The following is a 144179-nucleotide window of genomic DNA, read 5'->3' as shown; positions in this document are numbered from 1 at the left end:
CTCTGTGTCAAGGACCCAAGCATGTGAAGAAAGATTGACTGATGAGGAAAAGGAAAAGATTGTACCTGCTATATGAGTAGCAAGAATATAGTGACTTGCCGTAGGCTGTGACTGTGAGACGTTAGCAGAGTTTAAACCCCCTTTGTTGAGACATTGCATAATCGAATTCATCTGCAGTAGTAGTGCATCCATCTTAGATGTTAGATGATGATCAGAGGAGTCAGATAATTGTGGTAGACTTGAGACTTGCATAGCTTGTAGTTTAATAGTATGGGGAACAGTCTTGTTATTGTTTGCAGTAAAATGGTGTTTTTCTTTATTATTTGGATGATAAGGATGATCAGGAGGGTATCCCACTAGTTTGTAGCATTTTTCTCTCGTGTGAACCCTAATGTGGCAGTGGGAGCATTCCTGCATAGGATGTGGACTCCTATCACTGAATATGTTAGAAATGTAAGAGGTAGGAGGAGGCTTAGTAACATTCACCATCATAGCAATTGGAGAAGACGTGGAAGTCTGATTTTGCCTCTATTTCTCCTCTTGTTTTAAGAGCATAAACGCTTGGTTAACGGTAGGCCAAGGGGACATCATCAACAACTGTCCTCGAGCAGCAGTGTAACTCGAATGAAGACCCATTAGAAACTGTATAAGCTTAGTTTTCTCAAGTTGCAACTCCCAGTACTTAATAGCACCACAAGTACACTTAACTGTAGGCTCTAGAGCTCGAATTTCATCCCAATAACCTTTCAACTTATGGAAATAAAACTCAACAGAGTCATTGCCTTGTTCTAATTTGAACAAGTCACATTGCGTCTCATAGTATTTATGACCACTGACTGCAGAAAACCTTTCACTAAGCTCATTCCAAACAGTTAAAGCACTACCCATGTAATTCATGCTATTACCTAGTTCGTCGGAGGCTGTGTTCAGAATCCACATAATTACCACGTCATTTACACGTTTCCAATGGACAAATAGAGGTAAAGACGTATCAGGGGCAACGAAGTCACCATTGACTATAAAAACTTGTTTTTGGCTGATAAAGTGATCTGCATAGATCGTTTCCAAGAAGCGTAATTTTCAGAACCTAAAAGCTTTTTCGAGATAAGAATCATTCCTAGTTGATCATTGTTGTGAAGGTAGAGTGGATGAGAATTGTTATCGATATTTTCTGAAGGAGATTGTGAACCGGGTTGAGAAGTTCAGGTAGTGTTTGTAGTATTACCCATGGTGTTTGCGGTATGATTTCCCAAAACAGCGTTCGCATATGAATATCGATATTCATTCAAGGACGATCAATAAAAGAGATAAGGCTACTGTTGTGACGCCCTCCAAACCCGGGTCAGAAATTTGGGGTTCACAATATAAACACACACAATATATTAACCTATATATAAAATATTATATGCATTGACCCTTCTTTACACAACCACGGATCGTAACAGGTTAAAGTATGAAAACAAACCACAACCTTAATTTTTATTACATCGTACCAAATCCTTACTAGTTCAACTTACAGCTGATAATGATATAATTCTTACAATCTTACATAACTCATCTACACTATAAAACTTCTGCTAACTCGGTCCATCTTATCCTGGGATCCTAGCTTGCACACTGGACTGAAAATCCTTGTTACCAACAATTACCTTTTCAACTGTAAAATAACATAGACGGATTTGCAAGAGTGAGCAAACTAGCTCCGCAAGTCACAATAGTAATAACTGAGGTTCAACAATGATCAATTAAAATGATTCAGAAGAATCAAGTATCTGGATAAGCAATGATTAGAATTGGATATTCTCTTTTCATTTTTTTAAAAAAAAACCAAGGTTAGGTTGTTGATCAGTCACGTACTAACCCTGAGTAAGGCTCCCAGCTTTGCTCTATATACTAGATCCAAGGCACACATTGGCCTATCATGACCACGAATCTGGTCCGACCACGAATCTGGTCCACATTTATAAAACTATCCAATTCTAAACAATTCAATATGATAACCATTGTAATTCAATAAAAACAGAATCATGATTAACATTGATAAAGCATTTATCTCAGAGCATAAAACATTTCACAGGTATCACTAGTGTATATCAAGATGTAAATATGAAGAACGACTTCAAGCCTGATGAAGAATCAAGTATCTAATGAACAATGGTTCAATGATAATACAGGGTATAAATCTTTGATGTGATAGGGTATTCCAGGGTGTATAAATTTCTGTATGCTCAAGAATTCTGTTGAAATACACTAGTACAAAAAGTACTTTCTGCAACGTAGTTTTAGCGTCGGTTCTTTAAAGAAACGACGCCTAAAGGTATTTCCTGCGTCGGTTGCAAGATTGACCGACGCAAATAGGTATATGTGCACGACATTTGGTGTCAGTTATTAATTTAACCGACGCTAAAAGTTTTAATAGCATCGGTTCTGTAAGTAACCGTCGCTTAAAAGTATTTATGGCGTCGCCGTTTACAACCGACGCTAAAAAGTATGCTTTGTGCTACGGGCTTCTAGTTGGCCGACGCTATAAATTTCTGCTTTATGCTACGAGCTTTAATTTAACCGACGCTAAAAGTATTAGAGTAAAAAATTAATTGGACCAGGGATGTCACGACACTGAAGGTGTTCTTTTAAATTTTTTATTTTTGTATAATTATTGTTTATTCACATATTTATCTATTTATCATATGTATCTCACAATCTTTTTTAATTTGAGTTATGATATATTTGCTAAAGTTAAAAGACTTCCAAAAATATTTTTTTTTATTTTTTTATATCGAAATGATAAATAAAATAAAAGTAATAATATTTCTATACTGTTGATATTCACACAATATTGAATTTTGTTTACTCCGTTTCAAAAATAAATTTCCACTTTTATGAAAAAAATTGTTTCAAATTAGTTGGCTACTTCAACTTTTCAATTAATTTTTAAACACTAATTATTCTTTTTCATCGACAATTATATACCCGACGTATATATATTATTATTAAAATCAAACCATCAATTTTTTACCTTATAAATCTATATGGCAGCTTTTATTAATAAATTAAAAAAATATACTCATTACATCATGTGGTTTACAATCCATCCTATAGTTAGTAGTTCTTCCCCAAATTAATTTCTCTCCACGGTGCCCTACATCTATATCTTCTCTGTGATAGTTCCCGATTGAAGAGCTTGAAACTTCCGCACTCCTTCTCAGGTCTCTCTCTCCCGCACTCTCCCTCTCTCTCGCACCTTCCTCTCTCTCGCACTCTCCCTCTCTAGCACTCCCCTATATATACGTATATACACGCTCATATTATTATTTTTTTCATTTTCACAACCTATTTACCTAATTGAATTCATATATTCTCCTGTGTTAGCCCTGCTTCACTGTAATCGGTAATCTCCTCCCTCTCTCCCGGTCTGTCTCTCCTTCTTCTCTCCCTCTCATTTTTTATTTTCATTTTTTAATTTATTTATTTTCATTAACAATATAAATTTTGAGATTTGTTATTATTTTAGTTCAGCTTATTTTCTTTAAATATATTGCCATGCATTTGTATAACATAATTAGATTAAATTTACTGTGTTTGCTAATCTTGGTTCACCAAGGATATTAATTTAATACATAAATTTGTTGGTTTATAAAATTTAAAGTGCAAGTGTGGCCTAAATTGATTATATCTTCCTTTTATTTTTTATGATATGTGTTAGCATTACTTGTGACTTTTGTGTTGATCTTGATTAATACTGCTTTATTTCTGGTAGTAAAATGAGTTGCTCTGTTATTTAGAATCAGTTGCTCTCTTAACCGAAAACATATATAAAATTTTAAATTCTTCTTCATCTCAGTAGTTAAGTATGAATACTAAGAACAAGACAAACTTTATAATTTTATCTTCAATCAGCTTTGGGACATTGAAACTTGTAGCTAAGAGCGATGTTGATGCATCGAATTTAACAGCTTACATTATTGGCAAACACACACACACATGTACACAATAACCAGCTGTGTACATGCTCATCAACCTTGGCTCAACAGCTTACATTATTGGTAATATGACAAATTTAGTCGTTGAAGACACTAGTCGTACCATGGAATTTGTAAGCCTCCTTTTTATCTCTTCTATTTTGCATCGCAAGATGTTATGAGTCTAGTTGTCTAGGCTTAATTCAAGTTCAGAATTCAGGAAATTTTCTTGTGCTTGTTTTGCAGAGGAATAACATTGAAGCAGCGTCAAACTTTGTGAGCAGAAACCACTTGCCGGTCAGACTCAGGGAGCAGATACTAGCTTATATGTGCTTGAGATTCAAGGCTGAGAGCTTGAACCAGCAGCAACTGATTGAACAACTACCAAAAACCATTATCAAAAGCATTAGTCAGCATTTGTTTATTCCAACCGTCCAGAGGGTCTATCTTTTCCAGAATGTATCAAGGGAAACTCTCTTGCTCTTGGTATGATCATCGACATATGATTTTTCACGTGATTAAAATATGCGCCTTTTACTAGCTTTACTTTATAAGTTTCCCAACCTCAGAAAGTTCAGAAATGACAGTATCATTGGACTTCTTGATTCTCATGTGCATATGACACTATTTTTATCTGATTAAATAATTTAAAACTGTCTTACACAGGAAGTGTATATAATGTAAGACAGGTATTTAATGTAATGACATTGTCTATTTTTCATCAAGCTGTGGATATGAAGGCTGAATATATACCACCTAGAGAGGATGTGATATTGCAGAATGAAGCACCTGATGATGTTTATATAATAGTGTCAGGGGAAGTGGAATTAATTGATCACTCTGAGATGGACCAGAAAGAGGAAATTGTTGGGATTTTGCAACCTGGAGATATGTTTGGAGAAATAGGTGCACTGTGCTGTAGGCCACAGGCTGTTACATATCGAACCAAGACTCTTTCGCAGCTCTTGAAGATGAAAACTAGTGCTCTTATTGAAGCAATGCAAAGTAAACCAGAAGACTATGTTGCCATTCTCAAAAACTTCCTTCAGGTAATTTTGTCATATGTTCAGCTTCAATATTGTTTCAAACTCCTTCAGAGAGGAGAAAATTCTCTCAAATATATAACTGATCTTCTCCCATCCATCCTACAATGAATTAGATATTTAAGTAGTTCTCAAAGTAAGTGTTTGAAAATAAAATCATCACAGATGAACATAAACTGCACCATATTAAAATGAATGACTAAGACTAAATTACTGTGTGCGATTAATTTTCAGCATCATAAAAGGCTGAAGGAGTTGAATATAGGGGACTTGATAGTGGATAGTGGGAATCAAGAAGATGATGATCCTAATATGTCGATCAACTTATTAACAGTTGTCGGCACAGGAAATGCTGCTTTCCTTGACGAACTTCTCAAGGCAAGATTAGACCCCGACACAGGAGATTCAAAGGGAAGAACACCACTCGTAAAATAATTATACTTACTAGTTTATAACTATAGACTGCAAACACAATCCCAAGTAAGGATACACATATCTGCCATTCAAATATGAAATCTGTTTCGCTTTCTCTGTTGTGCATCAGCATATTGCGGCATCAAAGGGGCATGAAGAATGTGTATTGGTACTCCTCAAGCATGCATGTAACATACACCTAAGAGGTAGATATTTTTAGCAGGCTTATAATTTTTGTTCATCTGTTAAGAGAAAATAACTTTTCTCAAGTTTCGGTGTCAATCATAGGTATCAAGATCACACTCTAATTATTGACGTAGCTGTCAAGGAGGAATGATGTAGCTGTCATGAAAGAACTCCTGAAGCACGGTTTGTTTGTAGATTCAAAAGATCGTCATGGATTAACACCTATCCAAATCGCGATGGAGGAAAACCATTCGGAAATGGTCGAGCTTCTTGTGATGAATGGTGCAGATGTCAACACTGAAGATGTACATAAATCTAATAACAAGTTTTTATCTTCTTTAAATCTGGATGAAATGTTACAAAAAAGAGAAGTAGGCCATCGGATAAGAATGCTTGACAGCGTCGTGGACAAAAGGATTGTAAAGAAATCGGAGGATGAAGATCCAGCTGAAGAGATTAAGAAGGAAAAATCATCAAAAGGAATAACATGTTCTATTAGAGTTAATATATACAGAGGGCATCCTGTAAAGAGAAGAGAAAATTGTTGAACTGAAGCTGACCGACTAATTACACTGCCTTCTTCACTGGAAGAACTCAAATCTATAGCAGGTACTTTGTTATATGTAGATAAAAGATGTTAGGACTTGTTTGTGCATTACTATTAGAATTACGAGCAAAATTACACGTTTCTTGAAATAATATTCTAAGAGATATGTTAGCAGTAAATCACATATTTTTAAGCAGAAACTCATAGTTATGTTTGTTGTGAACCTTTTTACAGGTAAGAAGTTTGGAAACATGTGTGTATGTTTTTAAGCAGAAACATGTGTGTGTGTTTGTGATTTTGGCTCACCTTTCTTATGTCCAAACAGAGTGGAGAAGAAATACCCTGGGTGGTAATTATTTCTACAGAACAACTTGTATACACATTTTACTGTTACAAGTCTACAATAGGTTTTGAAATCAAAAAAATACTTCTACTTCTTCCTCACTTGTTTATCTTATATTGTTGTAGGTAATTGCTATGGATAAAGATAATGCAGACAAAGATAATGCAGAGTCCAGTTCCAAGAAAAGGACCAGAGGTCCAACATTGTGCAAAAAATTGAAAAGATAGCTTGAGACCTACTTTAATTTCAATTTGATTCCTAGTTAATTTGATTATTCAGTTATATTTATGGGAATGCTGGTATTTGTAAAAAGTAGGTTCAGGATATCAATAAAAACGAAAAGAATATTTATTTTTTTACAGTACTTTAGGCGTCGATTTTATTGAACAACCGACGCCTATAACATACACATATAGCGTCGGCTTTTTCAACGACCGACGCCTTTAACATAAACATATAACGTCGGCAATTTTAATAACCGACGCCTTTAATATTAACTTTCAGCGTCGGTTTTTTGATAAACCGACGCATTTAATTACAACTTCCAGCGTCGGCACTTTATTGGACCGACGCAATTGTCCAAGCAAGAGCGTCGGTTAATGGCAAATTTGAGTCGGTCATCTAACCGACGCTAAAAACTTTTAGTGTCGCCTAATTACCCGACGCAAAAAGAATATATCTTTAGCGTCCCCTGCATATACCACGCTGAAAAACCGACGCTAAAGGCCTATTTTGACCGTGGCTAAAAGTCATTTTTGTACTAGTGATACTTGGTTCATGGTGTGTATGTATTTATGGAGTAGTTTTGTATTTGTATGGTTTAATATCTGGGAAATCAACCGTTGGTGGTTTACAAGAAATAAAGCTTACGGCTCAAGTTCAATGATATGATCAGGGTTCAAGGTTGAATAGTTTAAAGTGCTTGCAATATAAAACAAGATTTATTTTGAATACTAGCAACATGTTATAAGAAAGTTCAGAAATATTCGCAATAGATCTCGAAGAAAGATTCAGAAGTACTTGCCTTATCACAGATGATTTCCAACTTTACTTGTACTCATCTAACAGTTTTACTCATCAATCACTTTCCTTCTTCTTCTATAACTTGCTTCTATTCAAGAATCACTTGTCTTCTTCTTTTACGCTTCAATTCTATTTACGGATCACTGACTTTCTTTTTCTATGTCTCGCTTACTCTGCTAGGCATCACAAATATATATCAATACTCAATCTCATATCATTCTAATTGTCACATAGACGTCATAAGCTTTTATCTACCCTTCATTTTACCCAAATCCATTTTACGGATTGAAAGTTACAGCAAAAACCGTCAGACAATAACCACACAGGCATATAACACATCAATCAGATAGCACGTAGCACATAGCACGCAACATATTTGATCAAAATAATTTTTCAAAGAAGATTCAGGGTTAAAATGATTTTCCAGGTATTTAATACGAATTTTTGAACATTTTTTGAAATTAAAACGGGACTCCGAATCATTTTATAATTAAATAATAGAGTTTGAACACCCGAATCTGACTTTAAAATAATTTTATAATAATTATCGAGCCTTAAAAATAATTTAGTATAATATTTTAAAGCTCGAAACTATTTTTTGGAATTCTTAAATCAAAATAAATAATTAAATCTAATTAAATAATCAATTAATATTTAAATTAATTGACTAACTAAATAATTAATTACCAACTAAAATTAATTATTTAAATAATTAAGATTTAATTTCAAATTTAAAATAATTTTTCAGAATTAAATACAGATTTTTAGAATTTAAAATGAATTTTTTAGAAATAAAATAGAATTTTAAAATAATTTTTAAATAAAAGAATGCAGAAACAGATTTCAGAATTTGCAATTGGGTTTTATAGGATTAAAACCGGGTCGAACCCCGGGTCAAAAACCAACCCAAACGGGTCACCAAGAAACTGAAGAATCCACCGGAAAAAATGCAGAATCCGACGAGGTTCCGTTTCCCGGCGAACCCAATCGACCCCCAAATCTGCTTGGTTTTTACTGGTTTTCAGTCCCCAAACACTCAATAGCAGCCCAGAAACACAACAAGACAACAACATAAAAAACGGACGTCGGTTTAATGATTCCGGCCAAAATGGCCATTAAAATCGACGAAGCTTGAGCTTTTCCGGCCAAAGGCCGAGTGGCTTCGATACCAAACCAATCTTGACGAATTATACATCAAAACGACGCTTAGACTGCGTATGATTCATTCCTGGCTTCAGAATCTCTCCAAAATCAACGATTTAAAAACTCCCAAATCTCGATTAAGAACATTCAAGAACATTCAACCCTAATCTTTTAAATTTGAAAATCAAACTCAAAATTAAACATGTTATTGAAATCTAAATTCATCATATAATATACCAAAATGATCAGGAAGAAAAGATCTACATGATTCAAGCATCAAATCACACAAACAACATCAAGAATAAAAATTCCTATTTTAATCCATAAATAATTCGAAATAAAATAATTAAATAAGAAAAATACCTTGATTTCTGCACAAAAATGGATGGTTGATTCAGAAAGAGTTTTTAGAGAGCTTCGATTTGATATATTGCACGCCCGAATCGGAGTTCGGTAACGTCTTCGTTTGTGCGATTGATTATGAAGAACGCAACGTTTAATTAGGGTTTTCTCTGTATTTTACTGGTTTTTACTGTCTGATTATGAATATACGAGTAAAATGAAATAAGAAAAGAGCTATTTATATTTATGGAATATTAGTACGTTTTGGATCGTGTTGGATCGATAAATACGTTGCTTAGCCGCTAAGTAACTACAAAACGATCCGATCGGATAACGTTTTGGATAAACATTATCCTGTTTTGGATAAGCATCGATAGTTTTGGATAATTATCAAATTCGGGCTTTAATAAAACGCTTTGTACGAAGATAATGTTGCTGAAAAGGTTATCGTATCAAAAATTTTGCGCCGGGCCGCGCACGGGTCAAACCGTAATCCGGATCGAAAAAGTGAAAACATGGAAAATGTCCAGAATTACCAGATTAGGTTAGGAAGGAGTTTTCGGAAGAGTTTTGGGTTGTAAAAATGGTTGAGGTTGGACGATTCCCGGGTTTATAAAATAGTTTTGTAACTATTCAGAAAATAATTAATAAATTCATAAATTAATATAAAATCATATAACACTCCAAAAATTACCAGAAAAATACCTTAATTATCTATATTTTATTATGGACATAATAAAATTAACATACTTATACTTACCACATATAAATATCCACATATTAACACCAATTATCAGATAATTCACCAAAAATCACATAATAATCATTTATCGATAAAAATAATTACACGCTATGTCCCGGATATTACAACTGTGATATGCAAAAATGATCAAGTAACAAAGAAAATTCATCGTTGAAGATTCAGAAACGATGACGAAGGAGATGGAACATGTCACAATCCACATAGAACCATATAGAACTCTACTAAAAACATGACAGTAAAATAAAAAATTACAGTAAAAGTAAATGCAGATAAAAGTAGCAACTATTTCTCATTACTGCCCCTCAAATGAAGCTACGGGTGAACTAAAGCTCCAAGCTTGCGTTAAAGACCATAGTGTTGCATCACAGGTAATGGCTTGGTCAGTATGTCAGCAATTGAGAGTGAGATGGAACATGGTATGTCATAATGTCACCAGCCTTAATTTTATCACGAACAAAATGGCAGTTCACCTTGATGTGCTTTGTCCTTTTGATGAAGCACTGAATTAGCAATAATGGCAATTGCAACCATATTATCACATTGTAGAATTGTTGGATGAATATCCTGAAGCCTCTTGTCTCTGAGTAACTATCCGGGTTATTTCACACGAGGTCAATACCATTGCACGGTATTCGGCTTCTGCAGTTGAACGTGCCACCACAGTTGTTTCTTGGATTTTTAAGAGATGGGAGAATTTCCTCGCAACACACAAAGTCCAGATGTATAATGACGAGTGACTAGACAAATATCCCAGTCACTATCACAATACGCTTGAATATGGACAACAGAAGAACTAGAAAGGAGAAGACCTTGACTTGGATTACCAACTAAATACCGTAAAAGTCGATGAGCAGCTTGCATATGCATAATAATAGGATTTTACATATATTGACTCAGCACATGGACATAAAATGTAATATTTATATGGGTCACAGTTAAATAGATTAGCTTACCCATTAATCAATGATAGGGGTGAGGATCAATCAACGTTATACCAAGATCAGGAGTGAGTTTGAGATGAATGTCCATGGGAAGCTTTACGGCTGTTGCATTCTTCTATGTCGTATTTTTTTAAAAGATCAAGTATGTATTTCTTTTGAAAAATAAAAAAGCCTTCTACAGTACGATTAACTCCGAGGCCCAGAAAATACCTCACATTACCAATATCTTTCATGTGAAAGTGATTCAATAACAAGGCCTTCAGAGCATTTTTTCAGATGAAGAGTTTCCTGCAATTAAAAAAATCATCAACATATACCAGAACTACACAATAAATGTCTCTATGATCTTGAAAAATAGACTATAGTCCATTTTTTATTGCACAAAATCATGACTCGGAAGAGTGATATAGAGCTTGCTAAAACAAGTACGTGGAACTTGTTTCAAGTCGTAAAGTGACTGATCAACCTACAGACCAAATGAGTTTTAATAGAAACAGCCCATACCCTGGTAACCAGGAGGAAATTTCATATAACCTGTTCTTGAAGGTCACCGTGAATGCATTGGTGATGTCCATTTGCACCACTATCAAGTTCTGAACAACTGCCACAGTAAGTAGAGTGCACACTGTTGTGAGTTTGGTTACCGGAGAAAAAGTTCTCAAATAGTAGACTCCATAAGTTTATTTACAACCCAAGTTACAAACCATGTTTTGTACCTTTCAACGAAACCATTTACGTTAAACTTTGTTTTAAATACCCATTTGCATCTAATAGATTTTTTCGAGGCTGGTAACTCTGTCTTATCCTAAGTGTTATTTAATTCCAAGGCAGCTAGTTCTTGATTCATAGCATCAACCCATTGATTATGTTGAATAGCCTGAGTAAATGTAGTAGGATGAGTATGAGATGTAGATGCGGACAAAAAACAACTAAATTGTGTATGCACTAAGTGATCAGTATTGTGCATCACATTGGCACTGAATGGTAACTTATCAATAAACTGATTCAACCAAGCCGGTGGTTTACTTGCCCTGGATGACTTTCTTAGTATGTGAAAGTATCAATTGATTCAGTGACACTAGAGGGGACATAGAAGACTCAATAGAGGACTCAACTAAGGGTTTTTGCTCAAGAAAAGCATCAATATATGAACTACTAGGAATTTGTGGGTTTGGCATTGAAATTGAAGTTTGTGACATATAAGAGTTGTGATCAGTATGGAAGGGAAACACAGACTCATTAAATACCATATCCCTGCTGACAAACAATTTCATTGTAGAAAAGTCTAAGAGTCTGTGACCCTTGATATCAGGTGGGTAACCTATTATAACACAAGGAACTGCACGTGGACTGAATTTATCAAAGTTCTGTGCAAGATTTGGAGCTAACCCCAAAAATCCAAATGCCCTCAAATGATCATACGATACAGGTTTTTCATATAAAACTTCAAGCGTGGTCTTATTTTTAAAAAAAAACATGGGTGGATAAACAATTTATAATGTACACAGTGGTTAAAACAACCCCCCATACGATAAAGGTAACCCAAACTGGAAATTTAGGGACCTTGCAACCTCTAGCATATATCTGTACATGTTTGCGTTCTTTCCGTGCATTTTGTTGTGGCCGATAACACATGACATCTGATGTATGATGCCACACTCATTGTAAAATAGATTATAATTAATATCAGCACTCTCATGAGCAAGTCTGATCGTATGCACTTAATAGACTTCTCAAACTAATTTTTAACATAATTGTGGAATGCCCTAAAAGAGGCAAGAAAATCAGACTTATTTTGCATAAGATGTTGAAATGTATTTTTGTGTAGTTCGTTCTCAGCAAAGGACTGAATCACTATTAATTCAAGTATACGTTCTCTTAATGTCTAGAAGTGTGTGGAAATAATTAGTGTGTTTGTTACTAACTAACTAATCTATTAAGCAATTAAAGCGAAGATTTATCGATAAGAAAAAGCAACCCGAGAACTGGGATTCTTCAACTGGTTCAATGAACGTGTTGCGTAATGCAATATCTACTTCTCGTACTTAGCTAAAAATAATTCTTCTAAATTTATCTTGTTCCCTCCCAAGATACAAGATGGTGCCTACAACTATATCCCAAAAGTCACTCTCATGATCAATTAAAATATAATTATAAACAATTAAGACCAAAAAATTAAAAGTTTCATAGCTCGCTATCAATCTCCCAATCAATAATTAAACAACGTCTATCATATCATGAACAAGAATTATGATTCATCTTCCAATTTATCACAACTCTTATAGATACAATTAAAGGTTCATGAATCCCTTAATTGGATTAAGCCCTCAATGATAGATTAGCAAAGTAAAGAAGCTGCACTATAATTAAACAAACGTATATTACCAACAAATCCATACTATACTATTATAAGCAGAACACCCTTTATTTGGTAGTTGGTCGGTTTTTCGGTACAGAGTACGACAAATAAGAATCGTCATATCTAAAGACAGATAGATGGGAACCGTTGGATGTAATATTAAAATAATATTATATTAATATTTAAAATGCTCTCATAGGTTCATGGTTCGAATCCCGTCAATAACATATTATATTTAAACTTTATATTCTTTAATTTTAACAATTTCTACATGTTAAAGATTCGAGTCCCGTGAATAACATATTATATTATTTATTATTTATTTTTCAGTCAAGTCTCAAATTATCATAAAACATATATTATTATAACTTATTATATTCTTCAATTTATTTTTCAACTATTAAAAAGCTATATTAATATATTAATAATTTTAAGATAAAATATATTATTAAAAATTATTCAAGTGTTAAAAGCAATCCGTGCATCGCACGGGTTATAGGCTAGTACTATATAATTATCGGATTAGAGAATTAGTTACTCATCATAAAGATAGAAAACAAATATATCTTGATCAGAAACGTCATAGGTAAAAGAGTTTAGAGTAAAGAAAATACAGCTTGAAGAACCTCTTGAGAATTGAATACAATCTTAGCTCAAAATCTCTCGTATACATGGATGCGTTTTTAAAAAGCCTTACAATATGTTAAAAAGAGTATTCCAACTAAATAAATATTATATACTAATTAAATTTTCATCCCGATGCAAGGCCTTGAACATCTGCTTCAAACCCTTGAAAACAAAACTTACAAGGTATTGAATTAATTTCAGCTTCAAGGCCTTGAAAATATCTGTTATGCACTTATTCTCAACTCCTTTCTTTTGCTCTTTTCCGTCCAAAGTTATTCTACAAACATGAAAAAGTATCCTTAGCATCCATCCAAGTTAAAACACCAATAATAATACCAATCAAGGACAAAACAATTACAAAATAAGAATAAATAAGGAAAAACGTAGTATAAAATATGCATAAATGTGGCATGCATCATATGATATAACCAAGTCATTCGAGTATGGTCATCAACTAAGGTAAAGAAATACTTAAACTTTCCTATAGTGCAAACCTTATACGGACTCCAAGTATTCAAATATATCAAATCAAATGCTGCACTAACATAAGACTCACTAAGAGAGAATGGTAACTTCTGAAATTTAGACATGGGACATATGACACATACATGTCCTGTGGTTTGAATATGAACTTTCAAATAAGATATATGTTTCAACTTTCAGGTAGAAGCATGGCCTAACGTAAGTGCCAGAGATGACTACCAGTAACATTGCAGTAGCTTTGTCGATAAGCTTCTGCAATACCCTACCCTGAACAAGAGCATCATCAAACAAATAATACAAACCATTGAGAGTATGCCAATAACTCGAACCTTTGACTGAGAACTTATGATTTCACAACTATCTGAAGTGAATTTAACATCACACTGATTGTCACCATCCAACTTATGGATGGACATAAGTTTATGATTAAATTCCGGTTCAATTAAAGGCAAATTAATTTGGGTTGGATAATATCATCATTGAATCGGATTGTCAAGCTCTCGTGTGCGTGATAAACACTGGTAGTTTCAGCTTCTCAGAGGTAGATACAGTACTTCAAGATGTAGTTTGCATTAGTGCTATATTTGAGTCTGTATAGTCGTCTCATATTAAGAAAGATGGGAACAAGGTTACCCATCATTTGGCTAGAATTATGCCTTCTGGTGATGAAAAATGATGGGTAAATTATGTCCCTAGTGAGTTGTCTTCTTTTGTATCCATGGATATAAGTTTGTAGAATTAATATATTATTATTTACTTATAAAATAAAGCTTCTTTTAACGCCTTTTTATGTGGTATTCCAAACTTCAAAACGCTATTTTAAGTGATGTTATGTACATTTTTTATTAATTTTTTAAATATTTCTAAAACTCATTTGTGAAATTGTCGAGTCCTCAAAATAGTACATTTGTAGAATGAGTGTAACACCCCCAGATCCGGGGTCGGGGATCCGGGTTGTCACGAGTTCCATTTCCCTTAGTAACACCCAACCTTAATAATTAATCAACTACTCTGTACTGTGACCCCACAATAAATACACACACTACACGTTATAGTCTCAGAGATGAACATCCAAAAGTAATCACAAGTCATTTTATTCCATAATTATCTGCCCATACACCTTAAAAGGTTTTCTGAATAAATTTACAGTTCTTTGCCATTATTACAATTCATAAATATACATAAATCTGGTACATCAAAAGTTGAAAGCCTAGCCTATTGGTAGTTCCTACCTCAGCTACAGCGACATCAACGCCTATAGGAAACTGCGGAATGTTTCCTATCCGCTCGCGAATTGGGAGCTTGGTCCTGTTCATCTTGTCTATCTGATGTTGTGTGATGAAAGAAGAAAGCAAGGGTGAGCAGCAAGCCCACCAAAATAATATGTATAATGATTAATAGTATATGAGTCTTCTCTTAGTACTCATGAAAGTCTTGGTCAAAAGAAATGAACCAAGTTGATATCTTAATGCGATGAAGTCGCAAAATATTCAGTATATATATATATACATATATACTTTTCAAAATATTGGAAGTCCTCTTCCATGCATAATATACACAAAGTCCCAGTGTATAACTGTATAAAAAAAAATATCGTTGCAAGGTGATCTCATATATCTAACCTTGTCTCAACGTTTTTCTGAAAATCTTTGTCATACATAAGACAATTATTAATTAAATATAAGCTTAAAAGATGAAGTTACCAAATACTCCAATATACTTATATCTTTTCCAAATACTACTTGAACTACCACCGTTCAAGTTATAATTAATTTCAAAAGTTCATCACATAGATGAGACTATAAGACAAGATTTGAATAGATTAAATCTTTAAAATATTATCAAAATAAAATGAAGTTACGAGATACTTCATTTGATGTAAACATTATTTTGAAAACTTGACCCTGCCAACACCTAACAATCGCCCAACCGTAGCCTTTCTATCGAAGTGCTCTGGGTAGTGTTGCAGAAATTATCCAATTGGATGATGAACTCATTACGGGAGTTTGTCGCGCCAGGAAGACCACTTACGATGATCAGTCGTAGTAGTACAACCCCACCATTTTCTACATGTAGAGGAGAACCTGTCAGATTTACTTGTCAACCGAACACTGAACTCCTAAGGAATGGACCGCCTTAGCGGAACTTCCAGGCCATTTGGGCCAATATAATAAGGCTGGGCCGGCACTACTCGGCCACTTACGCCACTCCTAGTTCAGATGAAATCCATGACTCTGAAACGTAAAGCTCGTCCCCACTTTCCCCAAGTAGAAACTTGTTGATACGGCTCCACCAAGAAGTCGTATCCATTTGGAAAGGAGAACTCACCGATATTTCCCAGGCGATGCCTGTTAATGGATTAACTTGTTCCAAGAATTTTACTTCCCGAGTGTTGGGTAAGTAATCAATTCATTTATCAAAACAGCAACCTTGTTGCGAATATAAAACACACCACAGAGCCGGATCCCTCAGGTTTTGAGCGAGTATTTAAATCCCCTTAAAAAGGAAGATCTTAAATATAAAAATGAGTTTTGGGATCCGCTCTAACTTTTAAAAATCATTTTGAAGACTCGAAAACACTTTATAGAGTGTTTGGAGTAAAGCTGATTTAATGAAGTAAATCAGTCCCCAGAATATTTAGAAAATGACTGAATATTATTATTTAAATAATATTCCCATAAAGAATAATCTTTATAAAAATAATTGAAGTAGAAGTATTAAACTTATACTTGAAATGGATATCAAATAACCAAAGATATACTTATATGAAAGTACTATCTTTATTTGAATAATCGAAAATAAGTTTGATTATTGACACCTTATTCTTTAATAAAATAAAGAATATATCTCAGCAAATAATCGGAGTCATAGATCCTCAAATGAATATTCAAATAATATTCATTAAATAATATAAACTGAGTCATAAGCGCTCGAATGAATATTCAAATAATATTCAGATAATAAAATAAAAGGAGTCATAAGTCCTCGAATGAATATTCAAAATAATATTCATTTAATATAAAGGAGTCATACGCCTTCGAATAATATTCGAAATAATAATCAATAATAAAATAAAGCTAAAGTTATCGAATAAACCTTATTCGATTAATAGTTTTGAAAACTATGACCATATATATATATATATAAGTATATATATATATATATTTATATCCATATATACAAAACCTACTCGGGATCCTCGACTCCCGGTTTTAGAAAATATTTTCACCTTTGGGTCCCTATACTAAGGGTATATGCAAATTACCGTTATCCTCTAGCATAGATATTATCAACTGAATCAATTGAATCAACAGATATATATCAAGATTACGAAACAGACATGCATATATACCATATCAGCATGCTCCAATATATCGCAAAATTTGCTAATAACAATCATGCACTTATCACAAGATAATGCATATACATATATTTACATCACCACAACAGTATAACGGGTAGAAAACTTGCCTGAGTGACTTGGGGTGATAAAAGGCTCGGGACGAGTCTGGTAACCTATAAACAACAAGTAAGTTGGAATTAAACCAAAGTCACTTGTAAATCTATACTTTAACTAACTTAGACTCTAACGCTTGTTTTGCGCTTACTGATTTGCTTAAGTCACCCGGGTACCCTCGACTCCACCATTTTTAATAATTTAACCTTTACGAGTTTTAAGGCGATTCCTTCGCGAGTGTCTTACCAACTGCCTAACACACTTACCATAAATGTTTCATGCATTAATTAACCCTTTTTGGTCTTTAACCTATGTTTCAAAGTAAGGCGAGGGAAAAAGTTTCGTTCGCGAAACGCCGTTACTTGAAACGGCCGTTTCTCCTAAACCGTGCATCGGAATCGAACGAACTACATATCAAAACGAAGCTCGTAATATGAACTATCTAAACATGGCAGTGGTCATAATCTAGCAGGGGGTTCTCGGGTCCTAATGCTATGCACAAAAACAGTCCAAAGAAAATCGGACGTTACGACGGCTATGTTTACGCGATTACCCAATTTTAAACAACTCCAAATCATCTCACAATCAACCCACAATCACAACCCAATTCAACCTCAAATCCAACATACAACCAACATCCATCCTTATCACATCATAACAACCCCAACCAATTCAATTTTAACATTCATTATGCCTAAGCTTAACTTTAACCATTCTTAAGTTCTTTTAATCAAAACAACAACATTTACCATTCCAATTCAATACCATTTCAAATCCCAAACTCTAAATCACAACATCAAGCTACAATATCACCCTACTAATCAAAATCATCTTATAATACATAGGAATCTAGGGTTTGGAGATAATATACCTTCCTTGAAGTGGTGGGAGGAGCTAAGAAGCCTTAAGAAGCTTTGAGAAGTCTTAAGAATGCTTGGATCTTCAAGAAAAACAAGAAAAACTTCAAGTTAAAAACTTGAAAACACTATTCATAGTCTTCTTCTTTGATTAAATGAAGAAGATTGAGAAGGAATTAATGGCTTAAACTCATGATATAGCCCTAACTAAGCATGAAGATGATTAGGGAATTTACTCACCAATTTAGGAAGCTTGGATCTTGAATTTTTGAAATTTCTTGCCTAATGAATAGTGAAAAGCCGAGAGCAAGATGAACAAGGCCTTGGTTCTTTTTGATTTTTGATGAAGAATGAATTTACTTGGATTGGTTGCTTTGCTTTTGTGTTTGATTTAGTCAATTACCTTCTTGCCCTTGAATTTATGTGGTTACAAAGCCACCACACCTCCTTCCTTCCCATGTCATGCTTGTGTCATCCTCATGATGTCATCCTCCCTTCCTTGTCCTCTTTCTATTGGTTGGATGACATCATTCCCACTAATCCCTTTGATTAACTTCCTAATCGTTTGCCTAATGACCGCTGATCTGTTATACGGTTCGCTTAACTTCGTTCTCGTTTATCGTTTGAAGGATCATACCCGGGATCTTATTACTTAGGTTCCGTTAACCTTTCTCAATACATTATATTCCTTTTTATGATCCTCTATTATAATCCTTTAATTTAAATCCTTTTTTATCCTGTTACCTTATACTCAATTCTCTCCGTATCTAGTGGATTTCCGGGAAAAACCAAAGTGTTCGGAATTGGATTCTGACGATCTTTACATACACTTATATACTACATAGAGTACTAATAATATCCCAGAATATCCATAACAGAACCCCTACATAGAGTGGCGTGAAAAGTTTTCTCATTCAGCAAAAACACTATTCATAAGGGTTTCAAAAATTTTCCAAAAATTGGGGTTATTACAGTCTCCCCTCCTTAAAAGGATTCCGTCCCGGAATCAGATAGAAAGTGAATAGGGATACTCTCTTAGCATTGCACTTTCTAACTCTCGAGTAAATTTTCCCACATTGTGGTTCTACCATCAAACTCTTACTAGTTTGATAACCCTTCTCCTAAGCACTCGTTCCCTTTTACTCTATACCCTTCCTGGTTGCTCCATATAGGTTACGTCTGGTTGCATGTCTATGCGCTCATATGCCTCTATTTATCTGGCATCTGATTTACACTTCCTTAACATTGATACGTGAACACGTTACGACCTGCTACATGTTCGGGGTTAGTGCTAGCTCATATGCTAACTTCCCAAACGTCTTAATATATCCAAGGGTCCAACAAATTGTAGACTTAGCTTTCCTTTCTTTCCGAACCTCATCAATCCTTTCCAAGGGTTTCCAAGGGAATACCTATAACATTACTAGGCCCTCTATTTCATACTCTTTGCCCTTTTGAGTCAAATCAGCATACCTCTTATGTCCATCTGGGGTTACTACCATCCGTCCTCTGATTAGATCTATTATATCCCTGGTCCTTTGGACTACTGCGGGTCCGAGCATCTTGCGCTCTACAACTTCATCCTAACATAAGGGAGATCGACAGTGTCTTCCCTCAAGGATCTCATAAGGCGACATCTCGATAATGACATATGATCTATTGTCGTAAGATAACTTAATCCGCGTTAAGTGATCATTCCAAATCCTTTCAAGTATATTACACAGACTCTCATCATAGCTTTTAGCATTAGAGCTTTTGCTTCTCACTACCCATCCTTTTTCCCAGTTCGTAGTCGCTACTACCTTCCGTTCCTAATATCATACTAGTTATACTTTTGCTCGCTAGCGTTCTATAACTTTTTTAATAACCACATCAACCTTAGTATCACGAATGTGTTTCCATTCCGCATACTACCACCACTTTATTACTCCTTTTTCAGTTGTTTCTATTTTCCAAAATTTGATCAATCAAATAGAAGTAAAGGAATTTGTTGAGAGATCACTATGATCATGAACACTTGTTATATCGCATAGTTAGTACAGAAGGTGGCCAGCCTTTAGTACTTGACAAGCAATTAAACAACATGCGGTATCCTACTAGGCTTCTATCACAAAGATAGATAGTCATTCGGCAATACCTCCCCTTCTGGAAGGGTTGTTCTTCTCAGCTTACATGAAATGAAAAGAAGAGAAAAGAGCGAACTGAAGAGAATTGTACATATATGTAAAAAAATATTGCCATAAAATATCTGGCTTGGAATCTACCTCTGAACTATAGAGGTTTGTCATAGGAGAACAAAACATATATGTATTTATATCAACATCAAGTATTATAGCATCGTATTTCACATGCCTAAATATTTGCTATTCCGTCCATCATTCTATGGACCCATGCTCTTCCTCGAGCTTATACAGAATCACCTTTGAAACTCCCTCGACATCGAAAATCGAATCTGGGATCTCATTCTATACATCATCGTTACTAGAATTCTATGCTTGCACCGCAACCTTCCTCGTATAATAATACGACTCTCTATTGATAAGAAAGAATAATTATTCACTAGGTAGATACTCTACTTAATTAGTCTATCAATGATAACTTATACACTACCACGACCCGATTAGTGGTACTCAATCTCAACACCCATTCCAATACAACTCTCATGGCTGTAATCAGCTCACTACTCGCAGAATCATTGCTGCCTTACTATGGTCCACCACTGACCTACTGTAGTCATTCATTTTCCATGAAGTCTTAATAGCTAACCATACGGAGTCCATACATCTCGTATCTAATTCTCCTAAGGAGTTAACATAACCACCAATCACAATTCATGAAGAACACTCCAAACTCTGACGTACTTTCATGACATGAAGCAGATAAAATTGCAGAAGAGTTTCAATCAAAGCAACGATAGCAGGTTAATACCATTCTTAGTCATATGCCTTAAATAGAAGACTTAACTCAAAGGTTCGTTTAGTCCTTTTTGAAACATGGTCCTGGATTATTCTCAAGATAGTACCTCCTAAGATAGATAGCCCGTTCATGGCGATTACACGAATTAAACCTTTGCCAACTACTATTACGGTTGGGTATTGCACAGTCATCAGAAGGAATATCAATCTTCCAAACCATAATACAATCTGCATAGCTTTAACCATCATCACTGTATTCCTTTGGCACAAGGACCTATAATTATCCTCTTACCTTTAAAGTGTCGGCCACCTCTTTGGCCTTTCCTGATAGTAAAATTTCCTTACAGTCAATGTCATTTTAACCACCTCCAAATAAATTTTCTACCTTATTTCCGATCACTGCTTGAGTGAAGATGTTTTCCTTAAAATCAGATGGGAAAAAAAATATCACCATTTTTCCATAAGTTATTGCCTCAATCTTTAGAGGTTAATCACTGTCACGACTGACTCTCAATCATACTTAGAACATCTTTTATCTTAGGTCCTAATTGCCCTGAACAATTTCAACCTTTACTGGTTCGATTCATACTTTCTCGTGGTTTAACACGTGCCTCACTTGGCAATATTATAATTACGTCATATTTCCTTTATCAACATTTCTATTCTTGAGAATTTTGAATATTACCTTTCTCCTTGTAAAACCTCTAAGGTTATCCTTCAATCGTTCCTCCTGCATTCCCTAGATACAGGGCATATCACAATACCATTTACTAATACTAGAACCATTGTCTATATTCTTCTGAAAATTTCCTCCACTGATTCTTAAAGGTTGTTGTTACCTTAACCCTTTCCCAATCATACTGTCAAAACTCATACTGTCCCTATTAAGGGTGACATGCCAACCTTTATGCAGTCCCCAAGGATTCATTTTAAGTTACCAATGTTCTATCCTTAATTCCACCTTTAAAAGGTACCTGCATCCTTCCATGGATAAATCAAGTCATATATCCTTGATAGATTATCTTATTCATCATTCCCACCTCGATAGTCTATACCTAACTTCATAATAGCATCCTTATTCAAATTGAGGTCAATCCATAGGGCCTCCAAAAGATAACAATGGTCATCCGCTTTTCTTTCCTGATTTGGTAATGATAACATGGATGTTCTGGAAGATATTGGTCATGTTCAACGTGAACTCCTTCTTAATAATTCCTATTTTACTTTTGTTGTTTATCTCAACAGTCACCTCAATGTTGGGATATCTTTCATACCTGGCGTCTCCCTTTCTGGGTATCATGCCACCGGTCTTACACTTCACATTCTTGAAGGTCACTTCTTTCATCCAATTTTTCCTAATTTCTTGCTTCCTTGTCTCCTCAGTCTATCCGCGTCTCATTATTTATCCTTCGAACTATTTCAAGGTTTCCTCGAATCCTCCCAACTTAAAGGGGGTACAATATATGTATCTCTTATGCCTTCAACCATCAATTTTTAACTCATGGTGGATCATCATCATCCTTACGATTACATACTTTTTTATGTCTATTGCTACGAGTCTTTAGGGTTTCCTCATACCCAACTCCCTTATCATACCTCAAACTCTATTGCCTTTATATTCGTTTCCACTTCAATTTCTTTTTATTTTCCTTTCTCTTATCATTATTTCATGAACTAACATAACATAAGTATTGATTCCAAACATCCCGTCATTCTGGATTCGTGTCCTCAGAACGAATCTTGATAACTTTTACAACTTAGATTCATAATTCATCATACTCATCCACTTTTGTTCTAGCTCCAAAGCTTTTACATTATCTCCTTATCTTTGGGAATTACTTTCCCGAAAACAATTGACTGAACTTAAATCAGTTTATTCTAACCTCTGGCTCCGTGCCTTTCTTGGTCTTTCACCAGCGGGTGGTCTCTCTCTTAGGAGGGTAAGTGACAAAAACAGTCTTTTGTGGTTCGTCAATCATTCAGAATCTCAAATGATTCCTCTATTTCCTTTAGCCAGGCTCTTGCCTCGACTAGGTCAACCTGTTCCTTGGAACTCTGAGAGCTTAGAGACTTAAAGGTCCTGAAAGAATTTCCTATCGCATTATTTCCTCAAGGTGGTGGTTGGGGATAATAGTCTAAGTTCTGTCTAGACAGGTCCATGAATTGTCGTATAGGAGTACCGTCTCGGGTCTCCTTTCCTTACTCGACTTTCTGTTTCCTTAGTATGAAATGTTTCATCCTACTCCCCATAATTGGGGTCATCTTTTAATTTACAATCCTCATTTTCCACTTCATTATGTTATGGGTTCCTTCTATCTTGATGGTGACCTCCCTGACTATCACGTTCAGGGTTTTCTCTAAATCTTATTCCTCAAACTAGCTTTCATCTAAGATTTCATCTTTAGGCTCTTGAACATTTGAAACCCAAATTCTGTAGGAATACCTCATTATTCCTTTATCATCTTTCTCGGTATTAATCTTTTATCTAATTGTTGGCTCTCTGCCTTCATTCATCACTTTTTCTGGCACAATATGCTCTTTTCCAATAATTCGGTCTCTATTGCAATCTCAAACAGCTTTTCGGTACCGGCTCCGGTTTACCTTCACTACTATTTCCAAAATCTCTTATAAACTCTCCCAAAGGCATTATCATCTTGAGTCTCTCCTTTTTACTAAGGGCATCAGCCACCACATTGGCTTTCCCTGAATGATAAAGAATATCCCAATCATTATTCTTGATTAGCTCTAACTGCCTCCTCTGGCATATGTTGAGCTCTTTCTACGTGAAAATGTACTAGAGCACTTATGGCTGAGGTAATTCTCGCACTTCTCTCCATACAAGTAGTGCCTCCAATCTTTAGGGTAAAACTATTGCCACGAGCCTAAGCTCATGGGCGGGGATATCGAATTTTATATTACCTTAATTGTCTTGACATGTACGCGATTACCTTACCGTGCTTCATAAGCACGCACCCTAAGCCCTTGTGCGAAGCGTCACTACACTTCACAAAATCTCCTTTTCCATCCGGCAACGCCAGCATAGGGGCCATCACCAACCTCTGCTTCAGTTCTTGAAAGCTGTTCTCGCATTTCTCTATCCATTCGAACTTCTCAGTCTTACGAGTAAGCCGCGTTAAAGGGGCTACTATCTTTACAAACTTGAACGAACCTCCGGTAGTGACCGGCCAATCCTACCTCTGGTAGTCGACCTAACCATGGTCATCAATTCATCAGTGGTCCTTTATCCAATCTTGTCAGGATCCTCCATGGGATCCTCCTCAACAACTATCCCTTCTAGGACAACATCCTCAATCGCTACATCCTCAATATCAACATCATCCGGTCCTGCATTAGGACACTCTATCGGATCCACAATCCGATCTCCAATAAGTAATAAAACATCATCGAGTTGTTGCTCCTCAACCTCAGGGTTCGGTGTCCCGCTACCATATACGATAACGAACTACGCTCCTATCACGATATTTATAAGGGTTCCCATAAGGGTTTTAACTGTCAGTACTACGTTAGGTAGTCCGACTATGAACTTGGCAAGAGTTCTTATTATCTTTGTGAACTTATTATCTTAACGTCCCATCATCTCTGAGGTTTATAACGCTTAGCTCTGATACCACTTCTGTAACACCCCCAGATCCGGGGTCGGGGATCCGGGTTGTCACGAGTTCCATTTCCCTTAGTAACACCCAACCTTAATAATTAATCAACTACTCTGTACTGTGACCCCACAATAAACACACACACTACACGTTATATTCTCAGAGATGAACATCCAAAAGTAATCACAAGTCATTTTATTCCACAATTATCTGCCCATACACCTTAAAAGGTTTTCTGAATAAATTTACAGTTCTTTGCCATTATTACAATTCATAAATATACATAAATCTGGTACATCAAAAGTTGAAAGCCTAGCCTATTGGTAGTTCCTACCTCAGCTACAGCGACATCAACGCCTATAGGAAACTGCGGAATGTTTCCTATCCGCTCGCGAATTGGGAGCTTGGTCCTGTTCATCTTGTCTATCTGATGTTGTGTGATGAAAGAAGAAAGCAAGAGTGAGCAGCAAGCCCACCAAAATAATATGTATAATGATTAATAGTATATGAGTCTTCTCTTAGTACTCATGAAAGTCTTGGTCAAAAGAAATGAACCAAGTTGATATCTTAATGCGATGAAGTCGCAAAATATTCAGTATATATATATATATACATATATACTTTTCAAAATATTGGAAGTCCTCTTCCATGCATAATATACACAAAGTCCCAGTGTATAACTGTATAAAAAAAAAATATCGTTGCAAGGTGATCTTATATATCTAACCTTGTCTCAACGTTTTTCTGAAAATCTTTGTCATACATAAGACAATTATTAATTAGATATAAGCTTAAAAGATGAAGTTACCAAATACTCCAATATACTTATATCTTTTCCAAATACTACTTGAACTACCACCGTTCAAGTTATAATTAATTTCAAAAGTTCATCACATAGATGAGACTATAAGACAAGATTTGAATAGATTAAATCTTTAAAATATTATCAAAATAAAATGAAGTTACGAGATACTTCATTTGATGTAAACATCATTTTGAAAACTTGACCTGCCAACACCCAACAATTGCCCAACCGTAGCCTTTCTATCGAAGTGCTCTGGGTAGTGTTGCAGAAATTATCCAATTGGATGATGAACTCATTACGGGAGTTTGCCGCGCCAGGAAGACCACTTACGATGATCAGTCGTAGTAGTACAACCCCACCATTTTCTACATGTAGAGGAGAACCTGTCGGATTTACTTGTCAACCGAACACTGAACTCCTAAGGAATGGACCGCCTTAGCGGAACTTCCAGGCCATTTGGGCCAATATAATAAGGCTGGGCCGGCGCTACTCGGCCACTTACGCCACTCCTAGTTCAGATGAAATCCATGACTCTGAAACGTAAAGCTCGTCCCCACTTTCCCCAAGTAGAAACTTGTTGATACGGCTCCACCAAGAAGTCGTATCCATTTGGAAAGGAGAACTCACCGATATTTCCCAGGCGATGCCTGTTAATGGATTAACTTGTTCCAAGAATTTTACTTCCCGAGTGTTGGGTAAGTAATCAATTCATTTATCAAAACAGCAACCTTGTTGCGAATATAAAACACACCACAGAGCCGGATCCCTCAGGTTTTGAGCGAGTATTTAAATCCCCTTAAAAAGGAAGATCTTAAATATAAAAATGAGTTTTGGGATCCGCTCTAACTTTTAAAAATCATTTTGAAGACTCGAAAACACTTTATAGAGTGTTTGGAGTAAAGCTGATTTAATGAAGTAAATCAGTCCCCAGAATATTTAGAAAATGACTGAATATTATTATTTAAATAATATTCCCATAAAGAATAATCTTTATAAAAATAATTGAAGTAGAAGTATTAAACTTATACTTGAAATGGATATCAAATAACCAAAGATATACTTATATGAAAGTACTATCTTTATTTGAATAATCGAAAATAAGTTTGATTATTGACACCTTATTCTTTAATAAAATAAAGAATATATCTCAGCAAATAATCGGAGTCATAGATCCTCAAATGAATATTCAAATAATATTCATTAAATAATATAAACTGAGTCATAAGCGCTCGAATGAATATTCAAATAATATTCAGATAATAAAATAAAAGGAGTCATAAGTCCTCGAATGAATATTCAAAATAATATTCATTTAATATAAAGGAGTCATACGCCTTCGAATAATATTCGAAATAATAATCAATAATAAAATAAAGCTAAAGTTATCGAATAAACCTTATTCGATTAATAGTTTTGAAAACTATGACCATATATATATATATATATAAGTATATATATATATATATTTATATCCATATATACAAAACCTACTCGGGATCCTCGACTCCCGGTTTTAGAAAATATTTTCACCTTTGGGTCCCTATACTAAGGGTATATGCAAATTACCGCTATCCTCTAGCATAGGTATTATCAACTGAATCAATTGAATCAACAGATATATATCAAGATTACGAAACAGACATGCATATATACCATATCAGCATGCTCCAATATATCGCAAAATTTGCTAATAACAATCATGCACTTATCACAAGATAATGCATATACATATATTTACATCACCACAACAGTATAACGGGTAGAAAACTTGCCTGAGCGACATGGGGTGATAAAAGGCTCGGGACGAGTCTGGTAACCTATAAATAACAAGTAAGTTGGAATTAAACCAAAGTCACTTATAAATCTATACTTTAACTAACTTAGACTCTAACGCTTGTTTTGCGCTTACTGATTTGCTTAAGTCACCCGGGTACCCTCGACTCCACCATTTTTAATAATTTAACCTTTACGAGTTTTAAGGCGATTCCTTCGCGAGTGTCTTACCAACTGCCTAACACACTTACCATAAATGTTTCATGCATTAATTAACCCTTTTTGGTCTTTAACCTATGTTTCAAAGTAAGGCGAGGGAAAAAGTTTCGTTCGCGAAACGTCGTTACTTGAAATGACCGTTTCTCCTAAACCGTGCATCGGAATCGAACGAACTACATATCAAAACGAAGCTCGTAATATGAACTATCTAAACATGGCAGTGGTCATAATCTAGCAGGGGGTTCTCGGGTCCTAATACTATGCACAAAAACAGTCCAAAGAAAATCAGACGTTATGACGGCTATGTTTACGCGATTACCCAATTTTAAACAACTCCAAATCATCTCACAATCAACCCACAATCACAACCCAATTCAACCTCAAATCCAACATACAACCAACATCCATACTTATCACATCATAACAACCCCAACCAATTCAATTTTAACATTCATTATGCCTAAGCTTAACTTTAACCATTCTTAAGTTCTTTTAATCAAAACAACAACATTTACCATTCCAATTCAATACCATTTCAAATCCCAAACTCTAAATCACAACATCAAGCTAAAATATCACCCTACTAATCAAAATCATCTTATAATACATAGGAATCTAGGGTTTGGAGATAATATACCTTCCTTGAAGTGGTGGGAGGAGCTAGGAAGCCTTAAGAAGCTTTGAGAAGTCTTAAGAATGCTTGGATGTTCAAGAAAAACAAGAAAAACTTCAAGTTAAAAACTTGAAAACACTATTCATAGTCTTCTTCTTTGATTAAATGAAGAAGATTGAGAAGGAATTAATGGCTTAAACTCATGATATAGCCCTAACTAAGCATGAAGATGATTAGGGAATTTACTCACCAATTTAGGAAGCTTGGATCTTGAATTTTTGAAATTTCTTGCCTAATGAATAGTGAAAAGCCGAGAGCAAGATGAACAAGGCCTTGGTTCTTTTTGATTTTTGATGAAGAATGAATTTACTTGGCTTGGTTGCTTTGCTTTTGTGTTTGATTTAGTCAATTACCTTCTTGCCCTTGAATTTGTGTGGTTACAAAGCCACCACACCTCCTTCCTTCCCATGTCATGCTTGTGTCATCCTCATGATGTCATCCTCCCTTCCTTGTCCTCTTTCTATTGGTTGGATGACATCATTCCCACTAATCCCTTTGATTAACTTCCTAATCGTTTGCCTAATGACCGCTGATCTGTTATACGGTTCGCTTAACTTCGTTCTCGTTTATCGTTTGAAGGATCATACCCGGGATCTTATTACTTAGGTTCCGTTAACCTTTCTCAATACATTATATTCCTTTTTATGATCCTCTATTATAATCCTTTAATTTAAATCCTTTTTTATCCTGTTACCTTATACTCAATTCTCTCCGTATCTAGTGGATTTCCGGGAAAAACCAAAGTGTTCGGAATTGGATTCTGACGATCTTTACATACACTTATATACTACATAGAGTACTAATAATATCCCAGAATATCCATAACAGAACCCCTACATAGAGTGGCGTGAAAAGTTTTCTCATTCAGTAAAAACACTATTCATAAGGGTTTCAAAAATTTTCCAAAAATTGGGGTTATTACAATGAGGACACAAGCCTAAATTGTAATTGAGGCTCCTTTAACCCTAAATTGTTGTGATTTTTGTTCATTTTTATAAATATTTCGAAAACTGAAATGAGAAATTGTTAAATACTAAAATATTTGTTGTACAAGACATGTCTGTACTATAACAAGACTAAGTCAAATTGACAGCCCTAAGTAAGTTGTATGATAATCTAAGTTTGCACTTTGTATTGTATCACTTAAGTCTGTAAAAAAGTAAATATATTAGACTGAAGTATTTTTCTGTAAACAGTCTCAAGCCTAAGAATAAACTCCGAAAGAAGATCATGAAGATCATGCCTGAGAAAAATATTCTAAGTCAAGAAATCTACAAGTCACGGATTAAGTCTTATCGAGAAGTCATTCGAGAACTTCAGAATGATTTATCGACAAGTCAAAAATAGCTTATAGAGAAGTGTTAGGAATGTATGTGCATTAGTTTGATGATATGTTTAACAAAATACTTAAGTAGAAATTTAGTGTCTGTAGCCTCAACGGATAAGACCACTTTGGCTATCCGTTGATGGTGTAGCTTTACTTAGAAATAAGTCTAGTGTTGTAGCATATTTCAGTCTCTGTATTTAAAATGTAATTCTTGAAAGTTGAGAGAAACTATGAGTCATGTTGACTACTAGATGATATGCAGATAGGAAGGCCAATTGTAAATACTTCATGCCTTGTAATTTTGTATAAGTGAAGTGGTATCAACGGATGACTTAAAGACCTTCAACGGATGAGAAGCTAAGCTTCAACGGATGTCTCTAAAGCTTCAACGGATGAAAGCTTCAACGGATAACATCCTTCAACGGATGAGTGCATCAACGGATGAAAGTTTCAACGGATGTTCTGATGATTAGCCGTTGATAAGAGGTAGTTGTACCTACAGACAGAGGCACATGGGTTGATAGAGACAACTGAGATGTGGTAGCCGAATTTCAGGAACAACAGAAAAAGCAGCCGTTCTTCTCTGGTACAAAGATGCAATAGTCAACAAAGTACTGGAGTGAACAGGAAAAGAAGCAAGTGAAGATCTTATTTTATTACTGTATTTTATATTGTTCTTCACTTGTACACTTGGTAATATATAAACCAAGTAGAAGCTAGTAATTAGAGAGAGATTTTCCAGAGCTGTTTAGAAAAACATTGAGAGAAAATTCATCTAGTTTGTACTAGGATGCAGCTGTGATCAACATTGTTTAATCACAGATTTTCTAATATACCATCTCTGGTGGAACAACAAATCCACCAGAAAAGTTTTTAAAGTCTGTTGTGTTCTTTACATTTGTGCTTGAATATATATCTGTCTGCATTAGCTTAAAGCAATTCACACACTTGTTCTTCTTGAACACACAACTTTCATAAACTACTCAAAACTTGAAAAAGTTTTGAGATTTACATTCAACCCCCCTTCTGTAAATCTCATTGTTAGTCCACTAGGAATAACAATTGGTATCAGAGCAGGCTCTTGACATACAAAGAGTTTAAAGATCTTGGAATCTAACAAAGATGAGTAAGAAGGATATTGGAGTAAAGATCCCAGTTCTTGACAAAGACAATTATCACCATTGGAAGGTGAAAATGCACCTTCATCTACTCTCCCAAGATGAAGGTTATGTAAACTGCATTGAGAATGGTCCTCACATTCCCCACAAAGTAGCCACAGTTGCTACAGCCATAGTTGCTGTTGGTCAATCCATTCCAAAACCTAGAGCAGAATGGACAATGGAAGACACAGAAGAAGTCCACAAGGATAAGAAGGCTATGAACATTTTGTTTAATGGTCTTAACATGGATATGTTTGATAATGTGATAAATTGCACAACTGCCAAAGAGGTTTGGGACACAGTTCAACTACTGTGTGAAGGTACAGAACAAGTGAAAGAAAACAAAATGCAGCTTCTCATTCAACAGTATGAATACTTTCATTTTGAAGAAAATGAATCTTTAAATGAAACATTCAATAGGTTCCAAAAGCTGTTGAATGGACTGAAGCTGTATGGAAGAGTGTACCAGGTGAAGGATTCAAATCTTAAATTTTTAAGATCCTTGCCAAAGGAATGGAAACCCATGACTGTCTCCTTAAGAAACTCTCAAGATTATAAGGACTTCACTCTTGAAAGATTGTATGGAATCTTGAAGACTTATGAACTAGAGCTGGAACAGGATGAGGTATTGGAGAAGGGGAGAAAGAAAGGAAGTTCAGTTGCATTGGTAGCTGAAGATGAGAGGAAATGCAGACAAGAAACTGTGAGATCTACATCAAACTCCAAAGATGGTATAAGAAGTCAGGAATCAAGCAAGGGGAAAGAGCAAGTTGCTGAAAATGAAGACAACTCCAGCCAAGATGACTCAGATGGTATTGATGAGCATCTTGCATTTCTGTCCAGAAGATTTGCAAAGATGAAATTCAAGAAAAACACTAGAGCCACTAAACCTCACAAAAACACTGTGGACAAATCCAAGTTCAAATGTTTCAATTGTGGTATAAGTGGACACTTTGCAGGTGAGTGCAGAAAGCCAACTTATGAAAAGAAGAAATTTGAACAAGTAGATTACAAAAAGAAATATTTTGATCTGCTCAAGCAAAAGGAGAGGGCTTTCATTACTCAAGAAAAGGACTGGGCAGCTAATGGAGATGAAGAGGATGAAGATGTGGAGTATGTCAACCTTGCTCTCATGGCTGATTCTGAAGAAAATGAAGTTAGTTCATCAAGCAATCAGGTAATCACTATTGACTTAACACAGCTTACTAAAGAAGAGTGCAATGATGCCTTTAATGAAATGTCTACTGAATTGTATCATTTGCGTGTATCTCTTAAATCTCTTGCTAAAGAAAATAGTAGGATTAAAGAGAACAATCTGTTTTTAAGTAATAGAAATGCTTTGTTAGAAGATAAGATGATTGACCTAGAGAAAACTAAGTTGCATTGTATATCTGTTGAAAATGAACTAGCTGAATCTGTTAAGAAAGTAGAAATACTTTCCAATCAATTAGAGAAAGAGCAAGAGGTGATTAAAGCCTGGAAGACATCTAGGGATGTAAGTGCTCAAATTGCTAAGGTCCAAGGAATTGAATCATTCTGTGAAACTGCCTGGAATAAAAATAAAAAGAAACTAGAATTAATTGATGGACTGTCAACGGATGTGGAATCAACGGATGATGAAAGTTATCCGTTGAAGGAAGAAAAGGAGCATCCGTTGAAGGTTCCTCAATTAAAACAGGCAGATGTTTCTAAAAGAGAGAATCTAAAGAAACTCAACAAAAAGTTTGGTTCAACTTCAAAGAACTTTGTCAAAGAAGAAGCAAGCACATCCAAAGATGTCAGTAAGGTGAATGTAGGGCACATGACCTTAGAACAGTTAAATAATAGGCTCAAGATGGTTGAGGATAAAAAGGAATCTATAAGAAAATCCAACAGAAATGGGAAGGTAGGAATTAATAAACACAACAATTACACACCTGATAGGTATGCTCCTAGAAAAAGCTGTGTGCATTGTAGTAGTGTTAATCATCTATCTGCTAATTGTAAATCCATTAAGAAGACTCCCATAACTGTACCCTCTTCTATGCCTAATATGTCTGCATCACCTCTGCATGCTATGCCTGTTATGTCTCAACAAAATCCTTATGCACATTTTGTAAACATGCCATATTTTAACAATCCTTATCTTGCTGCATGTAGTATGCCTCAAATGCCATACAATATGCCCATATGGAATAACATGTTTGCACAATCAATGCCTAATAATTTTACAAATGTGCTAAATGATTCTGTGACTAACCCTACACCTCAACCAACTACATCTAAGACCAAGGTTGACTCAAACTCACCTAAGTCTAAAGATGCAGGAGGAATGAAGTCTAGGAGAAAGGCTAACAAGAATGGACCCAAGGAAACTTGGGTACCAAAATCAAATTGATTGATTTTGTGGTGTGCAGGGAAATGAAAGAAATCTATGGTACTTGGACAGTGGTTGTTCAAGACACATGACAGGAGATTTCTCCCTGCTCACAGAGTTCAAGGAGAGAGCTGGCCCTAGCATAACCTTTGGAGATGACAGCAAAGGGTTTACTATGGGATATGGCTTGATTTCAACAAGGAATGTCATCATTAATGAAGTTGCATTAGTTGATGGTCTCAAGCACAATTTACTGAGCATCAGTCAACTATGTGATAGAGGGAATACAGTTTCCTTCAATTCTGAAGCCTGTGTTGTCACTAGTAAGAAAGACAACAAAGTGGTTCTAACTGGAGTTAGAAGAGGAAATGTGTACATAGCTGACTTCAACTCTACAGATGCAGAATCCATTACTTGTCTCTTCAGCAAAGCAAGCTCAGTTGAAAGTTGGCTATGGCACAAGAAGCTATCCCACTTGAATTTCAAGACAATGAATGATCTAGTCAAAAAGGACTTAGTTAGAGGAATCCCTCTAGTTGAATTCTCAAGGGATGGTTTGTGTGATGCTTGTCAGAAAGGCAAACAAAGGAAATCATCATTCAAAAAGAAGCTTGAAACAACAATTGATGAACCATTACAGCTGCTACATATGGATTTGTTTGGACCAGTCAATGTATTGTCTATTGCAAGAAAAAGATATTGCTTAGTGATTGTAGATGATTTCTCAAAGTTCTCATGGGTCTATTTTCTTGGATCAAAGGATGAAGCAAGTGAAATCATTATCAATCACATCAGGCAAGTCAACAATCATCCTGACTTGAAGGTTAGAAATATCAGGAGTGACAATGGAACTGAGTTCAAGAATTTGACATTAAGGCTGTTCTGTGAAGAAAATGGAATAATGCATGAGTTCTCAGCTCCAAGAACACCTCAGCAAAATGGGGTTGTTGAAAGAAAGAACAGATCTTTAATTGAAGCTGCAAGAACAATGCTTGAAGAATCAAAGTTACCAACATATTTCTGGGCTGAAGCTGTTAATTGTGCCTGCTTCACTCAGAATATTTCTTTGATCAATCAAGCTAAAGGCATGACTCCTTATCAGTTATTCAAGAGGAGAAAACCAACTCTAAACTTTCTTCATGTCTTTGGATGTAAATGCTTTATACTGAGGAATCAATCTGACCATAAAGGGAAGTTTGATGCAAAGGCTGATGAAGGAATATTTGTTGGTTACTCAGCTGGAAAATCTTATAGGGTCTACAATCTAAGAACCAACATTGTTATGGAATCTGTGCATGTTGTGTTTGATGATAAAAAGATTGATGGACTAACAGATGAGGGATATAATGAGAGACTCAAATTTGACAACATTGAGATATATTGTGATGATAGTGAAGAGGAGACTGATGGAGATGACACTTCAAAAGGGATTCAAAACTTGCCCTTAGATAATGCACAAAATACTGCATCCGTTGATAGAGGCAATGCAGTATCCGTTGAAAGACATAGTGCATCATCCGTTGAAGTACAAAATGAAGCATCCGTTGATCATGGTTCATCAACGGATAATCGATTTACATCATCAGTTGATAGAACTCCAAGTTCCCTGCAAAGGACCAACAACTCAGGGGGAGTTTCAACTAGTCAACACTCTGTCTCACATCATGACAATACTGAGGCCACCTCATCTAGAGCACATCTTCCACCACAAAGGAAATGGACCAAGAATCATCCCTTTGAACTGATCATTGGTGATGCATCATCTAAAGTGCAAACAAGAAAAGCCACTCAAGATGAATGTTTGTATAGTGGTTTTCTGTCTCAGGAGGAACCTAAGAAAGTGGAAGAAGCTCTATTGGATCCAGATTGGATATTAGCTATGCAGGAAGAGCTGAACCAATTTGAGAGAAACCAAGTATGGAAGCTGGTACCCAAACCAAAGAACAAGAGTCCTATTGACACAAAGTGGGTATTCAGAAACAAGATGGATGAAAATGGCATTATCATAAGGAATAAAGCCAGACTGGTTGCTAAAGGCTATTCTCAGCAAGAGGGAATAGATTTTGATGAAACATATGCTCCTGTTGCAAGACTTGAAGCCATCAGAATATTTCTAGCCCATGCAGCCCATGCCAATTTCAAAGTCTATCAAATGGATGTCAAGAGTGCATTTCTAAATGGGAAATTAGAGGAGGAAGTCTATGTAAGTCAACCTCCAGGATTTGAAGATCCAAATTTTCCAGACTATGTGTATTATCTGTTGAAAGCACTCTATGGACTGAAGCAAGCACCTAGAGCCTGGTATGAGACCTTATCAAAATTTCTTTTGGAGAATCACTTCACTAGAGGTACTGTTGATAAAACTCTCTTCTTTAGGGATGTTAATGGCTCTAGTATACTTGTTCAAATTTATGTAGATGACATAATATTTGGTTCTAAAGATGACAAACTTTGCAAAAAGTTTGCTAAGCTAATGCAAAGTAATTATGAAATGAGCCTAATGGGAGAACTAACCTATTTTCTTGGTTTACAAGTTAAACAAGTTAGTGATGGAATTTTCATTAGTCAAACTAAATATATTTATGATCTTTTAAAGAAGTTTGACTTAATGGAATGTTCATCTGCAAAAACTCCCATGGCCACTGCCACCAAACTTGAATTAAATAAGACTGAAAGGTCTGTGGATATTACAAGTTATAGAGGCATGGTTGGTTCACTTTTATATTTAACTGCTAGCAGACCAGATATAATGTTTGCTACATGTCTATGTGCTAGATTCCAAGCTGATCCTAGGGAGTCTCACTTAATAGCTATCAAAAGGATTTTCAGATATCTCAAGGGTACACCAAATTTGGGTATTTGGTATCCTAGAGAATCTGGCTTTGATCTAATTGGTTATTCAGATGCAGACTATGCAGGTTGCAGAATAGATAGGAAAAGTACAACAGGCTCCTGCCAATTCCTGGGAAACAAGCTTGTATCATGGTTTAGCAAAAAGCAAAATTCAGTCTCTACTTCTACAGCTGAAGCTGAATACATTGCTGCTGGAAGTTGCTGTTCTCAAGTGTTATGGATGAGGAACCAACTCCTTGACTATGGACTTCATGTTGATAGAATTCCTATCTTTTGTGACAACACAAGTGCCATAGCCATAACAGAGAATCCTGTGCAGCACTCAAGGACCAAGCACATTGATATCAAGTACCACTTCATTAAGGAGCATGTCATGAATGGTACAGTGGAACTACATTTTGTTCCAAGTGAACAACAAATTGCTGACATATTTACCAAGCCACTTGATGAATCAACATTCACAAGATTGGTAAGTGAGCTAGGTATGCTTAATTATTCTTAAAATTCATGTCTTTATTGCAATTTGAATTGAAGCCTGAAATATATTAGTTGCTAAGAACAAATTTGACTTTTAACATAGTTTATTCCATCAACGGATGTTCCCTATCCGTTGAAAGTCAAAATTGCTCTATCAACGGATAATCATTATCCGTTGAAAGACAAATACATTTCTGGAATTTTTTATCCGTCAACGGATAAAACTGAAGTACCTTTCAACGGATGACAATTTGCCTTATCCGTTGAAATGTCACATCAATCGATTCAGGTGTTTAACAGCCGTTGATTCTATTCTCTTAACCGTTGATACTCATACATACATCTGTATGTATTGATTTTAAAGGTAGTTTTTAGAAAACTTACAGTTTTTTTTTTAAAAACGGCTGAAATTCACTAACGCATATTTATTGATAAATCTTTCTTTTATTTTTTTTGAGAGAGCATATAAGTCCTTCTGATTGTTCATTTTTACTTTACGCTTTCTTAAAATTTCAAGCATTTACCATTTTCTCTCTGCAAAAACTTCAAGTTATTCTCTGCAATTTCTACTCACAAAAATGGCACCAGTCGTGAAGATTATGTCTCAATCTGGGTTCATCTATGAAAAGAACAATTTCATAGCTTTGGTAGAGAAGAATGAAGCCCACTCAGACTATCACAAAATGATGGACTTCATCAAAAACTGCAAACTTAGCTATGCAATGCTGGAAGCCCCAACAATTTTCTGTGAAGTAGTTGAGGAGATTTGGACAACTGCTGAGTTCAACTCCATGGATATGACTATCTCCTTCACTCTCAAAGGTAAAACTCACTGTATTAACTGTGATGATTTACAAGCATGTTTTAAATTGCCTGAAAACAATGCCATGACACCACACACTGATAGTGATGTATCCAGCATGTTAGATTCCATAGGTTATTCTCTTAACTCTGCTAATTTAGGGAGTATTAGAAGAAAAGGCCTTAGGAAAGAGTGGAGTTTCCTTGGGGATGCCTTTATAAAGGTTTTCTCTGGGAAAATTAGTAATTTTGATGCCATAACTTCATCTCTGGTTAATATGTTCTATATGCTTGTTTCTGATAGGTATTTTAACTTTAGCAACTATATGATGCTAGAATTAGGTACTAGATTAGGTAACAAAGCTAATAGACCTAATAACATCTATTATGCTAGATTCTTTATGTTATTGGCTAACCATGTTGCTGAAGGTTTAGTCATAATCAATGAGAATAATAAACTCAAGTGCTGGGCACAAGAGAAAAGAGTTCTTGCAGACTTGAAGAGAATGGATCTTAACAGCAGTGTGCCATTGGTATATTTACCAATCATGAATGCACCTCAGGTAGGTGAGGTAATTGCTTCTACAACTCCTACTTCTTCCAACCCCTCTATTTCTTTATCTTCTAGTGTGGCCATGAAATCTGTGATGCCCCAACAGATTTCTACCAAGGTCACCAAAACTAAACTTTCAAAATCCAAGACAAAGAAATCCACCTCTGTTGTTTCTCAAAAGACAACAGTTGTAACACCAACTATTAACCCTGAGGTGAGTGAACAGGGTGTGAGTGGTGAGGGGAGGGGTGAACATCAAAGAAACCCCCAGGATAAGGAAGGAAAGTTGAGTGCTTCCCAAGCTAGCCAAGCCACAGTTTCTCAAAAAGCTGTGGTGGTTGAAAAGGTATCTAGCACATCCCTAGTAGCATCCTCCCAAAAGGATGTTACTATTGAAAATAGTTCCCAACCAGGAACACAGAACAAACGAGGGAGGGACACTAAAGCCAAACACTCACCAACAAAAGCCTTTATTAGAAGAAAGAAGGCCAGAACCCAATCTTCTACACAGGGTGCACACACTGCACAGATACATCCATTTGTATCTATGCCTTCTCAAACTCAGTTTGATGTGACTCCAATAAATGTGGAGTCACAGCCCCATTCTCTCACAATAATCACACATCAATCACCAAACACTTCATCACCATCTCTGGATGTGGATATGTTATTCCCATCAATTCCTGATTCTCCCTCTTTATAACTCAGGGAGAAGCCCCACTCAAATACAGGTGATCATCATCTATTAGATGATTTGTTGGATCACCCGCAAATTCTTTCAGATATAATTGAAGGATCTGTGTCACCACATCTCAAATCAATCTACACAGATTCAACAGTTATATCACTTTCAATTTCAACTTCTTTTCCTTCTTCAACGGATATCACTCATCCGTTGACAAGTGGTTGTTCTTCAACGGATAAGCTTAACAGCAGTTATCCGTTGATAACATCAGTTTCACCTTCAACGAATATTCCACATCCGTTGACAGTCTCTACACAAATAACTGAATTAATCCCAAGTGTAGAAGACATGAATACTGTGCAATCACTCTTAGGATTGAGGGAAGGGAGTGACAATTTGAGTGAGAGGCTGGGTTGCTCCCAGGCAAAAGGAGAGATTGAGAGCTCAAAAATGCATGCTATTTCTTCCAGCATGGCAAAAGTAAGTGAGTGGAGTACCACCTTAGTAGGTGAAGGTGAGGGAGTGAGTTGTGTGAGCCAGGGGGAGCCCCTGATGCAAGAACATAGAGAAAAAGAGAGAAAAGCAGGTACAGTAGATACAAGGGTGGAACCAGCCATTGCTAATGAGTCAATGATTGTGGATGATGCTGAAAAGGAAAGACAATTTCAGCAACATTACAAAGCTGTAATTGATAACATTTCCTTGGATGCTGACACTTTTACTCATCCTGTGACAGCCTATCAACTGTTGGCTGCTCAGGGCAATGAGAAAGCAGAAAGGTCACTAAATCTAGTGCACACAACAGAATCTCTTCAAAGGGATAAAGCTGCCATTAACAAAATGCCTTCTACAGCTGGTGAGCCATCTGAGGAATTTGGAGCAAATTCTGATGATGATGACTCTATTTCTTTTGATGGAAGCATGAACTTAGGGGGAGATGAAGGCCCTAGTTCAATTCCAAATCTACCTGAATGGGCCTTGACTAAGGAGTACAGATCAGTGGAATTCAATGTCTCTTTAGTCAAACAAATCAACACTATTCAACAGGCCATTCAGAATACTTCACATGCAAGTATCAAGGCTATCCTTCAAGCTCACCTGGACTCACTGCATCTCATGAAGCTGCAGCAAGTGAAGCAGAATCTGGGTATGGATGATCTAAGGAAGGATATTGCTGACTTGAAAACCTATACTTCAGATAAATTGGATTCAGTCATGCCCTATGGTACATTGCAGGACTTGGTTTTGAGATTGAAGAAAGAATCTGTTACTGAAAAAAGGTTGGCCAAGTTAGAAGACAGAGTTCAAGTTATTGAAAATTCTGTGGCCACCATTCTTCACAATCAACAATCTCAAACCAGTCTCCTAATGCAGCTGGCAAAAGCACAAGGCTTGACCCCTCTCCTTGATGATAACAAAAAGGGGGAGAGTAAAAGGGAAGGGGAAGGAGAGCCATCTACAAAAGTCAACATATCTAAAGTGCTAGTTCCTGCCATCACTACTTCTCCAATCATTCAAATCAAGGACAAGCCTGATGGAATTGATTTGATTCAGCTAGCAGCAGCTGAAATTCAAGTGAAAGAGCAAAGGAGGAGAATTGATGAAAGGTTGCAACTGTTGTTTGGTTCTACACAAGACAAATCAACATCTGTGAAATACAGCACAAAAATTGAACCAATCAACATGGAGCTCATGCCAGTAGGGAGTCATAAGGATGGAGAAGCTTCTTCCAAAGGGCTACAAGCTATAATTCTCAAGCCCAATGAAAGATCCAATAAGGACTCAACAAAGAATCCTTTAAAAGAAGTGGACTTTCCTTCTCCAAAAGATGATGAGAACAAGATTTTAGGCAGGAGTATTGCCTATCTCAAAAAGTCCATGGATGAGGCTGTAAGGAGAAATAGAGCTATTATCATTAGAGAGGGAAAGAGCATATGTGTGATGCAAGGACATCCCAAATTCTCAATAGCCAAGAAGGAAGAAGCCAAGCAATTAAAGGCTGACAAAAGAGCACAAGCAAAGCTTGAACAACAGCTAAAGTCAAGTCTAGTTGAAAAAGAAATTGAAGTCAGGGGTGAAGACAAGACTACAAACCTAGATGAGGTTTTAGGGAGTATATTTGGTGAGAGTGTGGAAGAAAGAGAGGAATGGCAGAAGGGAAACAGAAGAAAGGTCAAGGCACATAGAAGGAGTGGAGATAACACTGAAGTAACCAAATCTATATCTAAACCACTAACTTCCATACCTGAACCCCTTGTTGCTGATCCCATAATAAACATCCATGGTGAACCAATCATTCCAAAAGAGGAACCTATTGATTGGGACACTATCAAATTGCCTACCTTTCTAACCACTCTTCCACTACCAAAGAAACAGAAAAGAAAACCAAAATCTACACCTCCCATAACCTCTAAGAAATTCACTCAAAAACAAAAACCTAAGCCTAAGTCACCCATTTCTAAAGATGATTATGTTCACATCTGTGACATAAAAGAAATTTCAGACAGTATTCAGATATAAAGGAGCTGGAGAAAGAACATGGCCTCTCCACAGGATTCTGGATGAAGGCTACTCTACCTTGATTAGAGTCTATTCAGCTATACAAAAGGATTCTGGCTTTACCAGAACTGCCAAGACTGAAATTCTCAACAAGATAGCCAATATAAGGAAAACTTGGAGGGAGCCCAATTCTTTACCCAGGACTTTACTCATTCAAGAAAGGGAAATGAAAATTCACAAATCACCTCATTGGTTGATGGAATTTAGAGATGATAAAGGAGTCAGAAGATTTTTCAGACTTGAAGACCAACTCAAGATTGCCAGCAATGAAACTCTCAAAGAAATGCAATCTAAGTTGGATGTCAGTGTTGAAGATGAAGCTGAATTCTTCAGACAACTCCAACTCCAAATTGAGGAAAATGACAAAAGGCTAGGAAAGAAAACCAGGGAACAAAGAAGAAAAGGATGATTTGCTCAGACTAAAGGAGTGTCCTTGGAAACACTGTAAATCTTTAATTATCTCCTAGTACATACACTTTTGCAGCATCTTTAAATTTCTACTTAGTTTCAATTCATATATCTGTTAAGTGTTTTGTTATCATCAAGTTAACCCTGAATTTATGCCTATAATTCTTATAGACATAAATAGGGGGAGATTGTTAGGAATGTATGTGCATTAGTTTGATGATATGTTTAACAAAATACTTAAGTAGAAATTTAGTGTCTGTAGCCTCAACGGATAAGACCACTTTGGCTATCCGTTGATGGTGTAGCTTTACTTAGAAATAAGTCTAGTGTTGTAGCATATTTCAGTCTCTGTATTTAAAATGTAATTCTTGAAAGTTGAGAGAAACTATGAGTCATGTTGACTACTAGATGATATGCAGATAGGAAGGCCAATTGTAAATACTTCATGCCTTGTAATTTTGTATAAGTGAAGTGGTATCAACGGATGACTTAAAGACCTTCAACGGATGAGAAGCTAAGCTTCAACGGATGTCTCTAAAGCTTCAACGGATGAAAGCTTCAACGGATAACATCCTTCAACGGATGAGTGCATCAACGGATGAAAGTTTCAACGGATGTTCTGATGATTAGCCGTTGATAAGAGGTAGTTGTACCTACAGACAGAGGCACATGGGTTGATAGAGACAACTGAGATGTGGTAGCCGAATTTCAGGAACAACAGAAAAAGCAGCCGTTCTTCTCTGGTACAAAGATGCAATAGTCAACAAAGTACTGGAGTGAACAGGAAAAGAAGCAAGTGAAGATCTTATTTTATTACTGTATTTTATATTGTTCTTCACTTGTACACTTGGTAATATATAAACCAAGTAGAAGCTAGTAATTAGAGAGAGATTTTCCAGAGCTGTTTAGAAAAACATTGAGAGAAAATTCATCTAGTTTGTACTAGGATGCAGCTGTGATCAACATTGTTTAATCACAGATTTTCTAATATACCATCTCTGGTGGAACAACAAATCCACCAGAAAAGTTTTTAAAGTCTGTTGTGTTCTTTACATTTGTGCTTGAATATATATCTGTCTGCATTAGCTTAAAGCAATTCACACACTTGTTCTTCTTGAACACACAACTTTCATAAACTACTCAAAACTTGAAAAAGTTTTGAGATTTACATTCAACCCCCCTTCTGTAAATCTCATTGTTAGTCCACTAGGAATAACAAGAAGTCTCAGAGATATCGACAAGTCAAATGAACATATGGAAATTGGAGATATCCGTGACAACCCGGGTCAAATCCCGAGCCTTTTTCGAAAACCGGGTCAAGTCCCGATTACGAGTCCTAAATAAGATGAAGCATACTACCCCGAGTGCAGCCAACTTGGGTTACAACAAGCCCACCACAGGCCCCCAAAAGATCATGATTTGTTGGTGCAAGTAGTAGTAGTACTTTGTCTTATAAACTAAACAGAAGTCCCAAATCTCCTCGATGTGGGATTAGGGTGTTACAACTCCCCCACTTAAACTCCTGACGTCCTCGTCAGGCCCGAACAAACAGCCCATAGGTCCGAATCGTTCCTCTCTAGCCATTATGGGATAATACCGGCTGGCTTCGTGTCCCCACCTCCGGACCTCTTGCCACTGTGGGATAATACCACCAGCCTTCGTGTCCCCACCTCCGGCAACTTGACGCATCAAGATTTCGAGAGTCGGCTCTGATACCATATGTGACAACCCAGGTCAAATCCCGAGCCTTTTTCAAAAACCGGGTCAAGTCCCGATTACGAGTCCTAAATAAGATGAAGCATACTACCCCGAGTGCAGCCAACTTGGTTACGACAAGCCCACCACAGGCCCCCAAAAGATCATGATTTGTTGGTGCAAGTAGTAGTAGTACATTGTCTTATAAACTAAACAGAAGTCCCAAATCTCCTCGATGTAGGATTAGGGGTGTTACAATATCGACAAGTCATTTCTGCAATAGAGAACTCAGAGATATCGACAAGTCAAATTGAAGATATGAAGATTGGAGATGTCGGTAGGTTAAATTCTCATTAGGGATCTCAGAGATAGCGATAAGTCAATATGCCTATAGAGATCTCAGAGATATCGACAAGTCTTTTCTACATGCAGAAATTCAGAGATCTCGACAAACCAAATCCTCTTATAGAGAACTCAGAGACTTCGATAAGTCAAAACAACTATAGAGTAATAAGAGATCTCGGCCATTATACTTACCGAGATGTCAAGTTCTCTATATAACAAACTGGAGATCTCGATTTGAAACTCAAAGTACAAGATGCAGACGAGTTAAATATCCAAGATTATCAATCAACAAACAAATCAATCACTGATTTGAAAAGTCTACAAAAAATAGCTTGAAGAGTACAAGATCAAAGGCCAAAATTAACTTGCAAAGCAAAGTCACATACATGCACGATTTGCAAAGATACAATAAGCCAGAAATAGAAAGTTTTAGTTAACTTAAAGTAGGGTTTAGTACATGCTATTGCATGCTCTGTAAAACCTGTGTTTACTATTCTATAAAGTAAACACTGGATGCTTTGTTTTAGTTGTAACAAATAGATCTAAAAATCTTGTAACTCTCTCAAGAAAGAAGCTGAGTTCTTTATCAACAAAGAACCCAAAATTTTGTAGCAAGACATACTTGATTTTAATATAAAATTAAGTGAGTTTTGAAGATAGTGTGTTCATGTGCATGTTTTATTATTTCTGTTAATACATATTATCTCTACAAGTTAGATTACTTTGTTCACCACATCCATTACAGTTCAAAAAGCTTAAAATTATCCAAAACACATTCACCCCCTATATGTTGTATTCATTACCTAACAATATTAAATTTGTTGAATTCATGTCTACCCTTAAATTAGGAGTTAGTCTTGATAAACCCTAAATTGATATGCCTTTTATTATCTTTTTAAATATTTTTAAACCTCAAATGAATAAGTATTGAACCTCAAAATATTAAAAATTGTTGAATTAGGGTATACACTTAAATTAGGATTTAGGCACCCTAAATCGATGTGATTTTTATTCATTTTTTAAAATATTACTATAATTGAAATAGAGAATCGTTGAATCTTAGAATATTAAAATTTTTTGAATTAGAATTCACGCGTAAATTTTAAAAATACAAACTAAAATTTTAGTTTTTTGACAGGTTAAATTTATGATTTATAAAATCCAAATATAAAATCTAAAATTTTAATGAAGTTGACTGAAAACACAATTTTAAATTAGTGTTTTACTGTTGAAAACTCAATATCAATTATTATTTTCAGCCTCAAAACGTGAAGGGTGAAAGCTCAAACTACTCATTAATGGGTTGGAAGTTCCAAAAATACCAACAGGCGTAGCTCACGCTCTAAATGCCCAACCGATATGCCTTATATAACATCCAAGCCCACAACCGAATGCATACCGAAGCCAACAACGTACCACAAGTCAATCCAAAAAAGCTAGCGAATTGGTATACATTAGTTATTGACTTGTATCTATAAAAGCCCCAAACACTCATATTTTTATCGATATGGGATGTTACAAACACCCCCTCTTATGAAGTCGATGTCCTCGTCGAGCCCACTAACACATATACAGAACCCAGGTACTAACTCTGCACTTCCGACCTGATAGAGCTATAATACCATTTATAATATCGAAGCCCACAATTGAATGTATACCGGACTCAACCACTCACCACGGGTCAATTTGAAAAAGCTTGCGATTTGGTATACTTTAATTGTTGACTTATATCTATAAAGAATCTAAACACTCTTATTATTATCGATGTGAGATGTTACACCTTAGCCATGAGCGTATATTATACTTTTGCAATATCAGATACGCTTACAGCTAGATAAGCCTTTCAGAGATCAGTGACAATATGGATGTGCCGATGTTTTTCACAAGTCTAGCTAGTGTATTGTATCTTGAAACGTATTACAATAATACACCAACCATCAGCTCATTTTGTTATGCAACATCATGCATCGTATATGGCACCAGTCATCATATTTGTATCAAATCGCCAATTAATACATTTATATCGGAGTAGTGTCAAATGGATACGTGTCCGTAGTGTTAATTGGATACATAAAAGGCAGGTGATTTGTGTAAGCATGTGCAATGGAATACGTTTGTGCATAATTAAGTAGTGTAAGGTCGATACACCTTTGTTCGACCAATATCAACTAGAATGAGAATGCAATGTTGAGAGTAGAGAACCCGACGATATTGCAGGCTTTGGCAGTAGATGGATTTAGGAGATAGATGAGTAAAGTGTTGGTTAGGAGTGTAATCGAGTCGAGTTAAGTCGAACACTGACCGACTCGGCTCGAACCCGGTCGAGGCTTTAATTTTAAGTTCGAAACTCGGTTCATAAAAAGTTCTACAGGCTGTTTGATTGAAGTGAGGCCTAGTATTATGATAGATCTTGGAGAAATGGACCAAAATGTCACTTTTGGGTATAAAATGGTCCAAAATGTCACTTCTGAAAATAATGACCCAAAATGTCATTTCACCATTGTAACGCCCCCAAATCCGGGGTCAGAGGATTTGGTCATCACTATGAAACCTCAATAAAAAATAACCTGTTTAATCAAAATTAAATGTCAGCGGAAGATATTTAGCACAAATGACCCCAAACTAATCCAAGATCTTTTAAGGTTACAGTTCTAGAAACAAGATATCCAATTTCCATAAATAAAATTTTCACTTTCTTTTAAAACTCTTTTCAATAATTCTCAACCTTAAAACCTAACCCGCTAGTATAACTTCGAAAAGAAGTATATTAGGCCCAAATACAACACACAATTATAATATAATATAACCAACTTTATACAATAAAACTTACACTAGTCTGCAAACCCTGGACTAACCACCTTTCAAAAGCTTCTTCTTTGCTTCCTCGAATTACGCAGCTAAACAGCGCAAGTTATTCCTCGCTGGAGGTTAAATTTGAAAACAAGCAAGTATGAGCGGAAGAAATGCTCAGCAAGATCATTATGACATATATAAGGTCTTTTGATATAAAACCGACATCTGCATTAGAGCAGAACATTTAAAATCATAATTGCTGAATCATAAAAATTTAGTTGAGGAATCCCATAATTTATTCCTTAATTGTATTCAAACCATTTTGATATTTTTTAGCGAAATGCTTCAGCAATACTTTGAATCTTGACGAGAATAAAACTCGTAAAGAAGTGTTTACGGAAATATCATAAACCACAATAATATGAAACAATAATTATGGATTAAATCACAAATTTTATTCAAAACTCAACTCTTGAATTAATATTTATTTTGCTATCATATCAAATTAGATATTAATACGAACTTTGATGCTCACAACCTACCTGCGCTAAAATAGGGAAGTCAACATCAATCATCTGCATTAATACCACCTTTGATATTTAACAACAAATTAAATATCAATATCAATCAACAACCGAATTAAAACTGTATTCCACCTTTCTTCAAAACCAAAACAGTTGATAAATCATTCCTTATAAGATTATCAAAAGCAATATAATAATTTCAATTGGAACCAATTATGCACTATGCTGTTCCTGATGATCAGTCATGAAACAACACCGGTATCCCACAGCCATACCGTAAATATAGGTACTACCCGTATCCCGAAGACATACGGCACCTATAGGGCGCCAGAAAAGGCATAACAAGTCTTGTAAGATATTACACTTCCGTATAATAGCTCACGCTGGACCGGTGCCTCGGCCTCTTACTCAACCAGTAACCATCCAATCTTAAAATATTTTATTGAAAAGGGGTCGTAATACTCGACACCCGAAATAATTTTATTCCCCCAATTCTTGGGTAGGAATATTCGCAACCAAATCACTTTTCTCAAAATCCCAGAACATTTATAAATCCGATAATTGGATAACTAAAAACACGTGCCTATTCTGAATATAGAATAGCAGATGAGCATTTGCATAAAAAGAATTATTTAATTCAGCGATATGTAAAACATTTATCGATTCTAAACTGAGAATAGAGAAAGCAATACTTGCATGATAAGATTCAAAATAAATATCACTTGAACAATAAGTGATGATAAGAATACTTGTAAAATATAATTCGAAATAAACGTCACTTGAACGATAAGTGAAGTCAGGGGTACTTTCCTTTGGGTTTTTAGCAGTTAGTCACACTCGCAAAACCGCATCTATTCTGACATTCTGCCTCAAAATATCACCGTCTTTATTTTCAACACTTTACTGATATGTTGCTCCTGCGATTGCTAGAAGCCAGATACCCAATACCATTCCATCTTATTCTTTATCCAACGTCTTGTCCCAATCAACTCGAGAGATCCGCATCTATAATTAAAATATACAACTTTAATCGTCTAATCGATAATCACTCGACGAACTACGCGTCAAAAGCCTATCGTCTACCCATACGATAGCCCACATATAATTAAAACAGACAAACACAGGACTCTTGATCCACATACACACATAATTCGCATAGCACATAAGCACATTACTCACGTATCACATAATTCATATCACATATGACTCAGTTCATCAAAAGGTTTGACTTGGTATGTTTAAAACTGAAATCGGGTCAAAAATATGATTTTTCGATCAAAATTGACTCAGAATAATATAAAAGTCAAACAGTCCTTCACTACAAAAGAAATTAGGTCTCAAAAGTACCTTTATTGAAATCAGAATATTTTTCTGAGTCAAGAGGCGTTCGTTTTGTATTAAACGGACGAACGGTTTATTTAATATAAATTTTTGAATATTTTTCGGAATTAAAACGGGTCTCCGAATCATTTAATAATTAAATAATAGGGCTCGAACATCCGAAAATAATTTTATAAGAATTATCGAGCCTGAAAAATAATTTAAAATAATATTTTAAAGCTCGAAATTATTTTTTGGAATTTTTAAATCAAAAATAAATAATTAAATAATCAATTAAAATTAATTAATAACTAATTAAATTAATTAATAAATTAATATTTGAATTAATTGACTAATTAAATAATTAATTATCAACTAAAATTAATTAACTAAATAATTTGGATTTATTTTTGAATTAAAATAAATTTTCAGAATTAAAATAATGAAATTTTGGAATTTAAAATAATTAAAAACAATTTCTGAAATTAATATAAAAAGAAAATACCACTTTTGAAAATAATAAAACTGTAATATGGTTTTTAAACATTTTAAAACATAAATCAGATTTTTAAGAATTTTTAAACTCCAGGGACTATTTTGTGAAAATAAGGAAAGAACGATGGCTAAAATGTAATTCGCCATCGTCTTCCTCACCTTCCTTCTACGGTGGCCGGCCGCGCACCAAACTTTCCGGCGAGCTGAACAACTGCCCAGAACTGGACCAAAACACAGGGAATTACAGACCCTGCCCCAGGAACTTATTTATGAAAACAAATCAGCCAAAAACATCACCAATCGTCCGGGAAACTTCCCCGAAGTTCCTGACGCTGGTGAACGCCGCCTTTCCGACGAGGACGTTCCCGGTACCGTCCGTTACTTCCATATATACCTTTCAGACCGATTTTCGATGATCTACAGGTCTGCAACCTCAATTTCATCTAATAACACTCCATTCAAAAACGCCTAATTTCTAATTGAAAATATTCTTGAATATAAACCCTAAATTTATAATCCGAGAATCAAAATCACTTTTCTACATGTTATTGAACTCCAAATTCAACATATAATATACCAAAATGACCAGGAAGAAATAATCTACATGATTCTAGCATCAAATCACATCAACAACATCAAGAACAAATTTTCATAATTTAATTCTTAAATAATTCGAATATAAATAAATAAATAAGAAAATTACCATGATTTCTGGGCAGAAACTGATGATTGATTCAGAAAGAAGATTTCGAGAGTTTCGTTTTGATATGCTGCACGCCTGAATCGGAGTTCGATAACGCCTTCATTTATACGATTGATTCTCAGGAACGTATCGATTTTCTAGGGTTTTCTCTGTATTTACGGTATTTTAACTTGTTGCAAATGAATAAAACGGAATAAATGAAATAAGAAATAGGCTATTTATATTTACGGAATATTGGATCGTTCTGGATCGTTAAATTAGTTGCTTAGCCGTTAAGTAACTACAATAACAATACAATTTAATACCAGAATTGGATAATTATCAAAACCGAGCTTTTTATAAAACACATATACGAAAATAATGTAAAAATATCCCGTCTCTCGAGAATACGGGTTTTGTTGATTACCGAAATGATTATTGTATCGAAAATATTGCGCCGGGCCACGCACGGGTTAAACCGTAATCCGGATTGAAAAAGTCAAAATACGAAAAATGTCCAGAATTACCAGATTAGGTTAGGAAGGAGTTTTCGGAAGAGTTTCGGGTTGTAAAAACGCAAAAGCAGTTGAAGTTGGACGATTCCTGACTTTATAAAATAATTTTGTAATTATTCAGAAAATAATTAATAAATACATAAATCATTATAAAATCACCTAACAGTCCAAAAATTACCAGAAAAATATCACAATTATCTATATTTTATTCTGGACATATAATAATTCAAATATTCAAATAATATCACATATAAACACCCAAACATCAATTTCAATTATCAGGTAATTCACCAAAATTCACATAAAAATCACATAAACAACTCCAAATAATTATAATAATAATATCTGAAAATATGGGATATTACAACCATGTTACATCGTGTAGCGTTTGGAAAACAGCCAAAAATGCTACACGATGTAGCGTTTGGTTTCTTCCATTTTTTAAAATTTTTTAAAGGTCAACACATTACTTCCAGTAACGTTATGGTATTTTTTTTATTTTCTTGTCTTATTTTGAGTTTTTTTGGTGTATTGTTTAGGAGTCCGGAAACACCATTTAATGTTATGTTTTTATATTTCTTTTATATTTAATACTTTTTAAATTTAAAAGTATAACATAATTTAACAATTTTTAACATTTTAGTTTTCATCAATCCCTTTTTGGGGATTAGAAATAATTTAAATATTTTTTTAATATTTTAGGATTGAATAATTTTTTATTTGGGTTTAATATTTTTTTAATAAAAAATATGTGTAAAACACTTGATAAATTGTGTTTTGGGGTCAAAATACTGCATGTAGTGTTTTATGTAGCGTTATATACATTAAAATAAAATAAAAAAACAGGAAAGAGGATTAGACGCTACATAAAATAGAGTTTTAGGTATTTTTACCTAAGGGATACACGATATACAGTTTTTCGAATTTAAAATTTTGGACATTTTTTTTCCAAAAATTACATTTTGGGCCATCTTTTGGGTAAAATGACTTGCGGCACACCCAATCAGTACCTACAAACAATCCCTTTTATCGGCCAGAAACAAAAAGATAAAAAAACCCCAAATTCAGTTTTGACATAACCTGACTGACTGAACTCTGAAGGACTGTATTCGAATTATATAAACATATAGAGGAGGTCTAGGCTAGGCTAGGGTTTTGGATGTTGTAATTTGATTGTTTGAGCACAATGGGAGCAAGCAGAAAATTGCAGGGAGAGATCGACAGAGTTCTTAAGAAGGTTCAAGAAGGCGTTGATGTTTTCGATAGCATTTGGAACAAGGTCAATTCCTTCATCTCCTCCATTTTAACACTGTGTGTGTTTGTTTGTTTGCTTCTTCACTGATATGTATATGTATGTTTGGGGGTGTCTAGGTGTACGATACTGACAATGCTAATCAGAAAGAGAAGTTCGAGGCGGACTTGAAGAAGGAAATTAAGAAACTCCAGAGGTATAGAGACCAGATCAAAACATGGATTCAATCCAGCGAAATTAAGGATAAGAAGGTCCTCTTTTGACTCTCCCCGCTTATTATCCCGCAATCTATTGCCTTATTGTAATCCTCTAATCATACTACATTTCTCAAGTATCTGAAAACGAATCCGAACTAAAGCTCTATTCCACACTTTATGTCTATTATGGAAGGAAAAAAATTACATATAACAGTAGAAAAGTTACACAATTCTAGTATTTGTCATAGTTGTATATGAAGCTTCCTTAATTTTAACTTACGAAATAGCTAGGACACGCTTGCCACACCAGAAACAGTGTTTCAAATGTGTAAAATAATATGTGTACAAAAATGTGTAAAATTATCGAGGAGAATCATAGCAACGAGTGTACTGAGCAAAATTCATATCATCGTCCTAGGAACATATGACGTTACCTGTCTACTTGTCTGTAAAAGTTTCACTCCTATAGCTATAATGAAACCAAAAAGCAGCTTTAACTAGACAAAATTAAAGATCAAATGAATGAAGTCAATTAAATCATCAATGTTGTAGTGTTATTTGCGTAATGATGAGAAGAGCCCGTTCATTGACTTAAATTAAGCAGTCTTTTCAGGGTATTAGGTTAAGTCAATCAATTTATCAACCTTGCTCCTGTTTGGTTATCCTCCTAAACTGCAACTCTAATAAATCTTGAACATTGAATGCATATGATTTGCTTAAAAATAAATTATAATTATAAATTGGTGATTAGATAATAAATTGACTACAAAATGTTTAAGCAGAAGATTTGTTGTCAAATGATCCTTAACTTCTATGTTTTAAGGGTATTATAAATGAAGATGAATCTATTTCTCGTGGTAACTTTTCTGTGTCTTATATGCATCATTTTCACGTTATATATACATATATGTTGTAGTTAATATCTCATTATTTGTTTCAACGAATATAACATACCTTCGTCTTACTAAGCTCCTTTTAAAGTAATTTAATGTCTACATAATTTTCAAGTTTTGTAATAACTTTGTTGTTCTCACGTGCCGACATAGGTTAGTGCCTCCTATGAGCAGGCTCTGATGGATTCTCGAAAGCTTATTGAGCGTGAAATGGAACGATTTAAGATTTGCGAGAAGGAAACAAAAACAAAAGCGTTCTCTAAAGAGGGTCTCGGTCAACAACCTAAAACAGTTGGCACTCTACTTGAACTCTTCTGTCAATCTCTCTATTTTACTTTAGTTTGGTTAAGACATCACAAGTATGTTGGTTTGTTTTGGTCTCTGCACTAACTTGATTCGATTATGATTGCTATCTTCTGTTAGGATCCAAAAGAGAAAGCTAAATCAGAAACAAGGGATTGGTTAAACAATGTGGTACAGTACCATTTTACTTGACAAATTTCTTCATTATAACTAAAAAACATATGCGCACACACACAGACACCGTTTCTTGATTAAATAGAAATTACAGAACAAAGTTTGTATATCACTAGTCTAGTAGTATGATGGAGGTTACACAAGTTTTTAATGTACTCACCTTTAAAATCAAGTAAAACGAAGAAATCATATAATTTATGTTAAGTCATTATGAGTAGGTGTCAGAGATGGAATCTCAAATTGATAGCTTCGAGGCTGAGATGGAGGGGCTGACCGTCAAGAAAGGGAAAACCAGGCCACCTAGATTGGTAACATATAGATGTGCCTTTGTAGTTTATCAAAATTTTCTTTGTTATGTTCGTTAGTTGTAATGGGTGATATTCACTTCAGACGCATTTGGAAGCTTCTATAACTCGACACAAGGCTCATATAATGAAGTTAGAATTGATCTTGAGACTCTTGGATAATGACGAGTTGAGTCCTGAGCAGGTCAACGACGTCAAGGATTTCTTAGATGACTACGTGGAACGGAACCAGGTCTACCTAATTCAGCTTTTTTGGTTGTTTTGCTTTATGTTATATTTCAAATACTAGCCTATATAACTTTTCTCCCTATAGGTATTTTTAATGTTTAGGATTTTGGAATCTCATACTAAGCTTCACTCATTCTTTGGAGGACAACTGTCAAATTCTTTTATAAGCACTAAAAATCTTAAATGCTAATTATTTTCTTTTGCACGTAATTGTAGGAGGACTTTGAAGAGTTCAGCGATGTGGATGAATTGTACAGTTCGTTACCGTTAGAAAAGGTGGAGGCTCTTGAAGATCTGGTGATTATAGGTCCTCCTGGCCTTTTGAAGGTGAACTATCTGAGCTGTGACACATCTTTTGCTTGAGCATTGTTTTTATCCTGTGGACTTCGGAATAGTTTTAATATTCTTTTAATAGTGTGCCCTATATTGTTATGAAACTGAAATACATAAGATTGGGCATGCTGCTACTAAGCTGTTCAGCAAAAACGATAACCAGAACTGATGTCATAATTTTCCAGAAACTGGTAGAAGCTCTTTGTTATTTTACTATGGGAACAGATCATTAAGTTAGATTTTATCGACTTAACTTTTTATAACAACTTAGAATTACTGTCATCTATCTTTATTTCTGACCCCATCAGTTGGTGAGTAATCATTAAGCTGATGAGGTATTGCCTTATGCTTGCACTATATGTGTGCTTATATATGGGTTTCATGTGCAAACTTAGGTGGTCATTGTTAGATCTTGTTGGTTTATGAGACTTGAGCCTTCTTCCTTTGATGCTTATGTCTGTGTTTGCTTTTAATACAATATTGATAATATATTGCAATGTAACAGAAGATCCATAGACATAGTTATACAATTATGGACATTTTGTGTAATGTCGAATGTCAATACAACAGTTTTACCAACCAATAAGTTTGAACAAAGAATTCTAACAGCTCATGTGTTCCTCCCTGTAAAGAGGTTTTTCATTAGCAAAGAGAATGGAGAGCAGCTTATGCGTTATAGTGGGCCTTATAAATAGCCTTCTAGGTGCTCTCGCCTTGTAGCAACGTGGTTTTGCTCTGTAGTACAGTGTACACTAGTGCTTCCCTTTTAGGATTTTCATTGCAAATGGTTTTCAATTGTAATGCGCTGTGATACACAGAAGCTTCCTTGTTAGAATTATTGTTGCAAATGGTTTTCAATTTTATCACAATTAAGTTTCTTTGTTCACTTAGATACACAGTGCATAAACACAAATAAGCCCCAGCGTACTATTAACGAGCATTTAGACACTAACTATGTCTACTTAAGAAGAACTTATAATTATTAAAGGAGATGGCATGGTAATTACCATTAGTGCTGTGATTGATCTCCATTATGCCGTCAGCATAACGCCAATGTGTCTCAGTCAGTTTGAGTTATCGGTGATAGTTCTGTTTGTAAGAGTAACTTAAATCTAAAAGTAATTAGCTGACACAAACTCAAAAGCTGAACTTTCTTGATTCATTATGCCACATGGAAGCCTGTTTACTATTCATGTCTCTTTGTAATCGCACAAAGAGACATTGAATGTGCTCTTTTATGTTTAGATGCTTTTGTAAGAGAGTAGTCCTTTTTTCTGTTTCCGCAGGGTGGTGCAACCGGTGCCATTTTAAGTTTGAAAACCTCTTTGACGACTTCTTCAGCTCAATCACCGGTATGTTATTTCTCAGTATCTGGACTAGATGGTATAACTTGGAGGTGATTGTTTCAGTTAAGAAGCTTGTTGGAGATATTTTTAGTTAGACTTCGTGCATCCTTTTGATTCACAGATCATTTAGTAACCAGGGATAATCATGCCAAACTGAAGGCATCATCAGTTACACAGTTATTCCGGGGTCATATGTCTTAAAATTTTGTTGAGTTGTAGATTTACTGCTGGGATTGCCACAAAAGGGCATACAAGTACAAATTAATATGGAACATATTTAGGGATGGCAATCGGGTCGGTCGAAACGGGTTTAGCAAAAACCAAACCCGAACCCGATTATTTTTGCCAAACCCGAACCCGAACCCGGAAAAACCCGAACCAGATGGGTTCGGGTTCGGATTCGGGTTTGTAGATCACTATCAAATTGCACCTTAATTTGCACAAACTCTAGTGAAAAATTACTAGGATCTGGTTTGAGCAAATTGCTCATAAATATGACGATATTGAAATTTTTGGGATTGAATTAAAGATTTTGAGAAGACAATGGATAATATATCTCTATAAATAAAATTGTTGGTGAAATAATGCAACAATCTTGACCTTTAGTATACTTGTAGTGAAAATGCTGCTAAAAACATATTTAAACAACTATAATGCAATAGTTTGTAAAAAGTATAAATTTTTAGTACTAATATTAGTAATGTATTATATTATATATTATATTATTACTTATAAAATATAAAATATTATTTATATATTAACACCGGTTTCGGATCGGGTTCGGGTCGGAACGGAACGAGGTTCGGGTTTTCGGGTCGGGTTCGAAACGGTATGCTTTAAAACCAAACCCGACCCGAAAATGGTTCGGGTTTAAAAATCAAATCCGAACCTGAATCCAAACCCGAAATATTCGGGTTCGGTAAAACCCGATCGGATTGGTACGGATCGGGTATCCATCGGTTCGGTACAAATTGTCATCCCTAAACATATTGCTTATCTCTAAATTTTTTAATACGTTGTTCCATCTGGTTTGAACCATTTTTGATATATAATAATATATAACTGGTTTTTGCTGTCTTTATATTTTTTGTGACTGGAAATGGTTTCGGATTTCATATCCCAGACCCCAGGTTAACAATATTTTTGGAATTTGATACCTGTTAATTACATTTCGTGATTGTTTTTTTTTCTGTTTTCCGTTGGAATCCTGTCATAATTCATAAATGGCTGATTTTCTTTTGCTCACTAACTTCTGACAAAGTCAACATAACCTTAACAAAGCACCTATGCTATAAATAAGCTCATTTCTGGCACTGCCTTTGCCACTTTTACATTCTTTGTCTGTTTTTCTGATCACTGTTTATATTATCATTCATATCTCATATTTGACCATGGAGGCAAGACATAAATTCTTTTAATATCTTGCACGGTGTTCTACTTTAGTTATTGTAAAGGAGGATACATACAATAGAACAAGCTCTCATATGCTAAAAGTATCCATTTGATTAGGGAGCCTTAAAGTGTTGTTTGTTCAGGGTTGCTTTTAATAAAGGAAACAACGCCGTCCTTAATTTCAAGAGGCTTGGTATGTGATGACTAACTTTTCCGTGGCAGGAGAAATATTGTCTAGTTTTAAATATTTTGTGTTTTATAAAATAGTTAGCAGGTTCCTATGGGTCACAAGTTTTAACTAATAGATAATGCCGTGCATTATAAAATCTTCTTAATACACTCACAATCACAGTAAATTGTTTTATATGTTGCCTTCTACTAGTTATATTTAATTTCAGAGTTTCGTGAATCACCTTTTTATCTGGGCTGGTCTTTTCACGCATCTTAATAGTGCAGTGATAATGTCTGTTTGGTGTATTCTTTGCCAGGCTGTGGTGACTTCTACGAACCAGCAGGGTTCTTCAGTTCAAGAGCAAGTTCAGGAGACAGCTTCTCAAGACAATACAGATATTGTTCCAAAAACTCCATCTTCTAAAAATAGTACCGCTGGTGCTTCTGCTCCAGCAACACCAACAGGTAGCCATGTAACTGGGACTCTAAATACTACGTCTCATGTTTTACCTGGGGCATCTACTGCTTCAACAATACTTTTAGGCCCCAGTCCTACTCGGGGGGTGTTAGAAAGTGTTGCAGCTGTTGTTTCTTCAGCTCCAGTAAGTTTATCTATCCCGACAAAGGAAGAAGAGGTTTCCGGTTCTCCTGGTCGTAAATCCCCTGCTCTATCTGAAACTGGTCCAAGGGGTGTTGATAGAGGTAACCTGGCTAGTGCATTATCAGGTAGTAATGCTTTTAGTTCAGTTGGTACAGTTCCCAGCAATGGAGCCTTTGGTGTATTAGCTCCTTCTGCCTCTGAAATTACAAAGAGAGGTATATTAGGTACTGATGAAAAATTTACCAGTACTGGGATAGCGCAGCCTCAGGTATCCCCGTTGAGTAATAGAATGATGGTGCCGCAAGCTGCCAAAGCTAATGACATGATGGACAGTGGGAATGTTGGAGAGACTGCAGGCATGTCTGGCAGGGTCTTCTCTCCTTCTGTAGTTCCAGGGATGCAGTGGAGGCCTGGAAGTTCCTTCCAAAATCAAAACGAATCAGTATGTCATTCAAATTTTGGGCTTTTTAGCACGTCGTTTTATAACTGCTTTTAGCATCAGTCCGCGACATGTATTAATAATAAGAAAAATCTGTTCGTTTTTGAACTTTTTGGCCTTTTAAAGCCCCATTTTTTTGGTTTTGCTTTATCTTACTACTAAAAGGCATTAAAAAAAAAGAATTGTACCCAAAAAGTTGCCAGAAATATTTATTTACTTATAAGGGGTTATATTAATAGTCAAGCTTGTTTTCATATTTGGGAGACTGATCACAGTTGGATCAAGGTGAATTCTTTTGTCTCCAGCCAATTTACACTGCCTGCATTGACTACACAAGTATAGGCTTCTTGTTAGAATCAGTTCTTGAAGTATGTTATTCACTGTTGTGGACCATTTGCTTGCATTTTAGGGGCAGTTTCGTGGAAGAACTGAAATTGCACCAGATCAGAGGGAGAAGTTTTTACAGCGTTTCCAACAGGTACAACAGCAAAGTCAAAGTACCATGCTTGGCATGCCTCCCCTTTCTGGTGTAAATCACAAGCAGTTCTCATCACAGCAACATAATCCACTCATGCAGCAGGTAATTATATAAATAACATTAAAATATCTGTGGCTATTAATCTGTTATCCAGGTTTCGTTTTGTAATTTACGTAGTTTCCAAACTGTGAATTGTATTTTCCATGGGTATCCAATTTTTTTTTAGCAAAATGGTTATACTCTTCTCATATGGGTATCCACATTAGTAGGCAATATAAACCATACTAGCATAATTTTGATGTCAACTTGTTCCAGTATTTGTAAAAATTATTATGTAAGTATGAAAGCTAAGGAAAAGGGAGATCTAGTTTATAATTGCAATATGGAGTTAGATTAGAGGATATTTGACTTTATTAAATATAGACGAGTGACATGGAATAAATAGCGGAGGTAAATTTATAAAAAAGAACCTGGAAACTTTTTATCAGTTCCAGTGTAGAACAAGTTAGCATCTCCTTTACTATCCAAGATAAAATAAGGTTAGCACCTCCTTTGACTGGGACTAGAGTTTAATGTGTTGAGCTTTTATCAGTCTCTTTGTTACTACTGTATTATCTCTTTATGTTAGTGACCTGGAATGTGGATATTTTAATGTTTAATATAGTGAGCATCTCAATGCATCATATATTCACATGGCGCGCATTGCAGTTCAACTTTAAACTTTCATTATTTTCTTTTTTAATAAAATAAGGAGACATTTATTGATTAAATTTCTGTGAATGTTAACTTCATTCTCTCAAGTCTGTTTCGGAAGTCATTCTAATTTACACGGTGAGCCTTGCAGTTGGAAACTTCATAGATTATTTAAAATTCATGATGAAATTAAGCAGCCGTTTATTCATTTTATTTCTGTGAGTGTGAATTTAATTCGCTTTTATGTTTAACAATATTATCATCTTTGAATGTCTCAATTCTGTTTTGGAAGTCATTTTGGTATGTCACAATATTTCAATATAAACTATAATACAGACACCCTTTCTCCTGTGAATCTAGTTCGTTATACTCGCCCTGCATGCTTCAAATTCTTATGCAATCTGTGACTGGACTTCAGTTCTTTACAATACGTATTAAATTTTAAAAAAGGAACTTTGTGAAGCTGCATTAATATAAACCTCATTGATTAATTCTTTTTTTGGGGGGGGGGGTTACAAAGAGGCGCCACTTAATAAAAAAGATCTCGCTATAAGATGTTGCCTAATGTAATTTAACTTCTAGTGTAATGTAACTTTAAAAAAATGCAATGTTACATGGACTAGGCCTTGTAGGGTGCAGGGAGAATGGAAATGCCACGCAGCGTCCCTCATCTTCTTATAGAGCATATTGGACTAAAGTCATATGGGTATGGAATCACCAGATTGGGTTTTAATCTGCTATGTTGAAAACAAATCAATCCCGACTTTAGGTTCCTTGTGTAAAAAAGAATTAGAAAAAAGAAGCAGCCCCAAATAAGAACTCCTTGTGCCGAAAACCTCAAAGCTCTTAATGCTTCTTTTACATTCTCTGGTGTTTTGTGGTATTTACTGTTTCACTTTACTGCTGTAGTAATTCTATCATTTAACTCCAAAATCCAAATTATATTCTCAGTTCAATTCTCAGAGCGCAGCTACCTCTCCTCTAGTTGGGTTAGGTGTTGGAGTTCAAGCACCTGGTCAACACGCGGTCACATCTGCCTCCTTGCAACCCCAGTCAAATCTGATTCAGCAACAGTCCAGTCAGCATGCAACAATGTCAACTACCCATAAAGATCCAGGTTTCTTAATTTAATTATGTAGTCTTCGAAACATTCTTTCTTTTCTTCTCTATTGCCAATGACCTTCCCTTTCTAAATAAGGGTAATACTTAACTAGAGTGCAGTTCTCTTTAAGTACAAGCCCTTTCAGAATTTATTGAGAAATTCAGAGATATTAGAATTTCTATGTTTTGTTGCTGATGCAGAAATAGGCCATGCAAAAGTTGAAGAGTTGCAGCACCAGCAGAGTTTGTCTGATGACTTAGCTGCCGAAACTGTCACCAGTACAGGCGTTGTCAAGAATAATATGAATGAGGATGAATCAAAAACTTCATATATTTCAGAAATACCAGTATGTTTGGTTTAATATCTGTATATTTTTGTATAGCTTTGCATGATGAATATGGATTTCAGATGTTTGGGAAAATTTTGGAAAGCATGGGAACATCGTAAATTTTTACTTCTGCTTTGTCCCCATTAGTAAGCAAATTTTGAATAGTGTGCGAGTATGTTTTCTTGAAGGAATATTAGATACATGTAAGATAAAATCCAAGTAAGCAAACATGTGAATGAAATATTTGTTAACATCCGTTGGCATGTGGTCAGTGTGATCTTGAGTTACAGCAGCTCTAGCTTTTCATTAGCTGCTTTTTCCAAGAGTCCTCTTACTGAGTTGCCAATTCAGAATCTTTAGAGGATCTTACCACCTGTTCAAAGCATAGCATACTGCATACATGATACTGTTGGTTTTCCTTTTACAATGGATATCAAGCCACTGCTTAGGTGACTAATTGCGAACTCTTATGTCATCATTACTGTAGGCTGGAGTAAGTGGATCCTTAACAGGGAGTGGACAAATAGGCAGGGACATTGATCTGTCTCCTGGGCAATCTCTACAATCCAATCAGTCGTCTGGCAGCCTTGGTGTTATTGGGCGGAGAAGTGTTTCTGACCTTGGTGCCATAGGTGAAAACCTTGGTGGACAGCCTGTGAATTCTGCAGGAATGCATGATCAATTATACAACCTGCAGATGCTTGAATCTGCATATTACAAACTCCCTCAGCAAAAAGATTCTGAACGTGCTAAGAGTTACATCCCTGTATGATATGATAAATACTGTATCCCCTTTTTTATACATAATTTATGTATTTGATGTGAATTTACTGTGTGTATGTATTCATTTGGAATTTACAGAGGCACCCTACCGTTACTCCCTCCAGCTATCCTCAAGTACAGGCCCCTATTGTTAACAGTCCTTCCTTTTGGGAACGACTTGGAGCTGATAATTACGGCACTGATACCCTTTTTTTTGCCTTTTACTATCAACAGGTAGTTTAGAATCTATGTTGTCGATTTTATCCAGTCAAGTGATTATCAATACATCGGTTAGATATCTGTGATGTATCCGTTTTCAAATAAACCTTTATTTTGTACAGAATACTTATCAGCAGTATCTAGCTGCAAAAGAGTTGAAGAAGCAATCATGGAGATTCCATAAAAAATACAACACGTGGTTTCAACGTCATGAGGAGCCAAAAGTGGCCACTGATGATTATGAGCAGGGGACATATGTGTACTTCGATTTCCATATTAGTGATGAGTCGCAACATGGATGGTTTGTCCACTCAACTCCTTTCTTATTTGTTCTAGTTATGTACATGTATTTGCAGCTTTTTGGTGTTGGTCTTTGCTGTTGATGGATATACCAAAGATGATTTTTAGTTTTTAAAACCGATTTGTTATTGATTATAAATTGGGAATTTATGGAAACCGAGTACATGGATATCTGTTGAGTAAAGTGCCTAGGCCAAATTATGGTAGACCTTGAGAAAACAGATAGAAAGATGTTCACATAATTGTTTAGACAGAGAAAGATGTGCACACACTGTTATTGGTTTTTGAGAAACTCTTAGAAACTTCATCCAACTTGTGTTCTTAATAACTTATAAGATTGGGATCCTGCTTCAAAAAGCCGTAGGTCTTCATGTTAAAAACCTCTTTTATACCGAGTATAGGTAATCAGACCCTACTTTCTAGTTTCAAGTGGAGATATATGGAGTTGGTTGGACAGTCCTCTAATGATATGACATCTCACTCACCTGTTCCTTAGCGCCTGTTGATTTGATGTCATGTACTCTGAATATGGTGTTAATAATCTTAATTCTAAATACATGTGTGCATACCAGAAAAATATGATCTTTTGCGTCCCCTCAACTTCACACTCCTCATATGTCTATATGTTGCTTAGGTGAAGAAAGTTTTTTGTTATGACCAGGCATATTTTTGTTACATATTTATTAGTCACTGTTCAAATTATTGTTAGCACATGCAAGTTCTTTTGTGTGATACAGTCATGGGTCTCATGGCCAAGTATGTCCCTGTTTGGCTTTTAAAATAATTTGATATCTCAAGACCATATAACCCATATGCATCCTACATTAATTGTTTGACATCTAGTATCGGGCTTATCCAATAATTTGTATATGGAATTTAGTCAGACTACTTTCGGGTTCATCCAAGAATTTGCATATAGAATTTAGTCATAGACTACTCGTCACTATAAACAATGAATTGCGATCCTTATTATTTGAATGTTTTACTAATTCATCTGCTTTAAGTTGGAACTTAATAATGGGTTTCGGTGAGTGAGTACTTAATACTTAATGCTCTCAAGTACTATTTGTTTAATAGTTTTGATCTATTTATCTCTAATTGTGATGTATGGTATTAATTTTGTTCAGGTGCCAAAGAATCAAGACTGAGTTCAGATTTGAGTATAACTATCTTGAAGATGAACTTATCATGTGAAGTTCATAGTTCCTAGACATTGAGGGGTAGGAGATGAAACTTTAGTTTACCATGCCTAGTTTTCTTTCTTCTCCATCAACACTTTTCATTCTAATTGGTCAGCACAGCTAACTCTTGAGGGAATTTGTGTAAGTTTACAAATGACTGAATGAATAAAGCCAGTTTTTGGATGCTAACTATCTTCAAATATCTGTCTATAAAGGGAGAAAACCTTTCAAAAGTAAATTCATTTGAATGTGTATTGTTTTACTTTTGATAAGTTTATGCAGTAGACAGTGAAGTTATGTTCTTGTAGGTGGGAGTAATTTAAATTTAATTTACTATCACAATATAACAAACGGAGGAGTTGTATCTTTTAATCAGTAAAACAGAATAATAGTATGCATGGTGGGTTTTATGAGTAGGATTATGAACATAGTTAGAACATGTATAGGAGTTCCCAAGAAAGGATGATGGTTCAGAGCAGTACTTAGAGTTAGAATGGTATCTCGGAGGAGTACTGAATTAGAATTGCAATTGAAAAGTGTGAGCTCGGAGCAAGTCCAATACAAGTAAAACACGTGAAGGAGTGGGCAAGGCCAAGGCGTGAAAGAATGAAAAAGCTGGCCGCCTAGTTTCCAGATTAATTTAGTAGTCCGAGTAATGTTAGTTTCAGAAAAGTCGGTCATCTCATCTGGGATATAAATATGCACACATCTCAAAACAGTCGACTGCCACATGAATCTGTCTGTTTCCCCCTTCTCAATATCTGTTTAAAGCAAATTCAACGCAATGCTACTGGGGATAAATTGTGTGAATGTCATCATTTAAATCTATACTATTAATTGAAATAAATTATAGTTATAAAATTTAATATTTAAGGGGGACCCATACACAATGATAATATAATATTTCCTCTATTTTTTAATATATGATGTTTGACTTTCTGGTACATATGTTTAGAAGGTTTGACCGTATAACTAAAATAATTTTTTAAAATTTTTTTTTTATAAATAAAAAATTTGATCTCATATTTCTTATTAAAAAAAATTTCTTAAAAATAATAATTTTGTCAACCCTACGTTTGTCAAATGTCATACATGGTAATTAATTGATCTTCTCGAAAAATATGTTAACCCCTCCACTCATCAGTATATTATTAGTCGGTACTCGGTAAATTCATCTTTTTCAAAAAAGTTGGACTGGGCCTACTGGGCCCCTGCAGTGTTCTGTTCTCACTATCCTCCTCCACTAATCGCCATGAATTAAACTCTTTAACTCACGTATTAACCAAGATCTCGACCATTAAACAATACAATACTCTTCACCTTGTATAAATGGTCAGGAAAAAATCTGTAATAGATATTTTATACACCCCGCCTAGTTTCACAATCCTCAAATTCAATCTTCCCCACTATCACTTTAATTTTATTCCATCTTTTGCTACAAAACAACTACTAGCTACTACTCTCTTTCTCTTGAAACTTTGATATCCATCTTTTTTATCGAATAAAGCCTAAAATATTTATTCATATTCCGCCCTTTTTATTAGAGTTGTTGTTGTTAGAATCTAAAGGATGTCAAGAGGGCATGTATGGATTACTATCATCATGATCATCTACTTGTTGATTTTGAGTAAAAAGGAGGTTATTATAAGTGTACATGGTATAGGTGTGAACTGGGGTACTATGGCCAGTCATGAATTACCAGCAAAAGTGGTAGTTAAGATGTTGAAAGACAATGGAATCAACAAAGTTAAGCTCTTTGATACTGATGACAATACCATGAACGCTCTTGTTGCCTCCGATATCGAGGTCATGGTTGCGATTCCTAATGATCAGCTTGCTGCCATGAACACTTACAAACGAGCTAAACAATGGGTCCAGCGTAATGTTACTCGTTACAATTACAACGGTGGTGTTAACATCAAGTAAGTCCAAGCTTCTCTTTTTTTTTAGTTTTGTTATAAAATTTCTTGTCATTTGGTTAGGATATCAAATTTAAATGAGCCTCTGTCTCTAAGGTTGACATTCTTGGAATTTAGATGTGTTCTTTTGATCAATCCTCATACGTATAATAAACCTTTTCCTGGTATGACCAAATCTGTTGGTCCAGGATCTGATTATTTGTTGCATGCCTAAATTCATTGAAACGTTTGATGTAACCCCTGCAAGCAGGGCGGATCCAGAAATATATTTTTAGGAAGACACTGAGCAAATTTTGGGAAGATACTCTTATGGTTTTGCATTTTTATGGGGGCACTTTCATATATTTTCAAAAAAATTAATGGTGAAAAAAATGTAAAATTTGATTTTAAGAGGGACACGTGTCCCATGGTGCATCTTACTAGATACGCCCCCGGCTAAAGTGTACTTGTAATTCATCTCTAGATCTTCTTTACAGGTATGTGGCAGTTGGCAATGAACCTTTCTTGACATCCTACAATAACTCATTTCTAGATACTACATTCCCAGCACTTCGAAACATCCAAAATGCCCTTAATGAAGCTGGGTTAGATTATATTAAAGCAACTGTTCCTCTTAATGCTGATGTCTACAATTCACCCGATGTTAATAATCCGGTCCCTTCTGCTGGAAGGTTTAGGCAGGACATACTTGGCGAAATGACCCAAATTGTCCAATTCCTAGCACAGAACAAGGCCCCTTTTACTGTTAACATTTATCCTTTCCTTAGTCTTTACGGCAATGACAACTTCCCCATTGACTATGCCTTCTTTGATGGAGTTAGCAGTCCTATTGTTGATAATGGGATCGCCTACCAAAACGTCTTTGACGCAAATTTTGACACTCTGGTCTCTGCCTTGAAAGCTGCCGGATATGCTGACATGGCAATTATCGTAGGCGAGGTTGGCTGGCCCACCGACGGTGACAAGAATGCTAATATGAACAATGCATACCGATTCTACAATGGCCTTTTACCAAAGCTTGGAACTAATAAAGGCACACCTCTTCGACCTGGATTTGTAGAAGTCTACTTGTTTGGACTAATTGATGAAGATATCAAGAGCATAGCTCCTGGTAACTTTGAGCGTCACTGGGGAATTTTTAAGTATGACGGACAACCAAAATTTGGAATGGATTTTTCGGGAAAAGGACAGAACAAGCTTGTCGTTCCTGCACAAAATGTGCAGTATCTACCAAAAAGATGGTGCGTGTTCAATCCAAATGCTAAAGATTTGAGTAAACTTGCTGAGAATATCAATTATGCCTGCACATTTTCTGATTGTACGACCCTTGGTTACGGGTCATCTTGTAATGGCTTGGATGCTTATGGAAATGCATCATACGCATTTAATGCCTACTTTCAGGTACAGAATCAAGGGAATTTGAGCTGCAATTTTCAAGGTTTGGCTGCTGTGACTACACAGAATTTATCACAAGGCCAATGCAGTTTTCCGATTCAGATATTGTTATCACGGTCTTCTGGAAGTCGCCCGTTTCTGGTGGCTTTGCTATTCTTATCCGTCTTCACATTTTTTATGTAAATCTCTTTTTTGGTAGGATAACACAGACATTTATATTCACATAATATTTTAGATATGGTAGCTTTTCGAAACTACATCTACATGTACACGGTTGCTCAAATTTTATGCAACAATAGTGTTTGCTCAAATGTAATTATCTTACTATCAACTTCTTACGGTCTAGAGAACTTAAAGAAGCTTATATCCTCGTACTTACAACACTTTTACCTAAACTGATCTTCTTTTACTAAATTGTCCGGAGATTTACCACTAATGTAAATATAAGATACATATTCAGCAAAAAGAACAAAAATATAGGACACTTATCGAAAGAAGGGCAAGCAAGAGCAAGTAATAAGTTGCGGAATTAGCTCTTTCGAGATGACGAAACAATATAACCAAGGCAATCTACTAATATATATATACTGTACAGACTAGTTGTCCCAGTAAAACTAAGAACATGGTAGGGCAAATAATATTTTTATCAACATAAAAAAAACACATTTCAATTAGCAAAAAAAAGACATTTCGAATGAACTAAAGGGATGATTTGCCATTTGTAGCTCAAAACTAACCAGCATGACATGCAACTTCAGATTAAGTTCAGGGCTTGTACTCTTTAACCAGACACATTGGGGAGTAAGTTACTCGGAAAATGACAAAAACTTATGATCCAACAAACAACACCGCACTGTAAATAAGTGACTCGGTAAATCACAATGAATTATCATCCAACATATTAAAATCTTAAACCGAAAACAAACACATGAAATTAACAATAAAATCTTGTTAATCGAACTAATATACCATAAACAATGGCCCCCAAAATTTAAATGCTTTTCCACTTGTATATAGATTGTCTATTTAACTGTATCACATAAAAAACCAAAACCATATGTCTTAATTATTCAGAATCATTAATCATTACATAAAAAAAACTCTAACCCAGCCATGTCAATTCTTATAGCCGTCTTATTAGAGCCCGGGTACATGCAGTTGAAAGCTCTTCAGTATCAAGCTGATATATCAAGTTGATTCTTCATCAGGCACAAATCTGCACAAGTCTGCAAACACAGGCAACTGAAAATGTAATAAGACTCCAAGCACAAACACACATTACATAATAAGAAAGATAGTTGCACTTCCATTAAGAAAATAACAAGAAAGAAATATATTGCATACCACTGCTGCGAATTCCTCCTGAACTCTGTAAGAACAGGGTATATATTCTCAAATGCTGTATAAGTTTCTTCTCTCACCTGTGCATGAGCCATTCGAAAGACTGTAAGCCTTTAAAGGTAATAAAAAGTTTATAAGTAAATGTTTATGGCAGCCTGCATCACCTTTGCTCCGGTAATTACAATTTTTCCTGATACAAAGATGAGGAGGACAATCTTGGGTTGTCTCATCCGATATATTAGACCAGGAAACAATTCTGGTTCATACTGCAAACACATAAACACAATTAGCACTAAAAATTGCAGCATCTATTTTTAATTTCCATGGTTAAGAAAGCCAGACAACAGCTTAGACATACACTTGAAAAGGCACCATGGGAATATGCTAAACCTTCAAGTCTGATGGGAAATTTCACATCACAAGAACCAACAATGTTTTGTATCTTAAAGTCCTGGCATATCAATGGAACATAATATTAAAAGCCATTAAGATAACAATAAGTTTCTAAAATGGATACTATAATTGTCCAAGAGAAGGGATACCTTGAATTTGGCAGAAAATCCAAGCTTTTGAACAATTCGTGCATACTGGACATCAAATATAAATGTTATATGAACATCTCGCAAGTATTTATTTACTAAGTCTTGGCTGTTAAAAATCACATATATAACAAAGATTCTCATTATTGGGTGTTAAAGACTTTAACAGACCAAACCCGATAAATGTCCCATAGTAACTCAAGTTCTAAGACCATAGTAACAAGCAGATATAAAATCAAAATTCATGATAAATTGCCGACCTTCCTTGCGGCCAATTTTGACTGTTGTTCACTCTTTGCTCCCGTACAAACCTGGACACAACATGAGGACTATATCACGAGGGAAGTTATAAATAGTTAAAATTTATAATAAATATAAGAATCAGGGCAAATGCACAACCCACATATAATATAATATAACCAAATAAGCTAAAGGTGGCAAGTGAAGGATGAAGGCCAGGTATATAACCATTTTTCAGATTGGGGTAATAGGAATACCGATATTATCGTATGTCACCGACATTTACAATTTGAATACGCATTTTCTAAAGGGGTACTGATGTTATGCATTTTGGAATAGGGTATCTTGAATTTTTTTATTTCTATTTAAATATTTAAAAGGATACGCATTTGTGAAAGGAGTATCCCATATGGAATAACCATTTGACAGATGCGCATTCTAAAAAAAATAATGCATCGCATATAAAGGGATACCCACTTAATGGTATACCCATTTGGCAGATGCTTATACTTAAAAAATTGATACATCTTATATATGTTAAATATATGATCCTATTGGGGCCTTCCTCTAATACCTTAAGGTTTTAGATGAGCTGGTTACTCAACATGGTATCAGAGCTTAGGCTGGCGGGAGAACTAAGGTTCGATTCCCAGCCACCCCCAACATTCAACATGGTATCAGAGCTTAGGCTGGCGGGAGAACTAAGGTTCGATTCCCAGCCACCCCCAATATTCTCACAATTTATTGTGGACACTAAAGGCAATTAATACCCCAAAGATGGGTGCTGGTGTTCCACTCTTCGACCCATAAATGGGCTTTCGAGTGAGGGGAGTGTTAAATATATGATCCTATTGGGGCCTTCCTCTAATACCTTAAGGTTTTAGATGAGCTGGTTACTCAACAATATAAACGGAATACTTATTTTGTAAATGCGTATCCCAATCATCAAAACTAGCCGGTAGATAAGGAAATTGTTATTTTTGTCAATTTTATTTAAAAAATTGTTATTATTGTCCCGTTTTGTATAAGTGTATCCCAATCATTTAAATCAGAACATACTTACGGAAATTTTTATTATTCTCAATCTTAGTTAAAACAATTATTATTCCTCTCATTCTTGTACAAGTAAAATGACCAACTTTTTACATTACAACGTATAGATTAAATTGGCCATGCCAGTATGCCGTGATAATTACAAGAAATTTGGCTAAAGATTTACAAACAGCGCTGCAGTAAGATTGTTAAGCCTTATATAACTTAAATCAACAGAAAGACACATGTAAAAGTTAAGCATCTGCTGTTTGATAAAAATAAATTATAGGAGTTGAGGAACGAAACTGTCAACAAAACTCACCATTTTCCCCGAAGCAAATATAAGTGCTGTTGTCTTTGGATCCCTGATTCGCATGATTACAGCAGCAAAACGCTGTGTAATCATTAAAAAAGCATGATCAACAAAGCTAAACATTTAGTTAGCAATAACTTGTAATGGTTCTCAAACATTCAAGTGCAAGAATGAGTTTTGCAAATAAATGATTTGTGAAATTTTAATTAAAAAATGACCTACACAGCTAACTATCATTAGCCAAGGTATACAACTGAAACAAAACAAGTCTTTCATTTCCTAGACCACAATTATCCTATAGTCTGGCTTCTTTTCTTCCTCTTCCATCAAAGAAAGCTGAAGTAAAGTGATATTATGATGAAGATTCGTACCTTGGGGTTATATTCAGCATTTCTTGCTTGCAATGCGATGGCTTTCAAATCTAACTTGCAATCCAAGTTGACAGTTGATACTACATTCCTGTTAGTAGAAAATTAGTGGTGATCAAAATTTATAATTCAGCCTAATTTTATACTCCTGTAACTTTAGCATTAACCCCATAATCAAAGTGTGAGAGTTAAAAAATCATCACAAGCCACAAAAACACAGATGTTGTAGAAGCTGTAATAATTATATAATTCATAACTATAACTTATTCCTAAAATGTAAACAGGAGTAGCCTAGGGCGGGAAAGGTTCGCGGTGTTTATTAGGATGCTAGCAACAAATGAGGCAAAGAAAAAAGGGGAAATGGAGGGATAAACTTTTAAATAAGTCTTGTGTGAAACAACGTGGCAGCTTATAGGTGAATTAAGGCATCATTTGTTTACATACAAGAGAATAATTAGGTATAATTAGAAAGAAATGTAAAAGCAGGCACATGTGTACGTTAACATTATTATCAAGTAAATAATATGAAGGTAGTAAAATTGGCATCGAAGGGAAGTGTAAAATAATGAAATCTGTAACACAGTAAAATCGAGAAAAGGGGTGAAAATGAAGGGGAGGGGGGATGCATACTGAAGAGTGGGTACAATTCCAGAGGGGTGCTTGGAGAGATCAACTGCCTGGCACTGGCTACCACCACCACCACCACCCTGTTCCGCCATGTGTAGAGTTGTATCTGCACAAAACAAGTAGTAGTATTAGTATATGATTTGATTGATAAATAAACCCTAATTTATGTATCGAAAATGTTATAAGTTAACTAACCGTAGGAATTTGTAAAATTGTTAGGGGGGAAGGAGGGAGAGAGGACAAATCCCTACCCCTTATATATAGGTATATGTATGCCCCCACACACGCCTTTCTCTTTGGGCTGAATCTGGGCCGCAGAAAACATTGGACCCAGTATTATTTCAAAACATTGGACCCATCCAAGATCTTAGCCCGGTACCCTTCTTTTTGTTAGAAATGATTTTTACATGCATAAATTGAGTAGTTTTTCACCGTTTATCATTTAATTGAAATTGGGATAAATACTGATATGTCTATAAGAAAAAAGATAAATTCGAGTGATATGTGACTTCTGCTAGAAATATAATTAAAATATAAATTTAGACCTAGCAAATAAATAAGTCTCAAAAAAAGTTATTAGTTATCATCAATTATATCATTTACTAGAATTCGTAGATATTTAACAAAAGACAATTTATCAGTCTTCCAAAATACTATACAAAATCAGTCGAGCAATTTGCTCCAAGATTTTAAGTAACATTGTAACACACTAGAAAGTGAAAAACTAATATGATACTGTAAATCAGAGGTACATCCCAATATCCAAGATCCCAAGTACTAAATACTAATTAGATAAACTCAAAGCACACAAATCTAAATTGAAGCCACAGAAATCTAATACAAGATGTCTAGAAATTTCCTGAAAAATTAAGATAAAAACAATATAGCAAGTCAACACATATTCACAAAAGCTGTAGATAAATTTAAACATATAAGTTGAAAAATATCCATACAATAGTTGACTGATTTTCAGATATTTTTTCTCCCTAAATAATGTGGAATTTGCATTTATTCAACTATAAAAGCCTACCCAAGCACATTCAACCGTAAGTTACTAACCAAGCATATTCGACCGTAAGTTCCTAACCAGACACATTCAACCGTAATTTCCTAACCATGCACATTCAACCGTAAGTTCGATTCATTTAAGTGTGAGCAACATCATTAATATCTCTTGCACGCAAATAAATCACCACTCAATTTGGTTAACTTACTAAGAGAAGACACTGAAGGTGCTTCACAAAGTCATTCCCCGGGAAGAAGGTACCGGTAATTTTGCGACCCGATGCTAAGGTGTTTCAAAACTTAAATAATGGGCAAATTCAACATGCAAAATGATCAGATATATTTCATAAAAAACTGAATCAAATGTAAACGGATACATAAAAATGAGGCAAAGAAATACTGAAAATATTAAAAATCCAATAGTTGTTGTTAAAAAAAATGATAACAAAAACGAAGTAGATCGAAATTATAGGCCTTTGGGAGCTTTCCACTTTTAAGTTAGACAAAAAATAGAAAATGGCGGTAAAAAGTACTTTGATCCAAATCCACAGTGCAACAGTGGTAACCATTTCCTTGTCTATTCATTCATTCCAAGTTTGAACATATCATTATGAAATAATTTTTTGACACCATAAAAACATATAAATAAAACTTTGCGAGAATCCCAAATCTAGCACAACATCATCAAGATTATGATCAAGTCTTGTTTTTTTACAATAACAAAGATCATAATAAGTTTAAACATGAATAAAAAAATCCAAAAACTCTCATAAATTTTCAATCAAATAATTAGACTGCAAGAATATAAAATATTGTTATGAATTGAAAACTAGGTCATATTTGTTACTAGGGTTCATGAGCTTCGAGACTCAATTTGACTGCTCTCGTATTTCGTGACTCGATCTGCCTTCACAAGATGCCTACGTACTTTGTTGTTTGCCAAATATCAAGTCAAAAAACTTAGTTCTGATTTGTGGGGGGAGACCCCTTATATAGGCATATGATGCCTTATAATTAGGTTAGGGTTTGAAGACTTGGTGGACAAGTCTCAGATTTAGAGTGGACTTTGGAGTCCTAAAAAGTAGGAAATTGATTCCTTATCTTATAAGGCCTCTCAGATGCTGATCCACAAGGATTCATATCCCTTTTAGGACTATTGTTAGGTCACACACACTGTAGAGGGGGGTGAATACAGTGTATAATACAATCAAATCGAACTTTAATATATTAAGTAACAAAAAACAAACTTTATTGAAACAATAAACTCTGTTACAGTATGGAACTGTTACCTCTCAGTGATGAACAAGTATCACGAGAGCTGCTAGGGTTACAATAAATAATCTTCTCGAATATGATAACACTTATAGTGTAAACCCTATGTCTGTGTTTATATATTACACAGTTACAAGATAATCGCTAATTGATATGGAATATAATTCTGCTTCCTAAAATATATCAATCAGATATCTTTTCTTCCAAGTATTCCATTCTTCACGGAACTCCTTCTTCATGCATATCTCTTCTTATGTTTATCTTGATCTTCTTTCCTTTAATCAGCTACTGTCCTTATCTGATCGTCCTTCAGCACTTAAGTTCCGATATCTAACTTCTGATGATTATCTCCTGATAATATAAGTACTGATATCCTTTAAGTCCTGACTTCCAGTATAAGTACTGATCAACAGTTAAGTACTGATTTGTCCTGTTAAGTAAGATCTGAAATCTAAACATAAATCATATTAGCCATGACATTATCAAATATATCTAACAATCTCCCCCAACTTGTAAATTAGCATAATATACAAGTTTAACAGATATTTGATGATGTCAAAAACATTAAGTACAAATGCATGAGAATTAGACTAGATAACTACAACTTACAGTCCTTAAAGCTTTACCAATATTCAACTTCTGATAACAACTTCAGTCTGTACAAATATCAGAATTTAAGCAGTTGTAGATCTTCGACTTGGCTTCATTATCTGATCTCTCTGATGTCAGGAGTTGTTCTGAGATAGTTCTTCAACAAACATTTCTCAGCATATCTGAGTTCATCAATCATTCTCCTTTTAACATCTTTAAGCTCTACAGTATCTTCACCAGTTTGAAAGATTGCAGCTCTGAGATCATTGATCTTTGCTTTTCTCAACTCCTGATCTAGTCTTATGACATAGGCTTTGTCAGACTCCAGATTGAATTCAAGTCCCTTAATACCAAGATATGTTCTGATCTGTGCAGTATTAGGCTTCATATCAACAATATCACCATTGTGATCTCTGTACTTTGGAACATATGTGCTGTCAGACTTAACAGAATAAAGCCTTTTATGTCTCTTAATCTGTTCTTTTAAGTAGTTTGCAGCAGTTCCTGTTATTCTGTCATCCACTTGAAGTAAGAAAAGTACATGCTCCAATTCTTCAAAATACTTCAATGGAATGGCATTTTGTCTTATATGATAAACCCTAAAATCTGTCATGAAATACAATATGATGTATTCTTTCAAGTAGGTATGGTAAACGATCTATACAGATTCCAGTTGATTCAATCTCTCAGGAGTTGCTCCAATGCCTGGTTCACTCAAGGAAGTTGGATCATTTGTAGTGTTATGTACTCTTCTTTCATCAACACTTCCCAATCCAGTTTTATCTCTTGCTTCCTTTCCAGTAACTACTCTTGCTTCAAAACCACTTGCAGTAGTCTTCAAAGGTTGAGTCTGTTTTGCTTTAGTGAATCCTGGTGAGAGTGTCTTTGGTCTATCTTCTGATATCAAGTTAACTTGAGCTATGTCAGAGGTTACTTGCTTCTTCTGAATATCAGAACTTACAATTTCTTGACTCTGAACAACTTGAGCCATGTCAGAGGTTGTTTTAAGAACTTTTCTTGAAGTCAGAGCAAGATTATCCTTTTCATCAGTAATTTCTTCATCCTCAGGAGGCACATAAACCTTGATAGGTTCACCAACCTTTTCTTTACCCTTGGATCTTGGATCTATCTGCGGTTGTGATCTAGCCAATGTTGCTTCAGTATGTGTCCTTTCTTTGATTACAATGCCTTTGAGTTTTGGAAGTGGCTCTTTACCAGAAGCTTCAGATTTAGATGTGACTTTCTCTGATTTAAGCCTGGCTTCTTCTTTCATTAAACTCTCCAAGTCCATTCCTGGATTTTCCTAAAGAAATAACTATCTTGACATTTCCTCATCAAGATCCAAAAGTTCATCGGAACTTATCCTTTTACCAATAGAAGAAATTAATCTTTTCCCAGTATCAGAACTTGTCCTGTGACTAGCTTGTCTTGATGTGAATCCTCTACCTTGACTATGACCTCTACCCATTCCAGAGTTTCCTTGATCATCTTTTTCATTATCCTTTCCTGTCAGTGTCTTGTCAGCCTTGCATTTGGACTTAATTACTTTCTCCCCCTTTTTGGCATCAGCGGGTAGTAGAAGAGAGATAAGCAATTCCACTGAGGTTTGGATTTCAGTTAGTTGTGATTGTTGAGAAGCTTGATTTTTCAGAATTTCATCAATCTGAGCTTGTTGATGATCTTGAGTCTTCTCAATATAAGCAATCCTGTCAATGGTAGGTTGGAAGAACTTTTTCTTATCAATTTTCCAAACTTGTTCCTGTTTGATAAAGTTCTCCTGAATCTTGTGTAGCTCTGCATTAGTAGTTGAAAAATGAGTTTGATTGATAATAGCATACCCTATGTGCTGACTTTGAATTGGGATAGCATCAAAATTCGAACATTTATTCCCAAAAGCTTTGGTGATGCAGTCGAAGAAGAAGCTCCATTCTCTTCTGATATGAGCCCGTTTCAACTGCCCAAGTTTTGCCAAACTCCGTTCATACCCCAAATTTGCCATTAACTCCTGAAGAGCTGATTCTTCTGGAATTGAAAAAGTACAACCTTCTGGGAGATATAGAGCTTTGTGTATTATACCAGGAGTGACTGCATAAGATGAATCACCCACTTCGAAAACAATACTGGGAGTGCCATGTTTACCACCATCATCAAAGTGCCCAGTCCGCCAAAACATCAGAACTTGTTGACTCGAAAAGACTGAAGGTTGGGTTAATGCATACCCAATCTCACTGTGTGCAAGAAGATCTTGCACAAAATGCAATTCAGATGGAACTTCAGCATGATCAAGAATTGCAGCATAGTTGTTTGGAACAAACTTAGCTCCATCAATAATTAAATCCTTAGGTGCCATGTGAAAAATTGAGATTTAAAAGTGCCTGTTAGGTGTTTGATAAAATGTCTGTATGAAAAACCAACGTGAGAGAAAGAGAGAGTAAAAGCAAGTAGAGAGAAAAAGTATGAAGGAAATAAAAGATTAAAGAAATCATTTCTCTGTCGTACTTATACTCCAAAAAAAAATGTTACCGTTGGACACCTGTCAGACATGCAGTAATAACGGATAGTTACTGGGCGCGAGAAAACAGTGCCCACTTGCCTGTTTTCAAGGAAAAAACCGTTCCATTTACCCAGATATTCCATTAATCAAGGTGAAATAGTTTTAATTCAAAATTGAAACCGTTCCCACTGATTTAATTATTTTTCACTGCATCATTAATATTCTGAAAAGAAATCAAGTGACCTAAGCTACTAAACCTAACATCAACAGCCTTAGTCCTAGCTAAGAAGCCTGACAAAGCTGATGATGAAGAAAAATAGGAAGAAGACGAGATTAAATCATTTCTTCTTCTTCCTACTCTCGACAAATAGAATGGCGAGTCGGATGATACGCTCTTGCTGGCGGAGAGCTTCCAGCCTTTCCTCCTCCAATCGCTCCAGATGGCGATGGTAGTCCATATAGAAGAACAGGAGTTGGGTCAGTACCTCCCGTGGGATAGAGTCCCATATCTCCTCGGGAATGGCCGTGACGTGCCATTCCTGCTGCCAATCGGCACAGCTTAGCTCCATATTGAAGTTTTGGTAGTTCAAAAATATGTTGTATCTGACCATTGTGTTTTTGAAAGAAAAAGTATGAAGGTAAGTTTGTGAGAAAGAATTTGATGGGAAGGCTGATGTGAAGAGGCTGTTTATATAGGCAAGAGAATGCCAGGAGACGTAAAAGTATTTAATGCTGACAGGTAGAATTAATTCTACCTCGTTTCCCCTGACTTTGAAAAAGAATAACATTCATTGGAAAGAGAAAATATGGTTGAATGCGCACAAGACACAAGTAAAAGTTGACTGTTCAAGTACGAGTACCATTAATCCTAACCATAGTGACTATTAATCTTCCACTTCACATGTTCTAGTTTGTACTGAGACTGTTATCAAATTTTATCCACAAATAAGTCAAGTAAAGAATTTAGACTATAATATCAGAACTTAGACTTATTTCAGAACTTAACAGTCATCAGGACATAATTTCTTAACTCGAAAAAGGAATGCCTATCTAAGTAAATCCTCATACAAGTTCTGAGTTATACTCTTCAGAACTTAATCGTCAGAATATGCAACCAGAACTTGTCCTCAGAGTTAGTGCAAAATGACACAATGACTGTTTATCTAAAACAACATAGACCACCACAGTAATTTTCATCATTCAGATGGAGTGATTAGTGTGTGCATTAAGCTAAATTTCAGACAAGGAGTAAAGTCTGATTCACTTCAGTACATCTTAGAAATAAGGCATAACTAAAATTTTGCTAAAGAGCTGTCATTATCCTGAAACCTACTGATGAATGAGTTCATGCTTGAGTCCACCTCAACTGTTTTGTGCTAATTTTATGCATCTTTTTAAATTCTATTTTACAGTGGCTTCTCAGTGTAAGTGAGTCACGACTGTTTATCAGAATTTATGCTATTATCAGAGTATTTCTCCAGTAATCATAGAGTGTGAAAAGTCACCAAGAAAATATTTTGCTTTTCTAATGCATATTTACTTAATACCAGCAATGCACTTGGGTCGTCCCTTCCACATTTTTACTCTAGATCTCAAAGGAGTACCTGATTTTATTCTTTGATCTTTTTGCTTTTTCTTTTGATAATTGAGGTTTATCAGCACTTAGTACATTCAGCAGTTTTACTAGTATCAGAACTTAACAGATGAGTAGCATTATTTTAATTTGTGACTTAGTAATAAGATAAACAAAGTAAACTCAACTAAGCTCAATTATCAGAATTTACATGTGTCATAAGATTTCCACAGAAATAATTACTTCTTACATGGGATCATCTGTTTATTAAAGACTACTAGGTCAGTATCTAGCACAGTTATCCTCATAGGATTGAATAGTTACTTAAACAGACATATCACTTATCAGAGTTTAGAAACATATATCAGACAACAATGAGTACTTGAACGCATATTTCAATTAATCACAGAATACACAAAGAGATTACATTCTGTAAATACTGATCATAAAGTCTAATGAAACAGAACAAAACTAGACAGATTTAGAAAAAGAACCTGAAACCATTCCAAGTTCATTTACCAATCTTGTAAAAGTGGCTTCACACAGTGGTTTTGTGAAGATATCTACTAGTTGTTGATCTGTTGGAACAAAGTGCAATTCCACTGTACCTTCATCCACATGTTCCCTTATGAAGTGGTACCTGATGCTGATGTGCTTTGTCATAGAGTGTTGTACTGGATTACCTGTCATAGCAATAGCACTTTGATTATCACAGTAAATAGGGATTTGGAAATATGTTAACCCATAATCCAGTAACTGATTCTTCATCCAAAGAATCTGTGCACAACAGCTTCCTGCAGCAATATACTCTGCTTCTGCAGTTGATGTGGAAATTGACTTTTGTTTCTTGCTGAACCAAGAAACCAATCTGCCTCCAAGAAATTGGCAGCTTCCACTTGTGCTTTTCCTGTCAATTTTGCAACCTGCAAAATCTGCATCTGAGTAACCTATTAGTTTAAAATCTGATTCTCTAGGATACCACAATCCCATATCAGCTGTTCCTTTAAGATACTTAAAGATTCTTTTCACAGCTGTTAAGTGAGGTTCTCTTGGATCTGCTTGAAATCTTGCACAAAGACAGGTAACATACATGAAATCAGGCCTACTAGCAGTTAGTTAGAGTAGAGAGCCAATCATACCTCTGTAGTCAGTAATATCTACTGATTTACCAGTATCCTTATCCAGTTTTGTTGCAGTGGCCATGGGAGTGGATGCACTTGAACAATCTTGCATTCTAAATTTCTTCAGCAAGTTTCTGGTGTACTTGGTTTGACAAATAAAAGTGCCTTCTTCATTCTGCTTGACTTGAAGGCCCAGAAAATAGCTAAGTTCCCCCATCATACTCATCTGATATCTTGACTGCATTAGTTTGGCAAACTTCTTGCAAAGTTTGTCATTTGTAGACCCAAAAATGATATCATCAACATAAATCTGGACCAGAAGTAAGTCCTTTCCATGGTTGAGGTAGAACAGTGTTTTGTCTATTGTTCTTCTGTTGAATCCACTTTCCAGAAGAAACTGAGCTAAAGTCTCATACCATGCTCTAGGAGCTTGCTTAAGTCCATAGAGTGCTTTATCAAGCCTGTAGACATAATCTGGATGTTTGGAATCTACAAAGCCTGGAGGTTGTTCAACATATACTTCCTCCTCCAATTCTCCATTGAGAAAAGCACTTTTGACATTTGAAAGACAATAAACTTTTTGTGAGCAGCATAAGCCAAAAATATCCTTATGGCTTCTAACCTAGCAACTGGTGCAAATGTTTCATCATAGTCAATTCCCTCATGTTGAGAATATCCTTTTGCAACCAGCCTTGCCTTATTCCGTGTAATTATGCCATCACTGTCAGTTTTGTTTCTGAATACCCACTTTGTACCAACAACAGATCTATTCTTTAGTCTTGGCACTAGGGTCCAGACTTTGTTTCTTTCAAATTCATTTAACTCTTCCTGCATTGCTTTCACCCAATCAGCATCTTGAAGAGCTTCTTCCACTTTCTTTGGCTCAGTCTGAGAGAGAAAAGAATTGTAAAGACATTCATTTGAAGTACCTGTTCTAGTTCTGACACCTGCATCATGATTTCCAATTATCAAATCAGGTGTATGTGACTTTGTCCACTTCCTTGCAGATGGAAGGTTTTCTCTAGAACTGGATGCTCCCCCATGATCCATGCTATTTTCATTTTCTGATGCTCCCCCTGAAACTATGCTCTCTGAGTTGGATTCTTCAGAATTTAGATTTTCAGCACTATCACAACTTGGCTTATCAGAACTTGACGAATCAGAACTTGAAGAGCCAAATGTATGTTCTGATGTTTCTTGAGATGTGGTAGGATCTTGAGTATGCTCCCCCTGCATAGGTGCATCTTCCTTTGACGTAGTCACCACAGTTTTAATAACATCAGAGTTTAATCCATCAGAGTTTACAGTATCAGGACTTAGACTGTCAGGATTTTCAGTATCAGAATTTGAGTCATCATTTTCAAATCTCAGCTGATCATGATCAATGAAATCTTCAAGACCAGTAATCTTCTTGTCATCAAAAGAGACATTGATAGATTCCATGACCACTTTTGTTCTCAAATTATAGACTCTGAAGGCTTTTGTGGAAAGTGGATATCCAACAAAGATTCCTTCATCAGCTTTTAGATCAAACTTGGATAGCTGTTCAGGATGAGTCTTGAGAACAAAACACTTGCATCCAAATACATGAAAGTATTTCAGATTTGGCTTCTTTTTCTTCACCATCTCATATGGTGTTTTTTCCATGCTTGTTAATGAGTGTTGCATTTTGAGTAAAACAAGCAGTCTGCACAGCTTCAGCCCAGAAATAGGTTGGAAGCTTTGCTTCTTCAAGCATTGTACGTGCAGCTTCAATGAGAGTTCAATTCTTCCTTTCAACAACTCCATTTTGCTGTGGAGTTCCAGGAGCAGAAAATTCCTGCTTTATTCCATGGTTTTTGCAGAACTCTTCCATTATCAAATTCTTGAACTCAGTGCCATTATCACTCCTTAAAATTTTCACAGAATCTTTTACCAATTTATCCAAATGTTTGACATGATCAATCAAGATAGATGCAGTTTCACTTTTTGTGTGCAAGAAATACACCCATGTGTATCTGGTGAACTCATCCACTATGACCAATGCATATTTCTTCTTTGCAATAGACATAATATTCACTGGACCAAATAGATCAACATGTAGTAAATGATAAGGCTCAAGAATTGATGATTCAGTCTTGTTCTTGAATGAAGATTTTCTTTGTTTGGCCTTCTGACAGGAATTACAAAGGCCATCAGGAGCAAATACTGACTTTGGCAGTCCTCTCACAAGATTTTTCTTGACCAGTTCATTTATATTGTTGAAATTTAAATGAGAGAGTTTCTTGTGCCAATTCCAGCTTTCTTCAATTGATGCTCTACTCATTAGACAGATTGCAGAACCATCAGTACTTGTTGAAAGCTTAGCTTCATAAATGTTACCACGCCTGTATCCTTTTAGAACAACTTTGCCTTTAGATTTACTCACAATTTCACAGTGTTCTTCAAAGAAATCAACATGATAACCTCTGTCACAGATTTGACTTATACTCGGTAGATTGTGTTTAAGTCCTGAGACCAGAGCTACTTCTTTAATTATGACATTTCCAAGATTGATATTGCCATATCCCAATGTTTTTCCAATATTGCCATCTCCATAAGAAACACTTGGGCCAGTTTTCTCCACAAAGTCTGATAGCAGGGCCTTATTTCCAGTCATATGTCCTGAACATCCACTGTCCAGAACTAGAATATTTTTCCTGTTGCCCTGCAATCACAAAGACCACTAATTATTAGTTTTAAGGACCCAGACTTGCTTGGATCCTTTGGCCTTATTAAGTTTGTTAACATTTGCAGCAGATTTAGCATCAGAGTTTATGTTAACATTTTTCTTATCAGAACTTACACTATCAGACATTGAATCAGAATTTACACTAGAAGGAACAATGGAAACTTTCTTCAAAGAAGGTTTTATTTGATAATAATCATAGTACGAACTATGATATTCCTTACAAGTATAAATGGAATGCCATAAACTACCACAATGAAAACAAGGATTTTGTGGTTTGTATCTAACAGACTGACTCTTAACTCCTGATTTTGAAGGTAATGAGTTAATATTCTTATTCTTCCTGCAAAAAGAAGCCAGATGGTTAGAACTTCCACAGTTATGACATGTTTTCCTAGGAGCATCAGGAACAGGTTTATAATTATTGCTTTTATTCACACCTTCCTTTCCATTCCTATTTTTCCTAGGTGATTTTACCTTGTTTGCATTCTTAACATCTTTCAGCTTATGCTTAAGCTGCTTCTTTGTCATTAAGCCTATGTTTACTTCAGCTGTCTTTTCCTGTTTTAGTTTGTCAGAAGTTAATTCCTCTTTAACTTCTGATTTCTCATTCTCAGACTTTACAGTTACAAACTTAACAGGTTTTAACTTTGGCTTTTGTTTAATAACAAGCTTAATTTCTTCAGTTCCTTTATCATTCTTATCTTCTCCATAACCTAAGCCCTCTTTCCAGTTTCCACTACTTAGCAAATTTTGAGCTGTTTTTCTAGAGTTAGTCCAAGTCCTGATAATCTCTCTTTCCTTTTCTAACTCAGTTTTTAGAGATTCATTCATTTTTAGCACTTCATCCCTAACATAAAAAGCATCATCTCTATCCTTCTGAGTTTGATGGAACATGACTAACTCTTTTTCTGAGAAATTATTTCTTTTCTTAAATGCAAGATTTTCAGAAGTTAATCTTTCACATGTTAAAGTTTGATCTCTATAACTAACAAACATGGTTTTAAGATATCTTCTCAACTCATTAATATCATCAGTATGAAAAGCATAAGTAGTCCGAGGTACCTTTGTTTCAGCAGCTTCAGAACTGCTCTCAGCACTTTCTTTATCAGCATTTGCCATCAATGCATAGTTCTCCTCACTTTCAGAGTCTGAGGTGTCTGTCCAGCTTTTCTGCTTTGTGACAAGAGCCTTGCCTTTGTCACCCTTTACCTTCTTGCAATCAGGAGATATGTGGCCTTTCTCACCACAGTTATAGCATTTAACATTGGTATAATCTCCTCTGTCAGACTTTCCTCCTCTGCCTTCAGATCTTCTGAAATTCTTCTTATCAGAACTTATGCCTTTCCTGGAAAACTTCTTTCCCTTCCTGAACTTCCTGTATGCAATCTTTGTGATTCCTTTCACCATAAGAGCACACAGCTTCATCATCTCCTCATCAGCATCAGTCTCAGGCAAGTTTTCAGAATCCTTGTCTTTCCTTGAGGAAGCTGCTTTGGGGAATTCTTCTTCAGCCTTAAGAGCAACTGTCCTTGACTTTCCTCCTTTCCTCTTGCTTCTTTGTTCCATCTCAAGTTCATGAGTCTTGAGCATTCCATAGATTTCATCAAGAGTTGTATCATCAAGATTGTAGTTGTCTCTTATTGTCGTTGCCTTCAAATCCCAGCATTCAGGAAGAGCTAACAGGAATTTAAGGTTTGAATCTTCAAGATCATACTCTTTATCAACCAATGACAAATCATTCAAAAGTTTGACAAATCTATCATATAAATCATTCAATGACTCATTAGTCTTTGAGTCAAAGTGTTCATACTCTTGAGTGAGTATTGTCTTCCTGTTCTTCTTAATTGTGTCAGTTCCCTGACACCTTGTTTCCAGAGCATCCCATATCTCCTTAGTAGTCTTGCAGTTGATTACCTTGTTTGATATTACATTATCAATGGCACTATGCAGTAAGTGTCGTACCTTAGCATCCTTAGCAATTGATGCTATATCTTCAGCAGTATAATCACTCTTCTCCTTTGGTACGGTCTTTGCTGCTTCACCTGCAACTGCAACAGCGAGCTTGGTTGGTTTGTGAGGCCCTTCCTTGATTCTATCAAGGTATTCTGGATCTGTTACTTCCAGGAACATGGTCATCCTTACCTTCCATATGGGATATTCAGATGGTCTCAGTATGGGAACTCTGATAGTCTCATACCGACTTTGAATCTGTGTCTTTGGAGGTTCTTCAGTTTTGGTAGGCTTAGTTGGAGTTTCTGTGTCAGACATGATTGTGTTTGGATCTTTAACTGTATGTGTGTTAACAGATAAGCTCTGATACCACTTGTTAGGTCACACACACTGTAGAGGGGGGTGAATACAGTGTATAATACAATCAAATCGAACTTTAATATATTAAGTAACAGAAAACAAACTTTATTGAAACAATAAACTCTGTTACAGTATGGAACTGTTACTTCTCAGTGATGAACAAGTATCACGAGAGCTGCTAGGGTTACAATAAATAATCTTCTCGAATATGATAACACTTATAGTGTAAACCCTATGTCTGTGTTTATATATTACACAGTTACAAGATAATCGCTAATTGATATGGAATATAATTCTGCTTCCTAAAATATATCAATCAGATATCTTTTCTTCCAAGTATTCCATTCTTCACGAAACTCCTTCTTCATGCATATCTCTTCTTATGTTTATCTTGATCTTCTTTTCTTTAATCAGCTACTGTCCTTATCTGATCGTCCTTCAGCACTTAAGTTCTGATATCTAACTTCTGATGATTATCTCCTGATAATATAAGTACTGATATCTTTAAGTCCTCACTTCCAGTATAAGTACTGATCAACAGTTAAGTACTGATTTGTCCTGTTAAGTAAGATCTGAAATCTAAACATAAATCATATTAGCCATGACATTATCAAATATATCTAACAACTATTATCAATAGCTAATTTTTCCCATTTTTACTAATTACGAAAATAATTAATATTCAGGGTTTTGAGCCCTTTCCAATGGGGTTTATTGTTGACCCAACGTTGGCATAATTAATGCAACATTAATTGCACAACCAGTGTTTATTTTTCTCCCTATCATTTGTCCACCCAACTTTCGGGAAATCATAAAAGATTTCGTGGAAGTTAAGTTCATTAAATCCCTTACAGGGTATCATTCTCTGTGTAAAGTGTGGAGCGACCTACACATTTACAACTATTTGCCTTGTTCGTGGCTTCAGGGTATTTTTTAAAACTCCTTATCATTTTCCTTATCTTTTTCCTATTTTTTAGGAGTTTTCTTTTATTTTTCATGAATTTGCCCTAGATTTCCAGAATTTTTCCTTATTTTTATGGAATTTTTCCTCATTTTCTGGATTTTTTTCCTTATTTTATGGAATTTTACTTTAATTTTTACTCATTTTCTGGAATTTTTCCTTATTTTCTGGAATTTTCCTTCAATTCTCTGAAATTTTTCCTTAATTTTCTGGAATTTTTCCTTATTTTCTGGAATTTTTTACCATAATTCTGCCCTAATCAACCAGGAATCCTGGTCGAATCAGGATTCTGGTCGATGTTCGTCAAATTTTACCCTCCTGATCGATGAAAATTTCGACCAGGATTCTGCCTTAATCGGCCAGGATTACGAGAATTAACTCAATATTACTTCAAAACATTGGACCGATCCAAGATCTTGAACCCGATACCCTTCTTTTTGTTAGAAAATGATTTTTACATGCATAAATTGAGTATATTCAAATACAAGTTTTTCTCGTGAAACATCGTTTATCATTTAATTGAAATTGGGATTGGGATTTTTCCCACTTCGCATAGTGTGAGTTATTTTTTTAGCATTATTTTTTTGTTAGTGTTACGAAAAATTATTTTTCGGATCATTTATGTGACACACATTTTGTTCTTCTAAAAAAAATGTTTCTACCGTCATAACTCATAATTTTTTCCCAAAAGGCATAATTTATATTTGTCCAATCGAAAATCTTAGAAGGGGATGTTTTGAATTATTATAAAATAATATTAAATAATATTAAATAAAAACGCATTGTGAATTAAAATTTGCTGACTGAGGCAAAATCAGAATTTGCTGACTGTGAATTACAAACTATAATATACTGTAAACACTGATTCATCAGGATTTGCTCACTGATGCAGAATCAGGATTTGCACAGTCAGCAAATCCCAATCTATCATTAGGATTTTCATGTACACAGTAAATACTGATATGTCTATAAGAAAATAGACAAATTCGAGTGATATGTGGACTTCTGCTAGAAATATAATTAAAACATAAATTTAGACCTAGCAAATAAATCAGTCTCAAAGAAAGTTAATAATTATCATGGATTATATCATTTACTAGAATTCGTAGATAATTAATAAAAGACAATTTATCAGTCTTCCAAAATACTATACAAAATCAGTCGAGCAATTTGCTCCAAGATTTTAAGTAACATTGTAACACACTGGAAAGTGAAAAGCTAATATAATACTGTAAATCAGAGGTACATCACAATATCCAAGATCCCAAGTACTAAATACTAGTTAGATAAACTCAAAGCACACAAATCTAAATTGAAGCCACATAAATCAAATACAATGATGTCTAAAAATTACCTGAAAAATTAAGATAAAAATAAAATAGCAAGTCAACACATATTCACAAAAGCTATAGATAAATTTAAACATATAAGTTGAAAAACATTCATACAATAGTTGACTGATTTTCAGATTTTTTTTTCTCCCTAAATAATGTGGAATTTGCATTTATTAAACTCTAAAAGCCTAACCAAGCACATTCAACCGTAAGTTACTAACCAAGCATATTCGACCGTAAGTTCCTAACGAGGCACATTCAACTGTAATTTCCTAACCAGACACATTCTACCGTAAGTTCGATTCATTTAAGTGTGAGCAACATCATTAACATCTCTTGCACACAAATAAATCACCACTCAATTTGGTTAACTTACTAAAAGAAGACACTGAAGGTGCTTTACAAAGTCATTTCCCAGGAAGAAGGTACCGACAATTTTGCGACCAGATGCTAAGGTGTTTCAAAACTTAAAGAAAATAACTTGTATGGGCAAATTCAACCTGCAAAATGATCAGATATATTTGATTAAAAAACTGAATCAAATGTAAACGGATACATAAAAATGAGGCAAAGAAACACTGAAAATATTAAAAAGTCAATAGTTGTTGTTATAAAAATGATCACAAAAACGAAGTAGATCGAAATTATAGGCCTTTGGGAGCTTTTCACTTTTGAGTCTCAGATTTAGAGTAGACTTTGGAGTCCTCAGAAGTAGGAAATTGATTCCTTATCTTATAAGGCCTCTCAGAGGCTGATCCAAAAGGACTCGTATTCCTTTTATGAATTTTATCAATAGCTGATTTTTTCCATTTTTACTAATTACGAAAATAATTAATATTCAAGGTTTTGGGCCCTTTATAATGGGCTTTATTGTTGACCCAACACGGGCATAATTAATGCAACATTAATTGCACAGCCATGGTTTATTTTTCTCTCTATTATTTTCCCCCCAACTTCTGGGAAATTATAAAAGATTTTGTGAAAGTTAAGTTCATTTAATCCCTTACAGGGTATCGTTCTCCGCGTAAAGTGTGGAGCGACCTACACATTTACAACGATTTGCCTTGTTCGTGGCTTCAAGGTATTTTTAAAACTCCTTATCATTTTCCTTACCTTATTCCTATTTTTTAATAGTTTTCTGGTATTTTCCAGGAATTTGCCCTAGATTTCCGGAATGTTTCCTTATTTTTATTGAATTTTTCCTCATTTTCCTCATTTTCTGGAATTATCATTCAATTTTCCTCATTTTCTAGAATTTTTCCTTATTTTCTGGAATTTTCCTTTAATTTTTCCTCATTTTTCCTTATTTTATAGAATTTTCTTTCAATTTTCTGGATTTTTTCCTTATTTTTCTGGAATTTTTTCTTATTTTCTGGAATTTTTTATCATGATTCTGCCCTAATCAACCAGGAATCCTGATCGATTTCGACCAGGTTTCTGGTTGACTTTCGGTCAATTTTGCCCTCCTGATCGATGAAAATTTCGACCAGGATTCTACTTTAATCGACCAGTATTCCTGGTCGATTTTGACTAGGATTCTGGTTGAATTTTGGCCAATTTTGTCCCCCTAGTCGATAAAAATTTTGACCAGGATTCCTGGTCGATTTTGACCAGGATTCTAGTCGAATTTTGGCCAATTTTGCCTCCCCAGTCGATGAAAATTTTGACCAAGATTCTGCCTTAATCGACCAGGAATCTGATCGAATTCTGACCAATTTTGCCCCCCGATCGATGAAAATTTTGACCAGGCTTCTGCCTTAATCGACCAGGAATCTGATCGAATTCTGGCCAATTTTGCCCCTGGTCGATGAAAATTTCGACCAGGATTCTGCCTTAATCGATCAGGATTCTGATCGAACTATAGTACTTTTTACCATCCACGCCGAATAAAAATTCGACCAAGATTCTTCTTTAATCGATCATGACTCTGATCGAACTATCCTCTTTCGGCTTACCTCGAACCTTTTAGATTGTTTCAGACTCTTCATTTTCCTGGACCTTCCCTTAATTGGGCCTTACCTTTATGGGCTTTCGTCGTTTAATCTCCCATTTCCTGTGCTATATAAGAATAGAATGAACTTGAGTTTCTCATTTCACTCATTAGTCAAAAACTCTCTATCAAATCTCTCTAGTTTCTCTCTTAGGAAGGCAATTTCCGGTGTTCTTTGCCACTGTCGCTTCACCACCTTCAACCATTTTTTGAATTTCAAGCCATCTTCCCAAGAATATCAATGGTGGATCGAGACCTTGCCAGACTTGCGAAGATGAATACTTCCAAACGAGGTACCCTCATTCAGATTCGTTCTTCATACTCATCTTTAGTTGACATAATTAACACTAGGGGGGATGAATATCCTTCCCTTGGTGAGTTAGATTCTTATAATCACGGTAACATATTCCATGAAGTAGATGGTAGAATAGAGAGTTATAACTCCCTCTATAAATTCCTCCTTACCTTAGGATTACTCCGGCCACCCCAGGAGATAGAACTTGCAATTGGGAAGGGGATACTCTTTTTATTTATCGGGGTGCCATAGTTGTCGGCCTTAGGTTCCCCTTTCATGAATTTATCCCTCGCCTCCTCGCAGATGTTCAAGTAAACCCATGTCAACTCCCTCTAATTGCATGGAGGAATATCATATATTTTATGGTTTTGTGCCTTAAGAATAATTTTCCCCTTTCAGTGCCCCCTTTTAGAAATTTTTTTAAATTTTATAATAGTCTTTTAACTCAACCGGGCTGGCTTTTTATCCGTCAAAGGCCCAAGTGTCCCCATATTTTTGATAGCAACTACATTGTTGAGAACAACCCAAAGTGAAGAGTTGAATTTTTTAGGCTAACCTGGGCCGGAGGCGATTGGGCCGGCTTATTTCGTTGGCCCTTTTGCAAGGTAGTTGATGGTAGCCCAGCTAGCATTAGGCTAACTGTCGAGGAGGAGGCCGCTTACCAAGCCCTTATTGCGGATAACGACCAAACAGACACCTGGACTCCCCTAGAGGAGTTTTCTCTCTAGAAAGTTGGCCTTTCTCAGGCCTCTGATAGGGGTAATTTCACTCGCATTTTTCTTCGTCTTTTTCTTTATATCATGTTATGTCTTAATCACTAATGGAATTCAATGTTTATTTTTTAGCTTGTGAGGCCATTAACAACCACAAGGATTTGCCATGTTTTGATGTTGATACAATATGATTGTATATGCATGATTTGAATATACGATATTCATGTGAGTTGTATAATTTTATGATGATTATATAATCTGTACGTATACTGATATATATGATTTATGTTTGTTCTTATAATGAGAATCGTATTAGATATGGATTCTAAATCAGATGTTGCAGATCTTCTAAAATCTGGGTCTGGTGTCCGATTTTCGCGAACGAATACCCTTTTCGATACGGAATCGAGTGTCTGAACAAAACAAATAGCTAAAGCTATCATGGACTCTTCTGTAAGGCGTTTGACGTCGTTTACTGCCTATAAACAGCGATTTAATGTTTTCAGAATTCTTACTTTTCTGAATTTTTCCAGATTTTTTTTTGTGACTAGATCATGATGGGTATGATATGTTAAGATTAGATTATGTGTTTTAACATATTCTTATGTGTTAATTGATCATGGTGGATGGTTATAGCTTATGACCTTAGGTTAATGGTTTTGTTTTTTTTTAATACGGCTTGCATGTCGTTTGATTTTGTAATTATAGATCTCGAATGTAACTCGAGTTCTTCTTATAAGTTCTTAAGATTAGTTTTTATATTTCATTCTTGTAATGTACATGAAGACATAAAGATTTCATATCAAGGAAGGGTAATCTCACATGGATGCCATCCAAGGAAGCAATACAAGGAAGAGACAACTCAAGAAAGTAGACATGTAGTAGTTAGCTTGTATTTATTTTTCACCATAGATTGACCTAGATCTTTGTCAATAGCTTGATAAAGATCACATAGGATAAGCCATAACCAACCACGTTTACTTTATTGCACTTTACATATATATGCTCATATGATGAATGTATGTGTAGAGTAGTTTAATGATGCATGCTTAATTAGATTAAGGATGTATGTATTAGATACGACACCCATGCATTCTTGCTAAACAAGATAAAATTTGTAATGATTCAAGATTTTAAAATGAACAAACGATTATGAGATTCTCGTGTTTATGAAACACGGAATAAAATACTAATCTTCTTTATTTCTGACATGGAGCGATTTTGTCAAAAGCGAGTTCATTGAACTTGTAAGGTTGTGGGTTTTAAGCGAGACCGTTGTTTAATGACCATCTACTAGTCAGACTCAACTTAATTCTGGAAATGCTGAGTCACCAAGAGCTAGTCTATCAAGACGTAAAGAATGGAGTAAAGACCATTTTTGGAATGTGGTACTTAGTATTTCTAATACTGGAGTAAGGGTTAGAAGAGTTGCTGCAAACAATTGAATTGATTCTGGTTTTCTATCACAAATGGAACCAAAGGAAGCAGCGAAGCTCTTGGAGATCCAGATTGAGTGATTTCCATCCAAGATGAACTCAATCAGTTTGAAGATTAAATTTGTGAATAATGGGATCGCCTACCAAAACGTCTTTGACGCAAATTTTGACACTCTGGTCTCTGCCTTGAAAGCTGCCGGATATGCTGACATGGCAATTATCGTAGGCGAGGTTGGATGGCCCACCGACGGTGACAAGAATGCTAATATGAACAATGCATACCGATTCTACAATGGCCTTTTACCAAAGCTTGGAACTAATAAAGGCACACCTCTTCGACCTGGATTTGTAGAAGTCTACTTGTTTGGACTAATTGATGAAGATATCAAGAGCATAGCTCCTGGTAACTTTGAGCGTCACTGGGGAATTTTTAAGTATGACGGACAACCAAAATTTGGAATGGATTTTTCGGGAAAAGGACAGAACAAGCTTGTCGTTCCTGCACAAAATGTGCAGTATCTACCAAAGAGATGGTGCGTGTTCAATCCAAATGCTAAAGATTTGAGTAAACTTGCTGAGAATATCGATTATGCCTGCACATTTTCTGATTGTACGACCCTTGGTTACGGGTCATCTTGTAATGGCTTGGATGCTTATGGAAATGCATCATACGCATTTAATGCCTACTTTCAGGTACAGAATCAAGGGAATTGAGCTGCAATTTTCAAGGTTTGGCTGCTGTGACTACACAGAATTTATCACAAGGCCAATGCAGTTTTCCGATTCAGATATTGTTATCACGGTCTTCTGGAAGTCGCCCGTTTCTGGTGGCTTTGCTATTCTTATCCGTCTTCACATTTTTTATGTAAATCTCTTTTTTGGTAGGATAACACAGACATTTATATTCACATAATATTTTAGATATGGTAGCTTTTCGAAACTACATCTACATGTACACGGTTGCTCAAATTTTATGCAACAATAGTGTTTGCTCAAATGTAATTATCTTACTATCAACTTCTTACGGTCTAGAGAACTTAAAGAAGCTTATATCCTCGTACTTACAACACTTTTACCTAAACTGATCTTCTTTTACTAAATTGTCCGGAGATTTACCACTAATGTAAATATAAGATACATATTCAGCAAAAAGAACAAAAATATAGGACACTTATCGAAAGAAGGGCAAGCAAGAGCAAGTAATAAGTTGCGGAATTAGCTCTTTCGAGATGACGAAACAATATAACCAAGGCAATCTACTAATATATATATACTGTACAGACTAGTTGTCCCAGTAAAACTAAGAACATGGTAGGGCAAATAATATTTTTATCAACATAAAAAAAACACATTTCAATTAGCAAAAAAAAGACATTTCGAATGAACTAAAGGGATGATTTGCCATTTGTAGCTCAAAACTAACCAGCATGACATGCAACTTCAGATTAAGTTCAGGGCTTGTACTCTTTAACCAGACACATTGGGGAGTAAGTTACTCGGAAAATGACAAAAACTTATGATCCAACAAACAACACCGCACTGTAAATAAGTGACTCGGTAAATCACAATGAATTATCATCCAACATATTAAAATCTTAAACCGAAAACAAACACATGAAATTAACAATAAAATCTTGTTAATCGAACTAATATACCATAAACAATGGCCCCCAAAATTTAAATGCTTTTCCACTTGTATATAGATTGTCTATGTAACTGTATCACATAAAAACCAAAACCATATGTCTTAATTATTCAGAATCATTATTCATTACATAAAAAAAACTCTAACCCAGCCATGTCAATTCTTATAGCAGTCTTATTAGAGCCCGGGTACATGTAGTTGAAAGCTCTTCAGTATCAAGTTGATATATCAAGTTGATTCTTCATCAAGCACAAATCTGCACAAGTCTGCAAACACAGGCAACGGAAAATTTAATAAGACTCCAAGCACAAACACACATTACATAATAAGAAAGATAGTTGCACTTCCATTAAGAAAATAACAAGAAAGAAATATATTGCATACCACTGCTGCGAATTCCTCCTGAACTCTGTAAGAACAGGGTATATATTCTCAAATGCTGTATAAATTTCTTCTCTCACCTGTGCATGAGCCATTCGAAAGACTGTAAGCCTTTAAAGGTAACAAAAAGTTTATAAGTAAATGTTTATGGCAGCCTGCATCACCTTTGCTCCGGTAATTACAATTTTTCCTGATACAAAGATGAGGAGGACAATCTTGGGTTGTCTCATCCGATATATTAGACCAGGAAACAATTCTGGTTCATACTGCAAACACATAAACACAATTAGCACTAAAAAGTTGCAGCATCTATTTTTAATTTCCATGGTTAAGAAAGCCAGACAACAGCTCAGACATACACTTGAAAGGGCACCATGGGAATATGCTAAAGCTTCAAGTCTGATGGGAAATTTCACATCACAAGAACCAACAATGTTTTGTATCTTAAAGTCCTGGCATATCAATGGAACATAATATTAAAAGCCATTAAGATAACAATAAGTTTCTAAAATGGATACTGTAATTGTCCAAGAGAAGGGATACCTTGAATTTGGCAGAAAATCCAACCTTTTGAACAATTCGTGCATACTGGACATCAAATATAAATGTTATATGAACATCTCGTAAGTATTTATTTACTAAGTCTTGGATGTTAAAAATCACATATATATAACAAAGATTCTCATTATTGGGTTTTAAAGATTTTAACAGACCAAACCCGATAAATGTCCCATAGTAACTCAAGTTCTAAGACCATAGTAAAAAGCAGATATAAAATCAAAATTCATGATAAATTGCCGACCTTCCTTGCAGCCAATTTTGACTGTTGTACACTCTTTGCTCCCGTACAAACCTGGACACAACATGAGGACTATATCACGAGGGAAGTTATTAATAGTTAAAATTTATAATAAATATAAGAATCAAGGCAAATGCACAACCCACATATAATATAAAATAACCGAATAAGCTAAAGGTGGCAAGTGAAGGATGAAGGCCAGGTATGTAACCATTTTTCAGATTGGGGTAATAAAATTACCGATATTATAGTATGCGACCGACATTTACAATTTGAATACGCATTTTCTAAAGGGGTACTGATGTTATGCATTTTGGAATGGGGTATCTTGAATTTTTTATTTCTATTTAAATATTAAAAGGATACACATTTGTGAAAGGAGTATCCCATATGGAATAACCATTTGACATATGCGCATTCTAAAAAAAATAATGCATCGCATATAAAGCGATACCCACTTAATGGTATACCCATTTGGCAGCTGCTTATACTTAAAAAATTAATACATCTTATATAACGGAATACCCATTTTGTAAATGCGTATTCCAATCATCAAAACTAGCCGGTACATAAGGAAATTGTTATTGTTGTCAATTTTATTTAAAAAAATTGTTATTGTTGTCCCATTTTGTAAAAGTGTATCCCAATCATTTAAATCAGCAGATACTTACGGAAATTTTTATTATTCTCAATCTTAGTTAAAACAATTGTTATTCCTGTCATTCTTGTACAAGTAAAATGACCAACTTTTTATATTACAACATATAGATTAAATTGTCCATGCCAGTATGCCGTGATAATTACAAGAAATTTGGGTAAAGATTTACAAACAGCGCTGCAGTAAGATTGTTAAGCCTTATATAACTTAAATCAACAGAAAGACACATGTAAAAGTTAAGCATCTGCTGTTTGATAAAAATAAATCATAGGGAGTTGAGGAACGAAACTGTCAACAAAACTCACCATTTTCCCGAAGCAAATATTAGTGCTTTTGTCTTTGGATCCCTGATTCGCATGATTAGAGCAGCAAAACGCTGTGTAATCATTAAAAAAGCATGATCAACAAAGCTAAACATTTAGTTAGCAATAACTTGTAATGGTTCTCAAACATTCAAGTGCAAGCATGAGCTTTGCAAATAAATGATTAGTGAAATTTCAATTAAAAAATGACCTACACAGCTAACTATCATTAGCCAAGGTATACAACTGAAACAAAACAAGTCTTTCATTTCCTAGACCACAATTATCCAAAAGATTATTTTGAATGACATAATATAGTCTGGCTTCTTTTCTTCCTCTTCCATCAAAGAAAGCTGAAGTATAGTGATATTATGATGAAGATTCGAACCTTGGGGTTATATTCAGCATTTCTTGCTTGCAATGCGATGGCTTTCAAATCTAACTTGCAATCCAAGTTGACAGTTGATACTATATTCCTGTTAGTAGAAAATTAGTGGTGATCAAAATTTATACTTCAGCCTAATTTTATACTCCTGTAACTTTAGCATTAACCCATAATCAAAGTGTGAGAGTTAAAAAATCATCACAAGCCACAAAAACACAGATGTTGTAGAAGCTGTAATAATTATATAATTCATAACTATAACTTATTCCTAAAATGTAAACAGGAGTAGCCTAGGGCGGGAAAGGGTTCGCGGTGTTTATTAGGATGCTAGCAACAAATGAGGCAAAGAAAAAAGGGGAAATGGAGGGATAAACTTTTAAATAAGTCTTGTGTGAAACAACGTGGCAGCTTATAGGTGAATTAAGGCATCATTTGTTTACATACAAGAGAATAATTAGGTATAATTAGAAAGAAATGTAAAAGCAGGCACATGTGTACGTTAACATTATTATCAAGTAAATAATATGAAGGTAGTAAAATTGGCATCGAAGGGAAGTGTAAAATAATGAAATCTGTAACACAGTAAAATCGAGAAAAGGGGTGAAAATGAAGGGGAGGGGGGATGCATACTGAAGAGTGGGTACAATTCCAGAGGGGTGCTTGGAGAGATCAACTGCCTGGCACTGGCTACCACCACCACCACCACCCTGTTCCGCCATGTGTAGAGTTGTATCTGCACAAAACAAGTAGTAGTATTAGTATATGATTTGATTGATAAATAAACCCTAATTTATGTATCGAAAATGTTATAAGTTAACTAACCGTAGGAATTTGTAAAATTGTTAGGGGGGAAGGAGGGAGAGAGGACAAATCCCTACCCCTTATATATAGGTATATGTATGCCCCCACACACGCCTTTCTCTTTGGGCTGAATCTGGGCCGCAGAAAACATTGGACCCAGTATTATTTCAAAACATTATATTAACACACATTTTATTCTTCTTAACAAATGTTTCTACCGTCATAACTCATATTTTTTTCTCAAAAAGCCTAATTTATATTTGTCCAATCTAAAATCTTAGAAGGGGATGTTTTGAATTATTATAAAATAATATTAAATAAAACGCATTGTGAATTAAGATTTGCTGACTGAAGCAAAATCAGAATTTGCTGACTGTGAATTACAAACTATAATATACTGTAAACACTGATTCATCAGGATTTGCTGACTGATGCAGAATCAGGATTTGCTGACTGTGCAAATCCTCATCTGTCATTAGGATTTCCATGTACACGGTAAATACTGATATGTCTATAAGAAAAAAGATAAATTCGAGTGATATGTGGACTTCTGCTAGAAATATAATTAAAATATAAATTTAGACCTAGCAAATAAATAAGTCTCAAAAAAGTTATTAGTTATCATCAATTATATCATTTACTAGAATTCGTAGATATTTAACAAAAGACAATTTATCAGTCTTCCAAAATACTATACAAAATCAGTCGAGCAATTTGCTCCAAGATTTTAAGTAACATTGTAACACACTAGAAAGTGAAAAAACTAATATGATACTGTAAATCAGAGGTACATCCCAATATCCAAGATCCCAAGTACTAAATACTAATTAGATAAACTCAAAGCACACAAATCTAAATTGAAGCCACAGAAATCTAATACAAGATGTCTAGAAATTTCCTGAAAAATTAAGATAAAAACAATATAGCAAGTCAACACATATTCACAAAAGCTGTAGATAAATTTAAACATATAAGTTGAAAAATATCCATACAATAGTTGACTGATTTTCAGATATTTTTTCTCCCTAAATAATGTGGAATTTGCATTTATTCAACTATAAAAGCCTACCCAAGCACATTCAACCGTAAGTTACTAACCAAGCATATTCGACCGTAAGTTCCTAACCAGACACATTCAACCGTAATTTCCTAACCATGCACATTCAACCGTAAGTTCGATTCATTTAAGTGTGAGCAACATCATTAATATCTCTTGCACGCAAATAAATCACCACTCAATTTGGTTAACTTACTAAGAGAAGACACTGAAGGTGCTTCACAAAGTCATTCCCCGGGAAGAAGGTACCGGTAATTTTGCGACCCGATGCTAAGGTGTTTCAAAACTTAAATAATGGGCAAATTCAACATGCAAAATGATCAGATATATTTCATAAAAAACTGAATCAAATGTAACGGATACATAAAAATGAGGCAAAGAAATACTGAAAATATTAAAAATCCAATAGTTGTTGTTAAAAAAAATGATAACAAAAACGAAGTAGATCGAAATTATAGGCCTTTGGAGCTTTCCACTTTTAAGTTAGACAAAAAATAGAAAATGGCGGTAAAAAGTACTTTGATCCAAATCCACAGTGCAACAGTGGTAACCATTTCCTTGTCTATTCATTCATTCCAAGTTTGAACATATCATTATGAAATAATTTTTTGACACCATAAAAACATATAAATAAAACTTTGCGAGAATCCCAAATCTAGCACAACATCATCAAGATTATGATCAAGTCTTGTTTTTTACAATAACAAAGATCATAATAAGTTTAAACATGAATAAAAAAATCCAAAACTCTCATAAATTTTCAATCAAATAATTAGACTGCAAGAATATAAAATATTGTTATGAATTGAAAACTAGGTCATATTTGTTACTAGGGTTCATGAGCTTCGAGACTCAATTTGACTGCTCTCGTATTTTGTGACTCGATCTGCCTTCACAAGATGTCTACGTACTTTGTTATTTGCCAAATATCAAGTCAAAAAACTTAGTTCTGATTTGTGGGGGGAGACCCCTTATATAGGCATATGATGCCTTATAATTAGGTTCGGGTTTGAAGACTTGGTGGACAAGTCTCAGATTTAGAGTGGACTTTGGAGTCCTAAAAAGTAGGAAATTGATTCCTTATCTTATAAGGCCTCTCAGATGCTGATCCACAAGAATTCATATCCCTTTTAGGACTATTGTTAGGTCACACACACTGTAGAGGGGGGTGAATACAGTGTATAATACAATCAAATCGAACTTTAATATATTAAGTAACAAAAACAAACTTTATTGAAACAATAAACTCTGTTACAGTATGGAACTGTTACCTCTCAGTGATGAACAAGTATCACGAGAGCTGCTAGGGTTACAATAAATAATCTTCTCGAATATGATAACACTTATAGTGTAAACCCTATGTCTGTGTTTATATATTACACAGTTACAAGATAATCGCTAATTGATATGGAATATAATTCTGCTTCCTAAAATATATCAATCAGATATCTTTTCTTCCAAGTATTCCATTCTTCACGGAACTCCTTCTTCATGCATATCTCTTCTTATGTTTATCTTGATCTTCTTTCCTTTAATCAGCTACTGTCCTTATCTGATCGTCCTTCAGCACTTAAGTTCCGATATCTAACTTCTGATGATTATCTCCTGATAATATAAGTACTGATATCCTTTAAGTCCTGACTTCCAGTATAAGTACTGATCAACAGTTAAGTACTGATTTGTCCTGTTAAGTAAGATCTGAAATCTAAACATAAATCATATTAGCCATGACATTATCAAATATATCTAACAATCTCCCCCAACTTGTAAATTAGCAATAATATACAAGTTTAACAGATATTTGATGATGTCAAAAACATTAAGTACAAATGCATGAGAATTAGACTAGATAACTACAACTTACAGTCCTTAAAGCTTTACCAATATTCAACTTCTGATAACAACTTCAGTCTGTACAAATATCAGAATTTAAGCAGTTGTAGATCTCGACTTGGCTTCATTATCTGATCTCTCTGATGTCAGGAGTTGTTCTGAGATAGTTCTTCAACAAACATTTCTCAGCATATCTGAGTTCATCATCATTCTCCTTTAACATCTTTAAGCTCTACAGTATCTTCACCAGTTTGAAAGATTGCAGCTCTGAGATCATTGATCTTTGCTTTTCTCAACTCCTGATCTAGTCTTATGACATAGGCTTTGTCAGACTCCAGATTGAATTCAAGTCCCTTAATACCAAGATATGTTCTGATCTGTGCAGTATTAGGCTTCATATCAACAATATCACCATTGTGATCTCTGTACTTTGGAACATATGTGCTGTCAGACTTAACAGAATAAAGCCTTTTATGTCTCTTAATCTGTTCTTTTAAGTAGTTTGCAGCAGTTCCTGTTATTCTGTCATCCACTTGAAGTAAGAAAAGTACATGCTCCAATTCTTCAAAATACTTCAATGGAATGGCATTTTGTCTTATATGATAAACCCTAAAATCTGTCATGAAATACAATATGATGTATTCTTTCAAGTAGGTATGGTAAACCATCTATACAGATTCCAGTTGATTCAATCTCTCAGGAGTTGCTCCAATGCCTGGTTCACTCAAGGAAGTTGGATCATTTGTAGTGTTATGTACTCTTTTCATCAACACTTCCCAATCCAGTTTTATCTCTTGCTTCCTTTCCAGTAACTACTCTTGCTTCAAAACCACTTGCAGTAGTCTTCAAAGGTTGAGTCTGTTTTGCTTTAGTGAATCCTGGTGAGAGTGTCTTTGGTCTATCTTCTGATATCAAGTTAACTTGAGCTATGTCAGAGGTTACTTGCTTCTTCTGAATATCAGAACTTACAATTTCTTGACTCTGAACAACTTGAGCCATGTCAGAGGTTGTTTTAAGAACTTTTCTTGAAGTCAGAGCAAGATTATCCTTTTCATCAGTAATTTCTTCATCCTCAGGAGGCACATAAACCTTGATAGGTTCACCAACCTTTTCTTTACCCTTGGATCTTGGATCTATCTGCGGTTGTGATCTAGCCAATGTTGCTTCAGTATGTGTCCTTTCTTTGATTACAATGCCTTTGAGTTTTGGAAGTGGCTCTTTACCAGAAGCTTCAGATTTAGATGTGACTTTCTCTGATTTAAGCCTGGCTTCTTCTTTCATTAAACTCTCCAAGTCCATTCCTGGATTTTCCTAAAGAAATAACTATCTTGACATTTCCTCAAAGATCCAAAAGTTCATCGGAACTTATCCTTTTACCAATAGAAGAAATTAATCTTTTCCCAGTATCAGAACTTGTCCTGTGACTAGCTTGTCTTGATGTGAATCCTCTACCTTGACTATGACCTCTACCCATTCCAGAGTTTCCTTGATCATCTTTTTCATTATCCTTTCCTGTCAGTGTCTTGTCAGCCTTGCATTTGGACTTAATTACTTTCTCCCCCTTTTTGGCATCAGCAGGTAGTAGAAGAGAGATAAGCAATTCCACTGAGGTTTGGATTTCAGTTAGTTGTGATTGTTGAGAAGCTTGATTTTTCAGAATTTCATCAATCTGAGCTTGTTGATGATCTTGAGTCTTCTCAATATAAGCAATCCTGTCAATGGTAGGTTGGAAGAACTTTTTCTTATCAATTTTCCAAACTTGTTCCTGTTTGATAAAGTTCTCCTGAATCTTGTGTAGCTCTGCATTAGTAGTTGAATGAAGACCTTGTAGATGTTTAGTACTCAATGCAGTGACTCTAAGCTGGATTTTGAAATCATCAGAATTTAACATTTCATCAGCTTTAGTCAAGTGCTCAGCAAGATGCTTTTCAGTTGGAACACATGAAACTGAGTTTCATTCCTTAGTCCACTCCTGTCCTGCAGGAGTCTCACTCCAAGGTACTGGGGCTTCTCCGGTAACAAACTTCTTAATCAGTTCAGACTTTAGAATAGTCTGTTGAGGAGCATGTCCTGAAGGACCTGCTGCATCAGCATCTGCAGTTGGAGCAGCATCACCAGTATCTCCAGCATTGCAGCATCAGAACTTAAAGAATCAGTATCTTCGGATAAGACAACAGTGTGAGTAACAATGGAGGTTTCAGGATCCTCTAATTGCTGATCTGGTTCTAAGTTCTGATCAACAACCAAATCCTGATGCTCACCTAAAGTCTGATCATCAGCATCATGATGCAGAGGTGTTGTTGATAACTCTGGAGTTTGAACAGCATCAGTAACATGTGTTGTGGAAGGATTATTTGCTGTTGGAGCTTCTAAGAGAATTACTTCAGGCACAACCAAGTTTTGAACATCAATATCAGCACTTGTGCCTGGATCAACAGGAGACACAGATGGTGTGTTAGCCTTTGCAGAAACAGCTTCCTGAGATGGAGTTGATGGAGAAGAAGTGACTGGAGCAAATTCCTTGTCTTGTGAGATCAGAGATTCCTGATCCCCTTCCTTAGCTGCTTCCTCTTCATCATCTGAAACTGGCCTTTTTGCCCTCTGTTTCTTGTATCTCTTTGTTGATTTGGATTCCTTGGGAGTTTCAGGAACTGTCATTCTTCTAAGCCTTTTGAGAAGCCTAGATCCCCCAAATCCAGAATCCTTCTGAGAAGTCTCTTTCTCAGCTTCACCTACAACAGGTTCTGAAGAAGGAACCTGTTCCTCAGTATCAGATTCATCTCTCAAGGCAATCCTCCTTCTCTTTGAGGTGTTTGAGGAACAGTTTGGGAAGTGGAGAGATAGGATTTAAGATATGTCCTGAGGGTAGGTTGAGTAGAATGAGTGGTAGGTGCTGAGGATGATGGTTTTTGGTGTTTGTGGTTGGTTGGACATCAGAGTAAACAGATCTATAAGTATCAGGATCAGCATTTACTAAGATCTGTTTTACAGACTGAGGAAGTAATGGTCTAACCACTGATTTCTTAGTGTCAGCATTTACCAGATCATTAAAGTAGCGTTTTGCAACTTTAAAAGGTGGGGTTGAGGAACTGACTAATTGAGGTTCATCAGTACAAAAAGTATAAATAAGTTGACAGAATCTAGCAAAATAGACAATATTCCTATCCTCTGTCATCCTCTCCAATAAAACCAATTATACCAGTTGCAAAGTCAAAATGAGTTTGATTGATAATAGCATACCCTATGTGCTGACTTTGAATTGGGATAGCATCAAAATTCGAACATTTATTCCCAAAAGCTTTGGTGATGCAGTCGAAGAAGAAGCTCCATTCTCTTCTGATATGAGCCCGTTTCAACTGCCCAAGTTTTGCCAAACTCCGTTCATACCCCAAATTTGCCATTAACTCCTGAAGAGCTGATTCTTCTGGAATTGAAAAAGTACAACCTTCTGGGAGATATAGAGCTTTGTGTATTATACCAGGAGTGACTGCATAAGATGAATCACCCACTTCGAAAACAATACTGGGAGTGCCATGTTTACCACCATCATCAAAGTGCCCAGTCCGCCAAAATATCAGAACTTGTTGACTCGAAAAGACTGAAGGTTGGGTTAATGCATACCCAATCTCACTGTGTGCAAGAAGATCTTGCACAAAATGCAATTCAGATGGAACTTCAGCATGATCAAGAATTGCAGCATAGTTGTTTGGAACAAACTTAGCTCCATCAATAATTAAATCCTTAGGTGCCATGTGAAAAATTGAGATTTAAAAGTGCCTGTTAGGTGTTTGATAAAATGTCTGTATGAAAAACCAACGTGAGAGAAAGAGAGTAAAAGCAAGTAGAGAGAAAAAGTATGAAGGAAATAAAAGATTAAAGAAATCCTTTCTCTGTCGTACTTATACTCCAAAAAAAAATGTTACCGTTGGACACCTGTCAGACATGCAGTAATAACGGATAGTTACTGGGCGCGAGAAAACAGTGCCCACTTGCCTGTTTTCAAGGAAAAAACCGTTCCATTTACCCAGATATTCCATTAATCAAGGTGAAATAGTTTTAATTCAAAATTGAAACCGTTCCCACTGATTTAATTATTTTTCACTGCATCATTAATATTCTGAAAAGAAATCAAGTGACCTAAGCTACTAAACCTAACATCAACAGCCTTAGTCCTAGCTAAGAAGCCTGACAAAGCTGATGATGAAGAAAAATAGGAAGAAGACGAGATTAAATCATTTCTTCTTCTTCCTACTCTCGACAAACAGAATGGCGAGTCGGATGATCGCTCTTGCTGGCGGAGAGCTTCCAGCCTTTCCTCCTCCAATCGCTCCAGATGGCGATGGTAGTCCATATAGAAGAACAGGAGTGGGTCAGTACCTCCGTGGGACAGAGTCCCATATCTCCTCAGGAATGGCCGTGACGTGCCATTCCTGCTGCCATCGGCACAGCTTAGCTCCATATTGAAGTTTTGGTAGTTCAAAAACATGTTGTATCTGACCATTGTGTTTTTGAAAGAAAAAGTATGAAGGTAAGTTTGTGAGAAAGAATTTGATGGGAAGGCTGATGTGAAGAGGCTGTTTATATAGGCAAGAGAATGCCAGGAGACGTAAAAGTATTTAATGCTGACAGGTAGAATTAATTCTACCTCGTTCCCCTGACTTGAAAAAGAATAACATTCATTGGAAAGAGAAAATGGTTGAATGCGCACAAGACACAAGTAAAAGTTGACTGTTCAAGTACGAGTACCATTAATCCTAACCATAGTGACTATTAATCTTCCACTTCACATGTTCTAGTTTGTACGAGACTGTTATCAAATTTTATCCACAGATAAGTCAAGTAAAGAATTAGACTGTAATATCAGAACTTAGACTTATTCAGAACTTAACAGTCATCAGAACATAATTTCTTAACTCGAAAAAGGAATGCCTATCTAGTAAATCCTCATACAAGTTCTGAGTTATACTCTTCAGAACTTAATCGTCAGAATATGCAACCAGAACTTGTCCTCAGGTTAGTGCAAAATGACACAATGACTGTTTATCTAAAACAACATAGACCACCACAGTAATTTTCATCATTCAGATGGAGTGATTAGTGTGTGCATTAAGCTAAATCAGACAAGAGTAAAGTCTGATTCACTTCAGTACATCTTAGAAATAAGGCATAACTAAAATTTTGCTAAAGAGCTGTCATTATCCTGAAACCTACTGATGAATGAGTTCATGCTTGAGTCCACCTCAACTGTTTTGTGCTAATTTTATGCATCTTTTAAATTCTATTTTACAGTGGCTTCTCAGTGTAAGTGAGTCACGACTGCTTATCAGAATTTATGCTATTATCAGAGTATTTCTCCAGTAATCATAGAGTGTGAAAAGTCACCAAGAAAATATTTTGCTTTTCTAATGCATATTTACTTAATACCAGCAATGCACTTGGGTCGTCCCTTCCACATTTTTACTCTAGATCTCAAAGGAGTACCTGATTTTATTCTTTGATCTTTTTGCTTTTTCTTTTGATAAGTGAGGTTTATCAGCACTTAGTACATTCAGCAGTTTTACTAGTATCAGAACTTAACAGATGAGTAGCATTATTCTAATTTGTGACTTAGTAATAAGATAAACAAAGTAAACTCAACTAAGCTCAATTATCAGAATTTGCTGTGTCATAAGATTTCCACAGAAATAATTACTTCTTACATGGATCATTTGTTTATTGAAGACTACTAGGTCAGTATCTAGCACAGTTATCCTCATAGGATTGAATAGTTACTTAACAGACATATCACTTATCAGAGTTTAGAAACATATATCAGAACAATCAGTACTTAAACGCATATTTCAATTAATCACAGAATACACAAGAGATTAATTCTGTAAATACTGATCATAAAGTCTAATGAACAGAACAAAACTAGACAGATTTAGAAAAGAACCTGAAACCATTCCAAGTTCATTTACCAATCTTGTAAAAGTGGCTTCACACAGTGGTTTTGTGAAGATATCTGCTAGTTGTTGATCTGTTGGAACAAAGTGCAATTCCACTGTACCTTCATCCACATGTTCCCTTATGAAGTGGTACCTGATGCTGATGTGCTTTGTCATAGAGTGTTGAACTGGATTACCTGTCATAGCAATAGCACTTTGATTATCACAGTAAATAGGGATTTTGAAATATGTTAACCCATAATCCAGTAACTGATTCTTCATCAAAGAATCTGTGCACACAGCAGTCCTGCAGCAATATACTCTGCTTCTGCAGTTGATGTGAAAATTGACTTTTGTTTCTTGCTGACCAAGAAACCATCTGCCTCCAAGAAATTGGCAAGCTTCCACTTGTGCTTTTCCTGTCAATTTTGCAACCTGCAAAATCTGCATCTGAGTAACCTATTAGTTTAAAATCTGATTCTCTAGGATACCACAATCCCATATCAGCTGTTCCTTTAAGATACTTAAAGATTCTTTTCACAGCTGTTAAGTGAGTTTCTCTGGATCTGCTTGAAATCTTGCACAAGACAGGTAACATACATGAAATCGGCCTACTAGCAGTTAGTTAGAGTAGAGAGCCAATCATACCTCTGTAGTCAGTAATATCTACTGATTTACCAGTATCTTATCCAGTTTTGTTGCAGTGGCCATGGGAGTGGATGGCACTTGAACAATCGTGCATTCTAAATTTCTTCAGCAAGTTTCTGGTGTACTTGGTTTGACAAATAAAGTGCCTTCTTCATTCTGCTTGACTTGAAGGCCCAGAAAATAAGCTAAGTTCCCCCATCATACTCATCTGATATCTTGACTGCATTAGTTTGGCAACTTCTTGCAAAGTTTGTCATTTGTAGACCCAAAAATGATATCATCACATAAATCTGGACCAGAAGTAAGTCATTTCCATGGTTGAGGTAGAACAGTGTTTTGTCTATTGTTCCTCTGTTGAATCCACTTTCCAGAAGAAACTGAGCTAAAGTCTCATACCATGCTCTAGGAGCTGCTTAAGTCCATAGAGTGCTTTATCAGCCTGTAGACATAATCTGGATGTTTGGAATCTACAAAGCCTGGAGGTTGTTCAACATATACTTCCTCCTCCAATTCTCCTTGAGAAAGCACTTTTGACATTTGAAAAGACAATAAACTTTTTGTGAGCAGCATTAAGCCAAAATATCCTTATGGCTTCTAACCTAGCAACTGGTGCAAATGGTTCATCATAGTCAATTCACCTCATGTTGAGAATATCCTTTTGCCAACCAGCCGTGCCTTATTCCGTGTAATAGTGCCATCACTGTCAGGTTTGTTTGCTGAATACCCACTTGTACCAAACAACAGATCTATTCTTTAGTCTTGGCAACTAGGGTCCAGACTTTGTTTCTTTCAAATTCATTTAACTCTTCCTGCATTGCTTCACCCAATCAGCATCTTGAAGAGCTGTCTTCCACTTTCTTTGGCTCAGTCTGAGAGAGAAAAGAATTGTAAGACATTCATTTGAAGTACCTGTTCTAGTTCTGACACCTGCATCATGATTCCAATTATCAAATCAGGTGTATGTGACTTTGTCCACTTCCTTGCAGATGGAAGGTTTTCTCATAGAACTGGATGCTCCCCCATTGATCCATGCTATTTCATTTTCTGATGCTCCCCCTGAAACTATGCTCTCTGAGTTGGATTCTTCAGAATTAGATTTTCAGCACTATCACAACTTGGCTTATCAGAACTTGACGAATCAGAACTTGAAGAGCCAAATGTATGTTCTGATGTTTCTTGAGATGTGGTAGGATCTTGAGTATGCCTCCCCCTGCATAGGTGCATCTTTCCTTTGACGTAGTCACCACAGTTTAATAACATCAGAGGTTTAATCCATCAGAGTTTACAGTATCAGGACTTAGACTGTCAGGATTTTCAGTATCAGAATTTGAGTCATCATTTTCAAATCTCAGCTGATCAGGATCAATGAAATCTCAGACCAGTAATCTTCTTGTCATCAAAGAGACATGGATAGATTCCAGACCACTTTTGTTCTCAAATTATAGACTCTGCAGGCTTTGTTGGGAAAGGGATATCCAACCAAGATTCCTTCATCAGCTTTTAGATCATAACTTGGATTGCTGTTCAGGATGAGTCTTGAGAACAAAACACTTGCATCCAAATCATGAAAGTATTTCAGATTTGGCTTCTTTTTCTTCACCATCTCATATGGTGTTTTTCCATGCTGTTAATGAGTGTTGCATTTTGAGGTAAACAAGCAGTCTGCACAGCTTCAGCCCAGAAAATGGTTGAAGCTTTGCTTCTTCAAGCATTGGTACGTGCAGCTTCAATGAGAGTTCAATTCTCCGTTCAACAACTCCATTTTGCTGTGGAGTTCCATGAGCAGAAAATTCATGCTTATCCATGGTTTTTTTGCAGAACTCTTCCATTATCAAATTCTTGAACTCAGTGCCATTATCACTCCTTAAAATTTTCACAGAATCTTTTACCAATTTATCCAAATGTTTGACATGATCAATCAAGATAGATGCAGTTTCACTTTTGTGTGCAAGAAATACACCCAGTGTGTATCTGGTGAACTCATCCACGATGACCAATGCATATTTCTTCTTTGCAATAGACCATAATATTCCATGGAACCAAATAGATCAACATGTAGTAAATGATAAGGCTCAAGAATTGATGATTCAGTCTTGTTCTTGAATGAAGATTTTCTTTGTTTGGCCTTCTGACAGGAATTACAAAGGCCATCAGAGCAAATACTGACTTTGGCAGTCCTCTTCACAAGATTTTCTTGACCAGTTCATTTATATTGTTGAAATTTAATGAGAGAGTTTCTTGTGCCAATTCCAGCTTTCTTCAATTGATGCTCTACTCATTAGACAGATTGCAGAACCATCAGTACGTGTTGAAGCTTAGCTTCATAAATGTACCAACGCATGTATCCTTTAGAACAACTTTGCCTTTAGATTTACTCACAATTTCACAGTGTTCTTCAAGAAATCACATGATACCTCTGTCACAGATTGACTTATACGCGGTAGATTGTGTTTAAGTCCTGAGACCAGAGCTACTTCTTTAATTAGGACATTTCCAGATAGTGATAGTGCCATATCCCAATGTTTTTCCAATATTGCCATCTCCATAAGAACACTTGGGCCAGTTTTCGCCACAAAGTCCGTTATAGCAGGGCCTTATTTCCAGTCATATGTCCTGAACATCCACTGTCCAGAACTAGAATATTTTTCCTGTTAGCCCTGCAATCACGAAAGACCACTAATTATTAGTTTTTAAGGACCCAGACTTGCTTGGATCCTTTGGCCTTATTAAGTTTTGTTAACATTTGCAGCAGATTTAGCATCAGAGTTATGTTAACATTTTTCTTATCAAACTTACACTAGCAGACTTTGAATCAGAATTTACACTAGAAGGAACAATGGAAACTTTCTCAAAGAAGGTTTTTATTTGATAATAATCATAGTACAAACTATGATATTCCTTACAAGTATAAGGAATGCCATAAACTACCACAATGAAAACAAGGATTTTGTGGTTTTGATCTAACAGACTGACTCTTAACACCCTGATTTGAAGGTAAGGAGTTAATATTCTTATTCTTCCTGCAAAAAGAAGCCAGATGGTTAGAACTTCCACAGTTATGACATGTTTTTCCTAGGAGCATCAGGAACAGGTTTATAATTATTGCTTTTATTCACACCTTCCTTTCCATTCCTATTTTCCTAGGTGATTTTACCTTGTTTGCATTCTTAACATCTTTCAGCTTATGCTTACTGGCTCTTTGTCATTAAGCCTATGTTTACTTCAGCTGTCTTTTCCTGTTTTAGTTTGTCAGAATTATTCCTCTTTAACTTCTGATTTCTCATCTCAGACTTTACAGTTACACTTAACAGGTTTTAACTTTGGCTTTGTTTTAAATAACAAGCTTATTTCTTCAGTTCCTTTATCATTCTTATCTCTCCATAACCTAAGCCCTCTTTCCAGTTTTCCACTACTTAGCAAATTTTGAGTTTTTTTAGAGTTAGTCCAATCCGATAATCTCTCTTTCCTTTTCTAACTCAGTTTTTAGAGATTCATCATTTTTAGCACTTCATCCCTAACATAAAAAGCATCATCTCTATCCTTCTGGAGTTTGATGGAACATGACTAACTCTTTTTCTGAAGAAATTATTTCTTTTCTTTAAATGCAAGATTTTCAGAAGTTAATCTTTCACATGTTAAAGTTTGATCTCTATAACTAACAAACATGGTTTTAAGATATCTTCTCAACTCATTAATCATCAGTATGAAAGCATAAGTAGTCCCGAGGTACCTTTGTTTCAGCAGCTTCAGAACTGCTCTCAGCACTTTCTTTATCAGCATTGCCCATCAATGCATAGTTCCTCACTTTCAGAGTCTGAGGTTCTGTCCACTTTTCTGCTTTGTGACAAGAGCCTTGCCTTTGTCACCCTTTACCTTCTTGCATCAGAGATATGTGGCCTTTCTCACCACAGTTATAGCATTTAACATTGGTATAATCTCCTCTGTCAGACTTTCCTCCTCTGCCTCTTCAGATCTTCTGAAATTCTTCTTATCGAACTATATGCCTTTCCTGGAAAACTTCTTTCCCTTCCTGAACTTCCTGTATGCAACTTGTGATTCCTTTCACATAAGAGCACACAGCTTCATCATCTCCTCATCAGCATCAGTCTCAGGCAAGCTTTAGTCAAATCCTTGTCTTTCCTTGAGGAAGCTGCTTTGGGGAATCTTCTTCAGCCTTAAGAGCAACTGTCCTGACTTTCCTCCTTTCCTCTTGCTTCTTTGTTCCATCTCAAGTTCATGAGTCTTGAGCATTCCATAGATTTCATCAAGAGTTTATCATCAAGATTGTAGTTGTCTCTTATTGTCGTTGCTTCAAATCCCAGCATTCAGGAAGAGCTAACAGGAATTTAAGGTTTGAATCTCAAGATCATACTCTTTATCAACCAATGACAAATCATTCAAAAGTTTGACAAATCTATCATATAAATCATTCAATGACTCTTAGTCTTTGAGTCAAAGTGTTCATACTCTTGAGTGAGTATGTCGTCTTCCTGTTCTTCTAATTGTGTCAGTTCCCTGACACCTTGTTTCCAGAGCATCCCATATCTCCTTAGTAGTCTTGCAGTTGATTACCTTGTTTGATATTACATTATCATGGCACTATGCAGTAAGTGTCGTACCTTAGCATCCTTAGCAATTGATGCTATATCTTCAGCAGTATAATCACTCTTCTCCTTTGGTACGGTCTTTGCTGCTTCACCTGCAACTGCAACAGCGAGCTTGGTTGGTTTGTGAGGCCCTTCCTTGATTCTATCAAGGTATTCTGGATCTGTTACTTCCAGGAACATGGTCATCCTACCTTCCATATGGGATATTCAGATGGTCCTCAGTATGGGAACTCTGATAGTCTCATACCGACTTTGGAATAGTGTCTTTGGAGGTTCTTCAGTTTTGGTAGGCTTAGTTGGAGTTTCTGTGTCAGACATGATTGTGTTGGATCTTTAACTGTATGTGTGTTAACAGATAAGCTCTGATACCACTTGTTAGGTCACACACACTGTAGAGGGGGGTGAATACAGTGTATAATACAATCAAATCGAACTTTAATATATAAGTAACAGAAAACAACTTTATTGAAACAATAAACTCTGTTACAGTATGGAACTGTTACTTCTCAGTGATGAACAAGTATCACGAGAGCTGCTAGGGTTACAATAAATAATCTTCTCGAATATGATAACACTTATAGTGTAAACCCTATGTCTGTGTTTATATATTACACAGTTACAAGATAACGCTAATTGATATGGAATATAATTCTGCTTCCTAAAATATATCAATCAGATATCTTTTCTTCCAAGTATTCCATTCTTCACGAAACTCCTTCTTCATGCATATCTCTTCTTATGTTTATCTTGATCTTCTTTTCTTTAATCAGCTACTGTCCTTATCTGATCGTCCTTCAGCACTTAAGTTCTGATATCTAACTTCTGATGATTATCTCCTGATAATATAAGTACTGATATCTTTAAGTCCTGACTTCCAGTATAAGTACTGATCAACAGTTAAGTACTGATTTGTCCTGTTAAGTAAGATCTGAAATCTAAACATAAATCATATTAGCCATGACATTATCAAATATATCTAACAACTATTATCAATAGCTAATTTTTTCCCATTTTTACTAATTACGAAAATAATTAATATTCAGGGTTTTGAGCCCTTTCCAATGGGGTTTATTGTTGACCCAACGTTGGCATAATTAATGCAACATTAATTGCACAACCAGTGTTTATTTTTCTCCCTATCATTTGTCCACCCAACTTTCGGGAAATCATAAAGATTTCGTGGAAGTTAAGTTCATTAAATCCCTTACAGGGTATCATTCTCTGTGTAAAGTGTGGAGCGACCTACACATTTACAACTATTTGCCTTGTTCGTGGCTTCAGGGTATTTTTTAAAACTCCTTATCATTTTCCTTATCTTTTTCCTATTTTTTAGGAGTTTTCTTTTATTTTTCATGAATTTGCCCTAGATTTCCAGAATTTTTCCTTATTTTATGGAATTTTTCCTCATTTCTGGATTTTTTTTCCTTATTTTATGGAATTTTACTTTAATTTTTACTCATTTTCTGGAATTTTTCCTTATTTTCTGGAATTTTCCTTCAATTCTCTGAAATTTTTCCTTAATTTTCTGGAATTTTTTCCTTATTTTCTGGAATTTTTTACCATAATTCTGCCCTAATCAACCAGGAATCCTGGTCGAATCAGGATTCTGGTCGATGTTCGTCAAATTTTGCCCTCCTGATCGATGAAAATTTCGACCAGGATTCTGCCTTAATCGGCCAGGATTACGAGAATTAACTCAATATTACTTCAAAACATTGGACCGATCCAAGATCTTGAACCCGATACCCTTCTTTTTGTTAGAAAATGATTTTTACATGCATAAATTGAGTATATTCAAATACAAGTTTTTCTCGTGAAACATCGTTTATCATTTAATTGAAATTGGGATTGGGATTTTTCCCACTTCGCATAGTGTGAGTTATTTTTTTAGCATTATTTTTTTGTTAGTGTTACGAAAAATTATTTTTCGGATCATTTATGTGACACACATTTTGTTCTTCTAAAAAAAATGTTTCTACCGTCATAACTCATAATTTTTTCCCAAAAGGCATAATTTATATTTGTCCAATCGAAAATCTTAGAAGGGGATGTTTTGAATTATTATAAAATAATATTAAATAATATTAAATAAAAACGCATTGTGAATTAAAATTTGCTGACTGAGGCAAAATCAGAATTTGCTGACTGTGAATTATAAACTATAATATACTGTAAACACTGATTCATCAGGATTTGCTCACTGATGCAGAATCAGGATTTGCACAGTCAGCAAATCCCAATCTATCATTAGGATTTTCATGTACACAGTAAATACTGATATGTCTATAAGAAAATAGACAAATTCGAGTGATATGTGGACTTCTGCTAGAAATATAATTAAAACATAAATTTAGACCTAGCAAATAAATCAGTCTCAAAGAAAGTTAATAATTATCATGGATTATATCATTTACTAGAATTCGTAGATAATTAACAAAAGACAATTTATCAGTCTTCCAAAATACTATACAAAATCAGTCGAGCAATTTGCTCCAAGATTTTAAGTAACATTGTAACACACTGGAAAGTGAAAAGCTAATATAATACTGTAAATCAGAGGTACATCACAATATCCAAGATCCCAAGTACTAAATACTAGTTAGATAAACTCAAAGCACACAAATCTAAATTGAAGCCACATAAATCAAATACAATGATGTCTAAAAATTACCTGAAAAATTAAGATAAAAATAAAATAGCAAGTCAACACATATTCACAAAAGCTATAGATAAATTTAAACATATAAGTTGAAAAACATTCATACAATAGTTGACTGATTTTCAGATTTTTTTTTCTCCCTAAATAATGTGGAATTTGCATTTATTAAACTCTAAAAGCCTAACCAAGCACATTCAACCGTAAGTTACTAACCAAGCATATTCGACCGTAAGTTCCTAACGAGGCACATTCAACTGTAATTTCCTAACCAGACACATTCTACCGTAAGTTCGATTCATTTAAGTGTGAGCAACATCATTAACATCTCTTGCACGCAAATAAATCACCACTCAATTTGGTTAACTTACTAAAAGAAGACACTGAAGGTGCTTTACAAAGTCATTTCCCAGGAAGAAGGTACCGACAATTTTGCGACCAGATGCTAAGGTGTTTCAAAACTTAAAGAAAATAACTTGTATGGGCAAATTCAACCTGCAAAATGATCAGATATATTTGATAAAAAACTGAATCAAATGTAAACGGATACATAAAAATGAGGCAAAGAAACACTGAAAATATTAAAAAGTCAATAGTTGTTGTTATAAAAATGATCACAAAAACGAAGTAGATCGAAATTATAGGCCTTTGGGAGCTTTTCACTTTTGAGTCTCAGATTTAGAGTGGACTTTGGAGTCCTCAGAAGTAGGAAATTGATTCCTTATCTTATAAGGCCTCTCAGAGGCTGATCCAAAAGGACTCGTATTCCTTTATGAATTTTATCAATAGCTGATTTTTTCCATTTTTACTAATTACGAAAATAATTAATATTCAAGGTTTTGGGCCCTTTATAATGGGCTTTATTGTTGACCCAACACGGGCATAATTAATGCAACATTAATTGCACAGCCATGGTTTATTTTTCTCTCTATTATTTTCCCCCCAACTTCTGGGAAATTATAAAAGATTTTGTGAAAGTTAAGTTCATTTAATCCCTTACAGGGTATCGTTCTCTGCGTAAAGTGTGGAGCGACCTACACATTTACAACGATTTGCCTTGTTCGTGGCTTCAAGGTATTTTTAAAACTCCTTATCATTTTCCTTACCTTATTCCTATTTTTTAATAGTTTTCTGGTATTTTCCAGGAATTTGCCCTAGATTTCCGGAATGTTTCCTTATTTTTATTGAATTTTTCCTCATTTTCCTCATTTTCTGGAATTATCATTCAATTTTCCTCATTTTCTAGAATTTTTCCTTATTTTCTGGAATTTTCCTTTAATTTTTCCTCATTTTTTGGAATTTTTCTTTATTTTATAGAATTTTCTTTCAATTTTCTGGATTTTTTCCTTATTTTTCTGGAATTTTTTCTTATTTTCTGGAATTTTTTATCATGATTCTGCCCTAATCAACCAGGAATCCTGATCGATTTCGACCAGGTTTCTGGTTGACTTTCGGTCAATTTTGCCCTCCTGATCGATGAAAATTTCGACCAGGATTCTACTTTAATCGACCAGTATTCCTGGTCGATTTTGACTAGGATTCTGGTTGAATTTTGGCCAATTTTGTCCCCCTAGTCGATAAAAATTTTGACCAGGATTCCTGGTCGATTTTGACCAGGATTCTAGTCGAATTTTGGCCAATTTTGCCTCCCCAGTCGATGAAAATTTTGACCAAGATTCTGCCTTAATCGACCAGGAATCTGATCGAATTCTGACCAATTTTGCCCCCCGATCGATGAAAATTTTGACCAGGCTTCTGCCTTAATCGACCAGGAATCTGATCGAATTCTGGCCAATTTTGCCCCTGGTCGATGAAAATTTCGACCAGGATTCTGCCTTAATCGATCAGGATTCTGATCGAACTATAGTACTTTTTACCATCCACGCCGAATAAAAATTCGACCAAGATTCTTCTTTAATCGATCATGACTCTGATCGAACTATCCTCTTTCGGCTTACCTCGAACCTTTTAGATTGTTTCAGACTCTTCATTTTCCTGGACCTTCCCTTAATTGGGCCTTACCTTTATGGGCTTTCGTCGTTTAATCTCCCATTTCCTGTGCTATATAAGAATAGAATGAACTTGAGTTTCTCATTTCACTCATTAGTCAAAAACTCTCTATCAAATCTCTCTAGTTTCTCTCTTAGGAAGGCAATTTCCGGTGTTCTTTGCCACTGTCGCTTCACCACCTTCAACCATTTTTTGAATTTCAAGCCATCTTCCCAAGAATATCAATGGTGGATCGAGACCTTGCCAGACTTGCGAAGATGAATACTTCCAAACGAGGTACCCTCATTCAGATTCGTTCTTCATACTCATCTTTAGTTGACATAATTAACACTAGGGGGGATGAATATCCTTCCCTTGGTGAGTTAGATTCTTATAATCACGGTAACATATTCCATGAAGTAGATGGTAGAATAGAGAGTTATAACTCCCTCTATAAATTCCTCCTTACCTTAGGATTACTCCGGCCACCCCAGGAGATAGAACTTGCAATTGGGAAGGGGATACTCTTTTTATTTATCGGGGTGCCATAGTTGTCGGCCTTAGGTTCCCCTTTCATGAATTTATCCCTCGCCTCCTCGCAGATGTTCAAGTAAACCCATGTCAACTCCCTCTAATTGCATGGAGGAATATCATATATTTTATGGTTTTGTGCCTTAAGAATAATTTTCCCCTTTCAGTGCCCCCTTTTAGAAATTTTTTTAAATTTTATAATAGTCTTTTAACTCAACCGGGCTGGCTTTTTATCCGTCAAAGGCCCAAGTGTCCCCATATTTTTGATAGCAACTACATTGTTGAGAACAACCCAAAGTGAAGAGTTGAATTTTTTAGGCTAACCTGGGCCGGAGGCGATTGGGCCGGCTTATTTCGTTGTCCCTTTTGCAAGGTAGTTGATGGTAGCCCAGCTAGCATTAGGCTAACTGTTGAGGAGGAGGCCGCTTACCAAGCCCTTATTGCGGATAACGACCAAACAGACACCTGGACTCCCCTAGAGGAGTTTTCTCTCTAGAAAGTTGGCCTTTCTCAGGCCTCTGATAGGGGTAATTTCACTCGCATTTTTCTTCGTCTTTTTCTTTATATCATGTTATGTCTTAATCACTAATGGAATTCAATGTTTATTTTTTAGCTTGTGAGGCCATTAACAACCACAAGGATTTGCCATGTTTTGATGTTGATACAATATGATTGTATATGCATGATTTGAATATACGATATTCATGTGAGTTGTATAATTTTATGATGATTATATAATCTGTACGTATACTGATATATATGATTTATGTTTGTTCTTATAATGAGAATCGTATTAGATATGGATTCTAAATCAGATGTTGCAGATCTTCTAAAATCTGGGTCTGGTGTCCGATTTTCGCGAACGAATACCCTTTTCGATACGGAATCGAGTGTCTGAACAAAACAAATAGCTAAAGCTATCATGGACTCTTCTGTAAGGCGTTTGACGTCGTTTACTGCCTATAAACAGCGATTTAATGTTTTCAGAATTCTTACTTTTCTGAATTTTTCCAGATTTTTTTTTGTGACTAGATCATGATGGGTATGATATGTTAAGATTAGATTATGTGTTTTAACATATTCTTATGTGTTAATTGATCATGGTGGATGGTTATAGCTTATGACCTTAGGTTAATGGTTTTGTTTTTTTTTAATACGGCTTGCATGTCGTTTGATTTTGTAATTATAGATCTCGAATGTAACTCGAGTTCTTCTTATAAGTTCTTAAGATTAGTTTTTATATTTCATTCTTGTAATGTACATGAAGACATAAAGATTTCATATCAAGGAAGGGTAATCTCACATGGATGCCATCCAAGGAAGCAATACAAGGAAGAGACAACTCAAGAAAGTAGACATGTAGTAGTTAGCTTGTATTTATTTTTCACCATAGATTGACCTAGATCTTTGTCAATAGCTTGATAAAGATCACATAGGATAAGCCATAACCAACCACGTTTACTTTATTGCACTTTACATATATATGCTCATATGATGAATGTATGTGTAGAGTAGTTTAATGATGCATGCTTAATTAGATTAAGGATGTATGTATTAGATACGACACCCATGCATTCTTGCTAAACAAGATAAAATTTGTAATGATTCAAGATTTTAAAATGAACAAACGATTATGAGATTCTCGTGTTTATGAAACACGGAATAAAATACTAATCTTCTTTATTTCTGACATGGAGCGATTTTGTCAAAAGCGAGTTCATTGAACTTGTAAGGTTGTGGGTTTTAAGCGAGACCGTTGTTTAATGACCATCTACTAGTCAGACTCAACTTAATTCTGGAAATGCTGAGTCGCCAAGAGCTAGTCTATCAAGACGTAAAGAATGGAGTAAAGACCATTTTTGGAATGTGGTACTTAGTATTTCTAATACTGGAGTAAGGGTTAGAAGAGTTGCTGCAAACAATTGAATTGATTCTGGTTTTCTATCACAAATGGAACCAAAGGAAGCAGCGAAGCTCTTGGAGATCCAGATTGAGTGATTTCCATCCAAGATGAACTCAATCAGTTTGAAGATTAAATTTGTGAATAATGGGATCGCCTACCAAAACGTCTTTGACGCAAATTTTGACACTCTGGTCTCTGCCTTGAAAGCTGCCGGATATGCTGACATGGCAATTATCGTAGGCGAGGTTGGATGGCCCACCGACGGTGACAAGAATGCTAATATGAACAATGCATACCGATTCTACAATGGCCTTTTACCAAAGCTTGGAACTAATAAAGGCACACCTCTTCGACCTGGATTTGTAGAAGTCTACTTGTTTGGACTAATTGATGAAGATATCAAGAGCATAGCTCCTGGTAACTTTGAGCGTCACTGGGGAATTTTTAAGTATGACGGACAACCAAAATTTGGAATGGATTTTTCGGGAAAAGGACAGAACAAGCTTGTCGTTCCTGCACAAAATGTGCAGTATCTACCAAAGAGATGGTGCGTGTTCAATCCAAATGCTAAAGATTTGAGTAAACTTGCTGAGAATATCGATTATGCCTGCACATTTTCTGATTGTACGACCCTTGGTTACGGGTCATCTTGTAATGGCTTGGATGCTTATGGAAATGCATCATACGCATTTAATGCCTACTTTCAGGTACAGAATCAAGGGAATTTGAGCTGCAATTTTCAAGGTTTGGCTGCTGTGACTACACAGAATTTATCACAAGGCCAATGCAGTTTTCCGATTCAGATATTGTTATCACGGTCTTCTGGAAGTCGCCCGTTTCTGGTGGCTTTGCTATTCTTATCCGTCTTCACATTTTTTATGTAAATCTCTTTTTTGGTAGGATAACACAGACATTTATATTCACATAATATTTTAGATATGGTAGCTTTTCGAAACTACATCTACATGTACACGGTTGCTCAAATTTTATGCAACAATAGTGTTTGCTCAAATGTAATTATCTTACTATCAACTTCTTACGGTCTAGAGAACTTAAAGAAGCTTATATCCTCGTACTTACAACACTTTTACCTAAACTGATCTTCTTTTACTAAATTGTCCGGAGATTTACCACTAATGTAAATATAAGATACATATTCAGCAAAAAGAACAAAAATATAGGACACTTATCGAAAGAAGGGCAAGCAAGAGCAAGTAATAAGTTGCGGAATTAGCTCTTTCGAGATGACGAAACAATATAACCAAGGCAATCTACTAATATATATATACTGTACAGACTAGTTGTCCCAGTAAAACTAAGAACATGGTAGGGCAAATAATATTTTTATCAACATAAAAAAAACACATTTCAATTAGCAAAAAAAAGACATTTCGAATGAACTAAAGGGATGATTTGCCATTTGTAGCTCAAAACTAACCAGCATGACATGCAACTTCAGATTAAGTTCAGGGCTTGTACTCTTTAACCAGACACATTGGGGAGTAAGTTACTCGGAAAATGACAAAAACTTATGATCCAACAAACAACACCGCACTGTAAATAAGTGACTCGGTAAATCACAATGAATTATCATCCAACATATTAAAATCTTAAACCGAAAACAAACACATGAAATTAACAATAAAATCTTGTTAATCGAACTAATATACCATAAACAATGGCCCCCAAAATTTAAATGCTTTTCCACTTGTATATAGATTGTCTATGTAACTGTATCACATAAAAAACCAAAACCATATGTCTTAATTATTCAGAATCATTATTCATTACATAAAAAAAACTCTAACCCAGCCATGTCAATTCTTATAGCAGTCTTATTAGAGCCCGGGTACATGTAGTTGAAAGCTCTTCAGTATCAAGTTGATATATCAAGTTGATTCTTCATCAAGCACAAATCTGCACAAGTCTGCAAACACAGGCAACGGAAAATTTAATAAGACTCCAAGCACAAACACACATTACATAATAAGAAAGATAGTTGCACTTCCATTAAGAAAATAACAAGAAAGAAATATATTGCATACCACTGCTGCGAATTCCTCCTGAACTCTGTAAGAACAGGGTATATATTCTCAAATGCTGTATAAATTTCTTCTCTCACCTGTGCATGAGCCATTCGAAAGACTGTAAGCCTTTAAAGGTAACAAAAAGTTTATAAGTAAATGTTTATGGCAGCCTGCATCACCTTTGCTCCGGTAATTACAATTTTTCCTGATACAAAGATGAGGAGGACAATCTTGGGTTGTCTCATCCGATATATTAGACCAGGAAACAATTCTGGTTCATACTGCAAACACATAAACACAATTAGCACTAAAAATTGCAGCATCTATTTTTAATTTCCATGGTTAAGAAAGCCAGACAACAGCTCAGACATACACTTGAAAAGGCACCATGGGAATATGCTAAAGCTTCAAGTCTGATGGGAAATTTCACATCACAAGAACCAACAATGTTTTGTATCTTAAAGTCCTGGCATATCAATGGAACATAATATTAAAAGCCATTAAGATAACAATAAGTTTCTAAAATGGATACTGTAATTGTCCAAGAGAAGGGATACCTTGAATTTGGCAGAAAATCCAACCTTTTGAACAATTCGTGCATACTGGACATCAAATATAAATGTTATATGAACATCTCGTAAGTATTTATTTACTAAGTCTTGGATGTTAAAAATCACATATATATAACAAAGATTCTCATTATTGGGTTTTAAAGATTTTAACAGACCAAACCCGATAAATGTCCCATAGTAACTCAAGTTCTAAGACCATAGTAAAAAGCAGATATAAAATCAAAATTCATGATAAATTGCCGACCTTCCTTGCAGCCAATTTTGACTGTTGTACACTCTTTGCTCCCGTACAAACCTGGACACAACATGAGGACTATATCACGAGGGAAGTTATTAATAGTTAAAATTTATAATAAATATAAGAATCAAGGCAAATGCACAACCCACATATAATATAAAATAACCGAATAAGCTAAAGGTGGCAAGTGAAGGATGAAGGCCAGGTATGTAACCATTTTTCAGATTGGGGTAATAAAATTACCGATATTATAGTATGCGACCGACATTTACAATTTGAATACGCATTTTCTAAAGGGGTACTGATGTTATGCATTTTGGAATGGGGTATCTTGAATTTTTTTATTTCTATTTAAATATTTAAAAGGATACACATTTGTGAAAGGAGTATCCCATATGGAATAACCATTTGACATATGCGCATTCTAAAAAAAATAATGCATCGCATATAAAGCGATACCCACTTAATGGTATACCCATTTGGCAGCTGCTTATACTTAAAAAATTAATACATCTTATATAAACGGAATACCCATTTTGTAAATGCGTATTCCAATCATCAAAACTAGCCGGTACATAAGGAAATTGTTATTGTTGTCAATTTTATTTAAAAAATTGTTATTGTTGTCCCATTTTGTAAAAGTGTATCCCAATCATTTAAATCAGCAGATACTTACGGAAATTTTTATTATTCTCAATCTTAGTTAAAACAATTGTTATTCCTGTCATTCTTGTACAAGTAAAATGACCAACTTTTTATATTACAACATATAGATTAAATTGTCCATGCCAGTATGCCGTGATAATTACAAGAAATTTGGGTAAAGATTTACAAACAGCGCTGCAGTAAGATTGTTAAGCCTTATATAACTTAAATCAACAGAAAGACACATGTAAAAGTTAAGCATCTGCTGTTTGATAAAAATAAATCATAGGGAGTTGAGGAACGAAACTGTCAACAAAACTCACCATTTTCCCCGAAGCAAATATTAGTGCTTTTGACTTTGGATCCCTGATTCGCATGATTAGAGCAGCAAAACGCTGTGTAATCATTAAAAAAGCATGATCAACAAAGCTAAACATTTAGTTAGCAATAACTTGTAATGGTTCTCAAACATTCAAGTGCAAGCATGAGCTTTGCAAATAAATGATTAGTGAAATTTCAATTAAAAAATGACCTACACAGCTAACTATCATTAGCCAAGGTATACAACTGAAACAAAACAAGTCTTTCATTTCCTAGACCACAATTATCCAAAAGATTATTTTGAATGACATAATATAGTCTGGCTTCTTTTCTTCCTCTTCCATCAAAGAAAGCTGAAGTATAGTGATATTATGATGAAGATTCGAACCTTGGGGTTATATTCAGCATTTCTTGCTTGCAATGCGATGGCTTTCAAATCTAACTTGCAATCCAAGTTGACAGTTGATACTATATTCCTGTTAGTAGAAAATTAGTGGTGATCAAAATTTATACTTCAGCCTAATTTTATACTCCTGTAACTTTAGCATTAACCCCATAATCAAAGTGTGAGAGTTAAAAAATCATCACAAGCCACAAAAACACAGATGTTGTAGAAGCTGTAATAATTATATAATTCATAACTATAACTTATTCCTAAAATGTAAACAGGAGTAGCCTAGGGCGGGAAAGGTTCGCGGTGTTTATTAGGATGCTAGCAACAAATGAGGCAAAGAAAAAAGGGGAAATGGAGGGATAAACTTTTAAATAAGTCTTGTGTGAAACAACGTGGCAGCTTATAGGTGAATTAAGGCATCATTTGTTTACATACAAGAGAATAATTAGGTATAATTAGAAAGAAATGTAAAAGCAGGCACATGTGTACGTTAACATTATTATCAAGTAAATAATATGAAGGTAGTAAAATTGGCATCGAAGGGAAGTGTAAAATAATGAAATCTGTAACACAGTAAAATCGAGAAAAGGGGTGAAAATGAAGGGGAGGGGGGATGCATACTGAAGAGTGGGTACAATTCCAGAGGGGTGCTTGGAGAGATCAACTGCCTGGCACTGGCTACCACCACCACCACCACCCTGTTCCGCCATGTGTAGAGTTGTATCTGCACAAAACAAGTAGTAGTATTAGTATATGATTTGATTGATAAATAAACCCTAATTTATGTATCGAAAATGTTATAAGTTAACTAACCGTAGGAATTTGTAAAATTGTTAGGGGGGAAGGAGGGAGAGAGGACAAATCCCTACCCCTTATATATAGGTATATGTATGCCCCCACACACGCCTTTCTCTTTGGGCTGAATCTGGGCCGCAGAAAACATTGGACCCAGTATTATTTCAAAACATTTATATAACACACATTTTATTCTTCTTAACAAAATGTTTCTACCGTCATAACTCATATTTTTTTCTCAAAAAGCCTAATTTATATTTGTCCAATCTAAAATCTTAGAAGGGGATGTTTTGAATTATTATAAAATAATATTAAATAAAACGCATTGTGAATTAAGATTTGCTGACTGAAGCAAAATCAGAATTTGCTGACTGTGAATTACAAACTATAATATACTGTAAACACTGATTCATCAGGATTTGCTGACTGATGCAGAATCAGGATTTGCTGACTGTGCAAATCCTCATCTGTCATTAGGATTTCCATGTACACGGTAAATACTGATATGTCTATAAGAAAAAAGATAAATTCGAGTGATATGTGGACTTCTGCTAGAAATATAATTAAAATATAAATTTAGACCTAGCAAATAAATAAGTCTCAAAAAAAGTTATTAGTTATCATCAATTATATCATTTACTAGAATTCGTAGATATTTAACAAAAGACAATTTATCAGTCTTCCAAAATACTATACAAAATCAGTCGAGCAATTTGCTCCAAGATTTTAAGTAACATTGTAACACACTAGAAAGTGAAAAACTAATATGATACTGTAAATCAGAGGTACATCCCAATATCCAAGATCCCAAGTACTAAATACTAATTAGATAAACTCAAAGCACACAAATCTAAATTGAAGCCACAGAAATCTAATACAAGATGTCTAGAAATTTCCTGAAAAATTAAGATAAAAACAATATAGCAAGTCAACACATATTCACAAAAGCTGTAGATAAATTTAAACATATAAGTTGAAAAATATCCATACAATAGTTGACTGATTTTCAGATATTTTTTCTCCCTAAATAATGTGGAATTTGCATTTATTCAACTATAAAAGCCTACCCAAGCACATTCAACCGTAAGTTACTAACCAAGCATATTCGACCGTAAGTTCCTAACCAGACACATTCAACCGTAATTTCCTAACCATGCACATTCAACCGTAAGTTCGATTCATTTAAGTGTGAGCAACATCATTAATATCTCTTGCACGCAAATAAATCACCACTCAATTTGGTTAACTTACTAAGAGAAGACACTGAAGGTGCTTCACAAAGTCATTCCCCGGGAAGAAGGTACCGGTAATTTTGCGACCCGATGCTAAGGTGTTTCAAAACTTAAATAATGGGCAAATTCAACATGCAAAATGATCAGATATATTTCATAAAAAACTGAATCAAATGTAAACGGATACATAAAAATGAGGCAAAGAAATACTGAAAATATTAAAAATCCAATAGTTGTTGTTAAAAAAAATGATAACAAAAACGAAGTAGATCGAAATTATAGGCCTTTGGGAGCTTTCCACTTTTAAGTTAGACAAAAAATAGAAAATGGCGGTAAAAAGTACTTTGATCCAAATCCACAGTGCAACAGTGGTAACCATTTCCTTGTCTATTCATTCATTCCAAGTTTGAACATATCATTATGAAATAATTTTTTGACACCATAAAAACATATAAATAAAACTTTGCGAGAATCCCAAATCTAGCACAACATCATCAAGATTATGATCAAGTCTTGTTTTTTTACAATAACAAAGATCATAATAAGTTTAAACATGAATAAAAAAATCCAAAAACTCTCATAAATTTTCAATCAAATAATTAGACTGCAAGAATATAAAATATTGTTATGAATTGAAAACTAGGTCATATTTGTTACTAGGGTTCATGAGCTTCGAGACTCAATTTGACTGCTCTCGTATTTTGTGACTCGATCTGCCTTCACAAGATGTCTACGTACTTTGTTATTTGCCAAATATCAAGTCAAAAAACTTAGTTCTGATTTGTGGGGGGAGACCCCTTATATAGGCATATGATGCCTTATAATTAGGTTAGGGTTTGAAGACTTGGTGGACAAGTCTCAGATTTAGAGTGGACTTTGGAGTCCTAAAAAGTAGGAAATTGATTCCTTATCTTATAAGGCCTCTCAGATGCTGATCCACAAGAATTCATATCCCTTTTAGGACTATTGTTAGGTCACACACACTGTAGAGGGGGGTGAATACAGTGTATAATACAATCAAATCGAACTTTAATATATTAAGTAACAAAAAACAAACTTTATTGAAACAATAAACTCTGTTACAGTATGGAACTGTTACCTCTCAGTGATGAACAAGTATCACGAGAGCTGCTAGGGTTACAATAAATAATCTTCTCGAATATGATAACACTTATAGTGTAAACCCTATGTCTGTGTTTATATATTACACAGTTACAAGATAATCGCTAATTGATATGGAATATAATTCTGCTTCCTAAAATATATCAATCAGATATCTTTTCTTCCAAGTATTCCATTCTTCACGGAACTCCTTCTTCATGCATATCTCTTCTTATGTTTATCTTGATCTTCTTTCCTTTAATCAGCTACTGTCCTTATCTGATCGTCCTTCAGCACTTAAGTTCCGATATCTAACTTCTGATGATTATCTCCTGATAATATAAGTACTGATATCCTTTAAGTCCTGACTTCCAGTATAAGTACTGATCAACAGTTAAGTACTGATTTGTCCTGTTAAGTAAGATCTGAAATCTAAACATAAATCATATTAGCCATGACATTATCAAATATATCTAACAATCTCCCCCAACTTGTAAATTAGCATAATATACAAGTTTAACAGATATTTGATGATGTCAAAAACATTAAGTACAAATGCATGAGAATTAGACTAGATAACTACAACTTACAGTCCTTAAAGCTTTACCAATATTCAACTTCTGATAACAACTTCAGTCTGTACAAATATCAGAATTTAAGCAGTTGTAGATCTTCGACTTGGCTTCATTATCTGATCTCTCTGATGTCAGGAGTTGTTCTGAGATAGTTCTTCAACAAACATTTCTCAGCATATCTGAGTTCATCAATCATTCTCCTTTTAACATCTTTAAGCTCTACAGTATCTTCACCAGTTTGAAAGATTGCAGCTCTGAGATCATTGATCTTTGCTTTTCTCAACTCCTGATCTAGTCTTATGACATAGGCTTTGTCAGACTCCAGATTGAATTCAAGTCCCTTAATACCAAGATATGTTCTGATCTGTGCAGTATTAGGCTTCATATCAACAATATCACCATTGTGATCTCTGTACTTTGGAACATATGTGCTGTCAGACTTAACAGAATAAAGCCTTTTATGTCTCTTAATCTGTTCTTTTAAGTAGTTTGCAGCAGTTCCTGTTATTCTGTCATCCACTTGAAGTAAGAAAAGTACATGCTCCAATTCTTCAAAATACTTCAATGGAATGGCATTTTGTCTTATATGATAAACCCTAAAATCTGTCATGAAATACAATATGATGTATTCTTTCAAGTAGGTATGGTAAACCATCTATACAGATTCCAGTTGATTCAATCTCTCAGGAGTTGCTCCAATGCCTGGTTCACTCAAGGAAGTTGGATCATTTGTAGTGTTATGTACTCTTCTTTCATCAACACTTCCCAATCCAGTTTTATCTCTTGCTTCCTTTCCAGTAACTACTCTTGCTTCAAAACCACTTGCAGTAGTCTTCAAAGGTTGAGTCTGTTTTGCTTTAGTGAATCCTGGTGAGAGTGTCTTTGGTCTATCTTCTGATATCAAGTTAACTTGAGCTATGTCAGAGGTTACTTGCTTCTTCTGAATATCAGAACTTACAATTTCTTGACTCTGAACAACTTGAGCCATGTCAGAGGTTGTTTTAAGAACTTTTCTTGAAGTCAGAGCAAGATTATCCTTTTCATCAGTAATTTCTTCATCCTCAGGAGGCACATAAACCTTGATAGGTTCACCAACCTTTTCTTTACCCTTGGATCTTGGATCTATCTGCGGTTGTGATCTAGCCAATGTTGCTTCAGTATGTGTCCTTTCTTTGATTACAATGCCTTTGAGTTTTGGAAGTGGCTCTTTACCAGAAGCTTCAGATTTAGATGTGACTTTCTCTGATTTAAGCCTGGCTTCTTCTTTCATTAAACTCTCCAAGTCCATTCCTGGATTTTCCTAAAGAAATAACTATCTTGACATTTCCTCATCAAGATCCAAAAGTTCATCGGAACTTATCCTTTTACCAATAGAAGAAATTAATCTTTTCCCAGTATCAGAACTTGTCCTGTGACTAGCTTGTCTTGATGTGAATCCTCTACCTTGACTATGACCTCTACCCATTCCAGAGTTTCCTTGATCATCTTTTTCATTATCCTTTCCTGTCAGTGTCTTGTCAGCCTTGCATTTGGACTTAATTACTTTCTCCCCCTTTTTGGCATCAGCAGGTAGTAGAAGAGAGATAAGCAATTCCACTGAGGTTTGGATTTCAGTTAGTTGTGATTGTTGAGAAGCTTGATTTTTCAGAATTTCATCAATCTGAGCTTGTTGATGATCTTGAGTCTTCTCAATATAAGCAATCCTGTCAATGGTAGGTTGGAAGAACTTTTTCTTATCAATTTTCCAAACTTGTTCCTGTTTGATAAAGTTCTCCTGAATCTTGTGTAGCTCTGCATTAGTAGTTGAATGAAGACCTTGTAGATGTTTAGTACTCAATGCAGTGACTCTAAGCTGGATTTTGAAATCATCAGAATTTAACATTTCATCAGCTTTAGTCAAGTGCTCAGCAAGATGCTTTTCAGTTGGAACACATGAAACTGAGTTTCATTCCTTAGTCCACTCCTGTCCTGCAGGAGTCTCACTCCAAGGTACTGGGGCTTCTCCGGTAACAAACTTCTTAATCAGTTCAGACTTTAGAATAGTCTGTTGAGGAGCATGTCCTGAAGGACCTGCTGCATCAGCATCTGCAGTTGGAGCAGCATCACCAGTATCTCCAGCATTTGCAGCATCAGAACTTAAAGAATCAGTATCTTCGGATAAGACAACAGTGTGAGTAACAATGGAGGTTTCAGGATCCTCTAATTGCTGATCTGGTTCTAAGTTCTGATCAACAACCAAATCCTGATGCTCACCTAAAGTCTGATCATCAGCATCATGATGCAGAGGTGTTGTTGATAACTCTGGAGTTTGAACAGCATCAGTAACATGTGTTGTGGAAGGATTATTTGCTGTTGGAGCTTCTAAGAGAATTACTTCAGGCACAACCAAGTTTTGAACATCAATATCAGCACTTGTGCCTGGATCAACAGGAGACACAGATGGTGTGTTAGCCTTTGCAGAAACAGCTTCCTGAGATGGAGTTGATGGAGAAGAAGTGACTGGAGCAAATTCCTTGTCTTGTGAGATCAGAGATTCCTGATCCCCTTCCTTAGCTGCTTCCTCTTCATCATCTGAAACTGGCCTTTTTGCCCTCTGTTTCTTGTATCTCTTTGTTGATTTGGATTCCTTGGGAGTTTCAGGAACTGTCATTCTTCTAAGCCTTTTGAGAAGCCTAGATCCCCCAAATCCAGAATCCTTCTGAGAAGTCTCTTTCTCAGCTTCACCTACAACAGGTTCTGAAGAAGGAACCTGTTCCTCAGTATCAGATTCATCTCTCAAGGCAATCCTCCTTCTCTTTTGAGGTGTTTGAGGAACAGTTTGGGAAGTGGAGAGATAGGATTTAAGATATGTCCTGAGGGTAGGTTGAGTAGAATGAGTGGTAGGTGCTGAGGATGATGGTTTTTGGTGTTTGTGGTTGGTTGGACATCAGAGTAAACAGATCTATAAGTATCAGGATCAGCATTTACTAAGATCTGTTTTACAGACTGAGGAAGTAATGGTCTAACCACTGATTTCTTAGTGTCAGCATTTACCAGATCATTAAAGTAGCGTTTTGCAACTTTAAAAGGTGGGGTTGAGGAACTGACTAATTGAGGTTCATCAGTACAAAAAGTATAAATAAGTTGACAGAATCTAGCAAAATAGACAATATTCCTATCCTCTGTCATCCTATCTCCAATAAAACCAATTATACCAGTTGCAAAGTCAAAATGAGTTTGATTGATAATAGCATACCCTATGTGCTGACTTTGAATTGGGATAGCATCAAAATTCGAACATTTATTCCCAAAAGCTTTGGTGATGCAGTCGAAGAAGAAGCTCCATTCTCTTCTGATATGAGCCCGTTTCAACTGCCCAAGTTTTGCCAAACTCCGTTCATACCCCAAATTTGCCATTAACTCCTGAAGAGCTGATTCTTCTGGAATTGAAAAAGTACAACCTTCTGGGAGATATAGAGCTTTGTGTATTATACCAGGAGTGACTGCATAAGATGAATCACCCACTTCGAAAACAATACTGGGAGTGCCATGTTTACCACCATCATCAAAGTGCCCAGTCCGCCAAAATATCAGAACTTGTTGACTCGAAAAGACTGAAGGTTGGGTTAATGCATACCCAATCTCACTGTGTGCAAGAAGATCTTGCACAAAATGCAATTCAGATGGAACTTCAGCATGATCAAGAATTGCAGCATAGTTGTTTGGAACAAACTTAGCTCCATCAATAATTAAATCCTTAGGTGCCATGTGAAAAATTGAGATTTAAAAGTGCCTGTTAGGTGTTTGATAAAATGTCTGTATGAAAAACCAACGTGAGAGAAAGAGAGAGTAAAAGCAAGTAGAGAGAAAAAGTATGAAGGAAATAAAAGATTAAAGAAATCCTTTCTCTGTCGTACTTATACTCCAAAAAAAAATGTTACCGTTGGACACCTGTCAGACATGCAGTAATAACGGATAGTTACTGGGCGCGAGAAAACAGTGCCCACTTGCCTGTTTTCAAGGAAAAAACCGTTCCATTTACCCAGATATTCCATTAATCAAGGTGAAATAGTTTTAATTCAAAATTGAAACCGTTCCCACTGATTTAATTATTTTTCACTGCATCATTAATATTCTGAAAAGAAATCAAGTGACCTAAGCTACTAAACCTAACATCAACAGCCTTAGTCCTAGCTAAGAAGCCTGACAAAGCTGATGATGAAGAAAAATAGGAAGAAGACGAGATTAAATCATTTCTTCTTCTTCCTACTCTCGACAAATAGAATGGCGAGTCGGATGATACGCTCTTGCTGGCGGAGAGCTTCCAGCCTTTCCTCCTCCAATCGCTCCAGATGGCGATGGTAGTCCATATAGAAGAACAGGAGTTGGGTCAGTACCTCCCGTGGGACAGAGTCCCATATCTCCTCGGGAATGGCCGTGACGTGCCATTCCTGCTGCCAATCGGCACAGCTTAGCTCCATATTGAAGTTTTGGTAGTTCAAAAATATGTTGTATCTGACCATTGTGTTTTTGAAAGAAAAAGTATGAAGGTAAGTTTGTGAGAAAGAATTTGATGGGAAGGCTGATGTGAAGAGGCTGTTTATATAGGCAAGAGAATGCCAGGAGACGTAAAAGTATTTAATGCTGACAGGTAGAATTAATTCTACCTCGTTTCCCCTGACTTTGAAAAAGAATAACATTCATTGGAAAGAGAAAATATGGTTGAATGCGCACAAGACACAAGTAAAAGTTGACTGTTCAAGTACGAGTACCATTAATCCTAACCATAGTGACTATTAATCTTCCACTTCACATGTTCTAGTTTGTACTGAGACTGTTATCAAATTTTATCCACAAATAAGTCAAGTAAAGAATTTAGACTATAATATCAGAACTTAGACTTATTTCAGAACTTAACAGTCATCAGGACATAATTTCTTAACTCGAAAAAGGAATGCCTATCTAAGTAAATCCTCATACAAGTTCTGAGTTATACTCTTCAGAACTTAATCGTCAGAATATGCAACCAGAACTTGTCCTCAGAGTTAGTGCAAAATGACACAATGACTGTTTATCTAAAACAACATAGACCACCACAGTAATTTTCATCATTCAGATGGAGTGATTAGTGTGTGCATTAAGCTAAATTTCAGACAAGGAGTAAAGTCTGATTCACTTCAGTACATCTTAGAAATAAGGCATAACTAAAATTTTGCTAAAGAGCTGTCATTATCCTGAAACCTACTGATGAATGAGTTCATGCTTGAGTCCACCTCAACTGTTTTGTGCTAATTTTATGCATCTTTTTAAATTCTATTTTACAGTGGCTTCTCAGTGTAAGTGAGTCACGACTGTTTATCAGAATTTATGCTATTATCAGAGTATTTCTCCAGTAATCATAGAGTGTGAAAAGTCACCAAGAAAATATTTTGCTTTTCTAATGCATATTTACTTAATACCAGCAATGCACTTGGGTCGTCCCTTCCACATTTTTACTCTAGATCTCAAAGGAGTACCTGATTTTATTCTTTGATCTTTTTGCTTTTTCTTTTGATAATTGAGGTTTATCAGCACTTAGTACATTCAGCAGTTTTACTAGTATCAGAACTTAACAGATGAGTAGCATTATTTTAATTTGTGACTTAGTAATAAGATAAACAAAGTAAACTCAACTAAGCTCAATTATCAGAATTTACATGTGTCATAAGATTTCCACAGAAATAATTACTTCTTACATGGGATCATCTGTTTATTAAAGACTACTAGGTCAGTATCTAGCACAGTTATCCTCATAGGATTGAATAGTTACTTAAACAGACATATCACTTATCAGAGTTTAGAAACATATATCAGACAACAATGAGTACTTGAACGCATATTTCAATTAATCACAGAATACACAAAGAGATTACATTCTGTAAATACTGATCATAAAGTCTAATGAAACAGAACAAAACTAGACAGATTTAGAAAAAGAACCTGAAACCATTCCAAGTTCATTTACCAATCTTGTAAAAGTGGCTTCACACAGTGGTTTTGTGAAGATATCTGCTAGTTGTTGATCTGTTGGAACAAAGTGCAATTCCACTGTACCTTCATCCACATGTTCCCTTATGAAGTGGTACCTGATGCTGATGTGCTTTGTCATAGAGTGTTGTACTGGATTACCTGTCATAGCAATAACACTTTGATTATCACAGTAAATAGGGATTTGGAAATATGTTAACCCATAATCCAGTAACTGATTCTTCATCCAAAGAATCTGTGCACAACAGCTTCCTGCAGCAATATACTCTGCTTCTGCAGTTGATGTGGAAATTGACTTTTGTTTCTTGCTGAACCAAGAAACCAATCTGCCTCCAAGAAATTGGCAGCTTCCACTTGTGCTTTTCCTGTCAATTTTGCAACCTGCAAAATCTGCATCTGAGTAACCTATTAGTTTAAAATCTGATTCTCTAGGATACCACAATCCCATATCAGCTGTTCCTTTAAGATACTTAAAGATTCTTTTCACAGCTGTTAAGTGAGGTTCTCTTGGATCTGCTTGAAATCTTGCACAAAGACAGGTAACATACATGAAATCAGGCCTACTAGCAGTTAGTTAGAGTAGAGAGCCAATCATACCTCTGTAGTCAGTAATATCTACTGATTTACCAGTATCCTTATCCAGTTTTGTTGCAGTGGCCATGGGAGTGGATGCACTTGAACAATCTTGCATTCTAAATTTCTTCAGCAAGTTTCTGGTGTACTTGGTTTGACAAATAAAAGTGCCTTCTTCATTCTGCTTGACTTGAAGGCCCAGAAAATAGCTAAGTTCCCCCATCATACTCATCTGATATCTTGACTGCATTAGTTTGGCAAACTTCTTGCAAAGTTTGTCATTTGTAGACCCAAAAATGATATCATCAACATAAATCTGGACCAGAAGTAAGTCCTTTCCATGGTTGAGGTAGAACAGTGTTTTGTCTATTGTTCCTCTGTTGAATCCACTTTCCAGAAGAAACTGAGCTAAAGTCTCATACCATGCTCTAGGAGCTTGCTTAAGTCCATAGAGTGCTTTATCAAGCCTGTAGACATAATCTGGATGTTTGGAATCTACAAAGCCTGGAGGTTGTTCAACATATACTTCCTCCTCCAATTCTCCATTGAGAAAAGCACTTTTGACATTTGAAAGACAATAAACTTTTTGTGAGCAGCATAAGCCAAAAATATCCTTATGGCTTCTAACCTAGCAACTGGTGCAAATGTTTCATCATAGTCAATTCCCTCATGTTGAGAATATCCTTTTGCAACCAGCCTTGCCTTATTCCGTGTAATTATGCCATCACTGTCAGTTTTGTTTCTGAATACCCACTTTGTACCAACAACAGATCTATTCTTTAGTCTTGGCACTAGGGTCCAGACTTTGTTTCTTTCAAATTCATTTAACTCTTCCTGCATTGCTTTCACCCAATCAGCATCTTGAAGAGCTTCTTCCACTTTCTTTGGCTCAGTCTGAGAGAGAAAAGAATTGTAAAGACATTCATTTGAAGTACCTGTTCTAGTTCTGACACCTGCATCATGATTTCCAATTATCAAATCAGGTGTATGTGACTTTGTCCACTTCCTTGCAGATGGAAGGTTTTCTCTAGAACTGGATGCTCCCCCATGATCCATGCTATTTTCATTTTCTGATGCTCCCCCTGAAACTATGCTCTCTGAGTTGGATTCTTCAGAATTTAGATTTTCAGCACTATCACAACTTGGCTTATCAGAACTTGACGAATCAGAACTTGAAGAGCCAAATGTATGTTCTGATGTTTCTTGAGATGTGGTAGGATCTTGAGTATGCTCCCCCTGCATAGGTGCATCTTCCTTTGACGTAGTCACCACAGTTTTAATAACATCAGAGTTTAATCCATCAGAGTTTACAGTATCAGGACTTAGACTGTCAGGATTTTCAGTATCAGAATTTGAGTCATCATTTTCAAATCTCAGCTGATCATGATCAATGAAATCTTCAAGACCAGTAATCTTCTTGTCATCAAAAGAGACATTGATAGATTCCATGACCACTTTTGTTCTCAAATTATAGACTCTGAAGGCTTTTGTGGAAAGTGGATATCCAACAAAGATTCCTTCATCAGCTTTTAGATCAAACTTGGATAGCTGTTCAGGATGAGTCTTGAGAACAAAACACTTGCATCCAAATACATGAAAGTATTTCAGATTTGGCTTCTTTTTCTTCACCATCTCATATGGTGTTTTTCCATGCTTGTTAATGAGTGTTGCATTTTGAGTAAAACAAGCAGTCTGCACAGCTTCAGCCCAGAAATAGGTTGGAAGCTTTGCTTCTTCAAGCATTGTACGTGCAGCTTCAATGAGAGTTCAATTCTTCCTTTCAACAACTCCATTTTGCTGTGGAGTTCCAGGAGCAGAAAATTCATGCTTTATTCCATGGTTTTTGCAGAACTCTTCCATTATCAAATTCTTGAACTCAGTGCCATTATCACTCCTTAAAATTTTCACAGAATCTTTTACCAATTTATCCAAATGTTTGACATGATCAATCAAGATAGATGCAGTTTCACTTTTTGTGTGCAAGAAATACACCCGTGTGTATCTGGTGAACTCATCCACTATGACCAATGCATATTTCTTCTTTGCAATAGACATAATATTCACTGGACCAAATAGATCAACATGTAGTAAATGATAAGGCTCAAGAATTGATGATTCAGTCTTGTTCTTGAATGAAGATTTTCTTTGTTTGGCCTTCTGACAGGAATTACAAAGGCCATCAGGAGCAAATACTGACTTTGGCAGTCCTCTCACAAGATTTTTCTTGACCAGTTCATTTATATTGTTGAAATTTAAATGAGAGAGTTTCTTGTGCCAATTCCAGCTTTCTTCAATTGATGCTCTACTCATTAGACAGATTGCAGAACCATCAGTACTTGTTGAAAGCTTAGCTTCATAAATGTTACCACGCCTGTATCCTTTTAGAACAACTTTGCCTTTAGATTTACTCACAATTTCACAGTGTTCTTCAAAGAAATCAACATGATAACCTCTGTCACAGATTTGACTTATACTCGGTAGATTGTGTTTAAGTCCTGAGACCAGAGCTACTTCTTTAATTATGACATTTCCAAGATTGATATTGCCATATCCCAATGTTTTTCCAATATTGCCATCTCCATAAGAAACACTTGGGCCAGTTTTCTCCACAAAGTCTGATAGCAGGGCCTTATTTCCAGTCATATGTCCTGAACATCCACTGTCCAGAACTAGAATATTTTTCCTGTTGCCCTGCAATCACAAAGACCACTAATTATTAGTTTTAAGGACCCAGACTTGCTTGGATCCTTTGGCCTTATTAAGTTTGTTAACATTTGCAGCAGATTTAGCATCAGAGTTTATGTTAACATTTTTCTTATCAGAACTTACACTATCAGACTTTGAATCAGAATTTACACTAGAAGGAACAATGGAAACTTTCTTCAAAGAAGGTTTTATTTGATAATAATCATAGTACAAACTATGATATTCCTTACAAGTATAAATGGAATGCCATAAACTACCACAATGAAAACAAGGATTTTGTGGTTTGTATCTAACAGACTGACTCTTAACTCCTGATTTTGAAGGTAAGGAGTTAATATTCTTATTCTTCCTGCAAAAAGAAGCCAGATGGTTAGAACTTCCACAGTTATGACATGTTTTCCTAGGAGCATCAGGAACAGGTTTATAATTATTGCTTTTATTCACACCTTCCTTTCCATTCCTATTTTTCCTAGGTGATTTTACCTTGTTTGCATTCTTAACATCTTTCAGCTTATGCTTAAGCTGCTTCTTTGTCATTAAGCCTATGTTTACTTCAGCTGTCTTTTCCTGTTTTAGTTTGTCAGAAGTTAATTCCTCTTTAACTTCTGATTTCTCATTCTCAGACTTTACAGTTACAAACTTAACAGGTTTTAACTTTGGCTTTTGTTTAATAACAAGCTTAATTTCTTCAGTTCCTTTATCATTCTTATCTTCTCCATAACCTAAGCCCTCTTTCCAGTTTCCACTACTTAGCAAATTTTGAGCTGTTTTTCTAGAGTTAGTCCAAGTCCTGATAATCTCTCTTTCCTTTTCTAACTCAGTTTTTAGAGATTCATTCATTTTTAGCACTTCATCCCTAACATAAAAAGCATCATCTCTATCCTTCTGAGTTTGATGGAACATGACTAACTCTTTTTCTGAGAAATTATTTCTTTTCTTAAATGCAAGATTTTCAGAAGTTAATCTTTCACATGTTAAAGTTTGATCTCTATAACTAACAAACATGGTTTTAAGATATCTTCTCAACTCATTAATATCATCAGTATGAAAAGCATAAGTAGTCCGAGGTACCTTTGTTTCAGCAGCTTCAGAACTGCTCTCAGCACTTTCTTTATCAGCATTTGCCATCAATGCATAGTTCTCCTCACTTTCAGAGTCTGAGGTGTCTGTCCAGCTTTTCTGCTTTGTGACAAGAGCCTTGCCTTTGTCACCCTTTACCTTCTTGCAATCAGGAGATATGTGGCCTTTCTCACCACAGTTATAGCATTTAACATTGGTATAATCTCCTCTGTCAGACTTTCCTCCTCTGCCTTCAGATCTTCTGAAATTCTTCTTATCAGAACTTATGCCTTTCCTGGAAAACTTCTTTCCCTTCCTGAACTTCCTGTATGCAATCTTTGTGATTCCTTTCACCATAAGAGCACACAGCTTCATCATCTCCTCATCAGCATCAGTCTCAGGCAAGCTTTCAGAATCCTTGTCTTTCCTTGAGGAAGCTGCTTTGGGGAATTCTTCTTCAGCCTTAAGAGCAACTGTCCTTGACTTTCCTCCTTTCCTCTTGCTTCTTTGTTCCATCTCAAGTTCATGAGTCTTGAGCATTCCATAGATTTCATCAAGAGTTGTATCATCAAGATTGTAGTTGTCTCTTATTGTCGTTGCCTTCAAATCCCAGCATTCAGGAAGAGCTAACAGGAATTTAAGGTTTGAATCTTCAAGATCATACTCTTTATCAACCAATGACAAATCATTCAAAAGTTTGACAAATCTATCATATAAATCATTCAATGACTCATTAGTCTTTGAGTCAAAGTGTTCATACTCTTGAGTGAGTATTGTCTTCCTGTTCTTCTTAATTGTGTCAGTTCCCTGACACCTTGTTTCCAGAGCATCCCATATCTCCTTAGTAGTCTTGCAGTTGATTACCTTGTTTGATATTACATTATCAATGGCACTATGCAGTAAGTGTCGTACCTTAGCATCCTTAGCAATTGATGCTATATCTTCAGCAGTATAATCACTCTTCTCCTTTGGTACGGTCTTTGCTGCTTCACCTGCAACTGCAACAGCGAGCTTGGTTGGTTTGTGAGGCCCTTCCTTGATTCTATCAAGGTATTCTGGATCTGTTACTTCCAGGAACATGGTCATCCTTACCTTCCATATGGGATATTCAGATGGTCTCAGTATGGGAACTCTGATAGTCTCATACCGACTTTGAATATGTGTCTTTGGAGGTTCTTCAGTTTTGGTAGGCTTAGTTGGAGTTTCTGTGTCAGACATGATTGTGTTTGGATCTTTAACTGTATGTGTGTTAACAGATAAGCTCTGATACCACTTGTTAGGTCACACACACTGTAGAGGGGGGTGAATACAGTGTATAATACAATCAAATCGAACTTTAATATATTAAGTAACAGAAAACAAACTTTATTGAAACAATAAACTCTGTTACAGTATGGAACTGTTACTTCTCAGTGATGAACAAGTATCACGAGAGCTGCTAGGGTTACAATAAATAATCTTCTCGAATATGATAACACTTATAGTGTAAACCCTATGTCTGTGTTTATATATTACACAGTTACAAGATAATCGCTAATTGATATGGAATATAATTCTGCTTCCTAAAATATATCAATCAGATATCTTTTCTTCCAAGTATTCCATTCTTCACGAAACTCCTTCTTCATGCATATCTCTTCTTATGTTTATCTTGATCTTCTTTTCTTTAATCAGCTACTGTCCTTATCTGATCGTCCTTCAGCACTTAAGTTCTGATATCTAACTTCTGATGATTATCTCCTGATAATATAAGTACTGATATCTTTAAGTCCTGACTTCCAGTATAAGTACTGATCAACAGTTAAGTACTGATTTGTCCTGTTAAGTAAGATCTGAAATCTAAACATAAATCATATTAGCCATGACATTATCAAATATATCTAACAACTATTATCAATAGCTAATTTTTCCCATTTTTACTAATTACGAAAATAATTAATATTCAGGGTTTTGAGCCCTTTCCAATGGGGTTTATTGTTGACCCAACGTTGGCATAATTAATGCAACATTAATTGCACAACCAGTGTTTATTTTTCTCCCTATCATTTGTCCACCCAACTTTCGGGAAATCATAAAAGATTTCGTGGAAGTTAAGTTCATTAAATCCCTTACAGGGTATCATTCTCTGTGTAAAGTGTGGAGCGACCTACACATTTACAACTATTTGCCTTGTTCGTGGCTTCAGGGTATTTTTTAAAACTCCTTATCATTTTCCTTATCTTTTTCCTATTTTTTAGGAGTTTTCTTTTATTTTTCATGAATTTGCCCTAGATTTCCAGAATTTTTCCTTATTTTTATGGAATTTTTCCTCATTTTCTGGATTTTTTTCCTTATTTTATGGAATTTTACTTTAATTTTTACTCATTTTCTGGAATTTTTCCTTATTTTCTGGAATTTTCCTTCAATTCTCTGAAATTTTTCCTTAATTTTCTGGAATTTTTCCTTATTTTCTGGAATTTTTTACCATAATTCTGCCCTAATCAACCAGGAATCCTGGTCGAATCAGGATTCTGGTCGATGTTCGTCAAATTTTGCCCTCCTGATCGATGAAAATTTCGACCAGGATTCTGCCTTAATCGGCCAGGATTACGAGAATTAACTCAATATTACTTCAAAACATTGGACCGATCCAAGATCTTGAACCCGATACCCTTCTTTTTGTTAGAAAATGATTTTTACATGCATAAATTGAGTATATTCAAATACAAGTTTTTCTCGTGAAACATCGTTTATCATTTAATTGAAATTGGGATTGGGATTTTTCCCACTTCGCATAGTGTGAGTTATTTTTTTAGCATTATTTTTTTGTTAGTGTTACGAAAAATTATTTTTCGGATCATTTATGTGACACACATTTTGTTCTTCTAAAAAAAATGTTTCTACCGTCATAACTCATAATTTTTTCCCAAAAGGCATAATTTATATTTGTCCAATCGAAAATCTTAGAAGGGGATGTTTTGAATTATTATAAAATAATATTAAATAATATTAAATAAAAACGCATTGTGAATTAAAATTTGCTGACTGAGGCAAAATCAGAATTTGCTGACTGTGAATTATAAACTATAATATACTGTAAACACTGATTCATCAGGATTTGCTCACTGATGCAGAATCAGGATTTGCACAGTCAGCAAATCCCAATCTATCATTAGGATTTTCATGTACACAGTAAATACTGATATGTCTATAAGAAAATAGACAAATTCGAGTGATATGTGGACTTCTGCTAGAAATATAATTAAAACATAAATTTAGACCTAGCAAATAAATCAGTCTCAAAGAAAGTTAATAATTATCATGGATTATATCATTTACTAGAATTCGTAGATAATTAACAAAAGACAATTTATCAGTCTTCCAAAATACTATACAAAATCAGTCGAGCAATTTGCTCCAAGATTTTAAGTAACATTGTAACACACTGGAAAGTGAAAAGCTAATATAATACTGTAAATCAGAGGTACATCACAATATCCAAGATCCCAAGTACTAAATACTAGTTAGATAAACTCAAAGCACACAAATCTAAATTGAAGCCACATAAATCAAATACAATGATGTCTAAAAATTACCTGAAAAATTAAGATAAAAATAAAATAGCAAGTCAACACATATTCACAAAAGCTATAGATAAATTTAAACATATAAGTTGAAAAACATTCATACAATAGTTGACTGATTTTCAGATTTTTTTTTCTCCCTAAATAATGTGGAATTTGCATTTATTAAACTCTAAAAGCCTAACCAAGCACATTCAACCGTAAGTTACTAACCAAGCATATTCGACCGTAAGTTCCTAACGAGGCACATTCAACTGTAATTTCCTAACCAGACACATTCTACCGTAAGTTCGATTCATTTAAGTGTGAGCAACATCATTAACATCTCTTGCACGCAAATAAATCACCACTCAATTTGGTTAACTTACTAAAAGAAGACACTGAAGGTGCTTTACAAAGTCATTTCCCAGGAAGAAGGTACCGACAATTTTGCGACCAGATGCTAAGGTGTTTCAAAACTTAAAGAAAATAACTTGTATGGGCAAATTCAACCTGCAAAATGATCAGATATATTTGATAAAAAAACTGAATCAAATGTAAACGGATACATAAAAATGAGGCAAAGAAACACTGAAAATATTAAAAAGTCAATAGTTGTTGTTATAAAAATGATCACAAAAACGAAGTAGATCGAAATTATAGGCCTTTGGGAGCTTTTCACTTTTGAGTCTCAGATTTAGAGTGGACTTTGGAGTCCTCAGAAGTAGGAAATTGATTCCTTATCTTATAAGGCCTCTCAGAGGCTGATCCAAAAGGACTCGTATTCCTTTTATGAATTTTATCAATAGCTGATTTTTTCCATTTTTACTAATTACGAAAATAATTAATATTCAAGGTTTTGGGCCCTTTATAATGGGCTTTATTGTTGACCCAACACGGGCATAATTAATGCAACATTAATTGCACAGCCATGGTTTATTTTTCTCTCTATTATTTTCCCCCCAACTTCTGGGAAATTATAAAAGATTTTGTGAAAGTTAAGTTCATTTAATCCCTTACAGGGTATCGTTCTCTGCGTAAAGTGTGGAGCGACCTACACATTTACAACGATTTGCCTTGTTCGTGGCTTCAAGGTATTTTTAAAACTCCTTATCATTTTCCTTACCTTATTCCTATTTTTTAATAGTTTTCTGGTATTTTCCAGGAATTTGCCCTAGATTTCCGGAATGTTTCCTTATTTTTATTGAATTTTTCCTCATTTTCCTCATTTTCTGGAATTATCATTCAATTTTCCTCATTTTCTAGAATTTTTCCTTATTTTCTGGAATTTTCCTTTAATTTTTCCTCATTTTTTGGAATTTTTCTTTATTTTATAGAATTTTCTTTCAATTTTCTGGATTTTTTCCTTATTTTTCTGGAATTTTTTCTTATTTTCTGGAATTTTTTATCATGATTCTGCCCTAATCAACCAGGAATCCTGATCGATTTCGACCAGGTTTCTGGTTGACTTTCGGTCAATTTTGCCCTCCTGATCGATGAAAATTTCGACCAGGATTCTACTTTAATCGACCAGTATTCCTGGTCGATTTTGACTAGGATTCTGGTTGAATTTTGGCCAATTTTGTCCCCCTAGTCGATAAAAATTTTGACCAGGATTCCTGGTCGATTTTGACCAGGATTCTAGTCGAATTTTGGCCAATTTTGCCTCCCCAGTCGATGAAAATTTTGACCAAGATTCTGCCTTAATCGACCAGGAATCTGATCGAATTCTGACCAATTTTGCCCCCCGATCGATGAAAATTTTGACCAGGCTTCTGCCTTAATCGACCAGGAATCTGATCGAATTCTGGCCAATTTTGCCCCTGGTCGATGAAAATTTCGACCAGGATTCTGCCTTAATCGATCAGGATTCTGATCGAACTATAGTACTTTTTACCATCCACGCCGAATAAAAATTCGACCAAGATTCTTCTTTAATCGATCATGACTCTGATCGAACTATCCTCTTTCGGCTTACCTCGAACCTTTTAGATTGTTTCAGACTCTTCATTTTCCTGGACCTTCCCTTAATTGGGCCTTACCTTTATGGGCTTTCGTCGTTTAATCTCCCATTTCCTGTGCTATATAAGAATAGAATGAACTTGAGTTTCTCATTTCACTCATTAGTCAAAAACTCTCTATCAAATCTCTCTAGTTTCTCTCTTAGGAAGGCAATTTCCGGTGTTCTTTGCCACTGTCGCTTCACCACCTTCAACCATTTTTTGAATTTCAAGCCATCTTCCCAAGAATATCAATGGTGGATCGAGACCTTGCCAGACTTGCGAAGATGAATACTTCCAAACGAGGTACCCTCATTCAGATTCGTTCTTCATACTCATCTTTAGTTGACATAATTAACACTAGGGGGGATGAATATCCTTCCCTTGGTGAGTTAGATTCTTATAATCACGGTAACATATTCCATGAAGTAGATGGTAGAATAGAGAGTTATAACTCCCTCTATAAATTCCTCCTTACCTTAGGATTACTCCGGCCACCCCAGGAGATAGAACTTGCAATTGGGAAGGGGATACTCTTTTTATTTATCGGGGTGCCATAGTTGTCGGCCTTAGGTTCCCCTTTCATGAATTTATCCCTCGCCTCCTCGCAGATGTTCAAGTAAACCCATGTCAACTCCCTCTAATTGCATGGAGGAATATCATATATTTTATGGTTTTGTGCCTTAAGAATAATTTTCCCCTTTCAGTGCCCCCTTTTAGAAATTTTTTTAAATTTTATAATAGTCTTTTAACTCAACCGGGCTGGCTTTTTATCCGTCAAAGGCCCAAGTGTCCCCATATTTTTGATAGCAACTACATTGTTGAGAACAACCCAAAGTGAAGAGTTGAATTTTTTAGGCTAACCTGGGCCGGAGGCGATTGGGCCGGCTTATTTCGTTGTCCCTTTTGCAAGGTAGTTGATGGTAGCCCAGCTAGCATTAGGCTAACTGTTGAGGAGGAGGCCGCTTACCAAGCCCTTATTGCGGATAACGACCAAACAGACACCTGGACTCCCCTAGAGGAGTTTTCTCTCTAGAAAGTTGGCCTTTCTCAGGCCTCTGATAGGGGTAATTTCACTCGCATTTTTCTTCGTCTTTTTCTTTATATCATGTTATGTCTTAATCACTAATGGAATTCAATGTTTATTTTTTAGCTTGTGAGGCCATTAACAACCACAAGGATTTGCCATGTTTTGATGTTGATACAATATGATTGTATATGCATGATTTGAATATACGATATTCATGTGAGTTGTATAATTTTATGATGATTATATAATCTGTACGTATACTGATATATATGATTTATGTTTGTTCTTATAATGAGAATCGTATTAGATATGGATTCTAAATCAGATGTTGCAGATCTTCTAAAATCTGGGTCTGGTGTCCGATTTTCGCGAACGAATACCCTTTTCGATACGGAATCGAGTGTCTGAACAAAACAAATAGCTAAAGCTATCATGGACTCTTCTGTAAGGCGTTTGACGTCGTTTACTGCCTATAAACAGCGATTTAATGTTTTCAGAATTCTTACTTTTCTGAATTTTTCCAGATTTTTTTTTGTGACTAGATCATGATGGGTATGATATGTTAAGATTAGATTATGTGTTTTAACATATTCTTATGTGTTAATTGATCATGGTGGATGGTTATAGCTTATGACCTTAGGTTAATGGTTTTGTTTTTTTTTAATACGGCTTGCATGTCGTTTGATTTTGTAATTATAGATCTCGAATGTAACTCGAGTTCTTCTTATAAGTTCTTAAGATTAGTTTTTATATTTCATTCTTGTAATGTACATGAAGACATAAAGATTTCATATCAAGGAAGGGTAATCTCACATGGATGCCATCCAAGGAAGCAATACAAGGAAGAGACAACTCAAGAAAGTAGACATGTAGTAGTTAGCTTGTATTTATTTTTCACCATAGATTGACCTAGATCTTTGTCAATAGCTTGATAAAGATCACATAGGATAAGCCATAACCAACCACGTTTACTTTATTGCACTTTACATATATATGCTCATATGATGAATGTATGTGTAGAGTAGTTTAATGATGCATGCTTAATTAGATTAAGGATGTATGTATTAGATACGACACCCATGCATTCTTGCTAAACAAGATAAAATTTGTAATGATTCAAGATTTTAAAATGAACAAACGATTATGAGATTCTCGTGTTTATGAAACACGGAATAAAATACTAATCTTCTTTATTTCTGACATGGAGCGATTTTGTCAAAAGCGAGTTCATTGAACTTGTAAGGTTGTGGGTTTTAAGCGAGACCGTTGTTTAATGACCATCTACTAGTCAGACTCAACTTAATTCTGGAAATGCTGAGTCGCCAAGAGCTAGTCTATCAAGACGTAAAGAATGGAGTAAAGACCATTTTTGGAATGTGGTACTTAGTATTTCTAATACTGGAGTAAGGGTTAGAAGAGTTGCTGCAAACAATTGAATTGATTCTGGTTTTCTATCACAAATGGAACCAAAGGAAGCAGCGAAGCTCTTGGAGATCCAGATTGAGTGATTTCCATCCAAGATGAACTCAATCAGTTTGAAGATTAAATTTGTGAATAATGGGATCGCCTACCAAAACGTCTTTGACGCAAATTTTGACACTCTGGTCTCTGCCTTGAAAGCTGCCGGATATGCTGACATGGCAATTATCGTAGGCGAGGTTGGATGGCCCACCGACGGTGACAAGAATGCTAATATGAACAATGCATACCGATTCTACAATGGCCTTTTACCAAAGCTTGGAACTAATAAAGGCACACCTCTTCGACCTGGATTTGTAGAAGTCTACTTGTTTGGACTAATTGATGAAGATATCAAGAGCATAGCTCCTGGTAACTTTGAGCGTCACTGGGGAATTTTTAAGTATGACGGACAACCAAAATTTGGAATGGATTTTTCGGGAAAAGGACAGAACAAGCTTGTCGTTCCTGCACAAAATGTGCAGTATCTACCAAAGAGATGGTGCGTGTTCAATCCAAATGCTAAAGATTTGAGTAAACTTGCTGAGAATATCGATTATGCCTGCACATTTTCTGATTGTACGACCCTTGGTTACGGGTCATCTTGTAATGGCTTGGATGCTTATGGAAATGCATCATACGCATTTAATGCCTACTTTCAGGTACAGAATCAAGGGAATTTGAGCTGCAATTTTCAAGGTTTGGCTGCTGTGACTACACAGAATTTATCACAAGGCCAATGCAGTTTTCCGATTCAGATATTGTTATCACGGTCTTCTGGAAGTCGCCCGTTTCTGGTGGCTTTGCTATTCTTATCCGTCTTCACATTTTTTATGTAAATCTCTTTTTTGGTAGGATAACACAGACATTTATATTCACATAATATTTTAGATATGGTAGCTTTTCGAAACTACATCTACATGTACACGGTTGCTCAAATTTTATGCAACAATAGTGTTTGCTCAAATGTAATTATCTTACTATCAACTTCTTACGGTCTAGAGAACTTAAAGAAGCTTATATCCTCGTACTTACAACACTTTTACCTAAACTGATCTTCTTTTACTAAATTGTCCGGAGATTTACCACTAATGTAAATATAAGATACATATTCAGCAAAAAGAACAAAAATATAGGACACTTATCGAAAGAAGGGCAAGCAAGAGCAAGTAATAAGTTGCGGAATTAGCTCTTTCGAGATGACGAAACAATATAACCAAGGCAATCTACTAATATATATATACTGTACAGACTAGTTGTCCCAGTAAAACTAAGAACATGGTAGGGCAAATAATATTTTTATCAACATAAAAAAAACACATTTCAATTAGCAAAAAAAAGACATTTCGAATGAACTAAAGGGATGATTTGCCATTTGTAGCTCAAAACTAACCAGCATGACATGCAACTTCAGATTAAGTTCAGGGCTTGTACTCTTTAACCAGACACATTGGGGAGTAAGTTACTCGGAAA

The 144179-nt window shown here is 35.4% G+C and overlaps 7 protein-coding genes, 3 long non-coding RNA genes and 2 pseudogenes across 12 annotated transcripts in view; 6 read left to right on the top strand and 6 right to left on the bottom strand.

Annotated features, from left to right (window-relative positions):
• LOC141711187 (uncharacterized) overlaps positions 1–1305 on the bottom strand; it is a 1831-nt gene extending 526 nt beyond the window's left edge. Inside the window, exon 1 of the long non-coding RNA XR_012571256.1 lies at positions 66–1305. This is a non-coding gene — a long non-coding RNA (uncharacterized LOC141711187). The remainder of the gene's footprint in view (positions 1–65) is intronic.
• A 2701-nt stretch (positions 1306–4006) lies between these two features.
• LOC141715259 (potassium channel AKT2/3-like) lies at positions 4007–6719 on the top strand (annotated as a pseudogene).
• A 44332-nt stretch (positions 6720–51051) lies between these two features.
• On the top strand, positions 51052–62969 carry LOC141713736 (uncharacterized). Of its 3 annotated transcripts, none has more exons than XM_074517300.1 (16): positions 51052–51313; positions 51406–51537; positions 52530–52667; positions 52800–52850; positions 53072–53161; positions 53244–53390; positions 53603–53713; positions 55006–55071; positions 56946–57671; positions 58078–58248; positions 59803–59956; positions 60142–60287; positions 60757–61035; positions 61131–61265; positions 61373–61551; positions 62678–62969. In XM_074517300.1, the coding sequence occupies exons 1-16, from the start codon at positions 51221–51223 to the stop codon at positions 62742–62744; spliced, it is 2685 nt and encodes an 894-aa protein (XP_074373401.1). In that variant the 5' UTR covers positions 51052–51220; the 3' UTR covers positions 62745–62969. The 3 variants fall into 3 exon arrangements, with proteins under 3 accessions (XP_074373401.1, XP_074373400.1, XP_074373402.1); XM_074517299.1 differs by having other exon boundaries at positions 51053–51313; positions 59791–59956; XM_074517301.1 differs by lacking the exon at positions 55006–55071 and having other exon boundaries at positions 51053–51313; positions 59791–59956.
• A 1045-nt stretch (positions 62970–64014) lies between these two features.
• LOC141713735 (glucan endo-1,3-beta-glucosidase 8-like) lies at positions 64015–66376 on the top strand. The gene is made up of 2 exons (XM_074517298.1): positions 64015–64653; positions 65127–66376. Exons 1-2 carry the CDS (start codon positions 64301–64303, stop codon positions 66226–66228), a joined length of 1455 nt encoding a protein of 484 aa, XP_074373399.1. The 5' UTR covers positions 64015–64300; the 3' UTR covers positions 66229–66376.
• Positions 66377–67030: 654 nt separating this feature from the next.
• LOC141711186 (TATA-box-binding protein-like) lies at positions 67031–70722 on the bottom strand. Its single transcript, XM_074513612.1, has 10 exons — positions 70701–70722; positions 70509–70611; positions 69882–69969; positions 69520–69591; positions 68186–68236; positions 67929–67973; positions 67745–67837; positions 67551–67652; positions 67390–67466; positions 67031–67271 (listed from the first exon to the last, which is right to left on the bottom strand). Coding segments are annotated over exons 2-10 (618 nt in total). The 5' UTR covers positions 70598–70611; positions 70701–70722; the 3' UTR covers positions 67031–67270.
• A 19681-nt stretch (positions 70723–90403) lies between these two features.
• On the top strand, positions 90404–91327 carry LOC141715258 (glucan endo-1,3-beta-glucosidase 8-like; annotated as a pseudogene).
• Positions 91328–92061: 734 nt separating this feature from the next.
• LOC141711184 (uncharacterized) lies at positions 92062–92634 on the bottom strand. Its single transcript, XR_012571254.1, has 3 exons — positions 92501–92634; positions 92340–92416; positions 92062–92221 (listed from the first exon to the last, which is right to left on the bottom strand). It is a non-coding gene; the product is annotated as an uncharacterized LOC141711184 (long non-coding RNA).
• Positions 92635–92704: 70 nt separating this feature from the next.
• Positions 92705–93206, bottom strand: LOC141711185 (uncharacterized). Its single transcript, XR_012571255.1, has 3 exons — positions 93139–93206; positions 92880–92924; positions 92705–92788 (listed from the first exon to the last, which is right to left on the bottom strand). It is a non-coding gene; the product is annotated as an uncharacterized LOC141711185 (long non-coding RNA).
• Positions 93207–93935: 729 nt separating this feature from the next.
• LOC141715257 (TATA-box-binding protein 2-like) lies at positions 93936–95332 on the bottom strand. Its single transcript, XM_074518731.1, has 5 exons — positions 95303–95332; positions 95111–95213; positions 94484–94571; positions 94099–94169; positions 93936–93999 (listed from the first exon to the last, which is right to left on the bottom strand). The coding sequence occupies exons 2-5, from the start codon at positions 95197–95199 to the stop codon at positions 93936–93938; spliced, it is 312 nt and encodes a 103-aa protein (XP_074374832.1). The 5' UTR covers positions 95200–95213; positions 95303–95332.
• A 21207-nt stretch (positions 95333–116539) lies between these two features.
• On the top strand, positions 116540–117464 carry LOC141715256 (glucan endo-1,3-beta-glucosidase 8-like). Its single transcript, XM_074518730.1, has one exon. It carries the CDS (start codon positions 116540–116542, stop codon positions 117314–117316), a length of 777 nt encoding a protein of 258 aa, XP_074374831.1. The 3' UTR covers positions 117317–117464.
• Positions 117465–118119: 655 nt separating this feature from the next.
• LOC141711183 (TATA-box-binding protein-like) lies at positions 118120–121464 on the bottom strand. The gene is made up of 10 exons (XM_074513611.1): positions 121443–121464; positions 121251–121353; positions 120624–120711; positions 120238–120309; positions 119276–119326; positions 119017–119061; positions 118833–118925; positions 118639–118740; positions 118478–118554; positions 118120–118359 (listed from the first exon to the last, which is right to left on the bottom strand). Coding segments are annotated over exons 2-10 (618 nt in total). The 5' UTR covers positions 121340–121353; positions 121443–121464; the 3' UTR covers positions 118120–118358.
• Positions 121465–142768: 21304 nt separating this feature from the next.
• On the top strand, positions 142769–143693 carry LOC141715255 (glucan endo-1,3-beta-glucosidase 8-like). Its single transcript, XM_074518728.1, has one exon. It carries the CDS (start codon positions 142769–142771, stop codon positions 143543–143545), a length of 777 nt encoding a protein of 258 aa, XP_074374829.1. The 3' UTR covers positions 143546–143693.
• The last annotated feature ends 486 nt before the right edge of the window (positions 143694–144179 follow it).

Source organism: Apium graveolens, chromosome 3, assembly GCF_009905375.1.
Source record: "Apium graveolens cultivar Ventura chromosome 3, ASM990537v1, whole genome shotgun sequence".
In the NCBI taxonomy this organism is placed as follows: domain Eukaryota; kingdom Viridiplantae; phylum Streptophyta; class Magnoliopsida; order Apiales; family Apiaceae; genus Apium; species Apium graveolens.
This window is presented reverse-complemented; position numbering and strand designations above follow the sequence as displayed.

Bases quoted from the DNA above. Each gene is read 5' to 3' on its own strand.
- LOC141713736 (XM_074517299.1), top strand. From the start codon at position 51,221: ATGGGAGCAAGCAGAAAATTGCAGGGAGAGATCGACAGAGTTCTTAAG. The intron at 51,538-52,529 runs GTCCTCTTTTGA...GTGCCGACATAG, and splicing joins GCGAAATTAAGGATAAGAAG to GTTAGTGCCTCCTATGAGCA. The intron at 61,552-62,677 runs GTTTGTCCACTC...AATTTTGTTCAG, and splicing joins GATGAGTCGCAACATGGATG to GTGCCAAAGAATCAAGACTG.
- LOC141713735 (XM_074517298.1), top strand. From the start codon at position 64,301: ATGTCAAGAGGGCATGTATGGATTACTATCATCATGATCATCTACTTG. The intron at 64,654-65,126 runs GTAAGTCCAAGC...TCTTCTTTACAG, and splicing joins AACGGTGGTGTTAACATCAA to GTATGTGGCAGTTGGCAATG.
- LOC141711186 (XM_074513612.1), bottom strand. From the start codon at position 70,597: ATGGCGGAACAGGGTGGTGGTGGTGGTGGTAGCCAGTGCCAGGCAGTT. The intron at 69,592-69,881 runs GTACGAATCTTC...ATGATTACACAG, and splicing joins ATGCTGAATATAACCCCAAG to CGTTTTGCTGCTGTAATCAT. The intron at 67,653-67,744 runs GTATGTCTAAGC...ATGTGTTTGCAG, and splicing joins CCCATGGTGCCTTTTCAAGT to TATGAACCAGAATTGTTTCC.
- LOC141715257 (XM_074518731.1), bottom strand. From the start codon at position 95,199: ATGGCGGAACAGGGTGGTGGTGGTGGTGGTAGCCAGTGCCAGGCAGTT. The intron at 94,572-95,110 runs GTATGCATCCCC...TTCTACTAACAG, and splicing joins GGAATTGTACCCACTCTTCA to GAATATAGTATCAACTGTCA. The intron at 94,170-94,483 runs GTTCGAATCTTC...ATGATTACACAG, and splicing joins ATGCTGAATATAACCCCAAG to CGTTTTGCTGCTCTAATCAT.
- LOC141715256 (XM_074518730.1), top strand. From the start codon at position 116,540: ATGAACTCAATCAGTTTGAAGATTAAATTTGTGAATAATGGGATCGCC.
- LOC141711183 (XM_074513611.1), bottom strand. From the start codon at position 121,339: ATGGCGGAACAGGGTGGTGGTGGTGGTGGTAGCCAGTGCCAGGCAGTT. The intron at 120,310-120,623 runs GTTCGAATCTTC...ATGATTACACAG, and splicing joins ATGCTGAATATAACCCCAAG to CGTTTTGCTGCTCTAATCAT. The intron at 118,555-118,638 runs GTGATGCAGGCT...GCTCATGCACAG, and splicing joins TTGTAATTACCGGAGCAAAG to GTGAGAGAAGAAATTTATAC.
- LOC141715255 (XM_074518728.1), top strand. From the start codon at position 142,769: ATGAACTCAATCAGTTTGAAGATTAAATTTGTGAATAATGGGATCGCC.